The following is a 143,662-nucleotide window of genomic DNA, read 5'->3' on the forward strand; positions in this document are numbered from 1 at the left end:
CAAACCGCTTTTTTGTATCCTTTTGCAATACATTTAAGAATTAATTGGAGAGAAAGTTGTTCCAATATTATGCGGGATGTGCGCCACGCGCCTTCTTCAAACCAAAATGTCGGACCGGTCGGACCACGAGGAGCCGGGGGTGCCGGGGGCAGCGGAGGGGTCGGCGGGACCAACGAGGAGCGCGCGAGTGACGGCTGTTTAGAAGGAGGAGCAACTCTCCTTCATGTGTGCACCCGTCGCTCGCGCGCAATGCCGCTGACCTCTCCGCCGCCCTGACGCGGGACGACAAGCGGCGGCTGTGGGAGCAGCTCGCTCTGCGCCTGAACGCGCTGGGGCTTCCAACCAAGAGCTACAAGCAATGGAAGGAGCATTGGTCCCGGCGCGTGATGAACGCGCGGAAGCGAGCTGCACAGCTCAACGAGACCGCAAGGTAATCTTTGTAGTCTGCTGATAGTGCAATGAAATTTATTCAGTCGTTTTCGTTATCAACATAAGGACCGGGGGCGGGAGCTCAACCGTGCGCCCACTAGCGCAGTCCCTGGCAAGGATCCTGACGCTACTGGGCACAGATTCGGCACTCGGGGCCCCTGGGGTGCGGGTCCCCGGTGAACCGGGCGACCAGCAGGTACGTACTTCAACAATTACCATCATGTTAACAAAGAGTGCAGGGCAGCGGTCACCAATGCGCTGCACCGCGGAATATCAATGAGGGTGCATTTAAGAAACACGTTGACCTTTTGCAAATATTAGGAGCTCTAGCGGAAGACATTGCATCTGTCCATGGTGGCGAAATTTAATGTTTGACACCCAAACAGGGACATGCGTCATTTTTGCCACCTCACCCCTGGCTGTTGCAATAAATCCCTATGGTGTCTTGCTTGTAATTTTTGGGATGATGATGTGCTAGTACTAGACATATATCCCGGTACTCAATGGAAACGTTGTCAAAAAAAGAAAGTGAGAGTGCCTCTGAGGTGGCATTCTCAAAATGTTCTCCTCCGAGTAGAATTAATGCTCGTCAAAATGTTTCGTCAACACATGGGAAGCACAGACAAGGCTGTGTGTTCTCACGAGCTGTTATAAATTCCCCTTGCAGGAGAGGCCAAGCAGCAGCAGGCGCCAGATGGCAGCCGAGCCGGTGCCCTCCACCTCACGAGGTAAGCTCTCTTGCTAGGGCATCTGGGACCTATCATCAGTGGTGCAGGTATGAGCACCATCATCACTCATACTCGGTTTCCTGGCAGACACAACGACAAGCCGGGGGCCGTGGGTGCGGCCCACCGTGCCTGGCCCCCCCCCCCCCCCCCCCCCCCCGGCAGTCGAGGCAGGAGCGGCACGACGTGGCTGCCATCCAGGCCGTGGAGCAACAAGCCCTGCTGCTGCAGCAGAACGTGGGTCGGGCTGCAAAGGAGAGGGAGTTCCGAGGCCGGGTACAGGCTCAAACTTAACCTTACACGCACTTACAACTAACAAGGTTAAGACCAATGTGCTGCCACGAGGCCACAGAAAGCACTGCATGTCCACAATGGAGCAGAATGACACAGTTGTGGCATGAGCAAGGTCTTGGCAGACTGTGGGTGTATGGAAATATGCTGCCCAATGTTAATGAAACTTCTTTGCCATTTCAGCTCCTGGAGGTCCTCGAACGGATCTCTGCAAACCTCGACAGGACGGCCTCGGGACAAGAAAACACCCACAGCAGCCTGGTCCAACTGCTCCTCCTGCTGGCCAGCAGGGCGCTGGAGCAGCCCGCAGCCCCGGCCCCCCCTGCAGCCCCGCCCCCCCCCCCCCCCCCCCGCAGCCCCGGCCCCTCCCGCAGCCCCGGCCCCCTCCGCAGCCCTGCCCCCCCCCCCCCCCCGCAGCCCCGGCTCACCCCGCTGCTCCGGCCGCTGCTCCTGGCCGCAGCCCTAGCCGAAGCCCTGGCCGCAGCCCTGGCCGCAGCCCTGGCCGCAGCCCTGGCCGCAGCCCTGGCCACAGTCACAACCCCCGCCCTTCCTGAAACTGAACCTTAGATTTATTTATTTATTTATTTATTTTATTTAATCCACATGGCCAAGCCGGCCATTTAATTTTGCAGCCTGAGATTGGCGCAATAGTCAGATTACAGCAATTGCCAAGAGCTCGGTTAGTCCTTTTTCCTTGGCTATGACCCGTGAAGGGAGTAGAAAATATTGGCTGGGCAACAACGGATTTATGCCCAAGCAAGCCATGTCTCGTGTTTGACGAACAGCGGCAGTTGTACTCGGCAACAGGTTAACAGTGAAGTGGAAGCTCCTCCCACCTCTCTGCACTTTAGCAGAGCAAACAGTAGAGAGGAAGCAAGCTCCTCTCCAGCCTTTGCTCTGCTGAAGTTGGAAGAGGTGGGAGGAGCCTCCGTTTAATTCTCAACCCGTCACTAACTATAGGAAGTGTTCTTCCATTCCTGTCAGGTGTCGAGAAATTTTTCATTGAGAACTTAAAAGGCCTGCAGTCTTGTCATGGGTTACAATAGCAGCTACATTCATTTTGTCTTACCTAAGCATTGAACTTAGTCTTTATGCTTTTTATATGTAGCATTGTCATATGTCTGACAATATGCAGTCTAGAGACTATGTGCTTCATAGCGTCCTTAAAACATGTGATATATTTCTTCAGAATGACCCAGTGTTTATATGGTGCATTTCTAGTCAGAAATAATTTTTGTATTTTTCGAGAACTTGCTATTGCTAAGCTCAAATAAGAATGTTTGGAGCAACATCTGTGATAATTCTTTCAGGGTGGTCCAATGTTTATATGGTGGTATGCTAGTCAAAGAATATATATATTGTTTTTTCTTTTGAGATTTAACTATTATGCTCAAATAAAACCAGAGTGTTCAACAAGATATCTGTGATATATACTTCAGATTGCCCAATTGTTTACAAGGTTCCAGTCAATGCTCAGTTTTACTTCCATGAATGAAATATTACATTCCATGTTGTCACACTTTTATTCATGAAGTCACAGGTTTTTCTTTAAGAAATAAAGCACTTTTCGAAACAAACTACCTATGCACTGTCTTAAAATAACACAATCACCTAACTTTGATGAAGTGCCATAAAAGAGATAAGGAAATGGAGCAGAAGGCAGGACGCTTTGAAGCATTTGTAATATGAAACAATATCCACGACAACAATATCCCTGGTTCAATCAACAACTAAGAAAGCAACCTCTGCTAAAGCAAGCATTTCTTTCTAGAGGTAATCTAAATTAATTCTCAGTTCTTTGCAGGGGCAATCCAGATGACCTGTTGGTCTGGCAACTAAAGCTGCGAACCTTTTCTGTCACTGTCGACTGCGTCTCGTGCCTTCTGCTCATAAAAACAAAAAAAGGCTGTATCGATATCACCGCGATGCACTCGACACGTATCCGGAGGCAGCACGCTGGCTGTGCGACGAACTTCACAAGGTGTAGGAGCTGAAGAGAGTATGTAGCTTGTGGACGGCCATGACTGTGGAGCAGGAAGCGAAGTGTGCACTTTACGGCTTCCACGGGGAGGGCTTCACTGAGGGCAAGGATGTGACGGGGTCCTTGGTGGTCAGGACCTCAGTCGTGGTGGCGAGAGGTTGCCTGTCGCTGGCGGCGTCCATGCTGGGCACCACCGCGGCGAGGGTGCTGAGGGGCTTCCCGACGGTGTCCCTGGTAGTCGGGACTACCGTCGTGGCGGCGGACTCCTTGCGTGTGGCGCTCCGCACGGGCACGTCTGCGGCGGGTTCCGAACCGGGCGACAAGGCGGTGCCTCAGAGCCTTCCCCCTGTCCGAGAGGCCGACCGGAAGGCCGACCGGAGGGCCGGCAGGAGCCAGCCTCTCGGGAGCCGACGCTGACCTCTCCGAGCTCGGCTCAGAACCGTCCGAGCTCGGCTCAGACTCCAACTCTGACTCTTCAGGGTCGGAGTCTGACTCCTGTTCTGGCTCGCTCGATGCAAGGCAGATGTTGTGGAGCACTGCACATGCCGAAATAATGGCGGTGGCTGTTGAAGGGTGGTAATACAGAGCCCGGTGCCTTTGCAGACACCGGAATCTGTTTTTCAACAGCCCGATGCAGCGCTCCACAACAGACCTGATCGAGGAATGCGCCATATTAAACCGGCCGCAAGCGGTGGAGGTCGCGTGGTTCCCCGGGACAGGGGGGATGAGCCAAGGCTCCAAGGGGTAGCCGCTGTCACCTACACATGTAGAGGATGGAACATATTACATTCTTTACTTTTTAAAATGATAGGCAAGAAAACAGCAAAAACAGCTGTGTGGAACTATGTCAATTCCAATGTAACTTCAGTTTGACTTAAAAGTGTGTTAATATTTCTGCACTACAGTATCAGTTTACATTATGATTAATTAGCACCAGCTTTCCTGCAAACTCCCTGTTATTTCATGTAACTCTGCCTTTCCTGGGGGGTTGTATGGGATGTGTGCACGATTCCTTAGGGGTGCTGTGTTGTATGCAAGTGCATTATTAGGCCCTTGCATCCGACAGATAAAAGCTCTGTTGCTTTTGGGAGTGTGGCCGTGACCTTAGGCAGGGGCAGAGCAGAACACGCTGGCCTTGTCTTTGGCAAGCAAGGGGATAAGGCGCCAGTTCGACGAACCTCTTTCCTAATCCTCGGTGGAGTTGGAGATGGGGAAAAGAGAGGGGGTGGTTAGATTGAAAAGGAGTCAGGTCCTGTTGGGACACGGAGGGTCTAATAGGAGGAGCTATATAGGCAGACCGAAGAAGAAGGGTCAGGGAAAAGAATCCAGTGTGTGGGACAGAGACGACCCGAGGACAGATTTGGCGAGCCCCAAGTGGCCAAGGAGGAATTGATACCATTCCGTACAAACTGACGACCGTCAAAGCGACCAGGCGAGCCCCCAGGGATCAGCGAAAGAGCTCCAACTTCATGCAAAAACCAACCAGCAAGAGGGTACAGGCAGAGAGTAACAGTGAGTGGGCCGAACCGGACAGCGACTCGCACTGCGGTTGCATGCCTTGCGCAGTCTATCACTGTTGTGAAATTGGTGTAGTGTGGCTTTCGTAGCCTGCAGAGTGTGAGAGTTATGTGGACATAAACAGAGATTAATGGCCAAACTTTGGGTGCTGCCTCACTTGAAGGAGTTCCAGCAACTGCGTCTGTGTGCCTCACAACAAGCACAGTATGTGTGGTACTGTGGCTTTCAAGCAGTGGGAGCTACCGTGCGCGTAAGGAATGAATTTAGTATGCTCACCAAGCAGGAACCGGCCATCGCGTGGCAGCTGCCCTTGCTCGAGTTGGTTTGGGAGCCAGGAAAATTGCCACACGAAGGAGTCGTGCACCGACCTGGGATACCGTGGGTCGATCCACATTATCCGGCAGTCGGCGTCACACACCTGAAAGTGAGAGATATTGACATGTAAGTACCTGAATCCACAAGTAGTAGATTGTACTTATGGTTCACAAAGCAGTCGCAATTTCAGAACATTTTAAGTTATTTTGTCTGACACATGCATGTCAACACACCTTCCTGAATGCAAGGTACAACTAACTACCTTGAAACAAAGATAATGTGTTTTTTTGTTGTTGTTTTTTTTACGGAAGCTTGCACGTTTTAACAAACAAGTATTATTTTTGGGAGAAGCGTCTCACGGCTCGCATGCTACGTAGAGCACACGCTCGCGCAGTCGTGAGACCCCACAGCCCGCAGCCATAAAACGGCATACTTAAGCCGTATCGGCAATACGTTGTTTTTTTTTTCTACAGATTTGGGGCGCGCTTTGACAACGTAACATGAGTGTACTTACCACCATCACGTTGAGTGCGTAGAAGTACTTGCGGCACCAGTACGCCGCCTTGGTGACGGTGGGGACGTTCTTGGACTGGCCGACGATGGAGACCATGGTCCCGTCCACGCAACCGATGACGCCGGGTATCCTGCCGAGCAGCCTGAAGCCTTTGTCCGCGTCGAACCTCTCGCTCGGCGTCTCGGGGAAGTGGATCCAGCCACGCTGGACCCCGAGACGACGCACGATAGCGACGGACACGGCGCGGACCGCAACGCTGACTGTCGTTTGGTCCCGCGCTACGTGTTCGTCGCTCGCCACCATGCCTTGGAAGCTCCCCGTGCCGCAGAAGGGCAGTGCACACAACACTTGAAGCTCCACAGGCATGACCGTCCACGAGGTACGCACTCTCCTCACCTCCGGTTCCTCGCGAAGTTCGTCGCACAACCACCGCACCACGATCTTGGGCAGGCGGTATTGCTTCCGAAAGATCTCCTCCGGGAGCTCGAATGCATCGCGGTGTTCCCGATACAGCCTTTCCGGCGAAAAAAAAAAAAAAGCTCTATTAAAGAAAAAGTCGAATTGACGAGACGGCGACGCCTCGCCGCCGAAAACATGCTGCCAATGACACCTAGTTCCGAGCAAGTACCTTTTGAAACGTACTCGGTACAAAACGAAACGTCATTTTGTTGTCACGTCCGGTAGCCAACTCCGCCCAGTTTTGCCGACTCCGCCCACATTTTTCTAGAGCAATTACGTCACTTTTGCTTCCAACCAATTAGACGGGATGACGTCACTTCCGTGTACTAAAAAAAGGAACATGTACAATGTCGAACCTAGCCATCCAGGAATCCGGGCGCCGCTACGACGATATGACTGATTCTGTCGCACAGGTGCTAATATCCAGAGCGATCTTGCACAGAAAAGGTATAAAGTATCATTCTTTCATATCTTCACGTTATACGTGCGTCAGGGGGCAAGAAGAAGTCCGAAATTGTCGGCAAGCCGCTGCACACTTTATGACTACCGCGCACCGAAAAAACTCGTATCCACCAGCTCTGGGCGCTGCCATCTTACCGGTGAAATCACGGCTCTTGAGAGGTCACGTGACGAGTAGTCACACGGTTGCTAAGGAAACCGAGCCAGCTCAGCTCGTTTTTATGGTACCGCGTGTGACCAATCACGGTGAAAGGCGGCACAGGGAAAAGCGTGGCGCTACTCTGGCAGCTATGCTGCCATATGGAGTGGCTCTAGGTACATCTCGGCGGCACAAGCTCTCGTGCGTTAAGAGTAGCTCCCAACGCTATGAGCTCGTGCTTCTAGCCTTGTCTGCGGTACAACATAAGGTGAAGTAGAGATTGAACCCAGGATTCCTGGGTTCTGCAGCGCGAGCTTTCGCTCCGCGTGCTCCGAGCCGGTGTGCGCGAGCCCACTTGGCCACTCGCCACAACGAAACATCATGGATTGTATGGAGGACGAGCTGGAGGGCGATATCCGCGATGTTGGACAGTGGAAGTGCGTGATTGGGGCACTTTTCTCCGTGAGAGCCCAACGCCTTCCAGATGAGAGGCAGCTGGACCTGAATCCCGACGCACAGGCAAGAAATTCAAGTGACACCGATCAGCAGCTGCAGCAGCCTTCACCATAGCCGCTCTCATGACCGACAACCTACCCGTGATCAATAGAGAACGGTGGACTTTCCAGGGGAACGAACGGTGGTTCGAAGACACCTTGCCTTATTTCGGCGAGTTCCATTTCAAGCAAGCCTTTCGCGTCTCGCTCCTGCCACCCTTCAGATTCCTGCTGGAGTCTTGCAGGTGCCTCCTGGCCGTCGCTGGCCGTCTCTCGCCGTCGCGCAGGGGCCAAGGCTAGAAACTAGATTAGCCGCTTGTTTTTCTGCAATGCACTACTTTCCTGCCAATAGAAAACAAGTGCGCATCTAATATTACTCCTATCAAAGTAATACTAATTTTACGCTGCGTTAATTTCTTCTATTATTTTTACTCCTTGAACACTGCTATCGAGATTACACACTCGGTCTACAGAAGCGAGCGTAGTGTGCTCCCCGAACTCACTTCATTGGAAGTATGTTCTTCGGGCAGGGGTGGGGATTGAGCTCAGGATCACTGGGTTCTCCAGCGCGAGCTTTTTCTCCACGTATTCCGATCTGGTGGGCGCTAGCCCACTCGGCCACCGATACCCCTTAATAAAGACACGTTAAAAAAAATTAGACGTTTACAATTCTCTGTAATGCCGAATTGGAGCGCAGCTCTTGAGGAGGAGGGAGGAAGGGTACGAAGGGGAGGGTATGCCAGCTGCTCCCCCTCTGTACCCTCACATCCTCCTCTCCTATTCCCATCCCACTTAGCGTAAAAAATGTCCCTAAATTTAGCCGGGAAAGTTTCTCACTTAATTTACGTGTGACGTCCCATGACACGCCATCTGAAATTTTAAATGTGACGTCAAACGGGTAAACTTTTTCCTCTAAATTTAGCGGAAATATTTTCCGACAAACTTCGCCAAGACTTTTACCGCAACTGAAAATGTCTATCACCCAAAGCGCCCCCTAAAACAGCATCCTGCAATTCTTTGCGGCAGAAATTAAAGCAAAAAAAAAACACAGAAATAAAAATGCATAATATAAGTACAGTCACGATCAGAAGTAATTTGAGCACGTTTGCGGTGGCCCAACTGGCCCATAACCAGAGCCGTTTATCGACAGAGTTTGGCCATACATTGGTTTTAATAGGCGAGCGTCTCGGGGCCAACCACAGGCCGCGAAACAGCCCCTAGCGGTGGTCGTCAGCTCTAAATTTGTGACACGGCTAATTCAAGCCGTTTTAGCGTCGCTAGAGTTAAAAGGTGTGACTCTCAGTGACTGAAAACTTTGAGCGTGCGAGGTGTTCGTCACGCCAATATTCAAGTGTAGAATAAACGAACGTGCGCTCCAAACCAGGGCCAACTTGCTAGAAACAGCGTCTCAGCTGAGACGGTGAAAGAAAGCACTGCCAAAGCCAGCGCATGCAGCCGAGCGGGACTCCGCGTCACCAGACGCTCGCGCGCCCCACCCTTTGCACTGTTTTCTTTCCGCCAGTCACAGGACGCTGTTCTAACAAGCCAACATCAGCAGTGCAGAAAGGTATGGGCACGAGCGCGTGGCCTTGGAAAGTGGCTCCTATGCACGAGTTCTCGTACAAACAAAAGCGTTTTGCTGAGCTAGGTTCACGCGCCTGTACTTTTGTCTTCACTGCCGACATTTGTGAGATGGAGCAGAGAGGCCGAGATTGAACGCCTCTATTTCACGCTTTGAATGTCGTTTGCAATATTGGGACGTCGCGGTCTCCTGATTGGTCGACGCTGTCACAAATTTAGTTTACGCTCTAAGCGCGGGGGGAATATTCGGTGCTGGCGGCGGCCTTTGCTCCGCCTATTGGCCAAACTCTCCCAATACACGGCTCTGCCCATAACTGCATTGCAGCGCGATCTAGCCGCGCTCGTGGGAACTGATAGGAGACTATGCGCATGCGTGCATGCCGGAGCCCATGGCCTCTCTTCTCCTCCCGATTTGTTCTTTTTACCGGCGGTTCAAATCTTTCTTTACCGCTGATAGCAGACAGCGTTCACGCTTCCTGCAAGGCAGACAGCGAGCACGCTTCCCGCGAGTGCCAACGGCGGAAGCAGGTGCGCTATCAGCCTTATGTGAAGCGGGGTATTTGTTGCTTGTGATTTCTTGCATTTTACATTGGTTCAATGAGGACGAGGAGGAGGAAAACTTTATTCAAAAGCTCAGGTCCGAGCCGTCTTAATCGTCCGCACTGGAGGAGGAATCGTCTTCTACAACTTGGGTTAGGGTTCTTCGTTGCGGAGGGTCTAGGATCTCCCGCACGACGTGGGAAATGCTTCGGGGCAAGGAATTGCCTTCACGGCTCTCCAGTGAAGCGTTTCTTCACGTGTGAGGACAGGTATCCAATTAGTGAACTTAAATACACACAATACGCTGGTGTGCGGTGAACGTCCAGTTTGTTTTTGATTTACCATTTTAGTTTCTCGTAGCCGACGAGTGAGCAGGTATGTTTGCGTCACGAACCGTCTATTTTCATGCTCAGTAGACCTTGGACATCGTTTTTAGCACCATACGTGTTAGAACTACTGTCGGCTACTGCTTTTTCGAACTACTTTCAGCTCTGGTAGTGCGAACGAGATTACGACCTTCGCGTGCCATAATATTGGAAAATTCATTTCCTCGGGACAAAAAACAAAACAAAAAAAAGATACCTGCAACTACCTGTTGGCCTTCCCAAGAGCGCGGAGGGCCTGCCTAGTAGCTGGTGAAGGCTCCGTTTACGCTAATATCTTCCGCTATTCGTTGTGGCAACGACTGATATAAGAAGCCTACAAGGCCGTCTCCTTGCCGTAGCTCGTCCCATTCAACTTCGATGGCCCGCCAAAGGTTGTCCGGGGTTGTCGTGACAAGGTTTAGCCTTGACATGTGGTGCTTCGATTCCCGAATATCTCTATTATATGAAAATGCGCCCCTTTCGGTGCCCCTAGGACTCGCACCGCTCGCTCCTCGAGAAGAGCCTGAACGGCCCTTTCTGTGTGTATCGGACTGTAATCGTGCTGGAGAAGAAAGCACCCGCCAGGGAATGGGCCCTTCAGGGCGTGTGGGATGAGGTTTACGTCCAGCAGCTCGCAGTACGCGCAGGCATTGAACGCTGGGGAGTGTCTCACAAGCAGACCAAAGTCTTCCTTCGTGATAACCCCCCACAGATTTACCGCGCAGCGCCCGCTGCTCAGGACGTCATAGACATAATCGGGCTGGTATCTGGTGAGGATAAAAATATAAATATAACTGTTATCAGCACGTAACGGCTTTTTGGTCGAAATGCATAATCTGCCAGCAACGTTGGCTAATGCGACGTGCAGGTGAATCTTTATCGGGCAGTTAAGGCCGTTTCACATGGTTGCGTTACATGGTTGCGTTTCGGCTGTCTTGCGCTCCGCCGCGGGTAGGGGGTTGAGGGATGCGTCTATTTTGAGAGGGTTACGATAATCCTGCCATAATGGCAGGTCGCGTCGGCACAAGCGGTTACGGTGGGTTGCAACGCAAGTAAGCGCGATGAGTGAAGCGGTCTTCAAGCAGCACGAGCGGCCTCAGTAAATAATCTGAAAAGTAGCAAAGAAGGAGCACTTCTATTTTACCTGACAGCTTACAAATGAAGCGTATGCACCAGAGAGCTGCTAGTATTCCCTAGCTCGCTGACGACGACGTTACTAGGGAGCTTAACCGCCGAATTCAGAAACCCCACTCAAACTATACTCAAACTGAAGGGCCCCTACACTTCCTCGAGGAAGTGGAGGGGCCCTTGAGTTTGAGTGTAGTTTGAGTGAGGTTTCTGAATTGGGCGGTTAGTAGATCGTTTTGAAGGGCCCTCTACCGCTTAGCGGAAGCTCGCGCTGCCACTCCAGAGCAAGCACTGAAGAGCGTGCCAGGAGCGGTAGCCGGCCTCCGGAAACAACCTACTAAACTATCCCAAAATATACAGCGTAACACATGCAGTTGTAAGGCCTCCAGACACGGCGCTGCTGATCCCATCTTGATGATAATGTCACGGCCACTCGATCCCCCATATCCCAATCGAGTGGCCGTGATAATGTGCTCTCATCTGGAAAACCCACCTCACCCCAGTCAGCCACGCTCCACTGCTCGTGCGCACGTGCAAAGTTCAGGCGTTGGCGCTTCTGCCTGTCTGTCAGGTTTGGCTTCTGGGCAGCGATGCACGGAAATACGACCGGATTCTTATAAGACTTGTAAGCGCTTCCAGATGGAACTTTCGCTGAGGTCAATCTGCAGCGCATCTTTCATTTTTCGGGCGTTTTGAAAAGGATCAACCACGGCGGCTGCAACGATGAATTGGTCAACTTCTTCTAAACTTGACCTGGGCCGCCCGCTCCGGTGGGTGTCCTCAATGCGTCCATCCTTGTTTCTGTACGCTTGGATGATACGGTTCACGGCACCAAGCGATTGTCTTGTTCGGTTGGATATTTCCCGTTCAGATACCCCCTTGGAAGCTGAGTCTAATAATATTTCGTCTTTTACTGTGGCACCCTTAAAGGCATCTTGGTGCAGACAGAAAAAGAAAGTTTGCTCTGTCCCACCTAATATATCCTCTTCAATTACTTATCTTCATAAAAAAAAAAAAAGGAAAACGCGGTTCGTTGCTTGGAACGTATGGTCTTTGTCAAGTTGCGTGTCATTTTCTGCAGCTGGCGTAGTTATCTTCTCGAGAACAATTTACAGACCTTTTTTTTTACGTTGCGATGTGTCACGCCATTAGTGTTTTCTGCGTTATTGAACCAGCACCGAACCGCTCACATGACCATGATAGTGCATCAGTTTCCTCAGTTCGCGCTCGCGGGGAGCGTGCTCGTGACGCTGTCGGGGGCTTTAGCTGACGGACGCTATCACCGCCACCAAGGTTGCAAAGCTCTATCTGAGAAGCAACGAAGGATTATCTGCACCGCCGGTAAAAGAATAGATAGAGCGGTGCAGAGGGACTTTCGGCGCCAGCATGAACGCATGCGCTTAGTCTCCTATCAGTTCCTACGAGCGCGGCTAGATCGCGCTGCAATGCAGTTGGGCCTAGAGTTCCTGTAAAGGCTCCCTACGGGAGCCAGAGTTGCGCGTTTATCCCCGTAGTGCCGTCTTTCCTGCACAGCATGTTGATCCTGCTCCTCAACGTGACGAGATTCGGCGAATAGCGACGCCGCGCGTTCGAAGCGCGCGGCGCGCTCAAAACCCCAACCCCCCGAGAGCCAGTGACAAACGCGCCAGGTGCGCATCCACTATTGGCCCTCTCTTCCCCCCCCCCCCCCCCTCCTATCTTATTCACAACGCTTACACACACACACACAAAGCACGGGAACGTACGGCGGGGCGCGTGCAACGTCTGCTTTCCTGCACAGCACTTGATCCGGCTCCTCAGGTGATTGGATTTCGGCGGATAGCGTCGCGGCGGCACGTGGAAAACAGACGCGCAACCCTGGCTCCCGTACCGCTCATTCACACTGGAAGCGGATCCGCGTTCGCAAAGCGGTTGCGAACGCGGATCCGCTTCCAGTGTGAATGAGCGGGTAAGGGGCCTATACAGGAACTCGTTGGGCCACCACTCCCGTGTTCCAATTACTTCTCATCGTGACTGTGTTTTGAGAGAAACAAACAAAAGGGCCACCGATACACAGCTGTACGTCTCGTAAAACCGTGAGCTGATAGCCAATATTTTGTCTACTTACTTTTGTTCGGTGGCGGGAAATGAAACTTTAGGTCAGCAGTCCCGCGACTATAGTCGCTTTGACAAAGTAACAAGTAAACTTGAATATTAGAAACCTACAGACGGCAGGAAGCCAGCCAGCCGCCTCATAATGTCATCCTGTTTTTGCACTGCGGAGAGGCAATTTAACCAGAACAATAAAACAGCGTGTTCCGATATCAGAAATACAAGACAATACAAAAATACAGATGCGGATTGAAAAAAGAAATGTATCGATTTTCAAATATATAATTATTTGAAATACGATCGCGACACTGCCAAATCTTGTCCTAGCCTGGGGTCTTCAACGTACACCCCGCAGTAGTGATATACAACCGCACGCCGGCACGATGCTCACCCATCTCGAAACGGGCAAAGGTGGGGATTGAATTCAGCAGGACCCCTGGGTTCTGCAGCGCGAGCTTACTCTCTACATGTTCTTAGCTTCGGTACGTTATTACACCGGCGCACCGATCCTCTCCCTCCAGTCTTGTTGAGAGCTGCAATTTAAATACATCTATTAAAAGCTGACAAAAAAGCAGTGTGGTCCCCCCCCCCCCCCCCCCCCCTTTCTTTCTCTATCAAAAACTCCTTTTGAGACCGATCAACACCAAGAATAAAATGTTTTCGCCATTCGCTTCAGTGTTGTTATTAGTTGTCACGGTTCCGACAAGGATATTTTTGACTTACTACCACAAAAACATTAATGTTTTTAGACTCCCCGGGTAAGCTGCATTTCAGGATGAAAGTGCGCAGGTCTGTGTGTACAGATCAGTTCACAAAACTTTACAGCATGCTGAATGCTGGAAAGTTTTTCAGGTATAAAAATACTTGCAAAAAGATTTCAGTGGCTTAGCTCGGCGATGCCAGGATATACGCAGCGTAAAATTAGGTTCAGCTGGTTATTACTAGCTTTATTGGTTGTCTATAGGATTAGCTTGATTATCATGCTTACTGCTGCTTCAATGATACACACACGGTATACGCATTATGTGACTACTTCGGGATCCGATGACTTAAGCTGTGCGCCGTGTTGTTATGTACCAAGCAACCAAGCTGCCGCCCAGAACAATGGGACAGCGAGCGAGCCATGATCTCGAGCGGGTGCATGCGCGCGGCGCGTGCGTCGGGGACTGACACGTGCGACGTCACTGCTCCTCGCGCATGCGCAGCACGTCTCTCCAGGAGCCACGCGAAACTGCTTAACCTCGGTTAGTGTAGCTTACGCTACATTATCAAATTCTACAGCTTTCACATCCGAAGCTACTCACGGGAAGCTACTCTACTCAGGGCAGCACCGAACCACCGAAACTTGCTGTCGCCAATATGCTCGATCGCCGTTCGTTTCTGGGATGCGGTTATCGCCTAAATTTGGGGGTTTTACGTGCCAAACCAACGACGGGCATCTGGCACGCCCCAGCGGAGGACTGAGGATTAATTTGGACCACCTGGGGATCTTTTGACATGCAACCGAAAGCTCGGTTACACGGCGCCTCCTCCGCAATAAGCCTCCGTCAGATTGCGGGCACCTCGGCCGGGATTCGAACCCGCCACATGGGGAGGTTATCGCCTGACAAAACGCTTGTTTTGGGCCACTGCTCACATGTTTACTCACAATGTGATGTTGTACGTACTAGATAGGGCCGTATAAAATGGGGGAAGGGGGTGGGGACACCATGACCGGAGTTTATTCAGGGCGCTTGATAGTACAGGGCCTGCCTGGCCACAGAGACAAACATTCTGCTTCAGTTGAGCTGTCGCTTAGCCGATTCACGCCACGGACCGAATCGTGATTTTCGTCCGAGGACCGTCTACCACGTAACCGTTACGTCACCGATTCCCGCTATCCGCGCATCGTCCGCGGACGAGCGGACTCATGAAGTCAAGCGCCTTTTGACTCACGGAATTTTTGGCGGGAGATTGACTTGAAAAGCGTTTAGTCTGGCAACAATACAATGTTTTCTTCCGTTTCTCTTTTTTTTTTTTTTGGGGGGGGGGGGGGGGGGGGGGGGGGGGGGGCGAATAAAACAAAAATGGTACACTGTTGTCTTGCACGTTCGCTGGTTCATTTCGCCGCGCGATTCTTGGTTCCCCGTGTGAAAGAAACTGCAGAAACTTCGTCCGAATGACGCGACGCAGGTTCGGTACTCCTCCGGGCCCGCGTCAAGAACTTTCCGTGAGAACTCGTCTAGCACGCCGCGATAATTCTTGCACGTTCAGTGATCCTTTGACCTAGCAAGACCTTTCTTGGGACAGGAAATTAGTGTTCTGCACGAGACCGGAGTGCGTGAAGGCATCTCCAAACGTCCCTCTGCGAGCACAGAACTTCGTCGCACGCCGAAGCCTTTTCGAAAAGAACCATGCCTGTGTCACTGTCAATCATTATGTTAGTAAAGCAAGTACCGCTTCGGACGAGGGCTATCATGGTGTTTTTTGTCGGTCTGTACGTAACAGCGGCGTGAGAATTTTTATCGCGGTATAGCGAACGTCGATTTCTCTTTTGGATAACGGTGCGATGTTGGAGTTTCGCGGCACTGTGTGGTGACGAACAAGTTCGATCCGTCCTCGCTGGCGTCTGCTCGTCTTCACCCGGGTGTGGATGTACTTGGGAGACGGACGAACCGCGGATGCGCCGTCACGTGATCATTCCGTCCGCGGATCAGTCCGTCGTGTTTTTCAGCCATTACAAGCATCTGATGCAGGTGCATTTTCCCGGCACTGTGCGCGTCCTCAGCACAACTTCACTAACTTAAAGCATATATGTATGTACGCGCCCGAGTAATCTTAAGCAAAAACAATTTTCGTAGCTTTTTTCGCATTTTTCTTCGAAATGGTATGTAGATAGAGAGAAGTCTTGCAAAAGAGGAAAAACCAAAGTTGGAGTTACAACCACAGGCCCAACGGTCGTCGTGGGATTGGGGAGGGGGGAGGGGATAACAACTGATAGAAGAGAAAATTGTGAAAAAGATAGGAGGGTTGTTTTTCGCCAAAGCCGACAAGCGGGGCATGAGGAGCCACAACCCGCGGCCGAGGAAGGAAGGAGATCCTTTGGAGTGCACGGGACGCACGCACGGGGCGCATCTTTCATCACACTTAAGGCCGGTTCTCACATGCAGCGAAGCGCTGATGTAGCGCTCCTCACGTGCCATCAGCTACTTATCGTATGCCATGAGCAACAGTTTTGACGGTGCGATACAAAGCTGGTGAACGCTGTCGTCAGCACGCGCTTAGCGCGAGGTTAGCGCTATGCTTGCAGCGCTCCGCTGCATGTGTGAACGGGCCTTTATATTAGTGCCCCAACTGAGCCACCACTGTTGTAGATTGGACGACAGTCCTTCACTACTGAAAGAGAGAAAAAAAAAACGGCGATGGCTTGTTTGTTTTAACAGTGCCGCAGAGTGTACGCGATTAAACGTCTCCCAGCGTCTGATAACAGATGTATTATCTCCTCTCACACCTTCACTCCTCCTCCATTGCCAACCCTTGAAAAACAAACATGTGGGCGGATGCGCCCGCCTAAGGCGCGCATGTGCGTCGTTATTTCAGCGAAACTGTGCGCTTGCATAAATGAACTTGCGCGACAAAACGCGACGTATTACAAGCCCGCCGATTCACCTGATCGTCTGCGACTCGTCAAGATGACTGCGCTGACGCCCGTTACCACGGTTCGTTCACTAAACGGCGAGACTGCCCCCGCCACAATCGATCCAGAGGTCTACATAACCACAAATGGCAGGGAGCGGCAGCACAATCTAGAGGTTCTGAACTTACTACAAGCCTCGTTTATGAATGAGACCAACGATCAACAGTTCCTCGATCTGGGTTGCGGCACTGGAGACTTCACGCGCGACCACCTCCTCCCACGCTGCCCAGACGTCAAACGAATCGTAGCCGTCGACGTTTCACAGGACATGGTGGAGTATGCTAAGAAGCATTTCGACCACTCCAAGATCTGCTACGATGTCCTGGATATTTCGGGGAACGGTGTGGCCGACTTTGTTCAGCGATACGGTGAATTTGATCGTGTCTATTCGTTCTTCTGTCTAAACTGGCTTGTGGATCAAGAAAAGGGGTTCGACAACATTGCCGAATTGATGAAACCTGGTGGAGGATGTCTGCTTTTCTTCGCTGGTTCCAGTAGTGCTATGCGCCTGAAAAGGAGACTCGCAACTATAACTAACTGGCAGAAATACAGAAAGGTGAGTCGACATTTGGCTCCTCTGAACACAAACGCCGTACAGACACCGCCATGGTCTCCGAAAAACACAGAAAACGGATCATCTTGAATGAGCCCTAATTTAAAATGTCATTCACGCCCCCCCCCCCCCCCCCTTCTTTCTGAAAAAAAAAAGAGTTGCTATTACTGTTGCATGTCAATTACTTTTATTGTTGCTGTCGCTGTAGTACATATAAATAATAAGCATTTATTTATGGATCGGTGTTGCCTGCTCTATCACTGGTAGCAAGGTTGGCATACTTCGACAGCTCTTAAGAAAAAGTCGTTTGTTTGTGTTTAAGTGCTTAGAAAAAAAGTGAAAGCCGTTTACAACTTCCTGTAACGCCGAATTGGAGCGCAGCTCTTGAGGAGGAGGAGTGGAGGGTATATTCCTCCTCCTCCCTCGTGATCATGCCTGCTAGTCCTCCTCCCCTCCTGCTCCCCCTCCCTCTCCTTTACCACCTCCTCGTCCTTCAAGCTCCTCCCCTCCCCTCGCCTCCGCCTCCTCGTCTCTCCTCCCCCCTCCTCCACCTTCGTACTGCTTTCCTCCTTGCCGCTCAAGCCGGAAAGGGTTGCGTAAGAGCTGTGCTCTTACGCGACCCTTTCCCCCCCCGAACCATACTAGACAATGAGGGGAGGAGGAGGAGGGGGAGGAGGGCAGAGGTCCGGGGGGTCACGTGACCTCGAGGGGAGGGGGTCACCTGACTTCAGCGGGGGGTCACGTGGCCTCGGGAGGGGTCACGTGACTACCCCCTCCCCTCCCCCCCCCCCCCCCGAGATCACGTGGCCCCCCGCGAGGGGAAGAGGAGAACGCAGGGGAGCAGGGAGGATGAGGAGGGCGGACAAATCCGAATTTTCATTTCTCCGAAAAATTATTTTAAAAGACTCTTATCTCTTATCCCTCGGCCGGCTTCGGCTTTCCTGCTGCACGGTTGAAAAACCCTGCAGCAGAAAAACCTTTGGCAACCGCATACTCAAAGAGTATTTTTTTATTGATGAATAATATACTAAACATAATATTGTAGTAAGGACTCGTCACTTTTCAGACTGGGCCCGCGCACACCGTGTTGCTTAAATATAAAATAATTTTACTTTGAATTAAAAGTATAATTGGCATTTCAAAGAATGATAAATTATACATTAAAACTGCTTTTGCGTTTTATAAGTGTACAATACTAGTGCACATTTCCCGTGTTGCTTTTCACTGAGGGCTCTCCGTCTTGTTCTTCGCGAATTTACGAAAGGATGAATTTTCTTATTTGCAGATAGACTGATGGAAATGTGTTCCCTTTCTACCCTGGTAATGGATGAAGAGAAGCCCCTCCTCCTCGAGCACGTTGCCCAGTACGCGGCCGACTCGTGGAGTGAAGAAGGGACCAGTCGCCCGCACTTAAGTTGCAAAATGTTTCTAGTGCGCGCCCAAAAACTTTAACGCTAAGAGCTGTGTTTGATACTGCGCCACGGACGTGATACAACGCACAATACCACAATTAAATATTGTTGGAGCTCCCCTACTGATTAATGTAGTGCAGTTGAACTAAAACATGGGATCACCCAACGAACGTGAGAAATAAAGAATTAAGGAAAGACGCGGGTCTTAAAATGGTCAAGAGACATACAATCTCTCGTTTTTCGAAACTGACATTTTTTGTAATGAATATCGTATAAAATATCTGCCTGCAAAGTCTCAATGTCCGCTAGATCAATCTCACTAAGCGTTCCACGCATGCGTCACGCCGCCATAACTGTAGTCATAGCCTCCTTTATACTGGCAAAGCCTGGCAGATTGCCACGTGACGCGTTCGCCGAAATTGGAAAGGTAGAGCGGAAGACAACGGATGAGAGGAGAGCGAGGTGACGGGCGCCACGCTGCGGCGAGACGCCGATGGAATGTCCGCTCGTGCTCCTCGCGTTCCTCGGCTTTTTTTCTCGTCGGGTTTAAAAACCATGTCTCGGGTCCTGCTGTAAAAGTTGTGCACAAACGGCCAGGTTTTCCGAGATATGCTCTGTGCTACCCTCGCGCTCCAAATCAGCGACCGAGCATGACTCCGTCGTCGAACTGCCAGGCTTTGTGAGTATAGAGGAGGCTATGCTGTAGTTCACAGGAGGCATCTGCCAGTGCACGAGACAGCTCTGGTCGTCTCGGGCCCTGCTCGCGCACACCCTGAGCGGGGTTATCGGGCGTTCAAAAAGACTACAGCTTCCAAGATGCATGCCGGCAGCGCAGAGCCGTATATGTAGAGAGTTTGGCCTTTCGTTGGGAAGTATAGGAGAAAAATGAGGAGGCGCCATTGGCCGAAAGTGGGCTGGGCGTGTTCCAGGGCGTCTTCAGATATTCGAATGTGGCCAATTAAAAGCCGGAAATAATACCCTGGCGGTGGTCGCGAGAAACAAACCTGATATGTGCATCGTAGTAACTCTCGGTGACTGAAAATATGGTGCACGTGATGTTTTAATCACGGTCATCCAAAATCATAGTGGAAGAGTGCGATTAGCGGAACGATCGACATAATACGTACGCCGAGCGCCGAGGGCCGGGAGTCTGCCTTTCGAGCGGTTACACTCTGTGCTAGCAGAAACAGAGTTGAGCGGCGCATTCATTTCGTACATCTTTATGCATGATCATGATCGAAACGTCACGTGAACCCTATTTTCGACCATAAAGGGTTACTACATTTAATTCTTACGCGTTTACTAAAACGACCAAATTTGTTTCTCACTATCACCGTTAGGGTATCCTTTTTTACTTCTAGTTGGTTAAGAGAGCATGCCAAGCCTCCTTTCTGCGTCTGGTGCACGCCCTGGCTCTGCCCGCGCCTCCTATTGACCAAACTTTCTGTATACACGGCTCTGCGGCAGCGGTGGCGCAACGAAAGTTGCTGGTGATGTGGTCAGAGCCGTATATGTAGAGAGTTCGGCCATTCATTGGGAAGTATAGGAGGCAAATGATGAGGCGCCATTGGCCGACAGCGGGCTGGGCGTGTTCCAGGGCGTCTTCACAGATTCGAATGTGGCCAGACAGAAGCCAGGAATAGTCCCCTGACGGTGGTCGCGAGAAACAAACTTAATATGTGCGTGAGAGTAACTCTCGGTGACTGGAAATATCGTGCAACTGGTTCTTCGATCACGGTCATGCGAAATCAAATTCTAAGAGAACGATCGACGTGATCCGAACGCCAGGCGCTGAGATCCGAGGAAATGCCATCCGAGCGGTCAGACTCCGACCGAGCAAAAGAGAGTTCGAGGGGCGCATTCGATTCTTGCATCTTTTTGCATGATCATAATTGAAACATAACGTGCACTACATTTTTAACCATGAAGATTTACTCCATTTAACTCTTACGCACTTACTAAATTATTTCTCGCTACTATCCCTAGGAGATTCTTTTCGGCCACTGGTTGACCAAGCGAGCACGTCACGCCTTCTATACTTCGTTTCAGCTTCGGTCCGAGCGCGGCCGATGTTATAAGCCGAAGGCCAATCAAACAGCGAAAGGGGCTCAACATCGTGGCGTGCTCTCTGCAGTTGATAGGACCAACCGGTATTCGCCGTCTCTCTGTGCGCGCTCCTCCGCCGGCTAGTCCTATCAAGTGCGGAGAGCACGCCATGACGTTGCGCTCTTTACGCTCTTTGATTGGCCCTTCGGCTCATAACATTGGCCGCGCTCGGACCGAAGCTGAAACGAAGTATGGTGCGTTTTGTGCACGAAGCTGATGGGACCAACCAGACAGCGAACAAAGCGCAAAATTATGGTGTTCGTCATGTTTCGGTACGAGTTTTACCATCATGAACCAATCATAAAAGGAAAAGGTGCAGTGACTAGCACTTTTGGCGCTGTTTGATTGGTCCGATTACCTCGTAGCGTCTTCAGCTGAGACGAACTATGGTAATCGGCTATCACTTCGGCTAGAGTGTACTCTACTTCGGCGCGCGAATGCGTCGGGCCATCAGTTTTCTTTTTTCACTTTGTAGTTTCGTGATAGCACAAAATTATGCATTTGTCGGGGCGTGTAGCGCATGTGAATGGACGAAAACGGACAGATTATTGTTCACGCCATAAATGCTAAGATAAGGCTAAATAGCCGTGTGATTGTCTAGTAGTGTATAGTCAAGAATGTGTCTCCATTTTTTATAATATATTCTCATGTCTTGCAGGTTCAGTCCGACTCAGAATTATTTACGGCATGAACGCGTTCGTTACTAAGCTTTCCTACATAAAGCGTTATGGCAATAATTCCTATTTTCTCTAGTTGTTGGTTTTATAATATTATTTTTATTATTCCCGTGACTGACTCGTAATGAAGCCATTTTCTCGAAATAAAAACAAAAAAATAACAACAACAAAAACGAGGCTGTGCGCAGGAGCGAAGCTCACACAATTCACCAGCACTGCTAAATTCTTGATAGCTCCAAAGTCAGAGTTGGCTAGCAACAAATGGCCGGGAAAGCGGGGACTGCGACACATTTATAACAGCCGAATAGATAATGCGCATATAGAATATTCCTATTGATAGCTGAGCATTTTTAATGCGAAAGCATTAACTGCCCCATGGAGCGCCGCCGGCATTGTCTGAGGCAGCGAGAGGATAAGCAACTATTTCGCATTAAAGAGAGGGTGCCGGCGAACGATCATCCAAGAGCAAGTAAGGAGAGGGTGCGCGCGCTCGGCATCCCCTTTTTCCCCCCTCTTGGGTCACGTGTTAGGCGTGACCGGAGGCACGAAGAGGGGGCACTGGTCCCCCTCACACGTTCTACATTCTAAAAAATGCCTAATTACCCCCGCAAAACACTCAAAAGGGCCAAACTTTAGGAAATCAGCTTAGCGAATGACAAGGCGGAACATCTGTTTCAACCTAAGTCTGCGCTGTGGCATTACGCAATGCAAGCATGACGCTTTTTATTGTGTAATGCCACAGCGCAGACTTCATTTTTAGGTCCAAACGGATGTTCCACCTCATCCTTCGCTGAGCTGATAGCGCAGAACAGAATGGTTGGCTCTTTGAATGTTTTGCGGGTGAGTAGACGCGCAGGCATTTCTTTGAGTGCACGCTCTGCTTTCAGACTTCTTTCACCGCGAAGGAGCGGGGTGCGCTTTCCGCTCTCCTCATCCGCGGAGGAGCGGGCGCGCTGCCCAGTAACTTCCGCGCCGCGGACAGGGGGGCGCGCTGCTTGTAGGAATGCTTTCGCCTTCCTACACGCAAGCAGCCTTACGTGTACTCCTGTAATTTTTTTCGCCGTCTGTTTGTTGAATTCTTTATTGGGTCTTTGGAGTATCAAAACAGAGAGAAACGTATGACTAAAGTACAAGACATATGGAGGTCCAGTCATCCCACGGGCCACGAGTCGTAGGACACGTCAAAAAGATAGCGGAATCCCTCCTGACGCCTGCCAGTCAGCACGTCACATGATTTAAAGAGGTGGTCGAAACCGACTTGGTGCCAACCCATCAGGAGGTCAAATAATTAAAAAAGTTACCGCAGTCCACCATGACGCCAGCCAATCAGGACATCCCATTCTTAATAAAATGGCCGAATGCGCCACGGTTTCAGCAAGACAGCATCAAATGAGTCACAGGAACTCACGAGACGCCTGTATTGTTTGACGGTCAATCGGATTCAATGTCGACCACATGTAGCAAAATGGCCGACGCATCTTTCGAATCCGACCACGCTGAATATGTGTCTCAATGGCAATCTTGGGCTTTCCGACACGTTCTACGACACGTCAGCCGTTCCGTCCTTTGTATTGTGGGCAACCCGGGGATTCAATGCGTTGGCCCAGGTTGCCCTTCTTCCAAATGGAAGCGGTCATTTGCAACGGGAGGGGCTGGACCCTGCAAGGTTTTGGTGAAGGCGCACTTTCCCGAAATACTCCAGGGTTCCATCTCTAGGAACGTGATTCTTTAGAAGTAGTCACATTCAGCGCCTCTTATCTCAACAACCGGAGCGTATCTGGCAAAGTTCCCCGCGAATCATGTAGTCTACGTCATGGGGTGCTATTCGATAAAATATGAGACGTCTTGGTCGTTTTCTGCGGGTTTCCTGTGAAGACGCAGTTGACCAAAAAAACGTGTGGTCGGATAGCCCCAGGCAAGATCTACACAGAGGCCAACTTCAGCGCCTCCTATTTCGGAAACCAGGTCTTATCGAATCTCGTAGTCAACCTCATGAGGTATGTATTCAACGAACTATTAGAGGTCTAAGCTGTTCTGTGCAAATTTTCTGTGAAGACGATGCCCAAAGAAACGCGGGGTCGGATTGCCCCAAGAGAAATTGAGCCAGAGAGGCCAACTTCAGCGCCTCCTATTTTGGCATTCAAGTCATACGTGGTAAAGTTTCCTAGGAATCCCGTAGTACACCTAATGGGGTAGGTATTCAGTGAAATATAAGGCATCTAGGTTACTTTCTGGGGGTTCGCGGCGAAGGCGCAGCCGCTTAAAAAAAGCGCGGTTGGATTGTCCCACGCGAGATTTATTCAGAGGCCAAATCAGCGCCCACTATTTTGGCTTCTATAGGTCGTATCTTCTAAAGTTTCCCAGCAATATTGTAGTCCACCTCATGGGGTATGTATTCAACAAAATATTATATGTCTAGGTTGTTTCCTGCGGGTTCCCTAAACTTTTTTATTTTGCCAAAAAACGCGCGGTCGGATTACAGCAGGCGAGATTCTGTCAAAGATGCCAACTTCAGCGCCTCCTATTTCGGCATCGATGTCGTGCGTCGTAAAGTTTCTTGGCGAACCCGTAGTCTATCTCATGGGGAAGGTATTCAATAAAATATCAAACGTCTAGGTTGTTTTCTGCGGCTTCCCTATGAAGGCGCATTTGCACAAAAATGCGCGGACTGACCGCCCCAAACGAGATTTACAAAAGAAAGGTCATATTCATCACGTTTGATTACAGCATCCAGGTCGTATCTCGCAAAGTTCACCGGGATTCCTCTAGACCATTTCATAATGTAGGTATCAAAAAATATAGTAAACGTCTAGGTTGTTTTCTGCAGGTTCTTTGTTGCGAAGTCGCAATCACCCAAAAAACGCACCGTTCAGAGCTTCGGTAAGACCCCAAAAAACGCACCATTCAGACCATCGGTATGATATCCTGTCGCAGCAGCCTAACTCAGCTAGGGACATTATGACGAAGAGGTGGCACCCTGAAAAGTTTCCGGAGAATCACGCAATACAATTACCCAACCACATATTCCATTTAGGTCGAGTTGTGTACGTCCTTTTCTGCAAATTCCCTGCAAAGCCCCCTTTCCCTAAAAGACACCGCCCCGTTGAGACCATCTGAAAAAGAATCTGTCAAAGCGGTTTATTTCAGTGCAGCTTATCTCAGCAACCAGGACGCATTTGTATATTTTTTATGAAACCACAGATTAAAATTACTAAAATGCATATTCGTGACTCCAGCAAAACGGACGCCGCCAAGCGGGAAACCCGGGAACCAGCCGGACCAGGTCGCTCCGCGCCCCTCCGCATCACTGGCGGCGTTCGCGGACACGTGTTGTCGGCGCGGTGGTGAACGATGTAATTTGACGAAGGTCCAAAAATTTGTTAAGTTTGCCTGAGTGTTCTTTAGTGTGGTGAAGCCTCAGTAGATTGTTTCCTTCCATCGCGTGTCAGAAAGCCAGTTTACTCCACAACACACGGTCGCGTGCTTTCGATTTCTTGGATGGCGAGAAATCACGGAAAAAACGTTTTGATTTTTTTTCTGTCTTGAATAACATTCAAAGTGGCGACTACTTAATAACTGATAAGTGGTTTCGTTATAAAGATGTAGAAAAGTGGACTGAGGACGACAAACGAGGTGTTTCACTGGAGGGAACACCAATGTTGCAGTCAAGTGAATGGGAGGGTTCGATAGCTGCTTTTCTTGAATTTGGTTGTGCTCGATTAGCTTCAAGTTTGAGCCACCCGAAAAAGCCTCTAGACCACACTGAAGGAGTTGGCCTGATATCGCAATAACCTGATTCAGGAAAACCTGCTCGCTGCATACGATTAATTAGGGAAATTACCTGCTTTCAAAAGGTGGGGAACGCGTCTCGCAAAGTTAGAAGTTGTCACAGCATTGGGATCTATCGCCCCTCCAATATTTATATTGTACCCCCGTCGAAGCCAGCAGCAATATACGTCTACGTTGCTCAGGTTAACCGGCCGCAAAAAATACTCATTTTATCCGTTCAGGATTCGAAGTCATGTTCCATTCAGAGAAGTTGTGAGGGAATCTCCTATGAAGACTGTCCTCAGTTTGTCTGCATTCGTCTCCGTTCTACCGGCTAGAACCATTTGGCTAAGTTTATGTAGTATCTCTCTGTCTGTCAAATATATAGGGTGGCTCAAGTCACCAGGCTCGATCTAAAATGGACCGTAAAAATCGACGCCTGCATGTAGCAATCTAAACTTTTCGTCAAAGGTGTATTTCACAGGTCGGTTTTTTCATGTAAAATTACAAAGCGTAGATATTTTTCTGTAAAAAATAAGGCCAAGAAACTTGCCTGGGTCAACGGCGGGCGGCGACGCAGACGACCAAGCCGAGGTGCGGGGTGTGTTTCTGAAGTTGTTGGAATTATGAATAAATACAGGCCTATACTTCCCGTAAACATCAAAAGGTTAATTTACAATTCCCTTTTTCATTCTATAATCTGCTACTCCCATTTAGTGTGGGGAACAACTACTAAGGGCCGGTTGCACCAACGTCGCTTAGCGCAAAGCGGAGCTTAGCCGGGAACTTAAGCTTAGTTTCGGTTTCGTTCGGTTGCACCAAACTCGCTTATCGCTAAACCTAGCACTAAACTACGCTTAACTTAAGCGCCCAACATTGGGCGCTTTGCTTCTGGTTGTTTCTTACACAGTGAAATCATAACCAGTGGTCCCACTCAAGGCCACTTCCGGTAATCGCGCATACACAGCGCTCCTCAAGCCGGATGGCGACAACTGAAGTTGTAAAACAAAAACAAACAAAAAAAGAGGGTCAAAAAGAATCGCAATCGACTAAGTTGACTGCATTAATGTTAATATTTTTAGAAAACATAGTAAGCTAGGTAATAATGATAAACCAATATGGAAAGAAAAAATCGAGCAGTTACCGTTAGCTTCAAAAAGTTCATTGCCCTAACCGAAGCCATGTTTTTTAACGTCGCCGGTCGCGTTGTCGGCGTTGTCGGTGTTGCTGTTCTGCGGATTCCTCTTTCCTAGTACATTTCCCTTTCGGTTGGATCCTCGCTTGGCGTTTTAATGTCACGTGAGTTACCGAATCACGCTATGAATGTGTTCTAAATGGGCCTGCTCAGGCAAGAAGCCAAAAAGCCGGGGACTCACTTCGCCGTTCGAGATTCTGGGATTCCGCTTCAAGTTCGTTGCTGGTGAGTGCAAACATTTTAAAGTGCTCGTGCTGTCCTTCGCGTCAGGCCATGGCACGATCGTCTTTTCTCCCACGCAGTGTATGTGACTCGGTTAATTTCTTAGTCGTTGTACGTCGGACGTGACTTGTAAAACGGTCAAACGCAATGAATTGCTTGTTCACGCGCAACCTCCACGTATCGAAGCTTGCACACCACTTTATTGGAAAAATATAAATATCGTGGCAAATGACGCGGATCAGGACCGAACCTGGGATTTGCTAATCTGTAAAATCATAAAAGAGAAGTTGGCATCATTGCATAAGATATTAAAAAAAGAAAACACGCAACATTATAAAAAGTGAATTTACCAGTTGTTATATATTTGCAAACATGCTAAGCAAGTTGACAGGGTACATTGAACATAATTCTGAATTAACTAGTCAGGTGGATGTCCCTTGAAGGGAATTACCGGGAAAGCATCTCTAAAAAATGTGTTGCTCAAACATGCCAATTTCCTGGACTCACACCTGTCTTCTCTCTCTCCTCAGGATACCCTGTGGGTATGGCAGCATCTGGCACCTGTCGTCCAGCATGCGTCGAGACACCCCCCTCCCCCCGTCAAGCTCCAGACATTATTTATCTCTGCTTGGCACGTCATGCAGTAAGACCCACAGTACTTATCTAATTTAGAAGTATAAGCAGGGACAGATCCAAGGGGGGGTGACGGGGGCAGCCGCCCCCCCCCCCCAAACAAAGTCGACCCCCCCCCCCCTCCCCCCTTCTCGGAGGGCAATTTGACATGGCTGGACCCCCCGGTGCACACGAAAGAAGGGGAGAATACCATCCTTACAAATTTTCACCCTTCCCCCCCCCAAACGGAGTTCTGGATCTGCCCCTGAGTATAAGGTGTGTCTCACTTCGTCCATTCACTGTATGCCGTTACTTTCTTGTTCCAGTACAATGGTTCCTCGGAGAATCACAGAGAATACCACGAGGGCGACAAACTGTGGAGGCAAGCTGCAAGGGCCGGACACCAGAGACAAGGACCATCAGTAACCAGGGGGATGAAGTGAGAAGACTCAAGAGGCAGCTCATCATCTGGGCCACAAGAAGAAAATCGGAGACCGTACGCTGGGAAATTTGTCGACCTCATCCTTGGGTGGCATGAACATTTTCTGGTCATATTCGTACGTGAGGTGAACTGTTACTGGAACTAGGTTGACTCATCCTTCTGCAGCTTACAGGGCATTACCAAAGCTACGGCACCAACGAGACAACCGGAACATTTGGCTGAGGGACGGGACAACATATTGTGGGAGTATACTCCTCCTACGGAGAGCTCTCACAATACTTGCTTCGTTGCTCTGATTAGCTCCAAAGGGCGGCAGTGCTTTTTTTTTTGTAAAATTAGGCTGAAACAGATTATAGCTGTAATAGGGCCACCGAAATTGACATTGCGGCATAACATTCCTCATGAGGGTTCTGGCATCTATTCTATGATCTCTTATGCAATTATGAATGTCGCAGCCACAATTGGTCACTTGACAATAATCTGCAACTCGTCATATGACAAACTGCGTAAATGGTTGGGTAAGTGCAGTAAAGGTAGTTCTGCATATCTGGGAAAAAACAGTGGCTGGGAGGGCTCTAGCTCTTCCTCATCACAATCTGTCTTGGGGAGGGCTGTCTCGAAAACCCCTTTCAAGTCATTAGTCTGAAAGCGAGTTTCTGGGATACCACTGACGCATAGTAGTTTACGGCATCTATGAGACACTTGAGAAGAAAAACCTTGTGGAGTTGCAAGCTGCGAACCAGGTTGCAAACTGTGAGGATGACTTAGATCAAGTCCTGTTTTGTACGAGTGGTCTCAGCATTTGGCATGCAAGCTGTGGAGCAGTTCTGGTAATTGTAACTTCAAGCTCCTGAATATTGGAGCTATTCCCATCAGCACGACAACCACAGCTGGTTTTCGTGCCAGTAGACCTCGTTCTGAAGTCACCGGAAGAAAACAACAGTAATTAGTTGCTGCCATCATGTTGTGTTAGCTAGTGGTCAAGAACAAGATTTTTTCTCTTGAGCTTGGACGAAGTGTTCTTCAATTAGTTTTCTCAAAGCCCCTTTGACACATAATGGCACACATAACCTAGCTCAGAGGACACCCTACCTGTTAGTAGTGTTTCCAGTTTGTGCTAAATCACGAAAAGAGCCCTTGAAGAATAAGGTAGTGTGAAAAAGGAAATTTTTAATTCCTCATGCCGGAGATTCCCATCTGTTGGAGTTTGGATAGGAACAAGCTGTGGTCTGCGCTGTTAAAAGCCTTTCTGAAGTCTAACTGGACGATCTCACACGGAATTCGGTTGTCGAGACTGGTGCTGAGTGCATGAGTGGAAGCTGCAAGGGCCGATTCGCAGCTCCTGCCTGGTGGAAACCATATTGGCGGGGGCTCCATTGTTTGGTTTAGCCATCGCAAGCCTTCGGACGGAGAACGTCGTAGCAGTTGTCTGTGTCGCGAACTCAAGCTGAGTTTAGATAAAGTTATATGTGCCGGAACTAGTGCTGGGTACTGTCTCTCCTCAACGTCGGGGCCCGACGTTGAGGAGAGACAGTACCCAGGACTAGTTCCGGCACATATAACTTTATCTAAACTCCGCTTGAGTTCGCGACACAGACAACTGCTACGACGTTCTCCGTCCGAAGGCTTGCGATGGCTAAACCGCCCTTTTTTGCTGTCCCTCTTCTTTGTCCTCTTTTCTTCCCCTGGCCGCGAGGCGAGGATTCTTTGTAATCTGGCGCGAACGCCACGGTGGGACACACACACACACACGCGCGCGCGCCCGCATGCACAGCACCGAATGAGTCGGTAATACACTCTGTCACAGGTGGATGTTAGACTTGAGGGGGCACCGTGTCCCTTTTTGAGAGGCGTTACTGACTCAACTTTTCAGGATTTAGGAACAGAGCTGTGGGAGAGAAAATCGTTGAAGGGGCGAGTGAGGACGGGGGAGATACGGCCAGCACAGGATTTATGCAATGCAGGGTGGAAGCTGTCTGGTCCAGGGCGTTGAGAGGAGTTGATACAGGCGAGGGCTTCGTAGGTTTCACTTTGAAGAATGACTATGGAAGAGAGCGTGATTGCTGGTGTGGCCTTGATTGGCTGAGTTGTGGGTTGGGTGGGGCAAAGGTTAGGTGCGGTAGGGTCAAGTAATGCTACAGCCCGAGAAAAGTGGTACGAGAAGAGCTCTGCTATGTCGTCAAGATTAGAATAGGGCCTGCCGTGATGTGTGAAGACCGGCGCGTGGAACATTTTTTTTTATAGTGAAAACATGCCCAAGAGTTTGGGCTGGCAGGTTGCTTTTGCTCCTAGTTGCTGTAGGTAATCGTTATGGGAGATATGGATGAGATGCTTGACTTCGGTACGTGCCTGGTGAGCTTGGTTAAGATGAGTGGGATTTAGAGGCACTTTTTTGAATAGTCGGTGTTTACGTCTGATTAAGACTGCAATCTCCTTTGTCATACATGGGAGGCTGCGAGGCCTCCTGTTGATCCTTAAGGCCTGTTCACACTCTTGCGACCGAGTACGACTGAGAGAGACGAGATCTCTTAAAACTTTTTAAATATTTTTAGAATGAGGGAACACACTGGCATTGTGGCGCCATCTATGCGGTGACCCTGGAACTGCATTTCACAAGAGCGAAGGTTTTGCGGGATTTCCGAAGTCAAATGTGCGTAATACCCATAGAAAGGCTCGTTTATAACATTGACAAAAGTTTTCCGAGCCAAAAAAGAAAGGATAATGCGCGAGAAATAAAAAAAAATATACCGGACCGCCGAGTTTACATTACTTCCCAATAGATGGCACCAGTGTGTTTTCTGGTTTAAGAAGTTTTAAGGAACCCAGGTTTAAGAGGTCGCAAGACTGTGAACGGGCCTTTAGGGTGAACACTTTTGTGCTGAACTGCTGATATGTTGAGTGAGAGGTTGTCGGCCTCGTCAGCCGATGGGTGATCAAACACGATGAATGACCTAATTGAGATGAGGGAAATCGGTGTTTTAGAACTGCTGGAATTCCTTGGCTTGATGACCTCGCTTAGGGCAATGAATATTGGTGAGGAAAGCACTGCGATCACTGCCTGGTAGGCTGGATTTCACTGTGCAGCAGTAGGATAAGGTGGGATTATTGGTGCGGATGAGGTCGAGGAATGTAGCGTTGCTGTTTTGAGAAATGTAGAATGAGGTGTCATGAAGTTAGGTGAGGCCAGCAGTTTCCAATACGTTTTACAGCATGTCATCAAGTGGATCAGATGAACAGTGCAGAGAACTTGCTGGGGTCGACGCGCTGTAGGCTCTTTTCGAGGAGGGCGTACGATTGTTCACGGAGGGAGGGTGGGCGGGCAGTAGGTAGACACCAGAAGAAGCTTTCCATGTTTACAAAATACCTCGACAAAGATGGCTTCTAGACCCGGAGGGGTGAGGTGGTCAAAACGTTGGCAGGGCAGGTGTTATGGCATAGCGAGGACGGACTCCTTCGCCCCAAGGAGGGACAGTCTTGCTGGAATAAAGAGAATTGTGCGAGATTGATTAATTCCCCATTAATTACCCACCGAAGACAGGCGTCCAGCCATGTCTCGCACACGGCGAATATTGTATTCGGGAAAGATTACTTCAGCGCTTTAAAGTCAGGAAGGTTGTTTTTTAGGAAGCAAACGTTGGAAAACCAAACGGGATTGGAGTCTGTAGACCCCTATCGCGCACTTTTCACACGACAACTATGCCAAACGCGGAGTTGTCATGCGAACGGTGAACGCTACCGATGTCGCGCGCCGGAGGCGGGTCGGAGAACTACTTGGTAGAGTTGGCGATGATGGTGGGGTACACAGGGGCTCCGTGCTGCTTAGGGGATGGAAAGAGGTCATCAGCCAGGGGTGCGAGCTGGCACGCCGCACAGAGCCACTCGGTTTAATGAGGAGAGGCGTCTATACAAAGCGAGAGATACATCTTCACATTTCTGGTGGAACCACAAATCATAAACGTCGCATTGGAGAGTGGCGGCATTGTCGACAGACAGGAAACAGCAGGGGCAGGTGGGACGTGAGCCGGAGTTTGAAGGTACACCCGTGAGCGATATGAAGGTGAGCAGCCCTCTTGTTCTTGATGCTCCTGCAAGTTTTGGAACAAGCTCTGTTCCAGAAGAGGGCTAGAACGCAAAGTTTAGACCCCAAGCCACATACTATTTGAGACGTTGAGAGTTAATATAACTTTAGAGAGCCGTGAAATGGGCAAGAATCCAGATAAGGTGTTCACTTTCATATTGCCGGCGGGTGTGCTTCACCAGTGATCAGCAATAACGAGATTAGGTGAGGTTGTTGGCGAGGCGAGGGCGATGAGTGAAGAATGCTTAGCCAGGAGGTTGCTTCATGGACGACAATGTTCAATGGTGACGCTGCAGTCAGAAAGTGGCATTCTAGGTGGTTACGGTTTGTCGATGATAGGTGATATTTTTGTTGAAGGGCCAGTAGCCCCGTTAGGCAGATCAGGTGACGGAGAGTTGTAAAGGCGCGCTGTCATTGAACCTAACAGCTAAACATTGTGCTGAAGAAATTGACTGGCTAAATCCAACATATCTCATGGAAAACTGACCAGGCCGGCAATGTTCGACATATGTCTTCTCCTAAGAAGTAAGGGAAGTGATGGAAGTGACGATATCGCGTCTGATTGGTCAGAGGCTCAAATGACGAAATAGGGAACTTTCATAATTTGAGCCTCTAACCAATCAGACGCAATATCTTCACTTCCATCACTTCCGTTTCTTTTTAGGAGAAACGAAACATTTGTCGTCGAACATACCCCCCAGGTGTGTTGAACATTCATCTTGGGGGGAAAGGACGGGCAGGTCAAATGCACTTCCAAGCACAGCTTTATTTACCACATTAGCCTGCAGTTACTGTTAAAGCAACTGGTTTGTAATCGCACTCGTTATGTAAAACTGTCGCGTCTGTGCAGTTTTTTCTTTTCCATGGTTTATGAATAGCTGTTTTGAAATACCTTTACCGCGACTTTACCTCTACCTTTTTAGACTATGTTTGTTGGTCCTAGGTTTATCGTTTTTTATGCACATAGCTTGAAGGCTAACATTCAACTTGTTTGTACTACCGTGTATATTCGATAATACCCGTCAGCAGCCGCATCATTGCATGTGCTGTTTGTAGCATTTTCTTATAAATTGTACTATGTAGAGCGAAAATAAACGTTTGCCTGCTTGAAATAACTCTTGTGTGAATAAATTACCTGTGATTGTCGTCCAGTGGTGCGCACGTCACAATAAAGCGAAAGCGCAACGCAAGCAGACGGGAGAACCGGGTACACAAAATGCCATGGGGGCCGCCATCTTGAAAACCAAAACAACAAAAACGAAGCATAAAATGTGGTTAGTTACCCCATCCGTGGTGAGAGGGCGCTTTTACGAGTTTAAATAATTGTTTGAGGAACTTTCGCTCTTTTTTAATTATTAGGTTATCAATATAATTTATATTGTGTGAGTAATATGTAATGAGTTTAGTTCTAAAATGTACTTTTATTCACACAAGGCCCTCGATCACGTGGTTTGCGATTACCACAGGCTTATTCTACAGTGGGCAAACTGTGTATGATAAACTGTGGTTTCTTAATCCTGGATTAAAAACATGGCGGCTGGTTTGTCACGGTCGACGCGGTGGACGAAATTGGCTGTGCAAAGTGTTTTAGGCTACATCAGCGTGAAAGTCTCGACAAAATGACTTTTGATTGTGACAAGGATGCAAAATATTGCCGCGTGAAGTGTTTCTCGACCCCTGTTTTCAAGTTGGCTCTCCACTTTCAGGGCGTGTTAGCCCTAACCGAGAAACGTACGGGGCTGTGGGGCTCACGTCTGTATTCCCGTTGGTTCTTCTGTCGACGAGCTTATTCGTATGTACTTACTAATTTTCGCATAGCTGTAACGTGTTGTTATTTACCACCTTGTTTATGTACACTTGCAGCGCGTATCCTTCAATCTGATCAGCGCGTTGAATAGTGGCAGTACATGATCTCGGCGATCAGCTGATTGTCGACACCTCTGCCGTTTGCATTAGATTGCGGCGCTTTTAAGTAATAAAACAGCGAAAATTCAATTTCTTTCGTTTTCTGAGTTTGGAGACGATCTTCAGTGAATTTTCCTTATCTCGCGAGTAGAATCTTGGCTTCAGAAAACTGTATCGTTCCATAACTGTAACTTTTTTTGGTGATCGCATTTTTTTTTTTATATATATACTTTGCTTTATATCTTTCATTCGTTTCCCGAGAACGAGATACTGTTGTTTCCGAGTTGTGCTCTGTGATGGTGTTTTCCCTTTACTTTTGTCGTTTGTTGTCATTGTGACGATGGTTGAGACTATATACCGGAACACGTTTTCAATAAATTCAGTTGAAAGTTGCGCCTTGTTGTGTCCTAACTTTTTTGCTGATCGCGATTTTTTAGGAATATTTTGCTTTATATCTTTCATTCGTGGTGACGACAAATCGTAACGACTACTATGTTAGATTCGTTCATTGCTGTATCGGGGCAGGCTGGGGCAGGTGATGCGAAGAGACGACCGTTCTTATCGGCACGATGTGATGTACTAGTGGGAGTTTTTTTTTTTTTTTTTTTTTTTTTTTTCTCTGAACTTGACAGAGTGAAACTGAAGTCCGTTTGAGGCTGCAGCGGATGTTCAACGACGGTACAGTGCAGTTCTGTCACCTTGCTGATAGCAACGAGTACCGTCGATGCAAGGACTCTTGACCTGACCTCTCGACGACTTCTATTCGAAGATATCCGGGCATTTTCGCAGCTGCCGTGGCGAGTTCGTCACTGTTTTGAACTTCATCGGTCTCAGGCTTGACTTAGTTTTAGTAGTCATCTTACCTGCCTACTTATATCCATGATGTTTTGTCTTCAGCGATGTAGCGAGTAGAGTGTCCTTCTCGCGTTCGGTGAGATTTGGGGCCCCCGATGGCTCCTTCGCCTCAAAATGTGAGCACGAAAACTACTACCAATGTCAAAATATCCTGTTATCAACCGATATTAAACACACAATCAAAGATGTAAAGAGCATTCGTGTTTATTTGAAGCTTTGACTTCTGTTATTGAAAGTTAAACGAAAAAATGATTGAATTTGGAGGCCTTTAATTTGTTACTCACCGAAGAAATACAGCGAAAAGCAGACGCCGACGACGACTACTACGGCAGTTTTTTTTTTTTTTTCTTTTTTTTTTTTTTGTTTACATCACGTGATTCCTCTCCGCCAATCGTGTTCGTCGCTCTGAGCGTTCCCTAGTTTGCTCTGTTTGTCCCTAGATTCCCTACGCAAATCCAGCGTTTAGCTAGGGGCGCGTCTGTAAAGCCGGCTTAACGTTGGTGCAACCGGAATTTAAACCCGTGCTTACCTAAGCTCGGTTTAGGGCGCTAAGCCGGCTTAGAAAAGCGCCGCTTTGGGTTAAGGTAAGCGGCGTTGGTGCAACCGGCCCTAAGAGCAATTTAGACAAATTGCGTGTTTTACAGAAAAAGGCTGTTAGAATAATTGAAAATGTACCTCGTGATTATCACTCTCTTCCTCTTTTTGAAAAACATAAAATCATTGATATATATATAATGTATTCTTCCAGATTGATTTTAAATTACCAACAATGTGTAAGAAAAAATATTAGCATAACCTTAGACCTTGCTAAACTAGAAAAAAAACGAGTCCATTTACGCATCGCGTCATAGGCCCCCCTGGCGTCTTCCTGTATCTAGAACAAATTTCGGCACTCAGAGATACCGCTACCAATTACCGCTATTGTTAAACCTTCTTTTTTCTCATGGAATTGATATATCCTCTGTAAACAGTCGTACAATACAAGACATTTTGTAATATAATATCGCTATTTACGTTTCAGATAGCTCTAAATATCTGTACTTAGGTAGATTTTTTTTTTTTTTTGTGATTGTTATATACTGTGTTCTTTTTTTTCTTTTTTTTTTTTTTTTTTTGTATTCATGTCAGTTCCGCTGCTGCTTTGTATTGGGGCGCTGGGACTCCTCAAGCTGCTACGTGCAGCTTTTTTTCCAGCGCCCTTGTCACGAATGTATTTTTGTGGCAGAAAATAAACTGATTTCATTTTATTTGATTTGTTTGACGCTCTTATTGATAGATGGCGCTACCTCTTTGTATCGGTCAGAGCTCTGGTTTCGGTTTGCTTTTATAGAAAAACCGAAAGTGCCCGCGTCGACAGTGGTTTATTGACACCAACATAATCTTTTTTGTAATCTACATTTGGCTTCAAAATAAATGCAGACAGAGATAGCAAACCTTCTAGTAACAAAAATAAAAGAAAACGCGGTTGCATAACGACCACGCTGACGGCGCTCTTGCTGCCGGCGTATTTTGTCTGCGTGTCGTCTGCTTTCGTTGCTGGTCGGTTGCATCCTCGGATGCCGCTTTCGAGAAAACAGCCACAATTCGTCACTTTGGACGCTATTTGGACCGCACTTTTGAGACACGGGAGGCTGAGAAAGTAAACTCCATATAAACAGCATTTAATTTCTCTGAAAAGAGCCTGTCAGCAGAAGCCCACGGTTTTCCCGGTTGTCAAAGCCGCTGGTCATATGTGCTCTTCAGTTCTCGTTGTCCTCAGCAGTGTTGCGGAATGGGCACCCCCATTCCATTCCAATTCCATTCCGGGGAATTAGAGTTTGCGATAATTCCATTCCTTTCAACTCCTAGGAATGGGGGCACTGGGCCCATTCCCACTCCTGGAATGGCTGAAACGTTCCATTCCATTCCTCTGATTCCTAAATGTTAAAAGTGTCACTTAACAGCTGCATTGCGTTGCAGGGTTGGGCAGAAATATTTAAAGATGTATTTAAAAATACAAATACTGGGATAAACGAAAAAAGTTGCTAAAATAGTGATACTCAAGTCTCAAATATATCTGTAAAAATGTATCGCGATACGTATCCGAAATACATTTTAAAAAAAGGCAAAAAAGTATTTCAAAATACAAATACAAGAATACTCTTTAGCGAGGGCAGAAATATAAATACTGATAATGCAATACATTTTTTTTTTAATTTCTTTGAGACGCCAACTGAGATGAGGCTCTAAGCTTGAAGTGGAAGTAATTTTTGTTGTCCCGAAATAACTTTCCCGTAGGCTTAACACTTCGCCTTGTAGGTAGTGGTTCCGGACGAAAAGTCTTCGATGGGTTCAAAAAACATTTCATCAAGGATTGACCGCGCTCCCTTCCCTGGCATCCTGTCTGTCTGACCAGTGATGCGAAAAGATTTTGACCTCTAAATAAATTCCATCAAAACATCATCACTTCCTTGTCCAACAAGGGCGCCCCTGTCAGCACTGATCACCTGACGTCACGGTGGTATGAACTAGTATTGCTAGTATTCTTGTATCTGTAGGTGTTGCCTTGAACATGAAACTTTACCCACGCTGCTGTATGAAAGGACAGTACGTACTTTCGTTGTAGGCTACCTCGTTGAAGACCATGGAATTTTCGAGAAAAGTGGGCCACCTGAAGCATCCTGAAGCACATGTCTAATCTTCTGTTACGGTTGAAAAATCGATACGGTGGCATCCCTGTTGTGACGGACCCTCCGCCTCCAACGCATGAACGGCAGTCTTCAAGTTTCGCCTAGCATCATTCAAACAGAGACCTCGTGAATTGCGACCTGAGATGGCCGGCACAGGTGCGAGCAAACAGCGCGTTCGAGACGAGTTGCAGGTGTACGAAGTCTGGGTCCGCACAGTGAGGTCACGTTTGGCCTCCTTCCTGGGTATCGGATCACCAGAGCTGCGGGTCACGTTCACGTCGGCTGATGACGTACCCTTGAGCCGTGCAATGTTACAGGCGCAGACGCATTCGGATATGTGTTGAACTTCACTGGTGAAAGGCGCCACCGCCCCCCCCCCCCCCTCCCCCCTTTGTTCTTTGCTTTGACTCTTTTAGAGCGCAGCTCTTAGGGGCCCGTTTCCGGCTTCAGCGGCGTCGGCGTCGGCGTCGGCGTAACCGCGCGGTGCATCATGGGAAATGTCCCATAATGCACCGCGCGAGCCCCCCACCGGGGTCACGTGACCTCGTGGGGGGCACGTGACCCCCCGAGGTCACGTGACCCCGGTGCATCATGGGAATGTCCCATAATGCACCGCGCGAGCCCCCCACCGGGGTCACGTGACCTCGGGGGGGGGGGGGGGGGCACGTGACCCCCCGAGGTCACGTGACCCCCCGAAGTCACGTGACTCCCCTGAGGTCACGTGACCCCCGCCGATGTCGCGTGACCCATAATGACGTCATCGTCACTGATGACGTCACCGGCATCCACGTCGTCATCGTCATCATCACTGATGACGTCATCACTGATGACGTCACCGGCATCCACATCGTCATCGTCATCACTGATGACGTCACCGGCATCCACATCGTCATCGTCATCATCACTGATGACGTCACCGGCATCCGCATCGTCATCATCACTGATGACGTTACCGACATCCGCATCGTCATCGTCATCATCACTGATGACGTCATCAGTGACGTCACTGATGTCGCCACCGGCATCCACATCGTCATCGTCACTGATGACGTCACCGGCATCGTCATCGTCACTGATGACGTCACCGGCATCCGCATCGTCATCATCACTGATGACGTTACCGACATCCGCATCGTCATCATCACTGATGACGTCATCAGCGACGTCACTGATGACGTCACCGACATTCGCATCGTCATCGTCATCATCACTGGTGAAGTCATCAGTGACGTCACTAATGACGTCATCGGTACCCGCATCGTCATCGTCACTGATGACGTCATCAGTGACGTCAGTGATGACATCATCGGCATTGGGGGTCACGTGACCCCCAAGGTCACGTGACCCCCCCCCCTGGTTAGTTTAACCCCCCCCCCCCAGTGCCCTTCCCTCCTCCTCCTCAAGAGCTGCGCTCTAATTCGGCGTTACAGGGAGTTGTAAGCAGCTTTCACTTTTTTATTCCATTTTCTTTCGCGTATAAGTCTGTTAGGGCCTTACGCAGGTTCGCAGTTTCCCGTTCATTTTATTTCTGAACAACTGACTCGCTGACTGGCTCGGTATTGACGAACTCATCTCTGTTACGTCACGCCGCGGTGGTGGCGCGTCGGACGCACTTCCGGTCCGGGGCTGTGGGCGGAAGTGCCCATGTAAGACGTGTATTCCTGCGTTGTTTTGAAAGGAACCAGACAAAAACCTGCCTTCTCGTCAAAATGCTGCGACTGGGGCTTTACCAAAAGTGTCGAGAAAGATTTGAAGGTCAGTTTTCATGCGCTCGGTTCGTCCGAGAACGTGGATATGTGCCGTGAAAATGGAAAACCAGACGCCGTCGGATCACGATTGCTTGGGCAGGAAGCATTTTGGGTTGAATTCACGGGTACTTCTGGCCATCAGATTTATTTGTTTTGTTCCAAAATGAACGCCGGAAAACCGTCAAGTTGTACGGACCACCTGCGGACTACGTTCAGGGCGTCTTCAAGTTCAAACGACCGCCTGATCGTTCGGACTATCGTCTGCTCTTTCAAACGTTTCTGCTTGTCGTCTGCTCTTGTAGAGGACACCGGCCCGTAGACCAAACGTGGGCCCGGTACTTGCGGTAAGAAGTAAGTGCAGGCCTCAAAAGACTTAAGTTTGAAAGTTGGTAAGCAGGCTGGACGTAAACAGTACATACAAGGAGATGTTGACCATTGTTTCCAGTGGCCCTCACCGACTTGTTATGCCCGATTCAGTTGGTTAGATTCTGCTTGCGATTTTCAGTATCGACGTCGACATCTCAGCTACGGTTCACGCTTTTGTAGTCCGAGCGACGTCGCTAGTGAAAATTGCGAGCGAAATCTCATCGTGTGAATCAGGCTTTAGCGTACATTCTGCGGCGTCCAGGCGGAATGAATCGCGGCATGTCAGATGATTCACGCGAAGTTTTGCGGTGTAGCGATCGAGCCTCGGTAATTTCGCTGACGCGAAAAAGGGAAGGGGGATTCACACCGACGCCGACAACATCGCATTTCAATGGTTTGTTTATGGGCGACGGCGAGCTTCTTGCCCACACCCCCATCGCGCATGCGCGGCGCCGCTGGCGTCCGCTAGGGGCGCTCCGGGCGCTCCGGTTTGTTTGTAAGCATGAGTTGGTGTATAGCTGAACGTAGATAAATAAATGAATAAAAAATATTAAGAACTTGGCCCATTCCATTCCCATTCCATTCCCGGCAAAAGGCATCCAATTCCATTCCCATTCCATTCCCCTCAACGTTGCCGCCATTCCATTCCCATTCCATTCCGGGGTCGAGAAAATGCGGAATGATTCCGGAATCATTCCAACTCCGGAGTGGCAACTCCGCATCACTGGTCCTCAGTCCGCACGTCCACCTCGAACTTCGAGGCACTTGTGCAGTCTTCGCTCATAATCCCTGAAGGCTGCCTCCCGCATGCTGTCCGTGATCGCATCGAAGGCGGATAGAATGCGCTCTTTTAGTTGCGTCATCGTGCGCACGCGAACTGCGTAGACCTGGGCTTTCACGAAACCCCAAACAAAAAAATCACAAATTGTCAGGTCAGGGGACTGTGGGGGCCGAGGCATTGTCGGTGACCCTCGACCCATCCATGTTGCCGGGAAATGTTCTGTCAAGCCAGCCTCTCACTGTGGTGGCGTAATGCGGGGGCGCTCCGTCTTGCTGGGAGATGCACACCTCCCTTCACATGTGCGAAGCTTCCAGCTCCGCCAAGACGTCCTGTTCGAGCATGCGAAGGTAGGCGTCGCCGGTGACCGTGCCCTCAAAAAATAATGGACCGACAACGCCTTCCCTCCAAAGTCCGCACCATACTACGACCTTTAGGGACTAGACAGCCTCTTCAACGATCCGGTGGGGGTTTCTCTCGAACCAGCAGCGGCTGTTCTGTTTGTTCACGTGCCCATTCAGATGAAAAATAGCTTCTTCCGTACGTGAAAAGCAGAAACGGAAGGTGGTTCCTGTTTGTGGAGATGCGCCCAAGTTCGTCCACGCAGAACTGCTTTCGCCGTTCATAGTCATCTGGCTGCAGCTCGAACAAGACCTGTGGCTTGAACGGATACATTTGTTGGCGGATCACCCTCCAGACAAAACTTTTACTGATACCAAGTTGTCTCGCGACTTGTCGCACGGACAGGCGTGGGTTTAATGCAAATGCCGCAAGCACAGCGTGACGTTTGTTCTGCTGTGGCGACCTCTCTTCGAGTACTCGCAGCCTGGTCTGCACAGTGTTCTCCGTGTTGAATTGGCGTACACAGCGCATTACAGTCCGACGGGTGGGTGGACGCGTACGAAAAGTGGCTCGAAACTTTGATCTCACTGGCCTCATACTCCTGGTTTTTGTAAACCAAAGGACTACCAGTGCCTTCTCTTGGACGGTCAGCTGACGTATTGTGGCTGTTCTCTCACCAACCACGACAGAAACGGTCTCGGAAGCAGCGTCCGAGGATGCAACCGACCAGCGAAAAAAAGTAGACGACACGCAGACGAAATCCGCCGGCAGCAAGAGCGCCGTCAGCGTTGTCGTTATGCAACCGCGTTTTCTTTAACTTTTGTTACTTGAAGTTTTGCAATCTTTGTCTGCATTTATTTTCCAGCCAAAGGTAGACTAAAAAAAAGATTATGTTCGTTTCCATAAACCACGGTCGGCGCTGGCACTTTCGGTATTTCTTTAAAAGCAAACCAAAACCAGAGCTCTGACCGAAACAAGGAGGTAGAACCATGTGTCAATAGGAGCGTCAAACATACCCCACACCTCGACTTGGTCGTCTGCGTCGCCGCCCGCCGTTGACCCAGGCAAGTTTCTTGGCCTTATTCTTTACAGAAAGAGAACTACGCATTGTAAGTTTACAAGAAAAAAACGACCTGTGAAATACACCTTTGACGAAAAGTTTAGATTGCTACGAGCAGGCGTCGATTTTTACGGTCCATTTTAGATCGAGCCTGGTGACTTGAGCCACACTATACTTTTATTCAGGAGTTCACCTAATAGACTACTTGCAGAAAACCCGGCAACAGTGTGCCTCGGCATGGTAACCATGGCATCAGCAAAGCGGTCAGCAGCAGTGTGACATGGTGAAGGAAACCAGGTCACAACCTTGGCTGTGCGCCAACCGAGCTTTAGGCGCTTCATGTGTTGTTTTACGGACAGTTTACGCGCTCTAGAGTATCAGTGAAGACGCCAACACAGTGCTGTGTCCGGGTTTGCACGCAATATGGATACACTGACAAATTCGGACGGAAGGGAGTACTTACATATACCTATCGGACCGTCCGCTGCCGCGACCGTTCAGCTAATCTCACGAATTCGCATGCATTTGCTTAATGAGGATAATATATTGATTCTTCATTATACTGCTTTGCGTTTTTTTATTATTGCTGTTAGCCTGGTATACGTTTGACGCGGATAAACGAGCGTCGGTTTTACCCGACGGATCCGTTGCCTTTCCGCCAGCCTCACGATTTTCCACGCAGTTGCTTTGTACACTACGTTGTTATTTCATCGCACATTTATTTGTTGTTCCTCGGTAGACAGATACCATTGGCGAGGCTAAACGAGCAGTCGAATTGCCGCATCAGTCCTGCGAACATTTTCTACACTTTATCAATAAACGCGCCAAAAAAACTTACCTCGGAGGCGCGTTTTTTCTTTATCTTCTTTTATGTTACTGAGGCATCCACTAACACCATGTTACTTTATTCTTCCAAGCAGATTCGTGACAGCACCGCATTAGGTTCCCCTTGAGGGCATCCTTTAATGCAAGTTTAGTGGGGACTTGCAGAGACATCATGATTTGTTATATCATCTCACCATCTTTGTTTTCAGGTTTCATACCTAGCAAGCTAGCTAGCAAGGTTATTTTCTTATACAGTGGCGGGAAACAGCCGCGTTACCTCATTCGCCATGCCACTTTTTCACGCAGAACCAGCGGGCCGAAGAAAAAACATTCCTTTGCCATGGAGAGCGCGCACACTGTTGCCCGAGGCGCACAGAGTTGTCACACTTTTGAAAGGGGTCTATAGCTAGCCAACTAAGTTCATATTTCAACCCGAAGAATATACTAATATCGCTTTAGTGAGACATAGTACGTAATATAATACTTAACCCGCTCGTCAAAATGACTTCTCGATTGCTACTAAAACCTGAATTGAAATACGAGCATCAGCTGCTTAGTGAAGCGCCAGCGGGTTCAGATGCTCCTTGGCTCAAGAAGCGCTTGCTTAATTTTCGTAATTTTCCTGCAGCCTGTGTTGTTGACCGAGCAGACGACTGGAGCTGCTTCTAAAACGGGGATACGCACAAAAGCTCGATTTCTTAGACAGATAGGTCGCATGGTCGAGGCATGCAAGTTAGCTAAAAATTACTCTCGGTGGAACCATTTTGTAGCCATCGCCGCTTTCCTTAGATGATCAAAACTAATTAGAGTCTATTACCGTTCCTCCTGAGCCACTAGTTTTGGTTATGAACGAAGTCTCTGAAACGAAAGTTTGACATGGAAAGGACAAAAAACACCGGCAAAACAAAACTATGCTCGGCAAGTTTAGGCGCACCGGCTACACTTAACCCTCTCAGTTCAAATACCTATAAAATTGGGCATTAGACAAAAGAAAATCTGTTAAATTGAATGCGCCACCCGTTCAGGCGGACGGCCAAGCCGACGCGACCTGGACCCAGCCGCCATGTTTGTTTGGTGGTGGCGCCCCCTATAGGTCGCTGGAGTCGCGAATAGTTATTAAGGTGCAAACGGTGCAGGTTGTTTTCCAAACGTTTCACCGAAGACACACTCCGCCAAAACAGGCACTGTTCACTATTTTAGATATAATTTGGTTAAATTAGCAAACCTGAGCGCTTTTTATCGTTATAACCGAGACGGATCTCGCATATTTGAAATTTCAAATACAAATACATAGGTGCATATCAACTCCCAAGAACGCTAATCCTTTTTTCGGCCTGCAAGAAAAAATGTTAATACTTGCGTGGCTGAACGAAATCTTGCGACCCTTTCGAGGAGGTTAGAGTTTTTTTGTACCTGGCGCGTCGTGAAATCCCGTGACGGACAAACATTTTAGAACCGAGTCAAATTAAGCAAATACTATGATCGCAAAAAAAAAGTTGTTACTATAAATGCAAACGCGACAATGTAAAGTGGTCTCCCCTGCAACCTTCTGAATGCCGCAGGGAAGATACGGATAAAGGGCATAATCCGGACATGTAATTAATTACCTTGCTTGGAACCTCAAAGAATTACGTTATACGTTATTTGTTTAATATTATAGTTAGCAGACAGTTTCTACTACATATAGACATTTCCAAAAAAGAGCGTGGCCGGTGCCATTTTGATCGTTCGTGCGTATGGCGCGTGCTTTGCTCGCTTTCCGAAGCGACGAACACGCACGTGCTGGGCTCTGAAGATCACAAGCTGGACTGTGATTTTATAAACATTGGAAAGGTCTATACCTCATGAAACTTTTGGAAATTCAAAATGTATCGTTGATAAATTTACAAGACGCAGCTGCCGCTACGAGCGCGAGCATGTGGCCCTCAACAGTGCTTGCACTGTACAAGCGCTCGTGCTTGGCAGGGGCGCCGAAAGCCCGGAGCTCGAGCTTGTAGCATCGGCTGCGTCTGGACTGAAAGCGATGCTGAACCAAACGTTTCAGCCTCCATTAAGCGGCGCACGTTCTTTCCCCGAGCTAGCAGCCGCCGGTGTGCGCAAGCACAGGCAACGAAATTACCTTCATAGTCCTCCATTATCACAAAGTGATGTAACTTAAAGTTGGTTGGTGTGATTCTGAACCAGCAGATGGCGGTGGGATTGCCTTCCAGGCCTGTACATCAATGCGAGAAATCGTGTGTGGTGGCGCTTTGATACAGTGGGGTATAGAGTGCCTTTATACACACGCGCGCTTTTGCGTGAGTGGTGACATCTCAGCCATTTTTTCTCGCCCAATCGTTTTTTTATGCATCTTGAAGTGCGCGCAATCCAATGTCACTCAGCTCGAGCGCTTAGCTTTGGCTATTGCATAGACGCCATTCTACCGCCCAAGTCACGCACCGAGTGCGCGAGAGCGTCACGCGCTGGCACATTCAGGGCAACAACGGATGTTTTCACCCTGAGACAGACAGACATGTAGTCACCCTAGTGGGGTATTTTTCTATATCCTCAATTTGACATCCCTGGTCCTTCGCTAGGGGTGTCGCGAACCGGTCGAAGGTCGAGTTCGACCAGGTTCGACTTTTTCGAACTTCTTGTTTATAGTTTGACAAAGGTTCGACTCAGGCTGGACTGCTACGCGCATGCACGACAGGCTAGCCAGTTCGGTTCGGATTGGACGGTGATAGCTAAGGAATAAATTAAGGGCAGCACTGATTAGTTATTTCAGTTATTACAGTCCAAAAAATTAAGTTATTAACTTCTTCAGTCATTCGAGTTAGTTTCTTTTAATTGAAACTGTTCATACAATTAAAATAACCCTTTGCATAATAAAAAGGATTCTCCAAACCTAAACATGCTTGTATCAAGGTCTCGCCACACTGTTCACAAAGTTGAACAGGTCGAATCTGGTCAAAAGGCCGAAGGTTCGTCGAACCGGTTCAACCAAGTCGAACCCCAAAAGTTCGACCTAAAAATTCGGTACGACAAACATTCGCGACCCCCCTATCCTTCGCTTGGTTTTCTCTGCACGAGCTTTCTTTGGAAAGCGCACGCCTCCGCCAGTTCTCGTGCAAGGGGGCCAGTTGCATACGCTCCCAGCTCACGTCTCCAGCAGCTGTGGTCGGCACAGAACGCGATAATCGTCGTGAGCCAAATGGCGAAGCACATGCACAACAAAACAACCGACGCGCTGAAAAATATAAAATTGCATGGGCGCCGTTAGCACCCCGCGGGGATTTCGGAGGCCAATTACACATATTTCAATGTGATCAGATTTATATGACTGGCCGGCCCTTTTGTCGAGCCTTTGTTTGGCTCTTTGTGGATTTCCAGGAAAACGTGATGACGTGACAGACTTGGGTTTTCAATATTCTAGCTTGAGGAATTACATACCTAAAAAATCAAAACAAATTAACTATATTTTGGGCGGTCAGGTGTCTCATTTAGGTAGCTGGGTGTTTATTTTGACCAAAACCACGAGACTAGAAAACAAGAAATTTACACTCAGGTTTAGATATTGAGTTTTGTAAACCCAAAGTAGGACTGGTGCGGGAGTCATAATAAAAATATTCCAAGGTTAAAAATTAACTCGCACCAATAAATGATAAGAATTAATGTTAATACGAGTTCAGTGATAAAAGCAATGACTGGCATGGCAAAGATTCTGGGTCTGTGGATAGCTTTTTCACAGAGTCTAAGCAATGTACCACTCTTAGTTTGGGGATTTATGCGCGTGGTGTGCGAAAATAAAAAAAGATGCAAACGGGAGGAGTTTGACGCTGAATAAAATATAGTGTAAGCACGCGCATGCCACGCTGATTAATACTGAAACTGCTACATTTTATACTAGCGCTGAGCGTATAACAAGTTAAGGGTGCATCAAAAGATAAAGCTTGCACACATATACTGTTCAGGCAGTTATGTTTGAATGTTCATAGTACTTTATTACCCTCAGATTCGGTGTAAGTTGTCTCCTGATTACTTACAATAAAAAGAAGGAAACATTCGAACTCTGGGTTGATCGAAAACGCCACCTGCTGACAGCTGTCAATCATCTCGGTTCCGATTATGAGCATTCACTGCATGCCAACGGTCGCCTGCTTAGAACCAGTTTTTCCCATGTGGTTTCATACAATCGGAATTGTTCTTGACAAACAACATTGTTCATTCAGGCAAGCGGCCACATGTTAAATTTCGAATATATTGTATTGAATGTGGCACACGTGGCAAGTAGCATAGGTTTCTTTTTAAAATCCGCGAAATAGAATGCTCCTGGATTTCCCTGGTCTCTAATGCATGTAGCACACAAAAGAGCATGAGCTGAGTCGCAGTGGGAAACAAAAAGCAATGATGATAAACAAGTGTGTGAACACTTGAAAACTGAGGGTATTGCACATACGCAGAAGGTAAGCTTTGTTTCACTAAATGCATTACTAGTAAAGTATTTGGTTTTATCGTGCGGGAGAAGCGAAACGTATACAAGCGAGAGCATGCTGCCCTGAACTACTCTTCCAGTGTGAACAAGCGCACCGTTCAGGGCATGGAGCTCGCTTTTATAGCTTTTGGTCGGCTCAAACCCTTTAAAACACTATTATAATCAATTCTATTATTTTATTTCTTTTTATTAAAAACGCCTGTTTTCTTCCCTTTTTCTTTTCTTTTGTTTGTCTTCTGCGTTTACGAGCTATTTTCTTAGCTATATAATATTTTGCAGAAGTTCGACAATTATAGTCAGTTTCATCATAAGTAAGAGCCGCATAATGGAAGATGTAGACAAAAAGAAAAGAACGAAAACACGGGAACACACATAAAATGCAATGCAACGGCGCATTCAAAACTAGTCGCTCGTTTTTTAGAGAGCAGGAGTTTCATAGGGTGACATTATTACCCGTTGTCGATCATAAAAAGTGCAGTACAACTGTTAGCTCGGGGTCTTTAACGTGCATCACGCAGTATAGACGCTTTGCAGCAGCTGTGCATGGGCATCGCCATAACTGACCTTCAATTTTTGTTTCCCCTTATTACGTTTACTTCACTTCAATATTACCATAGCAGGCTAGGTGATTGAAATCTTAGGTTTTATTCTATCTTTCTCCTCAGCACTGGCTTTTGTGGAGGCTCGTCCACACCAATTTCAGGGCCTCGGTATCTCGGTAAAACAAGAGAAGGTCAGCAATGGCGGCTGTATTCTGGCGCGTGTGTAAAGCGTCTATATGTGATACACGATCGCACAACGGTAGGATGCAGATGGGCGACAAAACCTGAGCTAAAACCCCTTGATAAAGGCTTTTTTTTTTTTTTTTTTTGCAAGTATTGTTAACTATTCTTGTGGAAACGCGCAAGACACGTGCCACGAGTGGGTGCTCCGCTGCCATTTGCTTTCAAGGGCCAGTCATTTTAGTGCTGCGCCGCGATTTACCTCCAAGGGCCGCTCCAGACACGGGCCTCGTGTACTGGCACATTTGACCGTTACTTGAAAAACCAACGCGAACACATCGAGGGGCTTTAGTACCAACGGTTTCTGCAGCGGGAGCTCCGTGCTTTGAATGGAACTCACGCTGCAGGTGCTCTGATCTGCGGTGCCACAACACACTCGGCCAACGATCCCCCACCGCACTTGATGTAGCCTATTGAGCTGAACCAAATGAGATACGCTTAGAGTATCGGCACTCCTGTCCCCGGTATTTTTGTGGGCACCGCCATCTCGGTGGTTAGTACAAATCAAACACAACTGCCGATCGTCATGATTTAAAAGTGCGACTTCCTAAACATCAGTTTCGGTGTTAGGAAGATCACGTAATATCGCTTTGCTTTGTCGCGAACTGTTTAAACATTTGTGGAGGACGGAAAAGCGTTTTCTGTGATTTCAGATAAAGCTTCAGATAACTGACGACCATCATTTTAAGGGCCAAGATGTGTATGAAGCGTAATTCAAAAATTTTTCTCCATAACCCGAACTAGCCAAACATATTGTTGAGGGGAATCGGTGGCCGACTAGGCTAACGCGACTCAGTTCGGGGCGTGGAGCGAACGCTTGCGCTGCAGAACCTCCCGAGTTCGATCCCCACTCCCTGCCCGTTTCGACCTGGATCAGTTTCGTACCGGCACGCGTTCTTGTAACCACCACTGCGTGGTACAAATTAAATACCTCAGGTTGGCGGTTGTATTGCACTGGCTCAATTTCTCATTTACAGCTAAGAGACAAATAACCCGTTGAGGCGTTTAGCATCATGGCTGTATAAACATACAAGCAACACAATTTTTGTTGCTTCCGGAATTCGTGAATCCAGCGGCATTCACCGTCAAATGTAGTTTTCATTTCTTTGTTTCCTTTCCTTTCCTGTTTGAAGTCACGAAACACGCAAAGAGTACGTAGAGGTACGGTCGTTGGTCTCCATGGCGAAGTAAGCGAGCGTTGTCGGAGGCCATGAAGCTATCGTAGAATTCCATTGGACAACCTGCATACAACTTTCGATCGTTTCGCTTGCCGAATTTTTGTTACCATGTGAATAAACTCAGCTGCGTTTGAGATTTGTGTCGCCTTGTTCGTTGTTTTATTTTTACTTGTCTCAGGGTTGGAATAATGGGATGTTATTCTTTTTCCCCACTTGCTTTGTGCGACAGACATTCACAACAGTGAAGAAGCAGAGCGACAGATTACAAAAAAAGGGTTGATTCTAAATCAGATAGTGTTACCAACACTGTGATCTCTTATTGCACAGGTGAACCCTGACAGCCTGACTCATCAACGTCGTACACAAGTCTAAAAGAACCTGCCATCGTTTGCCCGTTCGTCATAGCTTCTCCGGCGACGCGTCGAGCAATACCAACTTTTCGGCGGCATGATAGAAAAAAACGACACCACCAAAAAGCCAGTGTTGTCATTTTTATGTAGACTAGCCCAGTCGTTAACTTCTTTAGAGACATCTGAAGACGCGCAAAGATGTTTTACTGTTTAGATTTTAAACTATTCCACGTAAAGCGATTCGTTTTCGGTCGTGGTAAAATCTTACTTGAATTTCATTGAAAAACCCAGTTTGCCCCCCCCCCCCCCCCCCCCCCCCCCCCGTGTTTGGATGATCACTTTCTTGCTCCTCAGCTTATTGGCCTCGAGATCGACCAAGAGGTGGCGCTACGGTCGCGCTATCATCATCATCAAAGCGCGGATAGGAGAACGGCCGCCCCATAGGCTCTCCACGTTCGCGCGCCAGAATGCGTATATTCTTGCGTTTATTTTGTCGCATACTGTCGGTGGGAAAACACTTCTAGCGGAAAAGGATGCGGTACTGTTCGGTGCTTCAGTGAAGATCGAATCGTGTCGCAGGCGTGCAGCCTAAATTTATATAATCGCTTTTGTGCGTGCGTCGTCTGCTCTAGGCAGACGTTGGAAAGCATGGATCACCACGACTGATGCCTGTCTCCAGCTGAACTGGAATATTTATGTTAAATATTTGTTTTTTTAATGGCTGTATTGGCTCATCAACGTTGCAATTTAAAAAAAAATCCAACCCAGATAACATATAATACTGGTACTGTGGGCTGTGAAATCGCAGCTTCTATGCTTTTTTTAACTTCTAGCTTTTGCAGTCATATAAATATTTAGAATGAAGATAAGTTAGCGCTGTGTTGGAAATTACCATGCTGTTGAGTTCCTCTGTCCTTTTACTGTGCCATAAGGTGGGTGAGTTTTGTGGAGTCTGAACAATTGACTGCGTTGCGATGAGGAGAGAGTGTCTCTTCTAGTTAAGATCTGCGAACTGCACGGTTGGCAGGGCAACTGAATCAAGTGAAACAAGCTGTTCTAATATATGTGCCGTGACTGTAATAAACGGGTGTGACCGAGCAACGCAGCAATGTTCCTGTTATTAAATGCGTTTCTCGGTAGTGTGGGTTCACCTTTACCCGCTTCAATTTTCTTGGTGAGGGCCGCGGATGTCAAGAGGCTAATACAATAAATTTCTGGCTAAATAATCTTGCATTCAAACACAGTAGACTCTGCAACCCCAACAAACGACGCACACCACGACACAGACAGCATCGTCCGCAGTGATACTCTTTTACTGACAAGGGCCAGCGAGGCTTCACGAGACTTTCCGATCACCCTTCGCCCTCACCGAACGTAAGACTGCAGGCAGCTCATCTATTAACTTTTAGATTATTCAAGTAATGCTTTATTTGCAATTTTGTTTTTTCTGCCGGTTAATTGGAGTCTTGTGGTGGAGAAAGTCAACACGGAGTAAAAAATGTCGGCTTTAATATTTTTGACGTCTTTATTTCTTTTGTGACACTGGCTTGCACGGTAAACCAGTTCAGCGTGCTTGTCATTTCACCGAGGGTGATTATAGTGTTTAAATAATAACTTAAAAATACTTCATTCTAAAAGGCCTCCCGTGTTCATATTTATGTAGGACTCACAACGGTGAAGTTTAGAATGGGAATGCAATATGGCCACTTATGACATAGTAAAACCAGTAAAAAATGTGTAGTTTTAACGTCTTTCACGCAATATGACCGGCGAAAAATCAACATACGGATTTATTGATCGATTAGTCTATTAAAGGATAGCGATCAGTCGGGTTAATTTTCTAATCAAACCACAGACTCACTCAGCATTCAATGCTTTGTGAAAGCCACGGTTTGTGCGAGATAACAAAAATACGTGAGACCAGGGATTGTAAGCAAACCAACACACTAAGATTATGGAAGCTTCCGACTTAATAATAATCGCTTTGCTGAATTTCTACGCATGGGAAACGATACAACACAACCTTTAGTAAGAAGAAATGGCAGCAAAAACATAAAACATTTAACAAGGAATATCAAGCTCAGCCTGAAACAGGCTTGCCTCGTCGAGATCCATGCTTCTGAGCGTGCGCCCGTAGCAGACGACGCACGGCGGTATCCCTGCTTTCGCGCGTTTACAATTTCGGCCGCACGGTGGCGACACTGTTCGATCTCGAGGCGAATAGCATATGCAGCTGCGATTTCGACACATGAATACATGGTGGTAAAAGTATCGCACTATGTACCTAGAGACGTGCGATTTAAAACTATACTGGTTAAAGCGGTGCTGGAATCCATATTCTTTTGTGTTCTTGTTATATTGTATATTTGGGTATCGCTGTCGCTTTCTATAAAACAAAACGCAACATGTGTCTGTTTTGTTTCACACATACAAATAGTGAGTATTTCTAGCCAAAGAAATAGTAAAAAAAAATTGCACCAATTACGAAACAAAGTATTTTTCTAAATTCTAGTTGCAAACGCTGAAGTTATGAAGTTTGTTTACTGACTTGGTCTGTGACCTTAAACCCTTCGTGCATTAAATTTAAAAGTCACGTGAAAACATGGATAACAACTTAACATTGAAACACTTGTAAATGAATCTTTCGAATAAGGTAGACACAAAATATTGAGCGTATTTTGCGCAGCGCTCTGTGTGTATTCTTTTCTGTGGCCACGAGTCTACTAAATTTGTAGGGCGATGTCTTCTAACCCAGTTAGCAGTCGTGCAGACGTTTTCTGTCACGCTTTTATGCCAACGATAGGCTCACTTTGTAGAAACCTGCCCTATACACATTCACTGTTAATATAATAAATATAAATTATAGGTCTGAAAAAAAATGTAGCGCACAATCTGTTGGCTGCATTGGGCACCACCTGTTTCTGCAAACGTTTGTTCCTCTAGAACGAAGAGCGGCACTTCCTGCTTTCCTTTCGGTTATTTGTTCAGTCAGTCGTGAAAAACGAGCATTTTTGGGTTATACTTGAGCAGTGTGAAGTCGCGCTAACTGAAGTCTTTAGGAAGGCTAGTTGGAAACAGCGTCGTCAAACCGCCACTGACGGAGCGCCCCAGTATGTCTGTGAAAGACGTCGCCATTTCCAGCACCATCGCGCCAGGCGAGTACGTCGTGAAGAATGAAATGCAGCGGGAAAAAAGCATCCATGCTTTGGAACTATTAGAAGGATCATTTGGGACTGAGGACACCTCCGACCACCAGTTTCTCGACGTGGGCTGCGGTCCTGGAGACTTCACGCGCGACTGCCTCCTTCCCCGCTGCCCACCGTGCCGAAGAATCATGGCCGTTGACGCGTCCGAGGACATGGTGCAGTACGCCCGGGAGCATTTCGCCCATCCCAAGATCTGCTACGATGTCCTTGACATTGGATCTAAGGATGTGTCCGACTTCATAGAACGCCACGGAGAATTTGATCGCGTCTACTCTTTCTTTTGCTTGCACTGGATGACGGACCAAGAAACGGTCTTGAAAAATGTGGCCAAGTTGATGAAACCCGGGGGAGGTTGTCTTCTCCTTTTCAATGCTTCCAGTCCTGCGATGCGCTTTCGGAAAAAGATGGCCGAAATGGAGCGTTGGCAGAAGTACAGAGAGGTACGTAAACATTCGCATGTTTTAGTTTGTATAGTCTTAGTACGCAGCGACCTCGTTTCAGGTGTCACGCAGGAGGCGAGCGCATCGTTTTCGGTTTTTGGTATAACCAGAGTTAAGGTGTAATTATGTCGCCACGAAACACAAGGTCTCAATAACGTCTGCTTCATCTGACATCTTGCTGTGCCTAGTGGCTACACTGGCAAACTAAAATTTATTCATCAATATTTTCCTCTTTTTCATCAAGAAAGATGGTAGCTGGAACACAAAAGCTGCAGAAAGTGTAACTTGACGGAATTTCGGTTCCAAGATGACAAACTTTAACGTAATGTATCATAAGCCAATTATAATTTTAACCAAAAAGAACAATTACGACACCGAGACTTTTAAGAAGAAACATATATTGTCGCTCTAGGAACTAATCGTCATTTTTTGAGGGTGAAAATGATAATGTGCTGGTCTGCCATTGGTCACAGGAGTGGCTGGCGAGCGAATTCTTGATTAAAACAATTTGCAGTGTTGAAAGACATAATCATTCTCCCAGCGTCCACCCCCCCCCCCCCGGTATCATTTCTCTATAGCACCGTGCTTTAGAGCTTAACACAGGTGAGAAAGACAACAATAACGCGACCAAAATTCGTATTCGTATGGTAAACACTGCACATGTCAGTGATTTTAGTAACCAATGGGGGGCCCATAAATCCTTCTCAAGAATCACAACTTGCTACATGCGACTATATTAATCACTGATCTCTATAAGAATTGCTGGATCGCGTTTGCCCGTTCCGCGAATGCGGCCACTGGTGGCCATCTTTTTGGTACAGTTATATTACCTCTAGCAAAGGTACAGCTGCTGCAGCCACTATCATCCATATCATCCATTCATGGCAGACAGCATTGTAGCAGTTGTGGTGGCCTGCTGCCATCAAAAAAACGTAGGTGATATTTCGTGCTTGATTGAAATTGTTTGACGAAACATATTGTTAAAACCCCGCGTGAACGGTAGCCCGATCTTTGAGGACCCGGTGAAAGTTTCACGAAATCGCAGCCCGGGGAAAAGCAGCACAGCACGCATCGAAAGTCGCATCGAAAGAAGCATCGAAAGCAGACGCCGGTACGGAGTCTCCTTTCGATGCGAGCTGCGCTGCTTTTCCCCCGGTTCTGCGCTTTTGTAGAACTTTCGCCGGGTCCTCAAAGATGAGGCTACCGTTCACGCCGGGTTTCAAGAATCTGCTTCGTCGAACAACTTCAGTCAAGCACGAAATAGCACCCACGGTACAGTGTACTAGATCCACGGCTATTTTATGGCAGCCTGCCGCCATTGCGCTGTCCGCCATATTACTATGATGGCTAGAGATAATACAACTCTACCAAAAATATGGCCGACCGTGGCCGCATTCCTGTCCATAGGCGGAGCTGCTGGTCAAACGCGATCCAGCAGATAGATATAGCGATGAGTGATAATAATAAACCTATAGGAAGTATTCACTGGCGGCCATAGCTGTGTGCGCGACTGCTGAGCGCGTGCTGAAGGCGAGCTTCCACGGTTCTTCTGTAACGTGCATTCCGCACCCTCAAGATTGCCGGTCTTAACAGCCTATTAATGTGGGCTCGTTCTGAGCATGCGCTCCAGATAGCACCCACAAATATGGCGCCCAGTGAATACTCCTTATTGCTATATTGCCGCGCGCCAAGTAGGCAGCGCGGCCGTAGCCTAAATAAAGCCTAGTTCACATGCAGCGATTTTGGCCCTAGAGCGGCGCGATTTCTGCCGTCGCGGCGCTTTGGCCAGCACCAGCCATTCTGCGGCACGAGCGCCGCGACGGCAGAAATCGCGCCGCTTTAGGGCCAAAATCACTGCATGTGAAACACGCTTAACGGTTATCGCGCTTGCCTCCCACGCGAATGGCCAGGGTTCGATTCCTGGCCGCGGCTACGCATTTTTGTTTACACTGTAATGTGTCGTTTTCCATAATAAACCTGAGACGAAGGAAAAATAAAAAAAACGGACAGTACAACGAAGTCTCTAACACAGCTTGAAAATTTATTTAACAACCATCGTCTTATGGTGAATTCAGCTGGTAGATCTGGATCGATTTCTAAAATCTGCGAGGGAGGAGAAAACCCGCTCCTTTCGCCACGCTCTGGATCCACCAGGTGAAGATGCGGGCGCGGATTTGGAGCGGCCCAACGCCCAACCGACGTGAACGGAAACGGAAGGACGCTCTTCCCGTGAGCCTCTAGCAGTCTCCCTCCCGGCCCTCCCGTCTCCCGTGCATGATTCCCGCGCTTCTCCCTTCTGCAAGCGACAGCATGGCTGCTCCCGCTCAGCTGTCAGATCCGGCCGTGCGCCAACTGCTGCTGTCCCTCCTCGGAGGACGTGAGGCAGCTGGATACGGCAACGGTGAGTTGGCAGAGGTCCGTGCTCCGAGGTCGGCGGATGACTTTCGGGCGAAACACAAAGAGCTTTCTGCGCACGAGCGCGCGTTTCGCGACCACTAAACAACATGCTCACGTTATTATGCTCGAGTTCACCTTAGGATGTACTGCAGCAGAAGCTCTACTTCGTGTTACCTTAGTGCGGACTAACCGTAGAGGCCGTACTAGCGCGAGGCGGCAGCCTTGACCGGCGCCCTCTCTGCGCGAACGAACGCTTCATGAGCTCGGGCTTTCAGCACGTGTGGCCAACCATAGTGCATGCTTAATTTTGAGACTTGTTCACCTGCAGGATGGTGCTGTGTTTGGCTCTGCTGCTTGAGCAAGGAGCTCGAGGATGACCGCGGGTCTTCCTGTCGTAAAATGGACCGCGTAAATAGGCCAAATAAAATGAAAGCAGTGAAAGTTTAGAGTGTGCGTTTTGGGCTCAAAAAGCAGACCCTACAAGACACTGTTGTCAGCAACGACTCCTGCACTGCGTGTTCTTGAGGACGCCATTGTTTTAGTTATTACTAGTTTACTTTTTTATTCTTCAAATAACATACCTAAATTGGGATTAGAAACACAAAAGACCTGAAAGCTTAGCCAAGCATGTGATTGAAAGGGTTGCACCCGGCCTCTTAGAGTAGCCGTGTAAACCACTTTCCTTTCCCCGTTATTACATTTTATTCCCATAATGTACATCCATGAAATTGGCACATAGTAAATGCATCACTTCAAGACACCTTGAAAAACTTCACTGCTCATTAGACCCCATATGAGCCTTGCTGCAATAACATCTTAAGGCCGGTCGCATAGATGTATACATTCCTACATGCACAGCTACAGTAACTTGTGGTCCAGAGTGACTGGGTCACCGGAACCGAAACCATTCAGCATTATCGATCTGCGAATATCAAAACATAATTGAGCGTGATCAATCTCCAACCTGCATCCAGTTGATGATTCAGGGAAATGCTCTGGGTGTTCCTCTCTGGTACTCGCTATTATGGTCCCTGCTTCGGTTGCTCGATGGTAAAATCTTTCTTGATCAAATTTATAAGCCGATGCATCTCCCTCATTCAGATGCTGCCACACCTGCTGCACTCAATGAAAATACCATGACAAACCTTGGCGAACTTTTAAGCCGGGCTGGTGTTGCTCGTGACAAGCAGTGCTTGCTCAAAATATTCAGTGGAAATTTGTTCTTGGGAGCCTGTGTTAAAATGGTGATTTGACAATGCTGTGAATAACCTTACAGGCCAAATGCCTCCTCCCGTGGAAGCGCCTTCAACGGAGGAAGTCCAGGTAGCCCCCAAGAAAACAAAGAACGCTGGCTGTAAGTGATGTCATTCTACACTCTTTTTTTCCCCGCTTGGCTAGAGAAAGGGGGCAGAACATTGGGGAGATTGATTCTTTGGGGCCATGTTGGCATAAAAAGCTATGTCCAGATTCTAATTCAAAAATCTACTTTTCCCTAAGAAAACCAGATCTCACTATGATGTCCTCATTTAAACTTTTTATTCAGGGCTTGCATGTTGCATGAACAGGGAATGTGGAGGGGTGGCAATATGAGCTGGCACAAAAAGAGTTCAGGCAGGACCAATAAAAATGGCACGTGGATACCTTGAGTTGCGTTAGGCTGGTGGCACTTGACTGTCGGCTCATGTTGCCGCGGCGTCTGTACATATTCACACATCCAAATAAGCAAACGGCACCAAGCGTTCTATATTCGAGCCTGATCATTGAGTAAGTAGTGCCTAAAAGTGTTTCGCTTCGTTGAAAACTAACATCAACGACAAGCCCTAAGTATTACAGTAAATGACTCAATGTTCCTCTTTCAGATGCTGAGTGGACAAGTGGCGAAACAAAGCTGCTGCTTGATTACTACGAACGTTACTTTCCCCAAATGGGACCACCAAAAAAATTTAAAAACAAAAAATGTGTATTTATTAGAATCTCTGAAGACCTACAGACCATACTTAAATCACAAAAAACGCCAGAGCAGTGTAATACAAGACTGAAAACGATACAAAAGCGGAAGCGACAAGCAGTCAACTACAACGGCCGTTCAGGTGTGGGACCTGTCGACGTTCCTTATGAGGATGAACTGGATAGAATCAGCATGATGGATGATAGTATCGAGCCGGAGGTCATCAGGGACGTGCATGGGGCAACGCACAAGAAGGCTATGCCAAGCAGTCAAGCGAGGGCGGCCGCAGCAGCTGCCGCAGAAGCAGCTGCCGCAGAAGCAGCTGCAGCAGAAGCAGCTGCAGCAGAAGCAGCTGCAGCAGAAGCAATACCAACACCAGCCGACAGTGCCGTAGCCAGCACATCCTCTACAAGCTCAGAGGAGTCGTCCCAACCAGCCAGCAGTGCAGGCACCCCTCATCGTTCAGGAAGGGTGAACTCTGCACGCATGGAGCATATGAAGGAGTTCTTCACTGAGATGGCGAAGCTTGAGGAAGCAAGAGCAGTACGAAAAGCACAACAGGACGAGTTGAAGGAAGAAAGGCATGCAGCCAAAAGGATGATAAAGGAAGAGAAGTGTGCAGCCAAAAGGAAGCTAAAGGAAGAGATGCGGCTGGAACGACAAGAAATGCACCGAGAGAAAATGCGGCTTCTCGCCATGCTTGTGACCCAGCCTGAGACGAAACAGGATTGAAAGAATTTTTTCACAATAGCTGTATTCTTGACATTAGTGCAATAAATTCATAATTTGCAAGTGGGCCTTCCTTCTAATCTGAAGTGGATACTTCAAAAGATGGTTAGGTAAACTTACCTTAAAAAGTATTCGAGCATACAACTTCTATGATCATGGCAACGGCAGCTTAAATACTGCGAATAAAACACAACGAAAAGAGAGCATTTGCCTACATACCACACAAATACAGGAATATATTCACTGGAAGCAGAAATGTCTATTGAAATTTCATTTCATTTTTATTTGGATTTTCACCAGCAATGCCGGGTAGGGGGAGGCAGGACAAAAGGCATTTCTGCCTGATGGGCCCCCATCCCCTGTAAAGTTCAGAGCAGCACGCAGAGTTCATTGGCCAAGCTAAAAAAATACGGCAGCAAACATGTTCCATGACTAAAACGCAGAGCAACCTAAAAATAGCAATACGGTTAAAATAAAATTGCGATAAAATTAGACGCAGAAACAACAGTAACACTTATCAGCTCTCAGTTGCTTTTTAAAAAGTTACAGTTTAAACGGCAAGAAGAGACATAAAAATATGGACAGTCAAGGATGAATATATTTCACACAAAACAAAATTGTCATGAGAACGAAACAAGAACATGGTCTAAAGCACAGCAGAAGACTCATTTCAGATCTGCAGGGGAGAACTGCGATAAAATCGGAAGCACAAGCAACATCAACGCTTGTCACAGCCCTTTGTTGCTATGAAAATAATAGTTTGAACGGCAAGACGAGACAAAATTTGGACAAATAAAAAATAAAATATTTCACGCAAAACCTAAGTGGTCATCAGAAGAAACAAGAACAAGTAGAAGACTCATCCCAGGTCCGCACGGGAATGGTGACATGGTGAAGTAATGTTAAATATATACACACCACAGTCACATTGTGAATGTATATTGTGGATCACTCTTCGCATTGTCATGGTACAGTGAACCGGTACTCTATGGTTGAATCTGAATATGCAATCCTTAACCTGTCTACCGACAGTCTTTATCAAAAGCCCAAATCCCATGGCTCGCTGGTCGGCGCAAGCTCGCTCTCGTACTGTAGTGTTGCTAACGTTGGGGGGGGGGGGGGGGGGGGGGAAGGGGTCATGCTACAAACTCCACTACCTGTTACCAAGGCCACTGCCTGTCTAAGAAATGGGGCCTTGCCAGCGCAAAAAAAAACTATCACAAAAAAAAAAAAAAAGAATTGAAAGGAATGTTATGTTACATTGATGGGGAGGGAAAAAGCAAGAACTCGGGCAGACGCCCCTTGTCCCCAAGACCTACATTCTACAGGCCTCCAATGAGGTTGTGAAAATAAGCTTGCGAGTTTCCGTGTCCGGATGGCGACTCATCTCAGCCCCATTTGTGCAATGACCCTGTCCCTCTTCTCCTCTCCAAGTCTGCGGAGGATGGAATCTGTGGCCGTCATGGGCCCAAACTCCTCCAGGGAGTCAGTGTCTGGGCGTCTAGCCTCCCCGTCTTCGGGGTCCTCCACAACGCTATGCTCTCCGGCCTCAATGCAGAGGTTGTGGAGGACGCAACAAGCAATAATGAACTTTGCTGAGTGGTCCACAGTGATGAATTCGAGGAGCTTTAGCTGCCTAAAACGCTTTTTTAGGTCAGCGAAAGAGTTCTCTATCAGCACACGAGTGCCCGAGAATTTCAGATTGAAATTCCTCTGCTTTGCGGTCAGACGACCGTAATCCCGGAAGGGAGTTAGCATATACTCTCTCAAAGGATACGCCGCATCGCCGAGGATGTGGTATTGGCTCCTGCGGCAGATCTCTGGTAGCTTGTCTGCAATGCTTGATGTTCGATACACCCTGGCATCATGGACCTTGCTTGGGTGTCCAGTAGTTACATCCAGGAACCGCTTGTGGCGGTCACAGATTGCCTGCAGTGTCAACGACGGGTAACCATGCCGGTTGACGTAAGTCGACCGGATCTTTTTGGCTGGGCACTCAATGGCGATGTATGACCCATCGATGCACCCAATTGTGCCAGGGACACCGGATACCTGCAGCAAGAAAGGTAGACAAAAGTTTCTCTCGGTGTTCTGAGATGTTTTGTCAAACGAAACAGAATGACGGTTAGCGTCAAATTTGGTTTAAATTGTTCCACTGTTATATCCTCGGTGTCTAGTAAGTTACTGACAACAAAAGAATTAAAACAAACTCGGCAAGTGGGATGACGAACACATCTTTTAACTAGCAGCTGCATGAGTGAATTCTCAAGCATTCTTCGTGGTCAAACTGAACCAAAAAAAAAAAAGCGTGAAAGGGACGAGGAAAGTGCGAACTACAAAAATCAAAATCAGAAAGAAAATATTGAGCCAGAAAAAGCTATTTAATCAGCTGGAAGCTGATTTGCAGCCATGCAAGCTTCCGAGTCCCATCTTTAGACAGGAACAGCGATGGTGCGGATACATTATTGTCAATTGCTCTCATGGTGAATAATTCCATGATTTCCTTGCCCATCTCCTCTCTCGCCTTCCCAAAATTCACTAGGCTCATATCTCGGGTATAGGCAACCTGCAGTGCAGTTTGGCGCTGCACGTTGCGCCATCTAGCGGCTGCAAAATAAAGAAACTGGGTAGGCCAGGCCCGCGCGAGTCGCGGGTGCAGCGGGCGGGCGCATCCAGAAACCACGTGTGAACGTTGCATTCCGGGTCTGCGTGAGCTTTTTTTTTAAACCGTTTTTCATAAAAGTAAGTCCCAACTTCACGTCTCTACGACCTCACCGGGTTCCTGTAACATCTCGCCTACTCTTATAGTTCCCCCAAAAAATAAACGTTGCTACTGCTGCGTGAAAGACGGCCACAGTCGCGAAGGTGACTCAAGCGTCAAACTTCACCACTTCCCTTCGAGATCTTGGAAAGTGAAAGCGACACGGCGACAGAAGTGGATTACTGCAGTGCGACGCATCAAGTAAGTGAATTTTACAGAAACTCTTGGGGGGGACGTGAACGAAAATATATGTGCAGGCTCGGAAAGTGGTCGGACGAACTCGTTTTGCAGACTACTCGGCAAAATAACATATTAAAAGTTGTATTACGAGTTGCTTTGACAGCCACATAGGGAAATACGATAGGAACAATCAGGCCGATTGTTGCTTTGCTGTGACGTCGAGAATCGGGCGATCAGGTCTTTAAGCGAAAGGCTCGTCGGCCCGTTCCGGCACCCCTAATGCCGTTCGGCACGCGTGGTCACAACCAAAACCTTCCAAACCTGCGAGAGTAGATTTTCGTAGCACAAAGTTTTGTTTGTTTCAGCAACCAAATTTAATGCTGAGTCTGGTAACAAATGTGACGGCGTGCAGAAAGCAGGCTAAAAATGTTTTTGTTTGGCAAAAGCTCGTGCGAAGCGTAAATATCCTTCCACATACTTTGTTGCCTGTCGCCTTTTTACACCAGGCTTTGCGATGTGCATACGGTTATGTAGCATGCTGAGTTCCAAATTTTATTCTAGTGTGTGTGGCCGTCGGGAGGAGAGGACGGCCCAGCGAGGCGCGAGCGGGGCCAGCCGGCGAGGAAAGAGGAAGAGCGTGCTGCACGAGGCTGGGACTGGGCAGGAACGATAGAGCCGTTTTGGCTGGTCTGACCCATGGCGATTCCCGGGGGCATTCCACCAGCGAAGTGCGGGTCAGGACTGGCGGAAGCGGCGAGCCCTGGCCATACCGGCCTGGGCTATGACGATCCCGTAGTGGTTCCGCAGCGAGACTCTGAATGTGATAGCGCGGAACAGCTAGCCTACGCAGCACTGGCGTGGGAAGGACGATCCGCAGGCCTGGACACGGGCTCCGACTGCGAGTTCTGAACGACGGGCGACAACTAGGGTTGGCGGGTCCGGACTGCCGGCTCTCGAAGACGGGCAACCGGGATGTACAATAAACCTATTCGCTGCCTTCTCGTTGTATTGTGTCACTTCCTGGGAGACGAGCGAAGCACAGACCGATCGGGCGGCCACAAGTAGTGAAGACAACTCGAACTGGTGTCCAGATGACGACTCTAGAATATTCTCTAAACACTTGAACCTATCAAGACTCCCGATGGTCTTAAAAAACCGCATGAAGAAAACCAGGGACGCACGCAGGTGCACACGGGGACTGCTGAAATCGGGGCCACTGCCGCTCGCAACGGCCCGGCGGGCAGATAGGCCGCCCCATTAACAGAGGCGCCTCCGCTTGTGGCGCTGAATGCAGTACTATCGTGGCGCCGCCTAGCCATTGCCGGCTGCCTATAAGACTCCTATTAGCAACAATAAGTCTCGCAAGCGGCCTTCTGGGAGCCTGTTGGAGTGATGCCACGGAAAGAAGTTTTTCCTAGTTACTTTGCAAATGGTTGCTAATATTTTTGCTGTTTTTAGTACCACATTTAGGTGAAGGTGCAGAGACCATTCAGTGATTGGCGACCGCAGAGACACATGCTCGTTTTCAAAGCTAGTATACCCAATTAAAAGTTCCTGTAAGCTCCCTACTGTTGAGGTGCAATGATCACCAGCACTACCTGTTTGGCCTCTGTTTATGGAGTGTTGTTTTATCCGTCTATTACTATGCCTATGGTTAACTGTGCTCTTTCTGACGAGACTTGCACAAAGTACTTTTGGCCGAACGCAAAGAACTTTGCCATGCATTGCAATATTCGCCAACGTATGAAGATGTCATCTGCAGCGCCACTTCGACTGCTGCAACCGATGAAGGTCGCTCTCCAATTTACACGGTGTGGTTAGATACTGTTGGACCGTTCAAGACATCTCGTGGATGGATGGATGGTAATGACTATACCCTTTGTAATGGGCGGCACCTTGTGCCACCTACCCCTAACTCATATTTGATATATTTGTAGCACAAGGCTACAAATATATCATATATCAGCCTCCTCACGAAATTCGTGCGGTAGTGCACACTGCACAGCCTTTTTGAGGAGATACAGCTAGAATAATTGAATCATGGTACAAACCTCTTCAAAGTCTCTTGACAGGCGCTCCAGATCCTCGGGGAACTTGATGAGGCGCGGTCCGATGCTCAGGATGAAATCCAGAACTCGATCCATCATGCCGTGAAGCGTGCTCTCACCCAGGTTGAAACGTCCGGCAACGTCTCTGATGCATGCTTTGTTAGCCGCGTACCTGAGTTGTGTACATAGAATGAAAACAAAAATCGATGGGAGTGAACACGGAGAACCACGGTCAAGTACTTACCAGAGAAATGACAGCAGGTGCTCCTCTGCGCTCTTCGCTGGCGATCCTCCGTGATCGGCAGCGGGGTACATAGGAGACGCCGCAAACTCGTCGATCAGCTTGTAGGCTGTTCGCCTCGAGATGCGAAAGTTCCGACGGAACTGGAAGCAAAGGGCTTATTTGCTTACGCATGCTGAACCGAACAGATATGAGACGAAGTACGAGACGTATCGCTTACCTCCTCGTCCCAGTAGACGTGAACCGTTCGCTCGATGTAATCCTCGATCTTGGGTCTCTTGTTACGAGGTCCAAAGAGCTCCGTGAACTTTCGTTCGCAAAGTAGCCGCGAACGCGATTCGCCGGAGCTGCTGCCCGAGCTCGAACTTGAACTGCTGCTTGAGCTCGAACTTGAACTGTCTGAGCTCTCTGAATCATCGCTTTCACATAGCAGGAGCACCGACGCACGCAAGTCCGGTCCCACCTTCGACGCCATTTCGCACAACAGCGCGATCCACTCCTGCCGAGCAGGCGCCGAGAAAGGAAGTGACGTAGGGCGCTGCAACCGAGCACCAGCCTATTTCCGGAGAGCTCGCCCGAATTCCACGGAGCGGTTTCGCCGCTCTTTGACGCGCTCCACGGAGCTCGCGCTGCCACAAATCTGCGAGCTGAAGATGGCCAACTTGATCCGAATCCGCGAGGTGAAGATGCGCGCCCCAAAAGGAGCGGGTTTTGAGCGCGCCAGATCTACCAGGTGAATTCACCATTATATACACGTCACCGACCTCCAAAACAGTTCAGAAGACCTCCTCGCCCACTTTGCACAGTACCCTCACCCTCAACATAAACCGAACAACGCACACAAAGCAAACACGCCCAAAACACCAGGGGACGCTACTCGAAAAGGGAAAGCAGGAACTTCCGCACTTGACAAGGTCAGACCGAACCAAACATCACTTATAAACTCTTTTGTTCCCCTATCAAAAAACAAACAAAATTGCCCCCCCCCCCCCAAAAAAAAAAAAAGAAGAGAAGAACCCGAACCACGAAACAAGTGACCCAGCACTTAACCAAAAAAAAAATTATAAACCTAGAAACTTTTTTGTTCCCTTATCAAGAGCTAATGAAGGTTGACTAATACAGTTTCCGAAGCTTAAAATACGTAAAGTTTCCTTTAACACTCTCGTATGGCTATTTTTTTCTCTATGTACGACTTCTGTACCCTCCCACTCTGGTACACAGTTGTTACACTTTATCAACTTTCAATAAAGTGGTTTATCAACCACTTTATGTTTAGCAATTTCAGAGTTCAGTGCATTATTTTGAACTGCCCTTTTGTGCTCTAATATACGATCATTTATACAACGACCAGTCTGTCCCACATAGGAGAACCCACACCGCAAAGGAATATTATAAACGACCTCTTCTTGACAAGGCACCGCTGGATCCCGGTGTTTTTTCGTACACCCCAGACCAGTCCCTGAAAATGGCGTCAACCTTTCGAGCTTGTTCGGCGCTTGTTCTGCGCTTCAGTTCATGTTTATAGTCTACTGGTCCTCTGCAAGTTGGGTCAACGGTTGGCGGAGCTGGAGGCTGATTGGTGCTTCCTGGGTTTTTGCCTGAACAAGAAGTTCGTCGAGGTTGACAGGTGGCCCTACCTCTCAACTATGCCAAGCGGATGGAGCCTCAAGAGGAAAGTGCTGACGTCCTACCGCAACGCTCTCCAGGGTCAAGTCAAGCAACTATGGGAGGTCTGGGACATCATTTGGACACTAACGCATGGATTGAACTATTGTCACTCTGGAGAGTATCGTTCGTGGCGACAGTTGTTGTCGCAAAAGAAAGAGCTGTGTTTTGGGGGGAGTAGAAGAAAGGCTTTGGCAGCCATGACAACAGATAGTGAAAGGTTCACTAAAGATACTTGTGTGCAGGCCCCGAAAAGACCTGTCAATCTGTCAAATGAGAAACTGGATGTAAGAACCGAAGTGTGTTTGGCAAAGGGGCCCAAGTTTTCCTTAGATATAAGGCCTTCGAGAGTTGACATTGTTTCGGATGTGCTTGCGATTTCGACGAGGATTCTTGACCAAGAAAAAAAGAAGTTGTTTATTGATGCATCCTTGCAAAGAGTGTCGAGATTGGTGGATCCGTCATTTCTGACAGATAAAATTGTTTGTAAAAAATTTGGTGATGTGAAGAAAGATCTCGAAAGTAAGGATCTGACCGTGCTTCAAACTGACAAATCAGGAAAGTTCGCTGTCTTGTCAAATGGAATGTTTAGTGAGAAAGCAGATCTAGCGATTACTAAACTTTTTAAACCTTTTACTGGTGATTTGAAAAAGGCCAAGCGAAGAGTGTGTGCAGTGTTAGATGAGTGTGACTTTCCTAACGTAGTGAAGGGTTTGGGGAAAGTGGCGCAGTCAACTTTAAGGTTGAAGTTCTTGCTAAAAGATCATAAACCGGAGTGTCCCTTAAGAGTTGTTGTAAATGAAAACGGCACCTGGCAGAAAGTCCTGTCTGTTTTCGTGCAGAAATGTCTCGGAGGAGTAGAGGTTGATTGTCCCTTGTCTTTAAGAAACTCTGAGCAGTTGATTCAGTTGTTAACGCCTTATCACGGGAAGCCTTGCAGTGCTTTAACTTTAGATATTAAGGATCTCTATTATTCCATGGAACAGACTGAGCTGCTGGTGAGGGTAAAAGGTTGGTGTGAGCAAAATTTGGTACAATTCCAATCCGCGTCTGGAATTGATGTTGACAGCTTCATGAGTATTCTGGAGTACTACTTGAGTTCTACGGTTATTGAGTACAAGGGTGATCTGTTCGTTCAGAGAGAGGGCGTGTGTATTGGCTCTTCGATCGCACCAATTTTGTCGGAAATCTTTTTGAACCATTTGGATCATCACGTCAGTGTTTTTGTAGCTTCTTTGCCGGATGCTAAGGTTATAGTCCGGAGATTCGTGGATGATATTTTGATTTGCGTCTTTGAGGGAACGTCGGTGCAGACGATCAAGCAATGTGTGCTGGATAGATGCCCTCGGTTAACTTTTACAAAGGGGCAGCCTGTTTATGGCGAAATTCAGTATTTGGATTTAAGGCTGTATACCAGCAGTGGTCTCTGCTGGAGGTATGGGAAAGAGGCGGCAAAGTTATTACTGGCCGCCGATAGTTGCCATTCAAAAACTGTGAAGAGAGGTGTGATTGCTTCTGTAATAGGAAACGCTTGCAGAAAGTCCTGTGTACATTGGATGGAGAGGGCAGTAGCCTTGCAGTCGGAGCGTCTTTTGGAAGCGGGCTATAGACAGGTGGTAATATCCAGCGTGGTGTCGAAAGTGTTGGACCGGATTGTCTTTGCCCCCCCGGAGAAAACAGTGTTAAAAAATAAGGTATCTGTTCCCTTTCATCATGCCATCTCACACAATGTCAGGTCTGTGGCGTCAAAGTTTGGCGTTAACGTTGTATTTAAAGCGCAGAACAAGCTCGAAAGGTTGACGCCATTTTCAGGGACTGGTCTGGGGTGTACGAAAAAACACCGGGATCCAGCGGTGCCTTGTCAAGAAGAGGTCGTTTATAATATTCCTTTGCGGTGTGGGTTCTCCTATGTGGGACAGACTGGTCGTTGTATAAATGATCGTATATTAGAGCACAAAAGGGCAGTTTAAAATAATGCACCGAACTCTGAAATTGCTAAACATGTAGGCGAGTGTAACAACTGTGTACCAGAGTGGGAGGGTACAGAAGTCGTACATAGAGAAAAAAATAGCCATACGAGAGTGTTAAAGGAAACTTTACGTATTTTAAGCTTCGGAAACTGTATTAGTCAACCTTCATTAGCTCTTGATAAGGGAACAAAAAAGTTTCTAGGTTTATAATTTTTTTTTTTTTTTTTTGTTAAGTGCTGGGTCACTTGTTTCGTGGTTCCGGTTCTTCTCTTCTTTTTTTCTTTTTTTTTTTGGGGGGGGGGGGGCAATTTTGTTTGTTTTTTGATAGGGGAACAAAAGAGTTTATAAGTGATGTTTGGTTCGGTCTGACCTTGTCAAGTGCGGAAGTTCCTGCTTTCCCTTTTCGAGTAGCGTCCCCTGGTGTTTTGGGCGTGTTTGCTTTGTGTGCGTTGTTCGGTTTATGTTGAGGGTGAGGGTACTGTGCAAAGTGGGCGAGGAGGTCTTTTGAACTGTTTTGGAGGTCGGTGACGTGTATATAAGACGATGGTTGTTAAATAAATTTTCAAGCTGTGTTAGAGACTTCGTTGTACTGTCCGTTTTTTTTATTTTTCCTTCGCCTCAGGTTTATTATGGATACCATTCACCAGCTCGCCTGTGTTTTTTACCTTTCTTCACTAATGTGATGTTCTAGTGGATTCGAGAACCGTCTAGCTGATTCGAGGTTGGAATGTTCTCCGCGTCGAACCTTCTACATCGAATGCTCCAGAATCCAACGCGTGTACAAAAGCGGCTCCGCCTGGCAAGCAGGAGTCAGTCTCGCCCCAGCGTTCGACTCTGCTGCCACGCCGACTTCGACGCCCGCGACGCTCTATTATTATCTTCTGTACCCTTTTATTTTTGGCACAAGTTCGCCACATTAAACGTTTATTTCTTCCTGTTTATTTTCTCTTATTTACTGGTCACCACCTGTGACATTTTGGTGGAGGTGCTGGGTACCGCATGCCCGTGCAGCGTTCCCCTCCAAGAACCCGCAGTGCAAGTCCAGTTTCAAGCCCAGTGAGGAGACCAGTCCCCGCGGAACCCGAAACCCGGACCAGCCGGCGCATCAAGGGAAAGGATCCGGAATACGGTTCGTTACTGGACAAGCCCAAGCCGAAGACGACGACGATGGCCAACCAGTCGCAGACCCCGGCCGCTCCTGCCTTCATCTACCTGCCCGTCGCACCCCGTACTCCGACGCCATTCCACGGGGACGCCCACGAAGACGTCGAGGACTGGCTTCAACAGTACGAGCGGGTGGCCCAGCACAATCGATGGACGGACGACCAGCGCCTGCAGAACCTTTACTTCGCGCTCGAAGGAACGGCCAGGCACTGGTTCGAGAATCGGGAGACTTCGTTGATCTCGTGGACCGCCTGCAAGAATGAGTTGAGGCGAACTTTCACTAACCAATATCGACGGGAGAGGGCCGAGGACCTTCTGCGAATGAGAACCCAGGGCGCAAACGAGACCATCACCAGTTTCGTCGAGGATGTCCTGCGCCTGGTCACTCGCGCCGACCCTCAAGCCACCGACGAGAAGAAGTCGAGGATCCTGATGCGAGGCGTACGAGATGACATCTTCGGAGGCCTCGTCCGCAATCCGCCGACCACCGTCGAAACGTTTGTAACAGAGGCGACCAACATTGAACGGGCCCTGCAAGCACGAGCCGCTCACTTCCATCGAGCTCCTGCCGTCGCTGCACCCACGCCGTCAAGCTGCGCCCTCAGCCCCAATATTGCGGGGATCCGAGAATTAGACCGGGACATCGTCCGTGAAGAACTGAAGAGGCTGATACCTGCCGCCGAACGTCCAGCTTCACTCTCGATCGCCGAGATTGTTCGAGAAGAGGTCCAGCAAGCGCTCCAGCCAGACGTTCTCGCCGACGCCGCACCGGAACCACCAGCTGTGACCTATGCCGCCGTTGTTCGTCGTCCGCAGCCTCCTATTCCTCGGCAGTACCCATGTGCACCCCGACGAGAAGTCTCTTCGCCGCAGTACGCGCCGCGCCAAGAGCACCGTGGACTTCGAAAGACCGACGTGTGGCGCACGGATGACGGACGCCCGGTGTGCTTCCACTGCGAAGAGGCTGACCACGTTTACCGGAGGTGCCCCTACCGCCAGCTCGGCCTGCGAGGATTCGCTCCAAACGACCGTCGACCTCGTGTTGGAGAACGACCAAGGGACATCGAGGAATACCTCCGTCGCCCTCCGTCACCAGCGCCCACCGCACCACGAGGTTCCCGTTCTCCATCCCCCCGACGTTCCGCGTCGCCTTTCCGTCGGTCGCGCCGTGACAGCCTGTCCCCTCTATCTCGTCGGGAAAACTAAGTGCGGCAACGCCTGGAGGTGCCGTTGCCGAAGACGACCCGAGTAAAGAGCCTCCAAGAACGCCGGAGCGCTCCCACTCTCCCGACGCCACGCATCGCTACGACACGCCTGCAACGGTGTCCAACAACCTAAACGTCGTCATGGACGGCCACGACGCATCGGCACTCGTGGACACCGGAGCAGACTACTCAGTCTTGAGTGGGAGGCTCTCCCGCCGCCTTCGAAAAGTCATGACGCCGTGGGAAGGACCCCAAATACGAACCGCCGGAGGACATCTCATCACACCAGTCGGGAGATGCACTGCTCGCGTCGAGATCCACGGTGAAACGTGCCCTGTCAGGTTCGTCGTTCTGCAAGACTGTTCGAGGGACGTTATCCTCGGAATGGACTTTCTCTGCGAGTATGCCGCCGTCATCGACCTCGGAACAAACCGGCTGACGCTACGAAAACCTGCTCCACCAGCGGAGGAACCCCAAGCGACGCCACCCACGGTCCGAGTCCTCGCAAACCACGTAAACCTACCACCGCGGTCGAGTGTTTTCGTACTTGTCGGGATCGATGAAGCTTCCTGTGGCGAAGTTCTTCTCGAGGGAAGCCTCCAATTGCTCCTGGGAAGAGGCATAGGCGTCGCAAGGGGAGTAGCTGAACTTCAGGATGGGCGGACTGTGGCACTCGTGACGAACTTCCGAAACGAAACGCAACACCTCACGAAAGGTGCAGCCGTGGGTCACGTCGAGAAACTCCGAAACCCCGCCGAAATCACCGCGATTACTGACGAATCCTCGCCGCCCCAGCAAGACAGTACGTCGCCAGCGCAGCTCGACATTGACCCTAAGCTTCCGGACCCTAAACGGCGTCAGCTGGTTAACCTCCTCACCGCATACCGCGACTGCTTTGCGACGTCGTCGAAGGTGCGCCAAACCGCGGTTGCCAAGCACCGCATCGTTACCGAGGACGACGCGCGCCCTGTGCATCGATCACCGTACAGAGTCTCCGCTAAGGAAAGGGAGGTGATTCATCAGCAAGTTCAAGAGATGCTGAATGACGACATAATCCAACCTTCAAGCAGCCCATGGGCCTCTCCAGTCGTGCTGGTTAAGAAAAAGGACGGAACTCTTCGGTTCTGCGCGGACTACCGGCAGCTCAACACGGTTACGAAGAAAGACGTCTACCCACTCCCCCGCATCGACGACACTTTAGACCGGCTGCGCCACTCTCGATACTTTTCATCGATGGACCTGAAGAGCGGCTACTGGCAAATCGAGGTCGACGAACGGGACCGAGAGAAGACAGCCTTCGTCACGCCGGATGGACTGTACGAGTTCAAGGTGATGCCCTTCGGACTATGCACGGCGCCAGCAACTTTCCAGCGTGTCATGGACACCGTACTGGCAGGGCTGAAGGGGCAGAGTTGTCTCGTCTACCTTGACGACGTCGTAGTATTTTCAGCTGACTTCGACGAGCACTTGAGACGACTCCGAGCTGTTCTTCAAGCCATTCAGACCGCCGGACTCACACTCAGGCCGTCAAAGTGCCGGTTCGCCTATGACGAACTGAAGTTCCTTGGCCACGTGGTTAGTAACGAAGGCGTCCGCCCAGACCCCGAGAAGACTCGCGCCGTCGCGGCATTTCCAGCGCCGACAGATAAGAAGGCCGTGCGAAGATTCCTTGGACTTTGTGCCTATTATCGACGCTTCGTTCGGGATTTCGCAAGGATTTCCGCACCACTTACGAATCTCACGAAGGACGCCGAGAAGTTCGAATTCGAATGGGCTGAAGAGCAACAGCAGGCATTCGACGAACTGAATAGACGACTCCAGACTCCTCCTCTGCTTGGACATTTCGACCAGGATGCGGAAACAGAAATTCACATGGACGCAAGTAACGCGGGACTGGGCGCAGTACTAGTCCAAGTGCAAGAAGGCATCGAGCGAGTCATCGCCTACGCAAGTCGGACATTGTCCAAGGCGGAGAAAAATTACTCCACAACTGAGAAAGAATGCCTTGCGGTCGTCTGGGCAATAACGAAGTTTCGTCCGTACTTGTACGGGAGCCCGTTCCGTGTAGTCACGGACCACCACTCGCTCTGCTGGCTTGCGAAGCTGAAGGACCCGTCAGGACGCCTCGCTCGATGGAGTCTTCGACTACAAGAGTTCAACATGACAGTGGTCTATAAGTCAGGCCGCAAGCACAGCGACGCCGACTGCCTGTCCAGAGCAAAATGTCACAGGTGGTGACCAATAAATAAGAGGAAATAAACAGGAAGAAATAAACGTTTAATGTGGCGAACTTGTGCCAAAAATAAAAGGGTACAAAAGATAATAGAGCGTCGCGGGCGTCGAAGTCGGTGTGTCAGCAGAGTCGAACGCTGGGGCGAGATTGACTCCTGCTTGCCAGGCGGAGCCGCTTTTGTCCACGCGTTGGCTTCTGGAGCATTCGATGTAGAAGGTTCGACGCGGAGAACATTCCAACCTCGAATCAGCTAGACGGTTCTCGAATTCACTAGAACATCACATTACAGTGTAAACAAAAATGCGTAGCCGCGGCCAAGAATCAAAGCCTGGCCATTCGCGTGGGAGGCAAGCGCGATAACCGTTAAGCCTAGTTCACATGCAGCGGTTTTGGCCCTAGAGCGGCGCGATTTCTGCCGTCGCGGCGCTCCAGCCAGCACCAGCAATTCAGCGGCACGAGCGCCGCGACGGCAGAAATCGCGCCGCTTTAGGGCCAAAATCGCTGCATGTGACACACGCTTTAGGCTACGGCCGCGCTGTCTACTTGGCGCGCGGCATTCTTGGGTTCACTGCCTACTTGGCGCGCGGCAGCTTGGGTTCACTGTACCCAAGTACAGTGAACCCAAGCATCAAGGAGAATGCCGGGATTGGTGTTCCACGCGCGGCACGTGCTGGCGTCAGCCGTAGCAACTTTTCTAAAGCAAATACCTAAAACAAATGGCATCTTGCACGCGCGTTTGTCAACGCTTCATTTTGTTTTTTTACTTCGAATTTTTTATACGGGGAAGGTATGCGTGTGTGGCGCGTGGAACACCAATCCCTGCATTCTCCTTGATGCTTGGGTAATATAGCAAATGGTCTATTAAAGTTAGATAGTACTTGACGAATACCACCTAGAAGACAAGGCCTGCGCATGACGTTTCGTTAGTAGATCCCCGACCAGCCCCAAGCGGCAAACACCCCGAAGCTTGACGAGAGTAGGGGCCGCGTCGCAACTACGGCTGTTTTCCAAATCTTACTCAAATAGATCCGAGTTACTCCGGCGGATCGTATCACGTGACAGCACGGATTGAGAAACGCTGGACACGGGTAGGTTTTAGAACGCCAAGGTACAAAAACCTTACCCTGGAGTAAGATTGAGTAAATTTTGGGACACGGCCTACGTCGCATCCACTGGCGGCCACAGCTGTGTGCGCGAGTGCTGAGCGCGAGCTCAGCACTCGCTCCCGGCTTTGAGACCGAGCATTTCCAGCGCGCGCGTACTCAGGAAGAACGCTTCAAAGCAGCGACCTCGAGCTCTCGTGGTTGTGGCGTTGGCTGCGTTCTCTGCTTAAAAGTAGTATAAACAGCGCCCTCAAAAATGCCGTCCAGTGCCAGCGTCCAGCGTCCAACGAAGGGCTTTGCAGCCCTTCGCACAGCAGTAAGGCATTTTCACTCACGCATTTGACGCCCCACGTGAACGTTTAACTTTATCGTATGCTACAGCTACAGTGTACTAGGATACTTGGGTAATGTTGGGACCGGAGGGGCTCGCCTGAAGCGCGTGATATTGATCGCGACAGGTGTCGACACCGGCGCGTTATACAGAGGGTGTGCGCATGCGCGAAAATATGAATCTTTGGGGCCGCTTTGGTGGAGTGTACATAGGATTTCTGATACAGCAACGACCTGCCAGCAGTCGTACCGCGGCATAAATTACGCTGCGGCACGATCGTTAGCAACACGATGCTTCAATGTATTGAACGGTACAAGCTACATTACCCTTCCTTTACATAAAATCAATTGCGACTTTAAAGAAGCGGATTGCAAGTTGTTTCAGCGTAGAATTAGCTGCGACTTTCCGTTTGTCGGATGGTGAGCATTTTAAATGAAATGCTCATTTCCTTGGTCGCAAAGGCCGAACATTCGATATTTTAAAGGAATATCTTAAACTCGGAAGCAGGTTTTCTTTTTTCTTTTTTTTTTTCCCCTATCTTATTTTATAATGGAACGAAACAACACATACTAAAGTCCGAGATTGTTTTGGTATGTTTTTAATACCCCAGGTTAACTTCTCTGCCTTTTTTTTCTGCCCGTTTTCTTTTTCTTGACCTTAATCAGCTCGCTTCACTTGTCACTCATTCTTCTGTTCATTTATGCGACGAACCACCCAAGCGACGGTCGCAAAGGGGTGAAAATCTTTTATTTCTTCATGGCTGCCACGACCATCCGAGGACCACCCGACGTTCACTTGTAAGAAATGGCTTATAAGCCGAGACAATTTTTATCACGCGTTTTAACATTGAACTTACTGAGTGCAAAAACTAAGGCAACGTGGGCTGAAAGTGTAATGCTTTAAAAGATTTAAAGAAGAAAACAAGCAACTATTTCACATCATTTAGACCAGGAAACAACAGCACACGTAAATAAGGCAAGGTAAAAGTTGTAATTGGTTACAGCACGGCATTTAAATACATGGTTACAATTTGCAGCACATACATGCACTCTAAGAAAAAGTGAGCACCCCCCCCTCGTCATCGTGCGTTTTGACGGCTGTAACTACCCCACAGGCTTACTTAACTACCCACTGTGCTCGAGCCATTGAGAGTTAGCACCCTGTTGGCAGGTGACAAGCATGGGGTAGTCACGTTCTATAAACTCTTGAATTGAACATTCAAGTGCATGCAGCCGTTCAATAGTAAAAGTCACTTCAAAAATCTCAAGAAGTACTTGAAACTTGTTTCCTTTGTGCGTTGGTTATCATTTATTCAAATTTAAACCGGTCGAAACAAGCGTGTGGCTCAGTTCGCCTAATCTGGCAGAAAACAAACAAGTACAGGCAACCTTGGTAGGCACCTGCTAAAACCCGAGGCAGATAAAAAGTATCGCGGTTGTCCTTTTTGGTTCCGTCGCGGGTTTTACCATGTACAGAAGTAAACAGCTGGCAGCTGGCGCCGTGCTCGAGGAATTTAACCAAATCTCTAGAAAAGCACAGGAAGCTACGCACAGGCGTGAGTTGACTTGAATGTTCGCCGGACGACATACTCTCGTCGTCTTTTATTGTGCGGTTCAGTAAAGAGCGTGCTCTCAATAATGGTGTGATCGGTCAGTTCTGCGTGCAGATCAGTTGCAACTGGCCTCCTCGGTTCCGCCGAACTTGCGCGCCTGTCGTACCCAATTTTTTTGCTTTCAAGTGCAGTGAAGTATGAAGCATTGAACACCACTACTGAGGCCGGACAGGACGAACGTACACAGATATCTGGGATCATGTCCGTGTATTTCACTATTTCTCTGTCTCGAGGTACATGATTCGCCTTCTCTGGTTCATTTGGCACATTTCATCGAGCATACTCGATAAAAAAATGCTTCAAACAAGGCCGATTCAGACACTAGCGTTAGACGGCGTTGCGTCGAGAACCGAAAGCCACTCACCGGCACGTCTGTGCTTCGTATCAAGCGTGGAATCCAATTCAAGGAATCATCTTGGCACGCGATATAAGCAGGAAAGTGTCTATTCTGCCGGCAGCCGGCAGAATAACCGGGGGGGGAAAGTGCCGGCAGTAGTCGCCTATAGGGTCTCGTATAAAACGGATTGTAAACACGGCTATTCTAAGCTGTGGATTAGCTCAGTGGGTAAGATGTGCGCCTCATACACAGCAAGATCTTAGTTCAATGCCCCGAAGAAATTTTTTTTTCCTTAGGAATTTTGTTTTTTGTTGAGGTATTAGGCGATATTTACGAAATCTCTCTTTTAGAATTAACACTGAAAAAAGAACACAAAAAGAAAACAAAAAAAAACACGAATGTTGTTGACGAAACACTTCCTTTTTGGGGGTGAATAGAGGACAGCGGGGCTTGGGCCGGCCGGCACGCCGCCGCGATGCGGTGGTACTGGTGGGCCAAATAGGTCAATATATTTCTAATGAGCAGGAGGAAGACGAAGACGAGTGAAAGTGAACACGGAAGCCCACCGAGCTCCGCGATTTTTCTCCTTTTTCATCGAAAGCTCACCACGGATCCTCTACGTTTGTGCCAGGGAGGTACATAAGACCACCCGGCACTGGGCGGCCACCCAGCGGCCCATGCGAAGACAAAACACAGTCGTGTTTTGACATCGACCGCTCACGGTCAGAGGCATATCTTCAAGCAAGGACGCTGCGTCCGTCCTCGCCCGAGACCACCAAACCCTGCAGAATGGACACTCAAGAGACTCCGTCGGAACAGGAGTGGCGATTGGTCGGACCCGACCAACGCCTGAAAGATAACATCACAGTCGTAATGAAGTTCACTGACGGCACGGCCCTGGGGACCCTCCCGCCTGATACAATCTGCAGTAGCGTTCTCCAAGCAGCCGGCCTCAACTCGGCCGAAAGAAAAGACACCTTTATCAAGATAAGATCGATCCAAAATCTTATCGCGATAGACACCTACCGCCAGTCGGCAGCGGAGAAGATTCTCCGTCTCCAAGAAATCCAGATGCATGGTCAAACGCGCAGCTTGATCGTCTGTCAAGCCAGTGGAAAAGACACAATCAAGGGAGTCATCAATGGTATCCAAGTGTCTGTCCCAGACGAAATAATCCAACGCTCACTGGAGGTCCAGGGAGCCAAGGTCCTCCAAGCGCGAAGAATCGCATCGTCAAAAACTATTTTGATAACCCTGGAGGGCAACCGCCTTCCCCGATATGCTCTTTACGGTAGGGTAGTCATGAGACTCTACCCCTACAGACCCAGAAGCCTTTTCTGCCACATCTGCGCCGTCATAGGCCACCGAGCAGATGTGTGCCCCAACAAACCCCATTTCACCACCTGTCTTAACTGCGGAACCAAGCTCCCACCGGGATCATCGGGAAACACGCCCCACAACTGCGAGATTCAGTGTCAAAACTGTGGAGGGGAACATCCAGCTAACTACCCCCAATGCCCAGCACGTCAAGAGGCAGACCACGCTCGAAGGGAGGAAGAGCGCAACAGGAAGCGGCGCCAACAAGCCCCACCCAAGAAAGACCCTGAAACACACACTAGAGGAAGGTCGCGCAACCGTGACAGGTCACAGAGGAGACGCAGCAAGAGCGCAACGGGAATCCAGTGGCCAAGCCTACCAACAAACAACAGGTACTGGAGCCTCCGTAGCCCGGACAGGACAAGGAGCAAAAGCAAGGACCCTAAAAAACAAGACGACAGCCGCCCACGCAAACAAGCAGAGACTTTTGCCAAGGACCGACAAGTCTCCCCGAGAGATTTGTCAACAACACAGAGGTCGCAGATCCACCCATGGAATGGGCGGAGCTGGAGGGTGAGTGGGCAACTTCCTGTCCCAGCCGCTGACGTCACCCCTAGCCAAGAAACACCAGCACCCATGTTAAGCCCTGAAACGCACTATAACCTAGCACTGGAAGCAGCTAAAGAGGCTCCTTCTCAAGTCAACCTTATCAAAGCAATGAAAGCAGGCATAGGAAAAACTCAGGAAACTAAAACTCCCGCAACACAGGGCGAGATAATGACAGAGATTCTCAACAGGCTAGACCTTTTCCAAAAGGAGCTACAACAAAGTGATGAGATATTTCATCAAGAGCTTCAGAAGAGAGATATCCTTTTGCACAGTATGCAACAAGAATTCCAAAAACGAGATATTATCTTAGCAGAGAAATTCGCCAGTCTAGCGGCAGGACAAACACAACTCGAAAAGTCATATAGCAGGCTCGAATCAATCCTTAACTCGCTTAGAAAGAGGCCATCAAACCCAGATACAGACTCGGTAGAGAGTCCCTGCAAAGTAACTATCCCTGAAGCCAGCACCCAGAGTACACCAACAACTATGTGATATGAATAATCTCAACCAGCCACAGAAAAGCAACCCTAACAACGTGCTATCAATATGGCAGTGGAATTGTCGAGGACTACGAAAGAAAAACGGCTTACTCAAACAATACATTCAACAAACAACAAAAGCACCTGATATCATTCTAATACAGGAGAGCAATGGGTTAATGACCATACCGGGTTACAATTTATTCAGTCAGCCTAGCATACAAAGTGTCAAAGGAAACAACCCAGGTAACACTGCTCCTCAAGGAAAAGTCGCTACATATATACATAAGAGCCTAGACGCTATCCAAATGAACACCACAAACCTAAACACACAAGAGCAAGAATACGTCGCTACCAAGATTAAAATCACAGATTCAGAGCTTGTAATACTAAACGCATACTGGCTTCCTAATAAGGCACACAAGAAATGGAATGACCTAGACCGATTCATTCGCGAAAATAATAGGCACCCCTTACTTATAGCGGGGGACTTTAACAGTCCTCATGCCTGTTGGGGATACGCCTACACCTCGCCCAATGGCAGGAAGCTCGAATCAGTCATGTCTAATAGGCAATTAACCCTCATGAACGACACCACATCTGCCACACGACAAGGTAACAGCATAGAAAGAGATACCATTCCAGATTTAGCTTGGTTTAAAGGAAAACTCAACTGCGAATGGGAGAACCTCTTAGAAAATGTAGGTAGTGATCACTACATCCTGAACATAACCATTCAATTCCGTAGAAGAAATAGAAAAAATGTTAAAGGTACGAAAATAAAAATCACCAAATGGGATCAAATGAGAAAAGAACTAAGAGAATCTTTGGAGAAAGAACCACACATGAACTGGCACCAAGGACTAAATTTCATACGTAATAGCTATAAATATAACACGAAAGACGTCCTGAGCAACGAGGACGCGCCATATGTCGATTCTCATCTTCTCAATTTATGGGATAAAAGAAATAAACTCTGCAAAAAACTAAAAAAACAAAACAAAACAAATAGAGGCCTGAAAAAAGCCATCCAGATAATGACGGAGGAAGCCTACGAATACGCGAACAAGCTAGCAAATGAAAATTGGCTAACAACATGCGATCAACTAAATGGCCAACTGCATACTCGTAAAGTATGGCAGATTCTTAGAACGCTACTAGGACAGCCTAAAACAAGACATACTACAACTAAACTATGTCTTCACTATCAGAAAGAACCCAAGGAAATAGCTGAAAAATTCGCAAACAAATTTTATCCTATCCAAAATGCTGCACCATCCCCGGCAGTCGAGACAGATGATAATTGCGACGAAGATGCTGAGGGTATCAATTCACCATTCTTGGAAGAGGAGCTACGGGCAGCCTTAAACAGCTTCAAACGCAACACCACCCCTGGAGAGGACGGTATAACGTATGGGATGTTAAAAAATCTACCAGATGAGTATCTAGATCTCCTACTTGAGGAAATCAACAGGGTCTGGAATGAGGGCAGTTTACCGCCTCAATGGAAAGAGGCACTAATCATTCCTATCCCAAAACCAGGGAAACAGCCCAACTCTATTGACAACTTTAGACCGATATCCCTAACATCGTGCGTAGGAAAAGTAATGGAAAAGATGGTTCTCAGAAGACTGGAATGGCACATGGAAAGCCAGAATATCCTCCCAGAAACCATGATAGGATTCAGGAAACATGTCAGCACGCAAGATGCAATGTTACGACTAAAACAACAAATTTTTGATAATCCAAGTTCGGCGCAACTAAGGACGGTTGCAGGGATTGATATGAGCAAAGCGTTCGACGGGGTCTTGCACACCACCATACTAAACAATCTAAAAGAAATTTATCCCGGTCGAAAAATATATAACTACATTAAAGATTTTCTCTCGAACAGGAAGGCCAAGATTAAGCTGGACGACTTTACCTCAGACAGCCACCCTATCACAAGGGGAACCCCGCAGGGCTCTATACTCTCCCCAACACTCTTTAACATACTAATGAAAAACCTACCTAAACAGCTAAACCTCATACAAGGGTTAGAACACAGCATATACGCAGATGATATCACAGTATGGACGACAACAGGGTCTCCTGGAGAACAAGAAGAAATAATGCAGAAGGGCATAGATACCATTCAAGACTATGCATCCTCCATCGGACTAACTTGCTCAGCCGAAAAGTCTGAATACGTCGTGATTACCCAGGACACAACCAGTAGAGCATCCGAGTATAGAGGAATGATAAACCTAACGATAGATGGGAAACCATTACCTCGGAGAAATTCTTTAAGAATACTCGGATACCTACTGCAAAATGACGGCAAATTCAATCTTACCATAAATAAGCTAACAAGACAAATAGAGCAAATTCTTGCCATGTTACGGAGAATTACCAGACAAAAAAGGGGCATGAAAGAACACGAACTGCGTAAAGTTATCGAAGCGCTAATATACTCTAGAGTAATGTACCACTTGCCATACATTAAACTAACTAAAACACAGCACGCCAAACTAGAAACAGCACACCGAAAGGCCACCCGATTGTCGCTCGGGGTACCCAGATACGCAGCCAACCATAAAGTGGAAGCCACAGGGCTCTTTAACTCACTAAATGATAGAATAGATATACACAAACTTGGGCAAGAACAAAGGCTAAAAACCTCAACCCAAGGCATGAAAATCCTTCAAAGCCTCGGCTACGATGTAACAAACCTTCATTCTATCCCCTTGGAAGCTCCCCCTTGGGACCAACTCCCCAGAATTATAGTTGACCCAATCCCTAAGAATATGCATCAAACAAGAGATATAGAGAGAAGAATAGATAGGGTCAAACGCCTCCAGAACGAGGAGGAACACTCAAATGCAGTATTTTACTATACAGACGCCAGCTACAGCACAGAGCACTGCACTATTGCGATATGGAGCCGGAATAAAACACTGACCCGCAAGTATCAGGGAGCCCCAACGCCCATGCACGCCGAGTTGCTAGCCATAGCAACAGCCATAACTGAACTCATGAAATATGAAAAAGAATCTATAATTAGAACCGATAGCCAAGATGCCTGCAGAGCTATCCTGAATAACGATTTACCTACATACATTCACAACACTCTACAACGACACATGCATAGCTACCCGCTTCTAAACATCAAGATCCAATGGGTTCCAGGACATCAGGGACTGAGAGGGAATAGCCGAGCTCACGAGCTCACCCGCGAACCAAATCCGGGACCCCCTCTACCCTGGCCTGAAGAGTGTGAATATGAACCAAAAGTGGAAAGGAAAACTCTACATAAAGCTAGAAAAGAAATCCTTAAGGACAGGCGAAGAATCTCCTCTTTCCTACCCTCACCATCATATGCACATTCAAGAGAAGAGGCAACCCTCATTAGAAAAGCACAAACACACACTTTACTCACCGAGCAGTATATTCATTACTTCGCCAATGCTCCAGGACACCCCAGCTGCTCCCACTGCGGTGGATACCCCTCGAACCAGCATACATTCTGGGACTGCCCAGCAGCCCACCAGAGTCGACATGAATCCCTCTCCCAGTTACCCCACGACCTCACTCCAAGCGGCTGGGAGGAATGGTCCTTCCCCCCTCCAGAACTCCAGAAGTTGTGGTGGCCATCCCTCGTTCATCACATTCAAACTATGATGGGTGACGGAGACCAGCACCGCTACATAGGCCCGGACCTGGGCTAAGATCGAAGAGCTTCCACTCTTCGGTTAAAATAAAGTTTCTCTCTCTCTCTCTCTCTAATGAGCAGCCGCAGACTGTCGCCGCTAAAGGGGTATTCACCGTCGTGGGATGCGCGTGCCGGGGAGAAATCCCCGGGATTTCTCCCCGGCACGCGCATCCCACGACGAAAACGCCAGGCTTTGCGATGTGCAAAAGCCTCGCGTTTTCATCTCGTGATGCGCGCGTGCCGGGGAGAAATCCCCGGGATTTCTCCCTCGTGTGAATACCGCTTAAAGGAGGGGGAGGGGGGGGGCTATGTTAACGAGCTCCCCACTGATACACGCGCCGGAGGTGACTGCCGGTAGAATTTCGGAAAAATTATTCTGCCGGCTGCCGGCAGAATAGACACTGCCTATAAGCAGCAGGGATGTCCTGATTTCTTGCTGCCGCAACGCAGTCAGACGCACGCAGTCAAACACTACTGTCTCAACCAGGATTTAGATAATTTAGCATACGTATTTCGCGTTCGTTGCAGGTGAAGGCACGGGCCCGAAAGCAGCAATTTTGCACTGTCCTCTTGGCGCGAGCGCGAGCACATAGAACGGATATTTAGCGAAAAGAAGAAAACTGAAATAACGCTTCGGGGAGGACCTAGGGAGGACCGGCGGACGGGCTTTGCTAAAATCACATGCGCGTGCTCAGTGTACTCAACGTGTACCCAACCGCCGCTAAAGTAAGTCTGGATATGTAAAAAGAGAAAAGAAAATGCATCAGTGTGTTCAGAAAGTTGTGATTGCAGAAATTGGTTTCGATAATTAATACAACTAATTAAACAGGCTTCTGCCTACTTGAAGTGTACTCAAGCGAGAAAACGAAACTGTTCAAAATGTGACGTGTAGCAACTATTTAAATTTATTTATAACCTGCAGTTCACTTTCGCAATGGCCCTACATTAGAGATACGAGCGCTTTCCTAAGGGCAGTAGAGAAAATGAATATATACGGCTAAATCTTGCACAGTCTTTTCGTATTTATGAAAAACATGACAGTGGTCACCATCCTAATCGGTCACATGAAATAAGTAGTATATAAGCTGGTGGTGTCGACTAGACGTGTGTATAGGAATGCAGAGTGTCAATATGTGACGTTGTATCTTGTGCTGTCTCTGAATGCGTTGATGTATAAACTGTTGTGATGTCTGTATGTCGCGTATGAGTGAAGTGTGGCGTGGGATATGTACATACCGCATTATCTGGCGAGGCGCTCAGGGCAAGAATTGCTGGTTTCTTTTTTTTCTTTAGTTTAAACGCTGTCCGTTAGGTGGCGCGTGTCGCAGCCCAATTCAAGGAGTCGCGCATTTATGTGTCTACTTATCTGAGTGAAAAACATGGAGGCGTTCCATCAGCCATCAGGGTTCGGTCTGGTTCGGTTCTCGGCCTCTCGTCCAAATGGGATCAGTCCCATAGCCAGTTGAATGGGTGTTGCGTGCGGTGAATAGCGCCAAGTGCGTGCACAGACGCGGTGAGGATTACCAGGGACTTGAAAGTGGATAACGAATGCTAACAGGTGAGCAGGAGCGTTGAACGATCGGAACCGACGCCGCTTAAATCGGTGATGCTTCGCCGATTTGTTTTCGCCGCAAGTGATCCGGCGAAAACGCCGGATCACTTGCGGCAAGCACAGCAAGCAGATGCTCTGTTCAATAAAGACATCATTCCATTTGTCGCCATTTTGTTTCCTTCTTTGAATGTTGTCTGGCCGCGAAGTAAATGCAGCCGGCCTCGCGAAAGCAATCGCGGATAAACCACCTCAAATGCGCCCCCCCCCCCCCCCCCCCTTCCCCTCACATCGTCGCCCCTACTCGTATTAGGTGCGGTGCCGGTGCTTCGAGGCGCGTTTCGGAGTGCTTTGTGCGCACGGAAGGCAGCGAACGGGCGTACGCACTTGAAAATCGTATTTTAGCAAAAAGCAGTCCAGCTCGCTAGGCCTTACTCGTATTGCTCCACTGTCGCTTGCCAGGCGCCATGTTGCTTTTGGGGGTGCTCACTGTGATTACCTGCTGATTGCGTGCCGTGTGACTGCCCATGGGGTTGTTAGTATAACGAAGGGGGGGTAACGATATCTGTGACGGCTTCTGACTACCCCAAGTGTAGTACCCTACGGCAACCCTTTTGTTGAGAGCGTGGCCCTGAAGGTATACTTGGCATACCACATCAGATAAGTTGTCGAAACAACTGAACACTGCCCTTTCAATGCTGATTCTGTTAGACTTCGGCTCAAGAGCAGTCTCCAAATAAGCCACACCGTCGAAGTTGCTAAACTTGTGAACAGCCCAGTAAGGAGTTGGCACATTCAGAGACCCTAGTGCGTCACGATCGATGCCTTGTGGGATCACGGCAGGAGCTTCGCTGTTCACCACTGGTGACAACGGGTCAGTTTCCCGGGCGAGCCCCGAACACTTTGTAACGATGGGCTTTGGTGAACTTGCATTCCGCTTCCTTTCCTCTCGTCCTGCGGGAAGGTCATCACTACGGTCCTGGGGTACACTTGGCAGCAGAGTCGGTATCGCGTCTGGCGTAAACGCTGGGTGTCCACGAGGGATCCTCACTTCCTTTCCGCCGATGATGTGGACGTAGTCTCGAAGAATGAAGCGGGGCTCGAAGTGCAGCTCGCAGACAGCGCTTGTTTCTTCAAGAGACTGGTCCGATCACTGCAGATTCGTCTTCCAAAGATATCTTTTGGCTCTGTCCCTGGGAACGCCGAAAAGGGACGCCGTTTTCACTCCTTTCACTCGGATGAGGCCCGTTTTGCAACCAGGTGCAGAGCAAGAGTTCTGTCGCTGTTTCGCCGACGGCATTTCGGCACTACCCTCAAGCGTGTTTCACATGCAGCGATTTTGGCCCTAGAGCGGCGCGATTTCTGCCGTCGCGGCGCTCGTGCCGCTCCATCGCTGGTTGTCATGTTCCTCCGAGGGGACGAGGGCAGGTCGAAAGACGAAGCGACACATAAGTAGACGAACAAAAATTAATTTACTCGCAAGCACAAAAAAAAAGCAGAACAGAAAACAAAATATAAGCAGAAGCGAAAGAACAAAAATAGAGTGGTTAATTAGCTACAGTCAATACAGTCAGTCTCGGTCGCGAGCTCAGAACACTCACAGCCTCGAGCGTCGATCTTGCCTGGGACGGAACGCGGCCTTGTCCTTCGATGTTACGGGTGTGGGTCCAAGCTTGCTAGGATCTCTAGGCCTCCCAGCACCGGTTCGACGGTGTCGCTTGACTGACCAGGTACGCGGCCTGGGTTGACAGGAGTGTTGCGAGGACACCCCTTCGCGTCAGCCTTCGAGCTCGAAGTCCAATGCTCCGGGCTTCTGGTGCGAGCAGCAGGCACCACGTCGCTCCGGCTCGATGGCGGCGAGAAGACCTGGAGCGGAGCCAGGGTTCACCAGGAGCGAAGCCTGGGCTGCCGGGAGCGTTCGCGTGTCAGCTGCCGTTCTTCAGGTTCTGTCGTCGAATGTCCTGCGCGAGCTTCTCCTTTCCCTTTTGCTCGAGCTTATCCTTTCCCTTTTGCTCGAGCTTGCCCGCTTCTTCGTCTCTCGCTTTCACCGTCACTTCAGGAATGTGACACTGGTGCTGGCCAGAGCGCCGCGACGGCAGAAATCGCGCCGCTTTAAGGGGTATTCACACGAGGGAGAAATCCCGGGGATTTCTCCCCGGCACGCGCGCATCACGAGATGAAAACGCGAGGCTTTTGCACATCCCAAAGCCTGTCGTTTTCGTCGTGGGATGCGCGTGCCGGGGAGAAATCCCCGGGATTTCTCCCTCGTGTGAATACCCCTTTAGGGCCAAAACCGCTGCATGTGAAACACGCTTTACGCGTTCACCATCAGCAAAATCAGAACACAAGATTCAAAGCATATTACGATCGAACACACGGAACTATGAAATCGTGGTTCCGACACGCGCATCGCTCGAAGTGAAAAACACACGAAGCTATACTCTGTTTCAACCACGGTGTAATACCCCTGTCAGACGGGCACGTTAAATGACATTGAAGCAAAATGACATTACAGCTCGGCTAATCCGCGTGTTTAAAACGGCACGCTGCGCGTGCACGCGCCACGTGCAGAACCAGGTTCACGAGCTGATTGGCCGAGTGGTAAATGACATTCGATGAAAATGACATTTACGTTCCCGTCTGACAGGGGTATATCTTTAGGTGAGGACACGGCGGGGCTGAACGCGCAGCGCGAGGAATTAGACAGTGTTCGTTCGACGGGCATCCAAAAGGCTGCATCATTCCGCTGCCACCGTGCCCGCAGAGCCGTGTATTGGGACAGTTTGGCCAATAGGCGGAGCAAAGGCCGCCGCCAGCGCCTAATATTCCCCCCGCATTTAGAGCGTAAACTAAATTTGTGACACAGCGTCGACCAATCAGGAGAACGCGACGTCACAATATTGCAAACGACATTTAAAGCGTGAAATAGAAGCGTTCAATCTTGGCTTTTCTACTCCATCTCACAAATGTCTGCAGTGAAGACAAAGGCACAGGCGCGTGAGCCTAGCTCAGTAAAACGCTTTTGTTTGTACGAGAACTCGTGCATAGGAGGCACTTTCCAAAGCCACGTGCCCATGCCGTTGTCTGCACTGCTGATGTTGGCTTGCTAGAACAGCGTCCTGAGACTGGCTGAAAAAAAAACAGTGCAAAGGGTGGGGCGCGCGAGCGTCTTGAGACGCGAAGTCCCGCTCGGCTCGTGCGCTGGCTTTGGCAGTGCTTTCTTTCCCCGTCTCAGCTGAGACACTGTTTCTAGCAAGTCGGCCCAGGTTTGGAGCGCACGTTCGTTCATTTTACACTTGAATATTGGCGTGACTAAAACCTCACATGCACAAAGTTTTCAGCCACCGAGAGCTAAACGTTTTCACTCTAGCGACGCTAAAACAGCTCAAATTAGTCGTGTCACATATTTAGAGCACACGACCACCGCTAGTGGCTGTTGCGCGATCCGTGGTTGGCCCGAGACGCTCGCCTATTCAAACCAATGTATGGCCAAACTCTCTCAATAAACGGCTCTGCGTGCCCGCGGCTGACAGTGTCGCCGGCGGCCAAACGGCGAATCTGTGTGAGAGCGAAAAAGAGTATCGCGTTTCCATGACACCCCGGTACACCGTGGTCTTTCTGCGCGTGCGACAACCTCGCTGGAGCTCTGCGCGTGTGGAGCATCTGGCGGCAAGAGCCGTCTTGTACGTGCCCACGGGTCGACGAGTCACCTGCCGGCGCCGCTTGAAACCATAGTGAGAGAGAGTGAAGAGCGAACTTTATCGGGCACGTCGCGAGGAGCGCGCTGTCCTCACCTGAAGAGTATTATCTTACACCGTGGTTTCAACTTGTGTCGTACCGCAGGAAAGGCTCCAAGCGCGAGCTCCTTGCTCTATGGCAGACCTCGGCGGCACAAGATCTCGTGCACCAAGGGCAGCTGCCAACGCTATGAGCTCGCGCTTCTAGCCTTCGCTGCGGTACAACATAAGGTGAAACGGAGTGATAAAATCGTGGTACCGACACGTGCACCGCTCAAAGTGAAAAAAAAGGCGGGCTTCGCGATTTTTTCCCCCTTTCCCCCCCCCTACTCTGAGGCCTTCAGGCCATAAGGCGGCATCACAATAAACGTTTTTACAATACAATACCGGATAACTCGACTACAGCGCCGCCAGGAACTCAATACACGCGCCCTCACGAGCTCCCGTTGCCGAGCCGCTCCGGTCCCAACACTACCCAAGTATTCTAGTACACTGTACTACAGCAACAGACACTCGGCGTGAGCATCTCTTTCGTTATCTGCTACACAAACCACTCAAGCAGGCGATGGCGCAGACGATGTTGCAGACGATGTAGAAGACGATGGTGCTCATCCGGGCTACCTAGGGGGTGCTGAGGGGATCTACTAGTGATGTCGTTTAGAGGAGGAAACGCGCAGGCCTTGTGTTCTAGGTGGTATTGACTTGACGCGGCAGGTGAAGTAGCAGCGGTTAACTATAGACCTTTTCACCCTCCGCCGCATGGGCGCTGCCATCTTGGAATCACGTGATGCGGCCGCCATTAGGTTGCTTCAACTTGCTGCTCCGCTCTCCCTTCCGCGCCTTGGCGGATGCGCTGAATTCGTGTTTTTCGTCGCGTTTCACCGCGTCTCTTGCCTTGCTCCGCAAAGTGTCGTCCGATACTTATACTTACCATGCAATTGCATTACATCATTATGCGCGCAACTTCTGTAGATTTTGTAACACGTTTTGAATATTATTATTATTTTTTTATACCTTCGGCGTGCGAGATACGTGTGAAAAGGCTTTATAGGAACAGGAATCAGCGTTAGCTGTTGCGCACATTGACTACATATATGACTTGAAGAGAGCCTCGAGGGTTCCAATACCAATAACTTATGAGAACTGAGATTTGGTTACTAATAAGGGCGGAACATTTGCAATAGGAAGTCCAATGTTATTATATATATGAGTGCGCATTGGTGGCAAGGAAGGAAACAAAACATTTCGCGTGATTAGCCACGTGCTTTTCCTGAAAGCCTGGTGTTTTGTAGTTACAACAGATCGAAAACAGTTTCTTTTGATTACACTAGGGAACTTGTGGACAACACGCGGAAACAAACATTTAGTTTGAATTATTTGTTATGCTAGAAATAATGTTACCTTAATATTAGGCAACTTGTTTGTTCGCAATATCACAACTATATCTGTTATACGTTCTTCATCGCGTGTGCGATATAAGCATTCGCTTTATCGATTTATTTATGAATTTCACGTAATTGTATATCGTGCTTGGTACCATGTTCATAGTCTTTAATATAACTATGCACATTCAATTAATTTATTTCAACACAAATATTCGGACTCCCCACGTAAAAAACTGTCACAGACAGCCTGATAGTGCCTATAATTCACAAAATGTGACGCCGAAAAGAATCTTTCAGCATAAAAATCACCCGAGTGCAGCCGGTTGTCGACGGCGAATAGGGAGTTACTTTCAGTAGCTGGCGACGTCAAAATGTGCAAAGCGCATCGTTTCAAATCAGTGAACAGCTTTCGTCCATTGGGTGGCGCCTGGCGTTCGACTTCAGCCAAACTTATCGGAGATCATTTCTTTTGCGCTCTTCAATTTTATTCGGCAAATTTTACGGAAGATGAATATCAGACTTTATTTGAAGTCTGGCCATTCACTTATCTCATCATTCTCATACCTTGAAAACGTCGTAAGCAAATGACCATATAACAATAAGTTTATTTCATAAGGCCAATATTTTGAAATGCTGTTAATTAATGAGTACTTTAGTTAGACATTTTCTAGTCAGCCTAGGCTGGTCTATCAAAATATTTCTTGATCGCTTAATTTCTTTAAATAAAACCGGTCGAGACAATATCACGATTTATATTATCTACGTGATTTATGAAACTTTTCTAGTCATTATAAAAGACGTTTCCAGTCTCGCAGTTAGAAAAGGTTGGTGTACGGAAAGCAAACATCGAACAGTAAACTTGTCAGTTCACCTGTTCTTGGTGATTCAGCAGATTGTTAATCACGCTTTCGACCTGATTTTTCACTAAGCACTCATGCAGTATAGTCTATTGGAATGTAAGGTTAGCAGTAGCAGCTCTGACTTGAGCGCGAGCTATCTACCTTCCGTACAGCTCGGTGCACCCACAGCCAAAGCACGGCGGCAGGTAACGAGCGCACGCGGCAGGCGGAGTTTGTCCTGCTCTTTATTTATTTTTTTTTTCTTCTGGAAATTAGTGTCCGCGGGTACGGCCGTAGACAATGGTACTCCTCCCTGTGCATCAGCGCAGTTGTTTCACCGCCGAACCTGGCCGAAATTAACGATGAACGGAATCAGACGCATTTAGTGTTCGTAAAAAAAGAACGCAATTTAGGCACGAAACCACTTCGTGGTTTGCCAAGTGGCTCAATACTATTGTTTCATTAGCTGTGTGCTACAAGGAAGAAATTTATATCGCAAAATTAATTGAAAGTGGCATGAAACAGCATCACAATCCCGTGCACGTTGAAACCGAAACCGACCGAATTGAAGCAACCTAATGGCGGCGAGTGCGTCAGCGCCCTCTACCCGCCGGTCAGGCAACTACTGGAATGAAAAGGTCTATAGAGGGTGGACGCCATATCTGAGTGTGCTGTTCATAGCGGATGTTCAAAACGAGCTCGCAGCTGCCGAGGCTGGCAATCTTGACGGTGTGTACCGCACGTTTCACAGGCATGCACCATTGAAGCTAGCCTCCAGCACGTGCTGCTCATACTTCATACAAAAGACAGTCTGCAAATACGAGTCACCGCAAAGCACTCTAAAAAAAGTCTGTGCGCCTACTTTCACGCCCAACGCTCGGAGAGCCAATCAGCGCAACTTACGGAGGCAGCTCAACGAATGATGATGGCGAAACATATGTTTAGACCAAAAAACGCAGTCTGAGTTGTGACATTAAGCAATGCAAAACGTCACGCTTGCATTGCTTAATGAAACAACTCAGTTTGCGTTTTTTGGTCTAAACAGATGTTTCGGCATCGTCATTCGCTGGGCTGCCTCTGTAAGTTGCGCTGATTGGTTCTCCGAGTGTTGTGCGTGAAGGCAGACGCACAGACTTTTTTTAAAGTGTACCCCTGGTTCGAATGCCGCGGGCCGAGTTTCTGCTTGAACGTATTGCCATGCTGCATTCGAAGCACGGATCTCGCGGTGATTCGCGTTCAGATCTATGCAGGCTATCTTCCGTATGATGCATAAGCAGTGTAACTGCGGCTTATGGCCGCCAGTGAAAACACCTAAATGCCCCATTTATGAACTGATATTTTTTTTGTACTCAGCTTTGCGCGAGCTGTGTTCCGCCGAGCATAGACCTAGCAGACAAGGGAGCCTTCATCGCTTACCTCACGGGTCTTCTGAAGGCCGCTGGGTTGCTGCCGACAACGTGCGAGCTGCTTCGTGTGCAGCGCACCTTCTCCAGCCTGGAGAAAGCGATTGGTGAGCATCCCTGGCATCAAATGGTGTGTCCTGGGAAGGTAAATGGCGAGCACATGCGGAGATCTCGCTTTTTGGTGACAATTTTTATTAAGGAGTTTTAGTATATCGTTTTCAAAGAACCGCTACTACTACGGCCGCGCGCTTCAAAGCACGCATCGAAGTGCCAGCAGGGGCTCCCAATACAAACAGCGGTGCCTGAAAACACGATCTACTAAAACCCTCTATTCTCAAAATCGGTTCGTGTGGACATGGCATACTGAAGTCTGACGCAAACCTCCGGTTTATATATGAATAAGTTTGACGTTCACCCGGATGAAATAATTTCTTTAATTGCTAGGTAATCGTTACTTTATTGATGTTCACAAATATGTTACGTATGTAAGCAGGGGTAATGCCACTTGAACAAAACGCCACAAATTCATAGTGCTTGCTTCTTTTGCTGCTAGACAGTTGTATTTGCTTTTTTTTTTTATTAAATGCATCGACGAAAGTTGTAAATAATGGAATTTTTTTTTTATTTATTGTTAATATTTTTAACACTTGAGGGTGATGTTTCTTTTAACATGTCTACCTGTTGTGGCCTTACGACCGGCAGTACACGTTCAAAATGTATATAGATTTGTAAATAAATGTATCCGCAAAGGTCGAAATTTGTACCACGTGGGCCATCTGTGTTGGGCGCTTTTAACTGAATGAAGCAGATGAGCTATATCATATCCAACCGTTTAAACAACTTCTCTAGCGGCAATTATGATCACACAAGAAACGTCGATCATCGCGGTAATTTAAAACTACGACTACGTGTCCCCAAATTTGGACCGTACACGAAACTCGTGCTAGCTTAGAATTCCTCAAACGTCTAGTTCTTCTACTCCTCGATCCTTTAATTTCCTAAAGCAATAATACGTAAACCATAACACCGCGACATTTATCCTCCAACGTGTGAACCAGAGTGTTCTTGTTCTGTCATTTGTGCCACAAGAGTGTCGGTAAGGCGAGGTGAAACTGTAATGCGGTGATTTTAATCATCAAGTCGTGGACTGAGACAAAAGTGACGAACTAAGATCACACTCAATTGGATTTTTCTTCACAAAATTCTGGAAATGTGTTGCTTCTTTTTAGCTATCACTCAGCAGAAATGTGATGTTTTGTTTTTTTACTAATGAATTTTTGCCTATAGTTAACCTGTCACCAATATTTATGTACGCCACGTTTACCATTTTTATACAAATTTTCTCAGCCAAACAATTCTGATCCCATAAAGGCAGGTCCTCCTAGAATAAAAAACCGCCTACATTTTTTTTTCTGCAGATTATTACATAGTTATGAATCGCCTGACAACCGTCGTTAAAGAGGAAGAACGGCCTCTACTACTCGAAGATGTCAGCGAGCAAGCGAAAGAGTGGTGGGCTCAGAAAGAAGCCGGCGGCTCACCTTTCGACTCTCAAGTGTTCCTGGTGCACGCCCTCAAACCCGCGTCGTAGTCGTCTTGCCCAATCGAGTAACGATCTGCAGTCGGGGTTTGGTCAAATAAAGTCGGGGTATAGAGGCAAATGTATCTATGCCATGTCAATGTCAGCAGGGATACACGGCGACCGTTCTCAATATTTTCGACGCATCTGCCCCAGAGTACGAAGTGAAAACGTCGAGATTCTTTCTCCTTCACCAATTGCTTTCTTTCCTTTTCTCTCTCTTTCTTTCTTATCTTTATGATAGACGCGTTCTGCAAGAGCTGACCGAGCTGACCACCAAATCCTGTCTTTGACGACAAGCTCTCGTCCATGTCAAATTGACGACATTTTTACTATCAAGTCTCAGTTTATTCCACTGGCATTGGAAATTAGTCTAACGCTGTCAACGTTTCGCGCCGCCAAGGCGAATATTATCCCAAGGTTTTTATAAACATGGGATGTTACGTAAAATGGCCGTTTTGGGCGTTGCGTTCGGCAGTGCAGTAAAAATTTCAATCCTGGTAGTGAGGGGTGGTCAGGTATCGCTCCTCGGCCTTTTACCTATCATCGTTAGCAGACAACTGTTCTTGTCAGCTTAATACCTGGTACGGGGCCAAGGGGCCCTGAGGCATTAATCTTATTTTGTGGAATAGCCTTCTTCACGAGCTTGCTCTGAAGATGGTAGGGTCAGGCCGGCGTTGCATAGCTGCCAAGATTCGCCCATATCTTTGATAATAAAAACGAGAGGGTTCGCCTTTATAAGTTCCCTCGTACCCGTTTATATACAACAGTAATCTTCTCTTTTTTTTTTACAGTGAAACTGTATGTGCCTAAAGTTCAATGCATTTTTGGTATCCGTATGCAGAAACTAAATTGAATGTAAAAGCGTTCCATTGTATGGAAATGCATATACGCCCCGTCACCTCGATATGCATTTTGAAAAGGAAAAACGTCCAAACGTGTGATAAGGGAGATACATCCGAGAACAATGGGCCTCCTCCCGCTCCAGTTGGGTGACGTCACTGCTTTACATATATAAGAGCTGCAGTTTTTATATATGTAATGCTGTATATGTGTAGATTTAACTTTAGCAAAGAATCTCACCGAAGTTGTAATGGAACCCATTAGTGTATATCAAAGTAATCACAAAGCAATCCTCACTACCGCTTCAATATTGTGTCTTTATACTATAAATAAACATTTGGTGAAGTACATTTTTGTCTCTTGGTGAATCATGTGTGGCGGTGCTCTACAGCTTCGCTGGCCAACCACCTTCCCAGAGGGGAACGGCAAGCGATTTTTTACGTATGCCATTTACATTATATTTTCTAGAGAAAATATACTGCTTCCAAGATCATCATGAAGAGGATGCATCGTGTATGTTGTACTTTTACAAATTTACATTATAGTCATAGCGAATACCAAACGTGGTCAATACCATATGCAAAAAGAAGCTTCATCGTCCGTTCACCCCTAAGCTGATACTGCACTGGGAGGTACATTCTTAGGAAAACGATTTTATATAGTCCTCCCCAAAAGGGTGGGAACGCACTGACCTGTCTTTCGATTTAAAACGCGTTCCATTTCTCTTTTTTTTTTTTTTTTTTTTTTTTTTTTTTTTGGGGGGGGGGGGGGGGGGTTGAGGTGAGGTTGAAAAGGGAACCGCGAGCCGCATGCGGCTCGCGAACCGCAGCTTGGTCAACCCTGGACTATGCCACGAATCTAGGGCACTACTGCAATTTTTGCTCAGTTCTTGTCTTCTCTCTCTCATCTCTGTCAGCTGGTTTGCGTTGCAGTATGGTGCAGATGGTTTCAGATGCGCATACCAGGAGACCACTAGGATACCCAGGATCACGCAGGCAAGAAAATTGCTTTACAAAACTTTGCCCATTACTCCGGTGAAAATATTTCTTTAAGGCCAATACAAGAGCAATGTAGGAGACGCTGCGGTTTATAGTTTCGGAATGTCCGGACGCAAAAGGAAGATATGCTTTGCACGACCTCAGTTCAAGCTTCCAAAATAAGTGTATATCTTTAACTTCCCGTGTGAGAGAGACTGGTGGTATTGCCCCCGGATATGTGTTGAGTGCATGGCGGTGATATCGATAGCCTTCCCATTTTATGAACCGAAGGCATCAAATCCGTGGAACAATGACAGAGAAGGCTCTAGGGTTTAGTTGCCAAACCTACAAAGGTCATCTGACTTGCCCCTGCAAAGAGCCGAGAAATACTTTAGACCATCTGTAGACCTGTAAAGGCCATTTCTTAGTGTTTATTAAACCAGGGATATTGGAATTTGGGGTATTGTGTAATTTCCCCTGGAGGTTTAAGCATCCCGTTACTACCTTCTGTATTATGACTGTACTCAGGTGTGCCTCTTGATGTAAGTATTGAGATTTGTGTCGATTAGAATCTCTCAACACATTGCGGAGCTTGCCTTGGTTTCTTTTTCTGCATCACTTTTTGTCACAGTGCCTATTAAATCACTTTTTGGAAGATAACGATTTCAGCTCTGTTTGACACCTTTCAGTGTATGTGTCCCTTTTTACGTACAATATCGGGGTTTATGTTATGTTGCACAGCAAGTTTGTTTTTCCACCTTCCATAACAACGCTTGGAAGAGTGGCGTAGTCGTTTAGGTCAACACGTCACTTGTGCCGTCAGTACACCCACCAACGACTCACCAAATTGAGCACACTGCCGATATAGTGACGATTTATTTGAAACCACGACGTCACTCTTCCAAGCGTCGTTGTGGACAGGGCTTGTGATCCTCCTTCTGAGGGCAATTTTTAAATCAGGCAAAAAAACTCTAAGATGGTTTGATGTATATCTCAAAAACCATTACCCCTTCGCAAAATCTTTATATTTATCTAGTCTATGAAATAGTAATTTTTGTCAATACTGCAATTCTAATATGACGCCTAAAACCACTCATAAAATTACTTAAAAAATGTAAGTTAATTATTCAACTTACCGTTACGAGTATATCGTCATATAATGTACACCGAGCCCGATAAATACATGGTGAAGTCGGAACTCGAATCTAACCCCTTTTTCTTTTTTTTTGCACATGTTTGAATTCAAAATAACCACCCTGCATATTTAAGTATCACTCTCGCTTTCGATTAAACAAAACGCCATATTTTTTATACTATAATAAAATGCAAATAAATATAATATAATAAATATAACATAAAACTCTAAATTATAAATGAAAAAAAAACGTAACGCTCAGTCTGCTGGTTGCAATGGGCCCCAGCTGTTTCCGCCAACACACGTGTGCTCCCCTAGATTAAAAAAACACGTCATGTAAAAAGGCGCGTCATTCTCTCATTTTACATATATTTTCGGTGGCTCGTAGGAAACGAGCGCATTTGTTTGGTCATACGCAGTTACTTGGGCAGTGTGAAGTCACGCTAACTGAACTCTTTTTCAACGCTATTTGAAAACAGCGCCCTTCAACCGTCGCCGACGGAGCCCCAAGTATGTCCGTGAAAGACATGGCCATTTCCAGCACCATGAGGCCTGACGAGTACGTGGTGAGAAACAAAGTGCAGCGAGAAAAGAGCATTTATGCCTTAAAACTACTCGAAGGATCATTTGGGAGTGATGACACCTCCGACCACCAGTTCCTCGACGTGGGATGCGGTCCTGGAGACGTCACGCGCGACTGCCTTCTTCCCCTCTGCCCTCCGTGCCGAAGGATCGTGGCCGTTGACGTGTCCGAGGACACGGTGAAGTACGCCAAAGAGCATTTCGCCCATCCCAAGATCTGCTACGATGTCCTGGACATTGGATCTAAGGATGTGTCAGACTTCGTCAAGCGCCACGGAGAGTTTGATCGCGTCTACTCTTTCTTTTCATTGCACTGGATCACGGACCAAGAAACGGTCTTGAAAAATGTCGCCAAGTTGATGAAACCCGGAGGAGGCTGTCTTCTTCTTTTTACGGCTTCCAGTCCTATGATGCGCTTTCGGAAAAAAATGGCCAAAATGGAGCGTTGGCAGAAGTACAGAAAGGTATGGAAACATTCGCATCTTTTCGTGTATATTTTTATCATTTAGAGACCTTGTTTCAGGCGTTACACAGAAGGCAAGCTCACCGCTTTTGCTTTTGGGTTCCCAAGAGTTACGGTGTGATTTTGTTGGGGCACAAATCAGGTCACCAAAACATCTGCTTCCTCTGATATCTCGCTGGCCCAATGACCGTACTGGCAAACTAGAATCCACAAATATTTATTTTATTTTTCTTCCGTCAAGAGAGATGGTAGCTGGAACAAAAAGCTGCAGCAAGTCAAACTTGACGAGATCCCAGCTGCAAGATGAAAACTTTGAACGTAATATATCATAGGTCAATTAAAATTTTAACAAAAAAACAATCATGACACTGAAACTTTTAAGAATAAACATATATTTTCGCTGTAAGAATAAATAGACATTTTACGAGGTTGAAAATGACCATGTGCTGGTGTCCCATTGGCCACTGGAGTGACTGGCGCAAGGACTCTTGATCAAAAAAATATGCAGTGCTTAGAGACATACTCGCTCTCCCAGCATAACCCTCCCCCCCCCCCCCCTTGCTCTAGAGCAGGGGTGGTCAGGCTGGCCCGGCCTAAGAGCCGCACACGAAATCACGAAACTTCCAAGAGTTGTGGGGGGGGGGGGGGGGGGGGGGGGGTGGAGGGAGGGAGGGAAGGGGGGCAAATTTAAATTTTGTTCAGAGTCTGATTGTATGTATGAGTGCATAAGGCTGTACGAGAGTACAGCCTTGTGCATTTATACGTAATAAAGTAATAAGTAATAAAGTAGCCCAACCGCGAGCCGTACTTTATTCTGCCTGAAATCCCGTCTTTTTTTTCCTGGAGAAACGCGGAAAGGGGCGGAGGGGGGGGTCCCTTACGAGGGATCCGCGAGCCGCACTTGGACCAGCAAAGAGCCGCATGCGGCTCGCGAGCCGCGGTTTGGCCACCCCTGCTCAGAGCCGTGTATTGGGAGAGTTTGGCCAATAGGCGGAGCAAAGGCCGCCGCCAGCGCCGAATATTCCCCCTGCGCCTAGAGCGTAAACTAAATTTATGACACAGCGTTGACCAATCAGCAGACCGCGACGGCACAATATTGCAAACGACATTACAGCGTGAAATAGAAGCGTTCGATCTCGGCCTCTCTACTCTATCTCATAAATGTCTGCAGTAAAGACAAAGGCACAGGCGCGTGAGCCTTGCTCAGCAAAACGCTTTTGTTTGTACGAGAACTCGTGCATAGGAGCCACTTTCCAAAGCCACGCGCTCGTGTCCATGCCTTTGTCTGCCCTGCTGATGTTTGTGCGGATGGAATATAGGTGACAGTTCGCTCTGGGCCGGCTTGCTAGAACAGCGTCTAAACCAAGACTAACCGAAAAAAAAAAAAAAAAAAAACAGTGGTAGGGCGCGCGAGCGTCTTGAGACGCGGAGTCCCGCTCGGCTCGTGCGCTGGCTTTGGCAGTGCTTTCTTTCCCCGTCTCGACTGAGACGCTGTTTCTAGCAAGTCGGCTCTGGTTTGGAGGGCACGTTCGTTTATTCTACACTTGACTATTGGCGTGACTAAAACCTCACATGAACAAAGTTTTTAGTCACCGAGAGAAACCTTTTCACTCTAGCGACGTTAAAACGGCTCAAATTAGTCGTGTCACAAATCTAGAGCTCGCGACCACCGCTAGGGGCTGTTTCGCGGCCTGTGGTTGGCCCCGAGATGCTCGCCTATTCAAACCAATGTATGGCCAAACTCTCTCAATAAACGGCTCTGCCCCTGCTCTAGAGCATCGTACTCTAGAGCCCAAGACAAAAAAGGAAGGTAACAATATCGCAACGAAAATTCGCAATCGTATCGTTAACATCCCACATGTCAGTAATGTTGGCAACCAAGGTAAGGCCCACCGATCCTTCGTAAGAATGACAACTTGCTGCACCCGACTGCGTTTACTAAAGTTAGACAATGCTTGACGAGGCAGGTGTAGCCATGCCGTGCTGTTCACAGAGGGTGTTCAGAACGTGTTCGCAGCTGCCAAGACTGGCAGTATTGATGGTGTAGAATGCACGCTTCACAGGCACTCTGTTTCACCTTAAGACGTACCGCAGGAAAGGCTACAAGCGCGAGCTTCTTGCTCTAGGGCACATCTCGGCGGCACCAGCTCTCGTGCGCTCCCAACCCTATGAGCTCGCGCTTCTAGCCTTCTCTGCGGTACAACATAAGGTGAAGCGGAGTATAGCAATCAGCACGTACTCAGTGAGAATTCTCCTATGGCCGCCAGTGATTGCCCCTTTTACGAACTGTTCCCCTTGTTTCTTTGTACTCAGATCTGTGCGGGCTGTGTTCCTCCGAGCATAGACCTAGCGGACCAAGCGGACCAAGGAGCCCTCATCGCTTACCTGATGTACCTCCTGAAGACCGCCGGGTTGATGCCCACAACATACGAGCTGCTTCGACTGCAGCCTCTGTACACCAGCCTGGAGAAAGTGATTGGTGAGCAGCTCTGGCGTCAAATAAGGTGCCACGGGAAGGTAGATGATGGGCACATACAGAAACCTATTTTATTTTCTACGACAATCTTTCTCCCCCAAAATCGGTCCTCGAAGACATAGTATGCTGAAGTCTGATGCAAATCTCTTACTTATATATGCATAAGTTTGACCTTGACTCGAATTAATTTTATTTTTTCACTTGCGAGATGATCATTACTTTATTGATATTCACAAATGCGTTACGTATGTGAGCAGTGGTAAAGCAACCTGAACAAAACGCGACAAATTGGTTATGCCTTGCTGATTTAAAGTAGACACTTCTATAAACGTTTGCAAGTTCGGCCTCTGGAAGCCGCCATCTTGCTGCTGGTGTGCGTAAATCATCTGATAGCCGAGCGTTGCTGATTCGTACCCACGGTTAACAGACTGGTGCCCAAGCGCTGAATGACGTGGCGTCATTAGAGAAGGTCAACGCAGGGCACAAATTCGACACGACAATTGCGTCAACGTTCGTCTGAAACTTGACTCGAAGCCGAGAGCTGACGCTGCACTTGTTTCCAATCTGCATTGGCCTTTTCTGAAGACACTATCTCATTTAGCACTAGGGCTTTGTTATCTAGGAGGTCTTGCCTGAACTCTTAACCTGTCACCGACTATACAGGCTATACCTTCATTAAATGCTTCGACGATTGTTTTAAGCAATGCAAATATCTCTGATCTTATCGACAATACTTGTAATACTTGAGGGTGCTGTTACTGTCAACATGCCTAACTGCTCTGGCCTTACGAATGGCAGTACACGTTCAAAATAAATATAAATTAGTAAATAAATGTTTGCGCAAAGACCGTAATCTATACCACGTAGACCATCTCGTCTGGGAAGTTCGAGCTGAATGAAGTAAATGAGCTATAGTCCATTGCAACTCAAGCAGGTAGGGCTAGGGTAAGACGGACCCGGGAGGAGAAAGCAGACGGAAAGGCTAAAGAGAGAATGAGGTTTCTCTCTCCCTTCTACATCGTTCCGTCTTTTTCCTCCTCCTCGGCCCGTCTTACTTTCGCCCTACGTTCTTGAGTTGCAACGGACTACGCGATCATATCCAACCGTTTAAACAACATTTCCGGGGGCAATTATGCTCACACAAGAAGAAGACGTCGATCGACACGATCATTAAAAACTACGTCTACATGTCCCTAAACGCGGATCATAGACGAAACTCGTTCTAGCCTAAAAGTCCTCAATCGCCCAATGCTTTTAACTCTCAATCGTCTGATTTCCTCAAACCCTAAAACGCAAACTTTGGCACAGCAACCTTCATCCTTCAAAAGGTGAACGACAGTGGTCTTTACCTGTCGTTTGGGCCACAAGATTGCTGTATAGGGCCGCCCACACTAGCGAGAAAACGCGCCCGGCGCGCCGATAAATCGGTTAAGCGGGAAGATAAAGGGCGTGTCTCTGCACGCGCTCGTGGCGCTGACTGTGCTTCGGCGACATTTTGTTACTTGCCGCGATCGGCGTGCCACGCGCGTTTTCTCGCTAGTGTGGGCGGCCCTTAAGGCTGCGGTCCCACGGCAGCCATCTTGAACAAGGCGTTAGTTCAACCAATAGATGGCGACACGCACCCGTGGGGTGGCCGAAACATTGGTTCACAGTGGCATGGCTCGAGCACCATCACGTTCCCCTCGTGGCCTTGCTCGCGCCGCTGCCAGCTGTGCTCAGCTAGCTCAAGTAGCGTAACCCAGCAAACGGATGTATGCGAGAATGTCAGGCTGGGTATAAATTGTTGTCTGATATAGGGAGATGCGGTCGGCGGTTGTAACGTGCTTTCGCAATAAATCTTACCAAGAAGGAATCAAATGTTGATTGACGTGTCAATATTCTATCAATGAAAATTTCCTCTGCAGGAATGCACGCTCAGTAGACTCAACCAGTGGCAGCGGACGTCGAGTAAACTGCTTCGCGATTTACGGTACTTACCTCACCATTTTAATGACGACTAAAATAATTATCGTCACGAAATATTGTGTTTCACGGGGTCCGGAAGATGTTGTAAAGGTTGTTACATTATAGTTCCCGGAAAACAAACGCCGTTGCAATATTTTCGGAAGTACCGAAACACATTATGTTGTAAGTACAGCTTAGGGAAACCATCAGAAGAAATAGGAAGACGTTTATTTGCAAAGACGCTATGAATGAATGGCGTTTAGCGACGGCAAGTTATGAGCGTTCGGGAATTTATAAGTTGACGTGATTGCTAACCATGGACATGCGGACAATGAAGACCAGTTTTGTCGGGAGATGGTGTTGTGGTGATGACCGGATATCGGACGACTCATGGCAGACGAACAAGCAAGTTTCTTCTCAGCGATCGTTAAGTGTCCAGTTTCAAGCACAACACGTGGCTACCGGCGTTGTCGACGTTTCGAACACTTACCGCTTTCGACAAAAGTCTTGGCACCTGGGCTAACTTTGTGGAAAGACTCGAACAGTAACTGAAAACGATCCACTATTCAGTCGGTGGGTGGCGAAACGTATCCAGATCTGCGGAGTCATGTACGATGCGTACTCTAAGTGGCTGGAAGTTTACACGATGTCTGCCACGACGTCCAAACACGTCATTGACGTTCTACGGTCTCTTTTACCTACTTTTGCCCTACCGAAAATACTTTTCTCTGATAACGCGCCAAATCTTGCTTCAAATAAAATAAACAAGTCTTTGAAGAAAAAAAAAAACGGCATCAGGCATCACATTAATGCACCATATCATCCTGCAACTAACGGGCAAGCAGAACAGATGGTGTGCGAAACGAAAAAAGAAATTCCTTTTGAAGCTTACGGAAGAAACCGTTCAGTGAAGAATCGCCAGGTTCTTGTTCCGGCAGCACGCGTCGGTCTCATCTTACACGGAAAAAAACCCGCCGAAGCAATATTCGACGGAAGAATAGCCACACCCCTCGATCTCATGATACTATCGCTTACGAACAAAGATCGAGAGATACCCACATCGGGAGTAATGGCAGTTTATTCGGTCGGACAACTCGCCTACGTGAGGAATTTCAGCGGAAGTCTGGCCTTCCATGTAAAACTTGAGTAGAAAAGGCTCTATGTTGGTTGACCAGGAGGTGTCATCTCTCTGAATAGGTTGGATATCAATGCCCTTAAGTGTAAATATAACTAAATCACAAACCTTTCTTTGTGTATTGTGTAACTGCCCTTGTATTTGATAGTAGAAGCTACGGTGGTGATCTGGACCTTTCACACCAGACTCCTTTTTCTTATTTTTCGCCTCATACTCCTTTGCGGTTTAAGTATGCTTCAAGAATCTTTTGGAACGGGGACACTTTACGTCAACGAGGCCATTTGTTTCAAGTAGTCAATCAGGGAATGCTGCTAGAAATCCGTCCCTCATATTAACGAATAAGCCGCGCTTCTGCACAGTGCAGTTTTCCTGTTCCACGTACAGTTGTAAAGCAACATCCTCATTGATTCTACCATATACTGTTGCGGGTGAAGAAAGTCTTTGGGTACACGATACTTGAAACAAGTCTGGCACTGTACGTTGTGGTTGAACACCCATTAATGTCGTCGTCCTTATAGAGCCTCATCATTTAATCATTACCTCGTCACCTCATATTGCTCTTCATCAACAGTAAGTACAATAGGCTACCGCCACATTACAATCCAAGAATTGAAAAATTAAGTCGTTCAGTCCTTCAACCAGTTTATAATTTATATAATGTTATTACGTTACATTACCTCGAGACGATCGACGTCCATTGTCGATCTTCAAATACTTATACCTGTATATAAATTAGACGCACAAGGGGGGGTTGGTTGCCGAGTGCATGGTCTAGCGCACACCAGCTCGGAGCACTGGGAGCGAAAGCTCGCGCTGCAGAACCCACCCCGCCCCTGCCCGTTTCGATCTGGAAGAGCATCGTACCGGCGTGCGGTCGTGCATCACTACTGCGTGGCGCACGTTGGAGACCCCAGGTTTTCGGTTGTACCGCACTGGCTAAATTGCTCATCTACAGCTGAGACACCAGACGCCCACTAAGGCGGACTAACTTCCGGCTGAATAAACATACACACAACAATTTGCAATTAGACGCATAATAACAAAGAACACAGTGTGCCGCCTCTTTTCTTTGGATGCCTTTTTTTTCTAAACCAGCGCAAGCTCTTGCGTTCTCTCTTTTGAGACGGTTAGAACGGTCGCATATAAAACCCGCGTTTCTCCTACCCGCCCGCCTCCTCCTCTCATTATGTGTATTTGGTTATAACTAGGGTTCGGAGTTTTCGGTTTAAACCGATAAAAAACGATAAAAGTACGCCGAATTCATTTTCGGAAATTCGGTTTTAACCGGAAAAGGTCAGTTTTTACGTTCGGCAGTTTCAATTTAAACCGATAAAAACCGATAAAATTTCGTCGAATCCATTTTTTTTTTAATTCAGTTTTAACCAGAAAAGGTCACTTTGACCGTCCAGTCGTACCGCAGAGCCGTGGCGAGCGTGTTTTCAAACTCGTTGTGAGGAAGACTGACTGGATGCAAGCTCTGCATGTTGTGTCGTGCTTCAAAACGTCGCACCGTGTCTCTTTCGGTGATTTTGGCTCAGGCAGCTCGTCATCTCCTCAGCCTGCCAGCGTCCACTGTTAGCGTTGAGAGGGTGTTCTCGAAGCTCAGGGTCATATATTAACAGGAAAGAAATAGTGTGGATCAAGAAGGAGAACCTGGGAAAGTACATGTTTGTCTGTACTATAATGAGATCACGTATTCGTGATGTACAGAAGGTGAGGTTCCATGTTTTTGGGGCATAGGCTTCATATCTGACTTGTTTGTACTTCTGCGTTTTTTTCTTGTTTCTTTTACAGTTGCACACATTTGCCAAATGAAGTGTCCATTTCTTTTTCAATGTATCTGTGCCGTTATTCTTTGAGTGATCACAAATATCAGAGCTACGTACAAGGATCATCTGATCCGGTGTCCGCTGGTGTTTATTTTATATTCACCGAAAAAAGCCGGTAAATTTTTTGCGGGCATAAATATACGCCGAAAAAAAACGAAAATTGAATTTTAAAATAAACACCGAAAAAAGTACGCCGAATTTTGAAAAAATAGAAACCGAAAACGCAGAACCCTAGTTATAACTAAATAAGCTATAATAATGGTGTATTATTCATATTTACTTTCAGTTTCAGTCAGGGAAAAGGAGTTTCGCGGCAACTAGAGCCAATAAATGAGCTGCGCTTAGAGTATCGGCACTCTCTTCCCCGACAGTGTTGTGAACGCCGCCATTTTGGTGCTTGTGCAGAGCAGGCGCAACTGCCGATCGTCATGATTCAAAAGTGCGACATCGTCAGCATTAGATTCGGTGTTACGAAGCTCATGTAATGTTGCTTTGCTTTGTCGCAAACTGTTTAAAGTGGGGGACGGAAAAGCGTTTCTTGTGATTTCAGATAAAGCTTCAAGTAACTGGCAACCATAATTTTAAGCCATACTAAGGCCAAGCGTGGCTACTCTGAAGCGTAGCTTATTTAATAACACTATTCATGCTCTTGTTCAAGAGGCTTGTAATACCTAGGGTGCCTCAATGTCCTTCTGTTTAGGGTGATGCCACCCTCTGTAGTACCCGATGCCGACAGCACGCGCTCACGGGGAAAATACAAAGAAATCGACGAAAACAAAATGTCGCCATAGCACAATCAGCGCCACGAGCGCGTGCAGGGACACGCTCTTTCACGCGCTTCTGAACAAAAAATAAAAATAAAAGAGGGGGACAAAATGGCCAGATGTCGTGCTCCACCCTAAGCAAAGGGCACATGAAGTGCTCCACCCAGTAATACCTGGAGGGGCCATATCGTAAGCCCCGTGGATTCCACAAGCCACTACCTTTTGACACCAGCCTCTTCTTCATTGTTCCCGCTTGTGCCAGTAACTTAGCTACGGTTCAGAGTAACGACACTTGGCCATATTGTGGCTTAAAATCATGGTTGCCAATTATATGAAGCTTTATCTAAAATCACAGGAAACACTTTTCTCTCCCTCACAAATGTTTAAACAACCCGCGACAGAGCATTGCAATATTGCATCAGCTTCCTAGCACCGCATCTAATGCTGAGGAAGTCGTACTTTTAGATCACGATGATCGACAGTTGCGTTTGCTCTGAGCAAGACCCAAAATGGCGGCGCCCAAAACAATTTTGGGGAACGGAGTGCCGATACTTTAAAGCTCATTTAGTGACTCTAGGCATAAAGTGAACTCGGGTGTATTCTTTTCCTCTTCGTCTTCATTGTTTATTGATTTCAATCATATCGAATAATGAACACATTATATCACGCTACGGTTGTGTAAATATTGGTCTTAGATTTATTAGCCTGACCCAGTACTTAAACCATTCAGTTATCGATAGTAAATCTTCCAATATAGTTTTTAAATGTGAGGGTAAAAAGACACGGAGATTGATGATGATACAGACGCCAACGCCGCCCTCGGAAATTTTTTGAACATTAGAAATCAGCAGTTTGTCTGCCATCCGCCAGGTAGCGCAACAAAACACCCAAACAGTTTTTAATTGTTTTTAAAATTAGCTAAGCTCTACCCCTATTAAGAAACCAAAGCAATATCATTGTGAAAATTTAATACATCGCAATGTATATCTATTCCAAACTATAAATGTTATTAAATGCCAATAAATCTGTTTGATGTCCAAAACAGATATGCGTCAAAAACAGGTAAGTTTGAAGGGCTCCCGGAGCGTTATGACTTTGAAAATGAAAAAAAGCCATCGTCCACCTCTTGGGCAACCATTGTAGCTCTAAATGTTATAAAAGATTTTATCATAGTTTAATGATTACTTCAGCGGCATTTGAACTACCATGACACGAAGCACAAAAAAGTGCTACGTTTGATATAAAATATCTAAACAAAAAAAATTTACACAACATTAACTTTTTTTCTGCATATTACCAATTATAAGCACTACATCTGTAGCTAATTTCATTGCCCTAGCTCTTGTCATTAAAAACATATTTATGCGGAAAAATGTCAATTTTAGGGCAATATTTGGAGGGATGAAAAAAACAAAGTATTGCAAATATAAAAAAAGTGGATCGTTAGATTCTGCTCCAACATCATTTTAACAAAACTGATATATTGGAACCGTGCTATCTTTAATGGATCGTTCATAAAACATGAACTAGCGGAGCAAGTGAGGGTCCGCGCCATCATATTCGCAACGCTACAAATGCGCATGAACAGTAAAAACCAACACATACATAATATCAAATGAAAGAGGATTGCATTACCTTTCAAATGACATCAATCCCAAAAAACAGTATTTAAAAGGAGATGAGTAATGGCCTGCCGAAAAGTACCTAAACTGCCACATTCAGTGGGACCGTGGCCTTAAGGCGAGGTGAAACGGTGGTGCGGTGATTATTTCTTAATCATTGTTTGTTTCGTGTCGTCCCCAACACCGCAACGGTGAAAAGTCGTGGACTGAGACATTTGTTGTTATTGAAATCCTTTATTTCACGAAAGATGACGAGGAGAAGGTGCATACCCCTTATCCGGGGTTCCAAGCGCGGCAACGGCTTGCAGAGCACAGCCTACGAGCAGTCTCTGCCCGCAGGCCTCCTCACTCCTCAGCCCCGCTTCCCACATCTCAAGAGTAAAATCACACACTGGCACGAGTCCTAGGATCTTCTTACACACCCAAGCCAGATGATGAATGTCCGCCCATTGCGCCCCGCAGAAGGGACAGCTTGGTGCCGCGAAGCGTTCCGGGTACCACACATACAGCTGGGCCGGTTTTCTCGAAGCGATGGTAAACCCATTTTAGTAAACCGCGGTGCCTAGGAAGGAAAAAGTACCCAGGTTCTGTAATAAGTGGCTGAATATAGAACAACAATAATTATTTTTGATTGGGCAGTAAGATGCGCCATCTATCGGTGAAACAAGCCAGCCATTTGTTTATCCTCTTTTTCCGCTGGTTGTTATCGATCTAGTATGGTATTTTAAGTCAAAATATAGTAATGTTGTACTTGAAGACCAATTTATTTGCTTCAGATGGTACGAAAAAATTTTAGCTACTATGCTAGAGTTTGTCGACGAACATTCGAAAGTGTAAGAAACATTTCCTTCAATATGTTTCGCCATAAACAACGCATAACTTTCCAGTGTGCCTTCCAGTCTGGCAACGCCGGTGCTATAGTCTCGTTTGGTTCCTTGCGACGCACGTTTCTGCAATTCCTGCTAATCTCAACTGTTTGCCCCCTTTTCCTTTTGCCCAACCGATCCACCGGTGACGAGAAGCTAAGCTTCTCGTCACCGTTGAATTGCTGGCCACCGGGGATATGTAGAAACCTCGATGCTGTCGGCATACTGTCGGCGCACTAAGAACAAAAAGCAGTACAATGTCCCAGCTGTTCACCCGGAACGAAGACTTATAACCCCCTTTCTAAACAAAGTAATCGATGCTCACAAGTTGGCGTGCATAGTGTAACAAATTAAACGTGTTAGTATAAATATATACCAACACTCGTTCGCAAAACATTTTTTTGCTCACCATAAAAACACTTGCTAGGCTTATGTACCGTCATATGTCTTGGATCCCGGACTGCTGAAGGGTGATGCGTTCGCGGAATGCTGCCGTCGGTTAGTTTAGTAGTCCCTCTGAACTACCGCTTTGCTTGACGTGCTAATAGGCTGATGGTGCATCATTAATATAACAGCCGGATCGAAATGAATGTTCAGCAGAACCAAGCAAAACTATTAGCCCTCATTAAGCGACGTCGCGGCCATTTTGCTTGTAGGTACTGCTCATCCCTAGGCGCCCCTGCTCTCCCAGTCACGTGACCTAGAATTCCCTCTTTTAGGGACAATAGTTAACTTTAGCCCACGGTTCGCGTTCGAGAAAACGGGCCCTGGACTGGTGTCACAACCGTGTCCGCTTGCAGTTTTTGTAACACAGACTCTTCTTCCCTCGTCAGTGGCCTGCTAGGCTCAGGAACCGACATCCTACCCTGCTTTCTGACCTTCAAGAATTTATTATAGGGTAGCCCATAATCCAATGCCTCTGGGGTCGGAGTGAGCCCCGGTTTGACACATCTCAGGCCGCGGCGCCTCATTGCCCGCTCTCCCCATATGGCCTGCAGCCCGAATCAAATGAACCCCCGTAACATTAGCCTTCGCTAAGATTTTCATCGCAGGTCGCCCCAGTATGCTGCAAGCGTAATTCCTTGCACGCTTTTTGAGAGTCAAATATTATCGTAGCCCTAGGGCCCTAAACTCGTCAAACACAAAGTTGCAGCCAAAAGGTCGCGGAGCGTGCTGATTGGACGTCGGCGACAGAAGCGCGAAGTCATTGTCGTGATCGTCCAATCGGTGCGCTCCGTCAACTTCGGCCCCAACTTTGTGTTTGACGAGTTAAGGGCCACTAGAGTAGCACACGATCACCAAAACAAGCGCCGCCTCCTCCGCTTGCTCCGCCGAGCGCGCCCGAATCGAAGCGATCCTTACCACGCGCCCCTGAGCATCCGCCACAGCAGTTGTCGCTACGCCCGACACGGGACCGGCCTCGTCTACGTTGCCTTCCTTGCTGCCCCTGGACCAAAACAAGGCTGCGGTGAGCGCCTGTCTCCGTTCTACCTCCCGGTCTGGGTACATGTTGCGAGGAATTCTACTAAACACAAACCTTTACCTTACTTCGTATTCCATAACGCCCCCGGTCTCCTCCCCTCTCGAGAGCCTTCGCAACCGGCATCTCAAGTTTGTCTAAAAGCCACCTACGGTTAGTCGTCACCTCAAGCCTCCTGAGCTGAGAGATCAATTGCTCTATGTGGAGCTTCTCAATGCTGTTATGTACCCCCAGCTTAAGTAGACCCTCCGTAGCTTTCCGTTCCGGTAGCCCCGATGCATTCTTAAAAGCCTTTCGTATGAAGACATTTAGCCTCTGCATCTCCGTCTTGTTAAGTTGTAAATACGGAGTCCCGTATGTCAACCTGGAGATAATGAAGGCCTGGACGAGCTGGACCGCCTTGTTCTCCTTTATGCCACGCTTTTTATTCCTAATCCTTCTCAAGCCACCACACACCTGCGTAGTCATGGTGTCCAGTCTGTCCAGGGTTGGCTTGTTCCCTCTGCCTTGCTGAATGTGCTGCCCCAATATCCACACACCCTCCGGCTTCGGCACAGCCATGCCCCCTATGTGTATGTGTATATGCTTTCAAAATCTCTCCCTCGAATTTCGAAGAATCAATAGCTCGGACTATTACAGAGCACAATTCAAACCACACTCTCTGGCATAGCAATTCACAATGTCCGCCGCCCTTTGCAAGTGCTCCTCAATTTCCGCGTCACTGCTCGCCCTGCGCCATAGAATGACATCATCCACGTAAATCGCGTGTTCCACCCGCGGTACGGCCCCCAAGGCTCCCAGTAGGCCCCGCATGGCGAGGTTGAAGAGCAGCGTTGAGAGAACTTTTTACTGCGGTTTGCCCCTAGGGCCCAGATTGTAAGTCTTAGACTTAATATTCCCAAGCGTGAGTGTGGCCGCCCTCACTGTGAGAAAACTTCGCACACAATCGCGCATCCTCCTTCCACAGTTGATTTGGCTGAGTCCCCGGAGGATACTGTCCTGAGAGACATTATCAAAGCCCCCTTCAGGTCCAGCGCGAGTATTCATCTCGTCTGTCCCTTCCGAGGGTCCTCCGATTATCTTTATGCATCCACAGCAGCACATCCTGGGTAGACGTGTGGGGTCTAAACCCAAACTGTGTGTTTGAAAGCAGCTGTCTCTCGTCTATGTACCTCAACAGCCTCGAATTTAACACCCTCTCAAACGTCTTCCCAAGCAGGACGTAAGCGAGATCGGGGAGAGATTTTTTAACTTTCGCTCCTTCTTAGGTTTCAAAATAAAACGAGCATCGGCCACCTTCCACGCCTGCGGCGTCGCGCCATTTTCTCGAAAATGCTCATTAAAGTGCCTCACCAGCTCCTCCAGATCCCCTTCTCCCAGGTTGTAGAGAAGCTTGGCCGTGACAGAGTCCGGACCCGGGGCAGCGTTCTTCCTCATCACTCCCAGCTCGTATTCCAACTCCCACACACTGACAGGTCTGTCCAACTCAGGGTTTTCCTCTCCCGAGTAGTCTATTTGCTCCCCCGGCGGCTCGAGGCAGAGATACCTCCCTCGGTTCAGGATCTGCTTTTGATCCCCTTGGCTTTCGTAGATCAACCCAGCGGCACGTATGCTCGTCGCAGACTTAGTTCGCCCCAGGTCGATAAGCGCCCTGTGCAGCATCCACGCATGAGCTGTACTTAGACTTCCTCTGATCCTGTCATATAGACCATACCAATTTTGCCTGGCTAGCCTATCCGCGTAATCCTCGGTTTTATCCGTAATTTTCTGTATCCACTTCCTCAGCTTCCTATTATGGCGCTGCCTCTTCCACCTCTTGGTCAACGCCCGTCGGGCCTCCCACAGATGCAGAAGATGCGTGTCCACCTCAAGATTTTTGTCCGTAAGATCCACCTCCGTAACGAGAGGTTTCAAACTGGCTACCGCCGACTTGGTCCACTTCTCGATACTGTCAGTTGAGGCCATCGTTTCGCCTCTCTGCCTTCGCCACCGGTTCTAGTCCGTGATTCTCACCCTGCCTATACTTCGCTTGTAGCCGGTTCTGTGGATGGTCGTCTCCAGAATACAGTGATCACTACCAAGCTGTTCCGTCAGATTCCTCCACTCCGCGCTTTCCACGTTCCTGACAAGGTCAAGTCCGGGTAGGTTTCCCTGCATGAAACGGTGCCAGTCCGGGTCGGCTGGTCCGCTTCGGTCAGGAGAGTGAGTCGTTCCCTCTTGATCCACTCCGCCAGTCGTCTTATTGGGCGTCACAAATTTGCATCCCCACGCCAGACGAGCAGCATTAAAGGGATGCTGAACCGAAATTTCTGGTGGAAATTCTTGGTCGCAATGGCATACATAGCATGTCCTTTACTTCTAAATGACGTTGTTTTGAGCGAGAAGGCGTATAAAATTGAATAAACACGAAAAATACAATTTTACGCGACCCCTGGTGAGCGTCGTGGAAAGCTCGCTTCGTGACGTGCGCATTCTCATTCGCCTCAAAAGACAGACGGAGCCAAGCCAAGCCAGGCGCTAAGCCGGGTGGCGTTTGTTATTGTTGGTACCAAGGCGGGCTCTGCCCGCGTGGTACTAGTACCACCCGCTTTGAGAACAGCCGCCGAGCGAAGAATCAAGGCGAGCACCAACGAACGAGGAGAATGCGCGGAGGCACCAGGGGCGCTGCCGGCGCCGAGAATGCGCACGTCAGTTCCGCTACGCCTGCTCTCAGAAGGACTCGTTCGCGCCCGCGGCTTCCGGCCGAGGATTCGCTCTTAATTCAAAGAAATGCAATAATTCGGGCCCCATCCGTCTGATTGAATATCGTTTTTAGGTACAGTACCATCCCGTGAAGCCCGCTTGGGCAATAATTATGAGATTTCAAATATCGGTTCAGCATCCCTTTAAAGTCCCCCACGATTATCACCGGGTCCTTCCCAGCGTCTTTCAGCGCCGAAGATATCAAATGTCGAAAGTACGTCCTATGGCTCTTCGGGTGGTCGTAGGCATTCAAACCGTGCACCCCACTGTCCCCCTTTTTCGCTGGTATGACCGTAAGAAAGCAGCACGAGACACCGCATCCGTCAAAATCATACTTCGTTGCGGAGTACGAGCGTAGTGACGTAGCGATCCCCCTCAGACGTCACATAATCCTTGATCTTAACCGGATCCCCCCCAAGGTTCTTGCAGCAGTATGACCGCCGGGGGTTCGGTTTCTTGCGGGACCCGCAAGCCAAGAGCTGCTTCCGCCCCATTCCGCAGCAGTTCCACTGCCAGATTTTTACCTCTGGATCCTTAGACTTGCGCATGATTCGGCATCAGACAAGTCCACGTCCTGTGGCCCATCGATCTTCTTTCTTTTCTTCGTGTCGTGATAAAAAAACTCGCCTGCTTCTGCTCCAGCGTCCTTCCCAGGTTTTCCAGCCTCGTAACTCTGTGCGTGTGTAACATCAGTTGGCCAGTGACGAATTCCTGCATCCCGAGAACCGCGCGTTGAACCGCCGCCTCCACAATGCCATGAATCTGCTTGACCGTGACAGCCTCGTTCCTCCGTTTCTCATTTTCCTTCTTAAGCTCCCCGATGGCCTTCTTGCAATCCACTAAGTCCCTCTTTCTTTTTGCATTTCGGCGCTGAGAACCACGTGCGACTTGGGGGTCGGCTTGAGCTAACCCTCTCGTCCTCCCGCCTTCGGAAGTTCGGGCCGCTTTCCCCGATCACTTGGGTCAGTGTGAATCTCACGCTTGTCGCCTCCGCCGTTCGTCCTCCTTCTCCGCTGGTTTCGTCGCCGCGGTGTAGATGTAACTCGAGCCTTTCTCTCCTGATAGCCGGCAGACCAGCTCCTCGACCGCTCACCTGGCCTTGACGTGCTCCGGGTCGAATCCCTGGAGAGCGCACCTGCGTCTCGCTGGCGCGTTGTTTCCCACTGCTTTGTCTCTTCTCCTTGCCCGTCCTGGCCTCCTCGTAAATTTTCTCCGAACAGGAGCTATCATAGGCCTTTGTGCACCCCCCCCCCCCCCCCCCCGCAGAAGGCACATTTCGGCTCACACACATGCCCCTCCCACATTGGCTGTGCCGCATATCAAATAGCGAAACCGGCCGATTTGCTGCAAACCATATATGTTCAATGACCCACCTCGCCGCAGTTGAGGCATGGTGCCTTAGTCTTTTTATCGATGAAGTACGGGGTTTCAAGCCGAATGAATCTCACCATGAAAGGGACCTTGTTTCCCGCGAAGATGATAACAAACGAATGCGATCTTCCGAGCCTCCGCGCTTCAAGAATTTCGTACCCGAAAGGCTTGGTCTTCTGTCTCATCTGCTCATCGGTCAAATCCAGGCTAACTCCGTGAATTACGCCCCCACATGCGTCTTCTCTCGGCGAAACGTGGTACGCCTGGACACCTAGTTGTCCGACCAAAAAGTTCAGCTTCCTGATTCCCGCCACGGCCTCCGCCTCCGTCAACTCGTCCGTGCACACCATGATCGTGTTTTGCGCTTCGAGCAAGCGGACAACGGTTCCGTCCTCCAGTTCTTTCGTCAGAGAGTTACGTACCGCCTCCCCTACTTGGCTATTGTATTGCTTCAAGTCGATCGCAACGCGTCTAGGCCTGATAATGACTTTATGCTTGAACTCCGTTATACTCGGCAACCGCAGGGGTTTCCTCGGCTTGGGCTTCTTATTTGCATGGGCCTCCCTGGCCCCCTTGCCTTCCTGGTCTTCGTCGACGGGGATTTCCGTCCCACCCTTGTTTTCCTTCTTCTTTCTTTGCAGCACTTGTACCCAGTTTTCCCGGGTGCTTCGGATTACTTGTACCCCAAGGTGGCCCCTAGGTTTTCTGCCGGGAATGGCTGCTGTTCCGGGTCAAAAACAACACACGCCATTTCTTCTGGGTTATGGCCGGCCACTGGACCGCCCATTAGCTTCCTCAGAGGCTTGTTTCCATTTCCATTTTCAGGCAACCCTCGAACGAGGAAGCGTCTTGAGTTTGGGTTCAGCGAGGCGGCTGTACCGACAGCACCCCGCCCCACGCGCCTGGCCGAGTCAGGCCTTCCGACGCAGTGCTATGGATCACGTTCCTCTACTCCTCCGGGGTTCGCGGAGCCCGGAGAAAGTTGACCGTCCTCGATGGTGTCTGGAACGCGTCTCGGACTTAGACAAAAATAATTAATTATGACCACACTCAATTAAATTTCATTTCACGAAACATTCGAAATGTGTGTTTATTTGAGTTATCTCTAAGCAGAGATGTAATATTTTGTGCTTGACTATGGTATTTTTGCATAAACTTAACATATCAGCAATATTTATAGATGCCCCCTTTACCTTTTTTTACACACATTGGCCCAATAAAACAATTCTGGGCCTGTAGAGGCGGGTCTTCTAAAAATGATAACCGCCTAAATATTTTTTTCCAGAGTATCAAATGGCTGGGAATATCCTGACAACCATCGTAACAGAGGAAGAACGGTCTCTCCTGCTCGAAGATGTCACCGAGCAAGCGAAAGAGTGGTGGGCTCAGAAAGAAGCCGGCGGCTCACCTTTCGATTGTCAGGTGTTCCTGGTGCACGCCCTCAAGCCTAGGTCGTAGGCGGCCTGCCCATTCATGTAACCACCTGCAGTCAGGGTTTTGTCAAATAAAGTCGGGGTATAGACGCAAAGGTACCGAGAGTCCATGCGTACTGCCCGCGGTGCATTCGAAACACCAGACGTCTATCTCACTTTGTATCCATCCTTGGACCTGGAGGTGATGCCGCAAGCCATATCGAGCTTTAGTGAACGGTGGCAGAAGCTGTGGGCACTGTCAAGTTGTGGTTAGTGACTTATAGATTTTAATCAGTTAGTCGAGACACAGCTGTATCGTTGGAAGCACGAATATGAATTGGTCCTAAAAAATAAATAAAAGTAAACCATAAATGCACAAATATATACAATCAAGAAAGAGAAACGAACGCAGAAGTTACAAGTAGGGGAGGCTAAATCCAACTCACGAGTTTGGTGTAGATCACTGGCTGCAGGCTGGTGAAGATGCCATCGGGGTGGGTTCATTCGGGTTCCGAACAGCGCTTCGGTATTGAGTTATCTTTTGGAGTTGGCGAGGTCTTGATTTGCACCGGGATGTTTCGTTCTTGCTGGGTGCGAGATTTGCAGACCGTCCTTGCTCCCAACAAGATCCGGTCAGTTGCAAGGTGGATTGGCGTCGAGACCAGTCGGGAAGCAGCAGACTTGGTTCTTAGACATCTTGAGGCCCAACCGACAATTGAGGTCCAACGTCTTCGCACTCCCAGCCTGGTTCGATTCTCCGGCGCCGCTCGCTCTCACGCCGCTTGCGTCCTTTTCTTTTCGTCTTCCCGCCCACACTTCTTTTTCATTCGTTCGGGATCGGCCCTGACACTGCCCTGTTCACCCTTGCGAACTTCATGGTCATTTCAGGCTGATGGCACGAGCCCATACTCACTCCTAGTCAGTGGCGTCAAAAGGGTCAGCGGCACCCCGTGCGGTAACCCGTAGCGACGCCACTACTCCTAGGTATGAAACATTATCCGTCATGCGTGATCCAATTTTATGTTTGGGTATTTTAAGTGTCCGCCAAATTTGGCGGTAAAAAATTCGCAAAATTTGGCGGAAAATTTTCTGCAAACTTCGGTGGTAAAATTTTCCGCTAAATTTGGCGGGAAAAGTTTTCACTAAATTTTGCGGGAAATTTTCCCAATTTGTCCGGAAAGTGTTCCGCTATATTTACCGGAAAACTTTACCGCCAAATTTAGCGGGTCGATGGGCTTATGACGTCACAGCCACGTGTGACGTCACACGGGGCTGCGCGCGTTGTATTATGAGATTTTTTAGGGAGTTTTAGCGAGTCGTTTTTCAATAATGCGGATTCTTGGGCGAGTTGGTACTGAAACTTGGAGAACATAATAGCGCTTCACGACAGGGACGAAGGGTAGGAACGAGACAACACAATGCGCTGGAGAACATGACAACGAGACAACACAATGGAGAACATAATAGCGCATTGTGTTGTCTCGTTCCTACCCTTCGTCCCTGTCGTGAAGCGCTATTATGTTCTCGTTTTTCAAGCACACGGTTCTGAAATCACGAACGGTGCAGCTGGTCCGTTCCGTGAAACCGTATGTCAAATTTGACATACTTTTGCGAATCGTGAAAGTGGCGCGACCGTGTAAACGATGATGATGATCGTGCTTAACGGTGGCGCCATCTTCTAGTAAAGATGTGAAACATTCTGCAACGTGTAAATCAGTAACGACGGTGGCGGACACCGTGGTGGCGGTTGTGTTTCCGGCGTACGACTGATGTAAACAAGACGGCCGACGTAACATTTTCCGGTCGGAATTTCAAGAACTGTGAAGCTAGATAGAATAAAAAGTGCCTGAACTACCGTAAAGGTATGTGGTGTGTCTCCGTCATCTTGAACTTGAACGATCGTTCACGTTGTGTGCCGTCGAACCAAATCATTTCGTCTGCTCGCGGTCGCCACGGCAGCTAGTCTGTCCGCAGATCGCTAAAATTTACTAGCATTTGCAGTTCACAGCATTCACGATCGCTTAACATTGTGAGCAGTTCTCAAAAAGATTTCGTTCAACCCCTCAAATGAAGCAGACTAACAGGACGGCAAATCGCCTCCCGCTGTACTAAGCCTAACGCTCGGCTGGGTCGGCGAAAACGGTCGCCGAACCGACCGGCACCTTTTTTTTTTACCCGAGTCGTGATTCGTGAACGGTGCTGACTGCGTTGCGGTAACGACTCCAGCGCCCGGAATGGGAGAAACGAACGAGAAGAGCTTCCCAACCAGGGTATAAGATAGGCAGGTGGGGAAACGGCCCATAGAAGTAGGGTGCCTTCATACACACGCGCGCTTTCGCTTGAGTGGTGACATCTCAGCCATTTTACCGCCCAATAGTTTTTTATGCATTTTGAAGCATGCGCAATCTGGTGTCACTCAGCTCGAGCGCGTAGCTTTGGCTAATGCATAGACGCCATTTTACCACCCAAGTCACGCACCGAGCTCGCGAGAGCGTCACACGCTGGCATATTCAGGGCAACAATGGATGTCTTCACCCTCAAACAGACAGACATGTAGGCACCCTACATAGAAGCCTACCGCAGCGCCGTGACCGGATTGTGTACTCGTCTGCTTGCGGGTACCCCCGCTTTGCGACAGATGGCGCTGCGGCGAGAGGAAAAAAATCGGAATCGGACTTGCATGGAAATTTATGGGAAAGTGCGCAAAATGAACCGAGAGCACGACAGTTCTCTATTGAAAATCCACGAGAAACCATCTCCGTCAGTTTAGCCGGTCGCCACCGGTAGCCCACCTGGTGTGAGAGTTCGCGGTGCTCCACATAGATGGCGCCACAGAAAAAGAGAAAACCGAGGGGTACACAATCCGGTCGCTCGTTTGGCTCTTGTTTCCTCACCTGTCTATCTTACACCCTGTTCCCAACATCCCGAACGACTCGCGCGCGCATGCGCCGTGGCGTCGCGGATGCGTTCGAGGGCGAACCGTTCGTGTGGAAACGACCTGCTAAAACTCCCTTTTGGTCCCGCCGACGCCGGATCTTTTGCGACATGGGCTTCTAAACACTATCGCGTTAAAAAAAGCGTTCACCCCACGCTGAAAGTGCGGTGGGAGCAAAGCTATCGTCAGACCAATGAACCGCCCCCCTTTCATAAGCTGACCCAGTTCTCCGCGCGGGGATGTGGACGAGCGTGATCACGTGTTTGTGTTTAATTGGGTATGTACGTTTCGGACTTGACGTTTCCAACGCGCGCCAAATGTGCTGACTTTTTCGGCCGCTCCCCGTACACCAGATGCTTGCAGTAACAAGAGATCTGCCATGATATGTTTAATTGGATATGTGCGTTTCGGATTTGCATTTTGCGACGCGCACCAAATGTGCTGGCTTTTGCAGCCACTCCCCGTACACCAGATGCTCGCAGTAACAAAACATCTGCCATGATACGGTAAACTTTTGCAGCTGTTACAGCGGATGTTCTTATCAAAAGTTCGTAAAAAACGTTTTGCTATTTTTTTTTTTTTTTTTCATAGCCGAAGTGCAGGCGTAAGAACTACTGGTGCGGGCAGACTGCAACTCTGAAATAAATGTATCTTAACCCTTCGAATAAAGTTGGAAGTCACCGAATCTGCACCAAGTTGTGTTGTTGTCCTTGTCGTTTGTTGTCGTTGTCGTTTATTGCCGTTGTCGGTTGTTGTCGTTGTCATTTCCTGTCGTTGTCGTTCGTTGTTTTCGTTGTCGTTCACGGTTGTCGTTGTTGTTTTTTGTTTGTTGTTGAAGTCGATTGGATGTGTTTTTATTAGCTTTTCTGAGCTCCGAAAGAAAGCTGCACATAATGTGTCTGCCGTAGTCGAGAGACACGTCGAATGTATCCGAGATACGCGCAGAATATGCGGGGCATATCCGGCAGATACCGTACCGGTATCCGTAGGAAATCTTCCCCGTGAGTGTCGGTGTAATAATCCCGTGAATCTCCCGCTAAATTTAGCGGGGAAAGCGGCGTCAAGTGACGTCACGTGACCTATACACCTTGGGAAAATTGACAGCACGGGGCCTATAGACCGTTCCATTAGGGTCATAGCAGAGAGGGTAAAAAGAGAAAAAAATGCCCTCGCCCTCTCGCCCTAACGTCGTCTGCTCCGCCGAGTGGGCAGTACCTAGCATCCGGCTGGCGTACAAACACTGTTTAAAATCACGTCATTTTGGAATTTCAAGCGCAGATGTGCACAGAGTTTGGTATGCCAGTTATCGTGTATTACTATGCTAGATAAAGAAGACTAACAGAGTCCAATTGCGCTGTTATCTGTGTGCAAATAAAAAAAAGAAATAGGGAAAACTGTGTCAGACTAGCCGGTCTCTCCGGCGAAAAGTGATTCCGGTGGCTGTACTTTTTTTACTATACAAAGTTCGTACTGGTGTAGCCCTTTAGCGACCATGAGTGGATGTCTGAAACAATAAATAAAAACGTGCTCTCCTGCCGCAATACACGCAGTAGTTGAGGGCATGCAGTACTGCCGGCTGACTCAACTGCTATATAAGTAACGGAAAAAAGATATGTCAGTTGATCATTTACCGAAGTAGAACAACAGAGAGCTCTAGGCTGATTTTGGAGTATCCATAACTATTCTAAGAATGCGAACCATTTCACAACGGCAGCCACGAGCGAGTGTTCGATGCTCCGTACAGCCCGCCGATACAGCCCAAAGATGGAGAATGGCAACCTCCCGGTTTGTCGTCTGCTAGCGGAGTCGGGCGCGTGCCCTCTCTCTCGTTTTACCCCGCCGAACCCGCTGAATTTCCCGGATGTATGGAGAGGGTGCTGCTGTCGAACAAAATGGTGCCGCCCAGAGAGCGCTAAATGGAATGGTCTATACGTCAACTCAGTTTCCCCGCCAAATAGAGAGGGAAAATTCCCGTCTTTTTGGCCAAAACATAAATTCAGTTTCCCTACTAAATGTAGCGGGAAAGTTATTGTCTTGTGACCCAGACACCAATCCAGTTTCCCCGCTAAATTTAGCGGGAAAATCCACGTCCCGTGACCTCACGTCCCCTGACCTGTACAGTCATTCGGTTTTCATGATAAATTTAACGGGAAAATATACGTCATGTGACACACCAATATACATTTTATGCATTATAGGACTTTAAAAGTAACAATCACGTCCAGTTTTTTTTTTCTTTTTTTTTAAGCGTCTAGACGGTTTACAAACGTTTAAATAACGTGGTTACGGAGGAAGGAAGCCCTCTCCTTCTGAAAGATGTGACAGAGGAATCGACCAAATGGTGGGCCGAAAAAGATGCCGGCGACTCGCCCCTCGATGGTCAAGTGTTCCTTGCGCACGCCTACAAGCCTCGGTTGCCAAGGGTTTTCGCAGCCATGTAAGAATCCGCCGACTGGAGCCATGCTATTTAAAAATAAAATCTGTAGATACTGTTAGAAATACCCTGGCCCTTACTTTTCAGTTTTATTTTATACTCAATTTAATTTATCTCCTCTCAAGGCATAACAGATAGGAGTGAGGCTCTGCAACTTACATATAAAAGCAAAAAAGAAATAAAGTACAAGAATACAAAATTACTACGAAACATCGTTTAACAAATCAGTAATTGTAATTCTAAAATCAGCAGTGTTGGTAACTGTAACAATAACCACAAAATGGCAATTCTAAGGAATGGAAGTTATTCTTTTTATATTTACAGGGTGTTTCACGAAAGGTGGACAAATTCGATATTGCAAAAACTACGCGTCAAAAAGAAAAAAACGGCTTGTATCGTTTTGGTCCTGGGCCAGGGGTCTATTTACGAAAATTAGTGAAGTCCGGGATAATTAAGTTGTTAATTATTTTTTGCGTAATTAACTTTTTTTAGTATTGTGTTTAAGGGCATGGTTTCCATTAGAAATTGCTCATCATCATAAAAAAACACTAAATCAACAAATTGCAGAACGACAGAAGGCATGCAAAGCATTTCACGGCTTTCTGAAAACCGCAAAATTCGACGTGTTTTTAAGTTTCGGTTTGCTATCGGAGCGCCTCTCGGCCCCGACGGCACCGCGTTCCGTGGAGAAATAGTGCAGCCAGCCTCTGCTGCGTCGCGCGAGGACAGCGCAGCAGAGGTTGGTTAGACTCTTCCTATAAACCGAGGGCAGTTAAACAACAAACAAGGAACAACAACGACTAACATCAACGACAACGAAAACAACGAACGACAACGGCAACAAACGACAACGACCGTAAACAACGACGACAACAAACGACAAGGACAACAACACAACACGGTGCAGATTCGGTGTCTTCCAACTTTATTTGGAGGATTAAGAGACATTTATTTCAGAGTTGTTGTATGCCCACAGTGTAGTTTTTACGTCCGCACTTCGGCTATACACAAAAAAAGCAAAGGGTTTTTTTTTTTTTTTTTTTTACAAGGAAAATTTGTCAAGAACATTCGCAACAGCTGCAAAAGCTGCCGCATCATATCAGATCTCTTGTTGCTGCAAGTATCCGGTGTACGGAGAGCGGCCGTAAAAACCAGCGCATGTGCCGCGCCTCGAAAAATTTATATCCGAAGCGTACGTACCTAATTGGGCACACAAGCGTGACTAAAAAAAATAAAAAGCTTTATATCCATTCTTTAAGAGCTCAATTACATGTGAAGTTTTAAGAATACAGCAAAACCAGCGGCCGTGCATATTTCCTAAATCCGATTGGCGACGCGTTGTTTTGGTGTTGCCACATCGCGGGCGCCCTCCTGTGACGAAGCGGGAAGGATACCAGCTGAAGACGCGCTGTGTAATAGCACGGAGTGGCTATGTTAGTTCGCATCTATGCCAATTAAATTCGGGTTATTTATAAAGAATCGTGTAAGATGTTATTGTGAGTAATCTTTCTAATGAGTGATTGCGGCTTCGAAATTGCTTTTTGTATTTAAACAAAACCGCAGGATGTTCAACTGGAGCTTCACATTACAGCTTGCGCGGCGAGCGTCAAGGCTATTCACGGCCTCTCTGATTCTTCCTTTTTTTTTTTTGTATCTGCGGAGGCTCCCGTAGAAAAGGGTTTTGCATTCACTAGAGTGAATGACGTGTAGTCATCTTAGCTGTGCACGCGCACAGCTGTGTCGCAAAGCGCCGCACACTTGTTTTAGCTACATTGAGTCAGCAACTAAGGCTTAGCTCATCCCGCATCGAATACGCGGCAAAGAATATTGTCATATCGTGACTTCTGCTCGAAAGAAAAGCAGATATTTTCATAACTTCATAAATTCTCGGCCACGGCCCGATAAATTCTGCTGATTGATTAATTTGTTCTGTACAAGTTTTGCTAAGAACTCTTTACAAATTTAAAATCGCCCACTGAGACGCGCATCCCGCATTTTGCGCAATACATTGGGTACGCGAAATTAACCTTACAACCGGTCGAAATTCATAGCAGGTGTACTGTACCTCATTTCTTTGGACGATGAAGTGTCACCGACTTACTAGATCTAACAGACCTCAATCGCGAGATGGACTCGCACGTTTCGCATCGACCGGGTAAATAATCGGGGATTTAGATGAAACGACTTCGGAAGCCAGCCACCATTTATTTCTGCCCGTTATATTAGGGGAATGTTGTTTACTGGTTTACACAATTCAAAAAGGAATCAATAAAGTGAACGCCCGTGTTGCAGAACGAAGGTTATCCTGGGTTCCATTCCAATCAGAGACATGGCATCACGCTACATCATGCATGACTCTTCACGAACCTCGAGTGTCACTATTATTAAAACCAACCTGGAGTTGAAACCTCTAGCCGTTAGAATCAAACTAGCCCGTCTTGCTTTCCTTCATGGCATCTACTACTCATCATCAGAATTTCGTAGCCTCCATCTTACATTTCAAAGCGCCGCGATCATCCACTAAAAACTCGGCCTCCCTTTTTCAGAACAAAAAAAAATTTCAAAATCCCCCCCCCCCCCTTTTTTTACTTGCTATTGCCGACTGGAATTCCCCTACCCGCTCACATCGTCCATGAAACTGATATTAACAGATTTCGCGACATTTGTAATTCTCATTTGTAAAGTGTGATCAGTGAATGTTTTTTTGTGGTTTTGCTGTTTACATTTTATTGTTGTGCATTGAATGTTGTATATATTTCCCCCCCCCCCCCCCCCATGTAATGTATCCCAATTGGGATACCTTTGAGGAAATAAAATCTGATATGATCTGATCTTAAGGTAAAAGTCACCCGTCACCGTCAACTCGAAAAAGAACGGGCCGACGACACCCTCTCGCCGTTTGCCTCATTACAGGACGACTTTCCGCGATTGAACAGCATGTTCGGTCGACCAGTGTGGGTTCGTGCCAGACCAGAGCCTGCAGTTTTGCTTGTTGACGCGGCCGTCGAGATGAAAACGGTTTCGTCTGTGAAGAAGAGCCCAGCAAGTGGCTGGGGTCGGCCTGAATCCGCGCCAGCTCGTCTTCACAAAACTGCACTTGCCGTGCGTCCTCCTCCGGATTCAGCTCGTGCGGGAGCTGAGCTTTGAACGGGTACATTCGCCGGCGAAGCACTCACTACAGGAAGGCTTACGCTGAGCAGACGGGCAGCACGCTTGATCAAGAGGTGGGGCTCCGCTTCGAAAGCGTCGAGAACGGCTTGCTGCTTTCTTCGTTTCGGCGATGTTTCTGCACGGTTCGGAGATTCGTTTTTCACGTTTCCGTTTTGAGCAAGCCTTCTCACCTACTTGATGATAGTGGACCGAGCGGGTGATCTTTCGTTGAAGGCGGCCCGGCACATCGCTAGCACTCCCTTGAAGCTTCCTGTCTGTGTATACCAAAGGACCACCTGGAACCTCTCCTTAGAGCTCAGTTGTTGCATGGTGAGGCGTTGAACACAAGAACTAAAAAAAAAACAGCGAAGAGAAATGAAATTAACGCATCGACGCAAAAGCGCGAACGTCAAATTGCGAAAGCAGACGATTTACGAAACAAGAACCTGTGCAGAGGAAGGTACGTTATTTCTGGGGCAGCATTTGGCAGTTTTATTTCTTATTATTTATGGCGTGACACTTTCCGCATTGTGAAAGTCAACTTAAAACCCAAACAACCTTTTTTTTGAAAATATCCCGCGGAACCAAAAACTCGAATAAAAGCGCGCTTTTTCGCTCGGCGCGTCCATTCACCGTCCAGTTAAAGCGCTAGATATCCTGACTTATGCAAGTATCGTCATTGTTTCATCGTGCCGCGGGCCCTCCTATTGAGTGCCGGTAACGCGTCGCTATTTTCGAGCCACATCCAGACGCGCACGCTCCTATTGGTCTGCTGTGGCTGCCAGTGACAAGCCGCCGTTTGCGAGCACGCTCCCATTGGTCTACTGTAGAGGCCGGCGCCGCGCCGCCGCTACACACTAGATTGGTGGTGACGCTCCGCCATTTTTGGCTCAAGCGCGTCCCAGCATACACCAGCTTGGCGGAACTTGTTTATAAAATTTTAATTCTTCCAGCGCTTTACGTCCAGTGAATATGAAGCGCCATTTCTGGATAAGGCAAAAAACATCTTGTAGACCCTGAGATGGGGAATAATACAAAAAAACAAACGTCCGTTTTTTTTTTGTTTTTTTTTTCGTTTTCTATCTCAGGGTCTAGAAGATGTTGATTAATTACCGGCTCGCCTGCAGATTCAGATTTAGAAGGCGTTTTTCTTGCCACAAATACAAGGTGAAGGTGAGGGGAATATGCTGAGTGACATCTTCGTCTGGGCATGTGGCACTAGGAAAGAAAATGAGGGAGGAAAAAATCTACACATATACGTTCAGCTTCGCTTCTAGCACGAAGTTTAGGAGACTAAGCTGGCCGTTTTCTTAGTCTGATGACTTCTTTGGGTGAAACAAGTCATCCAGGTTCTCGGCATATATGGGTTTGAACTTGGTCCGAATTTGTTGGTAGTAGGGTCATTTTCATAAGAGATGAGTTATGCCCCCTTTTATGTTGTTCGTGCATTTAGTGCACGTGCTGGAGCGTCTTCCTTTGCTCCATTCGACCATGCGTGCCGGTGAGCGGGTGGCGCCTGCCATGATGTGGGTGAGGAGGACCTTGTCCCTTCTTCCGATCCCTCTCGGTAGAAGGTCGGGCGTGTGGGGAAGGCTTTCCCACAATCTTGTTCTGTAGCTCTCCTTGATTAGGATCTTTTCCTCGTCAGGATCATATTCTTCGTCACCACAAAGATTCTTCCCATTACCGGGTGCGGCGTATCCGTGGTCGTGTGGTTGTGAGGATGTGGGTGCTTCACCCCGCTCGCGGAAAGAAACGAGCACCGCGCGAGCGAGTTTATGCACCTTTTCATTACCGGGGATTCCTGCATGGCCCGGGATCCAACCTGTCTTGATGGTGGTGCTAAGTTGACGTAGTTCGGCTGCCATTTTTTTTAATTTCCTTGACCTTCCTGCTTGCGCTGGAGCCTTTCTTACACTCTCGTACTGCCTCCTTGGAGTCTGTGAAGAGCCTGAGTTCCCTCGGGCATAGGTCTTGCCGTTGATGCGCGAAGAGGTTCAAAGCCAGGAAATTGGCTTCAAGCTCTCCTCCCTCGATCGTGGTTCTTGCGGGTAGTTGGCAGCATTCCGTGACCCCCGCAGCGGTCGTCGGTTGTCATCTCTTGCGTGGTCTGTGTATACTGCCAGGATCTCGCTCCGGTCGGTCCAGTGCTCCACCACCTTTCGGTGTGCCTTGGCGATCCGCTCGTTCCTTTATTCGTCCCTTTTCTTGTCCTTAAGAGGCCTCCTTTCGGTGATGTCTGCCATGTCTTCCCACAGCGGGAGCCATTCCGGCAGGTTTTGTAGGTCTTCTGGGTTGTTGCCTAGCAGCCCCAGGATCTGTCTTCCTTGCTTTGTGTATTCTTCGTGCGCCACGACCCTGGCATGGGCCGTGTCCGGTAAGGTGTTGAGCTGCGCCCATTTCTCTAATTTTATTTTTTTAGTAAAAAAATGAAAGCCGTTTACAATTCCTGTAACGCCGGATTAGAGCGCAGCTCTTGAGGAGGATGGAAGGGTCAAATCAAAAAGTCAAATTTGACGTTTTAGTGATTTATACAGCGTAAGGTTGGTCTGCCAGTAGGGGCGACACTGGTTTACACTGTAGATGAGCAATTTAGCCAGTGCAGTACAACTGCTAGCCTGGGGTCTTTAACGTGCACCACGCAGTAGTGATACACGACCGCACGCCTGTACAATGCTCATCCAGATCGAAACAGGCAGGGGTGGGGCTCGAAACCAGGATCCCTGGGTTCTGCAGCGCGAGCTTTCGCTCCACGCGCATCGAGCTGGGTGTGCGCTTCAGCCCACTCGGCCACCGATCCCCCCAAGATGGAAGGGTACTGAGGAATAGGTGACACATTGAGGTCACGTGACCTCAGGGGGGTCCTCTGACGTCAGGAAAGTCACGTCACCCGAGGGGGGTCACGTGACCTCAGGGGTTCGTGTGACGTCAGGGGGCTCACCTGACGTGAGGGGGGTCACGTGACCTGAGGAAGGGTCACGTGACCTCAGGGGGCATGTGACCTCGGGGTGGGGTCACGTGACCTCAGGCTGGTCACGTGACCTTAAGGTGGGATCACGTGGCCTGATGGGGTCACGTGACCTCAGGGGATCACGTGACCTCGCGGTTACGCCGACGCCGCTCAAGCCGGAAACGGGCCCCTAAGGGCTGTGCTCTAAAAGGGTAGGCCCGTAATCACTCTCATTGCATGCCTACTGAGTGTCTCGAGTCTTTCCCACTGAACTTTGGTTAGATTGTAGTCTCTCGCGCCATAGCAAACCCGCGATGTCACGAGTGCCCTGAGCATGCTCTTGGCCACCTCTAGAGTCGCTCCCCCTCTAACGCTGCATAGTCTGCGGATGACTCCCAGAGCCGAGTGGCAATGTCCAGATGTCCCCTGCACCAGTTTCCTCGAAGACTACAGACCAGATTCACGAAACGATCTTACCTTACACCAAAAATGTTCGTAAGACAAAACTTAAAGGGTAACGCAAAGAAAAAAAAGTGTTTTTTTAAACACCCTAATTGGGACAAGCATGTCACAAAACAAATCTTCCGCAAACAATTTCTTCTTTTTTTTTTTTTTTTTGCAATATTTACGTCACAGGACGTAATTTAGTCGGAGTCAGAACATCTTCACATTTGAAACTCCCGCTCTTTTGACCGCCGCGGAGAAGAACTACCCCCCGCCCCTCACTCTTGGATTTGCTCTTTTTTGTTGACTTGGCTGCTGAGTTGAACGACGCAGCGTCTCGACTTCCGGTAAGATCCGGCAACAAGGCTCGCTTAGCATGGCGCCGGTATTGTTTTGGTTTGACGGTACACGAGAAGCTGCGGGGTTTGCGAGCACATAGCGAAGACGTGACAAGTCTGTCGCAACCACTGAGAGGTTCTACATGTCCTGCGCAGAATCTCAAACCGTATCAGGGGGTTAAAGAACGGGAACTTCGCCAGTTTGTCACCTCCTTTATTCACGCGAAAGTGATGTATGGTTTGCCATACATCGCCGTCACCCGGACGCAGCTTCAAGCCCTAGAGTGCCTCAACCCCGAGGCAAGGAGAATAACCACTGGGCACACCGCTAGCAGCACTGAAAAGCTACAGTGGCATTAATGACCTCACAGAGCTTCTTGAGACACACCTTCACACACAAGAGGTCCGCCTTCGATCCACGCACGCGGGCAAAAACACACTAGCCATGCTTAAACATGACATTACCAACCTTGCAGACCTCAACTGTCGCCGCCCTGGGAGCACATCATGCTCTCCAATTCCACACCGCTCCCACAGCATATGCCCCCCCGAGCAAGTAGAACGAAGACGAACATTCGTCAAGACACATATCAAGTGGACCGAAACCGCCTGCCTGGAAAAAGACATCCGCATCGTTTACACGGACGCCGCTTGTCCTCAAGATGGAACGGGCCTTGCCACCGGCTTGGGTTGAAACCACTACATCAACTCAGGAGCGACTCTATCATGCCTCAACGAAACACGTCCACAGCACGCAAGCAGAAATGCACGCTATCATTGATTATGTTCGACTCGCAAACGATTCCTCCAACAACAGCAACACCAAGACCCATTTATTTATTTATTTAGATACCTTAAGGACCCCCTTGTGATTATTACATAAGGGGTGGGTACACAGCGTAAAACAAAAGGGTAGAAAACACGCCAAAAAAAAACTCGCATACAAAAAGCAAAAGCACACAAACGTAAAAGGCAAACTATACACATATAGATGGTTCGTACAAACCTAAAGTGGGGACTCTAGCAAGCATTTTTTTTTTTTTTAATTCTATCGGGTCATGACTGATGACGACGTTCTCGGGAAGGTTGTTCCCATCAATGGCAGTGCGTGGAAAAAAAGTGAATTCTGGAAGGTGACGGTTCTTGCTTTGGGGCGTCTTACGCCGAGGTTATGACCCGTACGACGAAGCCGGTATTCTGAAAATATGATGTATGATGACCGGAGGCACTGGCTATAGTAAAATTTGTGGAAAAGAAATAGCCTAGCAAGTTTACGACGGACAGAAAGGACAGGAGGGTTTGCACGGATTTTAAGATTAGTTACGCTAGAAAAGGAAGAGTAATCTGAGTAGATAAAACGTATTGCACGATTCTGGTGTGATTCAAGGTTATTGATGAGATAGGCCTGATGCGGGTCCCAGATGGCAGATGCGTACTCCAGTTTAGGACGGACAAGGGATCAGTAAGCAAGCAGCTTTGGATGAGAAGGGGCTAGCTTAAAGTTACGTTTTAAGAAGCCTAGAGAGCGATTAGCAGTGGAGATAACGTGACTGATATGAGTGGCCCAGGAAAGATCACATGAGAGGTGGACTCCGAGATACTTATAGGAAAGGCTTTTCTGCAGAGGTACAGTGCTAATCATACTTGTCTATAACGCGCGAGCGTGCGGCTTTCTCCGGGGAGCGCTAGACTGGTGGCATTCGGGGAAACTAAGCTAGTCACGTGGCGCAACATGGAAAGGCCCGCTCGAGGGGTGTCGTCCTGCCCACTCTATCAGCTGGCGGCGAACTCGGAAGGATGCTCACACGCTTTTTACAAACATCATTGCTCGAACAATAAACACACTAAAGCATGAAGGCGTATCAACGATGTCGTCATCAAAAAACGAATATATGTCATAAAGCATTTACTTTTATCGCTTATCAAGCTGATAGAGTGGGCAGGACACCCCTCGAGCGGGCCGTTCCATGTTGCGCCACGTGACTAGCTTAGTTTCCGCGAATGCCACCACTCTAGTGCTCCCCGGAGAAAGCCGCTCGCTCGCGCGTTATAGAGAAGTGTGATTAGCCCTGTACGTTATTAAGTGAGTAGGAAAACACGGAGGGGTTTACACGACGTGTAAATGACACGGGCTGGCATTTCTGAACGTTAAGAGACATCTACCATTCTTCGCACCATGCTTGAATGCGTATGAGGTCATCTTGAATGAGTTGGTGGTCCGAAAGGTTAGTTACTTGCTGGTAGATGACGCATTCGTCAGCGAAGAGGCGAATATGCGACGTGATTGATACGGGTAGGTCGTTAATGTATGTAGGACCGATCCCTGACGAACGCCTGAGGTGACTTCGGCAATAGAGGATGACGACTGGTTAACGGTAACAAATTGATGTCCATGCGTAAGAAAGCTAATGATCCAGTTCAAAATCGTGGGATCTAAGTTAAGTTGAGTAAGCTTGTATATGAGACGTCTGTGAGGGACCTTATCGAAGGCTTTAGCAAAGTCTAGAAAGATGGCGTCAGTTTGAATGTTAGAGTCGAGGTTAACATGCAGGTCATGGACGAATGACGCGAGTTGAGTTTCACAGGGGACGTTTTTTCGGAAGCCGTGTTGGGGGGAATCTCCAACAAGTGATGAATGACTTTGGGGTAGATGATATGCTCCATTAGTTTACACGACACGCTTGTTAGGGAGATGGGACGGTAGTTAGAAGGGGAGCTCTTGTTTCCGTTTTTGTAGATTGGGACGATGTTCCCCACCTTCCAGTTGTATGGAAGAGAACCAGTAAAAAGTGACTGTAAAAAAAGCTTTGCCAATATTACGCTAGATATATCTTTAGTATTCTTCAACACTTTTAGATTTATTTCGTCAATACCCGCTGATGAAGAAATCTTAAGGGTGTCGATGATCTTCACAATGCCAGCCGGCTCAAACGTGATCCCAACCATGGATGTAGGAAAGGCAGGAGCAGCCATAGAGAACATATCATTGCACTCTTGTGTAAACACTGAAAAAAAACATCATTGAATTTTTCTGCACATTTGTCATCAGGAAGCAAAGAGTCATTGTCGTTTTTAAGATTGATTACAATATCAGGTTTAAGATAAAAAACTTTCCAAAACTTTTTTGGGTTGCTCTGCAGCATGCATCGGAGATCAGCATTATAAAATGCTCGTTTTTTGTGTTCTGATTGCGCTTCTGAATTGTCTGTCGGCACTATAGAACTTATCCCAGTCCGAGTTGCGCTCCGTGGTTTTGGCTTTACGAAAGTCTCTTTTTTTTTTTTTTTCGTGCTTAAACGTTTTAGGGTGCCATTAAACCATAGAGCAGATGCGCTTTCGAAGAATGTCACAGTTGGGATGAAACGTTCAGCTAGTTGTTGCATTTTAGATTCGTACATTGTCCAATTTTCGAAGACAGACCAATTATCAAAGTCTAGCTATCATAAAGACATCTAGGAATTTTCTTAGCTCAGTATTCATTCCTTGGTAATTCCCTTTCTCGTTTAGTTTTACGGTTTTGTTCCGCTTCGATTTTGGTTTAATATTTAAAGAAAATGTGCAGTAAATCACCTTATGGTCACTTATTTCGTGTAGGTAGTTTATCGACTTTAAAGAGTCAGGATCAGAAACAAGAATGAGGTCAAAGATGTTAGAAGAGTGGGTGGTTGATCGTGTGGGTTTAGTTACAAGCTGTGAAAGATCGAAATTGAGGCAAAACTTAACGAAACCAGTCGCTTCACTCGTATCAAGGAGAACTGAAACGGATAAGGCGGACCAATCGATAGAAGGGTAATTAGAATCACCGAATAGCAGAATACTGGATTTGGGATATTTAAGGTATAATTAGTTGAAAGCGTTATTGAGGTTAATCAGAGAAGATGGATCGCTGTGAGGGGGTCGGTAACATACACCGATAAAGAGCGAAACATGTTGAACCGTGCAAGAAAGCAATAGCATTTCCAACGGAGAAGAGAAGTTTACTAGGTTGCACACAAAACTATTTTTTATCGCAATCAAGACCCCCCCTCCCCGGCCACTTGCCCTATCTTTGCGGAATATATTGAACCCAGAAGTGGCCGCAAAAATTTCTGCATCAGTTTCTGATGATGACAGTCATGTTTCAGTAAGCGCAATAATGTCACAATCGGTGGATGCAATTAGGCTACATATCTCGTCTTGTTTAGAAATCACGCTTCTTATATTTTTGTAAATAAAGGACAGAGGCTTTGGCGGTGTGGGTTCATGACCGCGTCGACAAGATCGGGTTAGTTAAGAAGGACACTCTTTTACGGTGCTTGACGCGTCATCAAAAAAATACCGTTTTTGCCCAATGAGGAGCGTTTTGAGACGTAAGGAAAAGGGCATAGCTTGGTTACGTGCGAAAGTTAACAAATTCTTCCTAGCAAGCTGAACCGAAGGCGAGAAATCTTCACTTACAGCGAGCCTAGTGTCCTTAAATTTTTTTACCTTGAGAAAAAATTCGTTCTTTGGTTTTTTGAAGAGCAAATTTCACAATTATCGGGCGGTTCTGATCGGGACGATATCGACCAAATCGGTGGGCACGCTCGATGCCGTCTGGCATGATGTTGATATCAAGATGTTGTGAACAAAGGTTTATTATTTTCTGTTCCGACTCTGCCCACGTTTCCCTATCAGAGTCAGGGAGGCCAAAAAAAAAAAGGATACGAGCGCCGCGATCTATTTTCTGAGCCATCTACGCGTTCAGCCAGAGTCGCTAAACTATCAGTAAGGGTTGTCGTGACACCGCGGAGTTCATCAAGATCATTTCGAATTGATTTAAAATTAAAAAAAATCCCGCTCTATTCACGTCATTCCGTCAGACAGAGCGTTGACCGTCTTGTCAGTGAGTGTAAGTTTGTTTTTGATTGCTTTCAGCTCGTCGAGTACAGTTGTTTGGCCGGCGTCAAGTTTAGTCAGCAACGCCATCATAGCTTCTGTGGTGACAGGGCCTGGATTTACCTCTACATCTCCACAAAGGAGCAACAACTGCCGTACGGCGGCAGTACACGCAGACACAATGGCAAGACAACACTGGGGGCCTGGTAGCAAGAGCAAGCACCTATTACTACTCTTTTTCGTATAAAGGCAGCAGGAATTACGCACCTGTACGAACAAGACGGAGGGCGAGTTAGTACTCATCTCGATAGCGATGCCACCAGGCCCACAGTCCGGCGCGGTCGATGCTTCCTCGTTTATAGGCGAGTCCATTGCGGTCGATGCCGCTTGGCTTGTAAACTGGCCGAAGATAGTGACACAGTTGGAAACGCCGAAAGACAGGCCAGTGGAGTTGATAGCACCGTCATCCCAAGAGCAATCAGATGGAGCATACCACGCACGTGCCGGGCAAAAGCCAGACAGAGCCGCGGGCTCAGCGAAGGAAGCGTTGAAGATCAGAATCTGTACGAACAAGACGAAGGGCGAGTCAGTACTTATCTTGGTAGCGATGCCACCAGGCCCATCACATCCACATCTTTTCAGATTCTCAAGCTGCACATCGGGCTTGTGCCGATGTTCGGCACACCAACGTTGCTGTTGAGCACCTCAGGCTCTCCATGCCACACTTACATGCTCTCGGGCACGACCTCACGATACACTGGGTACCCGGACACTCCAGAATACCCGGCAACGAAAAAGCTCACCGCCTCGCACGCTCGCTCTTACTATCCGTGCAGGCCAGAACAAGAGCCGAAGATACAGTCTGCCTTCCTCACGAACAAGTAGAGCTCCGTTCACTACCACCATAACCAGCGGAAGAGATATTCAAGGCACGGCACTACCGCGGAGCCTACCTACCTCTTGGCTACCGCTAATCCCCTCCTTACACCCTTGCCTCCTTCTGAACCCTTCTCTCTCCGGCAGCTTGTCAAGCTCCGCCAAATTCAGACCGGAACCATCCTCACTCCTTACCTGCTACAGCGGTTTCGTCAGCACAGAAGCAGCCGCCGCGAAAAGGGCAGTGGTGCTGCTACCACCAAACTTCCTGGTACATGCACATTGTGCCATAAAAACGCTGATCTGGAGCACCTGCTCTGGGACTGCCCGCTATACTCGGAGCCCCGAACCCGAACCTTGGCTACCATCCAGCAGAGTTTCAGGCCTACCTCGCTGCATGCCTGGGCCTGCCCAGACCCCTCCTTCCCCAAAGTGACTGCTATCGAATTTGGGCGATCGCTGCTCGCATACATGGATGGATGGTAGGATGGATGGATGAATCCAGCTGAGCCCTTTGGATCGGGCGGTAGCTTACGCCACCTAGCCATTTTGTTTTACCATTTAAGCTTAGAATATTTAAATCTGAAAACTATATTCACTCCGCACTGAAACGAAAGTGAGGCTATAAAACCCCCTTGCCATCAGTTAATAAGAAAATACCTACTTTTCTCTCACTTTCTGCCACCATTCTCTGAATCTTTGCTTGGTAATCTCTGCTGTCTTGAAATCCACTTTTCCTTCGCTGTCTCTAAAACCCAATGACTTCATTAAATCTATGTTGTCTTCGGTTGGCATAGGGTGAAACCCTTTGCAGTAGAGTATCAAGTGCTCAGCCGTCTCGTCCTCCTATCCACAAGCAGCGCACACTATATCCAGTTCCTGGTACTTCGCTCTGTATGTTCTAGTTCGCAAAACACCTGTCCTTGTCACAAACAACGAAGAGCTTCCCCTAGAATTATCATAAATGCTTTCTTTGGCAATAAGTGTTTTGTTTAGTCTATATAGCTTTCCAGAGTCGTCTTTGTCTGAATTCCCTCTAGTCACCGATCCCTTTCTGTAGCCTTAACTTTCTTCTTAACTGAGACCTGCAGTTCCGTAACTCCACTATAGCCTAAAAACTTTCCTATTAATTTCCTAGTACACTGTCTCCACTTTCTGATTATACTCCTCATGTATAAATAGATGAAAACCTTTCGTGCCCATATTGCTCCCCCTCCATTTGCCTCAATCGATCCTCAAATTCTATCTTGCTCACAGCTTCTCTGCCCTCAAATGACGCTCATCCCATGTTTCCTTGTACTCCCTGGTTTGGCGTTTTGCAATGTGCCCCCAAAGCCAGTCTACCTACTCCACGCTGTTTTATTTCTAGTCTTGCATGCACTTCGGATTTCGTGCATAACACTGCGTTTCCAAAAGTCAAGCCAGGCACCCTTTCCAAATCTCTCTCACCACCTCATACCTGTTGTATTTCAAAGTTCTCTATTTTTAATTACAGCTGCATTTCTGTTGCCTTTACCTATGATATACTTTTCATGCTCACTGAGATACTCTGCACCATCACATATCCATACGCCTTGATACCTCTATTTACTAGCCCTCTCAACAGCAATATTCCGTATCTTCAGCCTCTCGACTTCATCATTGTTAAAAATCATGACTGCTGATTTTTCACTACTGAATTCTAAACCTAATACCTCTCCTTCCCTACCACAGAGGCTCATTAATTCCTGCAAATCTATCCTGTTGTTAGCCATTAGTACGATATCATCCGCATACATACATCCCAGTAAAAATTGCTCAATTTTTTGGCCTAGCTTACTGTACGAAAGGTCGAATCCAAGCCCACTCTTCTCTAGTCTCCTTCAATCCTCTCAGATACAACATAAACAGCAAAGACGATAACGGGCGCCCCTGCCTAAGGCCTCGTCTTTTCTCTATTTTCCCCGTTGCCTTTCCTTCCCGTGTTATAATCACCTTATTATCTTTGTAAATGTTCCTTAATATTGCTGTTAGTCCTTCATCTAGGTTTAAGCTCTCCACTATGTGCCACAGATTCCTTTGGTTCACATTGTCATAGGCGCCCTTGATATCCAGAAATGCCAGCCAGAGCTGTCTGTTTTCTTTCTGCGCTATTTCTATACACTGTGTTAGAGAAGATATGTTGTCCTCAACCTTCTTTGTTTCCGAAACCCGTTCTGTAACTCGCCCAGTATGCCCTCGCAATCTACCCATACCTCCAGTCTGTTCTTTATAATCTGCATTACCAACCTGTAAATAACTGGTGTCACCGTTATGGGACGATAATTCCTAATATCAGACTTATCTCCCTTTCCCTTATATATCATACTCATCCTACTAAGCCTCCATTTATCTGGAATATTTCCTTTTGTTCTCATAGTGCTCACTACGTCCCTTAGTTTTGAATAGATTTAGGACCCAAATTCTTCACCAGCTTGATTGGGATACCATCTGTGCCTGTCGACGTGCCACTAGGGACTTTTCGTCCCCCCTTTTCCTATTCTCTTTGTCCAAAATCCGCGATGTCACCAGCTGGACTGCTACTTCTTTCGGTTCTCCTATCTTCCACATGTACCCGTTCCCGAAATGTCTCCTCCGTCACTGCTCCTATATGTCGTATCGCATCATCTCCCTCTAATTATCTCCCTGAAGCGAGACTATGAACCTCTCTTTAGCTAGCGTTGTTTCACCGAGTGAGTTCAAGTGCTCCCAAAACTTATTGGCTGCGTTTCTATCTTTCTTGTTTACATTACTCATCCATTCTTCACCCTTTCTTTGAATTTTCGCATTGATCAAACTGGATGCCTCCCGGCGACATGTTATACAAGTGTCCCATTCTCTTTTTACTTCCGTTTCGGACTCCCCACTACGCTTGGAATGCCTGTATTCTCTAGAGGCTTCCTGACGTTTTTGTATCGCTCGCTTCACTTCTTTGTCCCACCAGCTTTTCGGTCTATGTCCTTGCTTCCCCTTTCGTTTACTCTGAACTTTGTCTAGTTCCAGAGCAAAAAGCCTAGTTAGGCTCTCATATGTCCAGTCTGTATATTGTTGCCCTGAAACTGCTTCCTCTATACTTTCAGCAACAATTTCCAACTCTTTGTCGCTGCAGAAAGTTTGCTTTGAATTATGTTGTCTAGTTTCATCATTTACTTCTCAGGCAAAATTCAGCTTAATACGTTTGTCATCCCTACCAAGACTTTTGGAACCTTCATCTATATTCATTACTTGTAACTTACCATATATTTTGTGTGACATGAGTACGTAATCTATAGTTGAATGTAGATTGCCAGTTTCCCACGATATGTGCCGTCACACTTCTGACTGGTATGACATAAAACTAAGTCATGCTTTTCCTCCAGTTCTAGTAATAGGCTTCCAGTTGAGTCCGTATACCCATCCAGACCCTCGATATGGGCATTCATGTATCCCATAATAATTATTTCAGAGCCTTCCCCTAGCTCACTAATGTCTCTTGATATGCAATCAATCATTTTTCTGTTTTCCTCGTTAGCACCTGCTCCTGTCCATAAGTAAACAACTCCAAGAACTGTTGATTCCCCGCGACTTCTCCTTTCAGCCACAAATGTTCGGCGCAGTCCTTTCTGATCCTTTGAAAGTTCATGTTCTTCTTAATAAATGCTCTGATTCCACCTCCCTTCCTCGTTTCCTCCATTCTGTTGCATTTTTTTCATCCATAGTCAGGGTTGCAAGGTGGCTGCTCCATGTCCCTGAGATATGTTTCCACAAACCCATGGATACACCACTAAATCCTCCTTTCTTATGTCTCCTCTACCTCTTCCCATTTTAACCTATTTCTACCACCCTGCATGTTAATATATCCAATGTCTGATTGTGCTGTTTGTTCATACCTGTTCTTACGTCTTCTCCTCCTTTTAACCATGGGTGCCTCTCCTGACTTTGTTGGGTTTTCAGTTTCTTTAGTGCCCCCGGGGCCCTCGGTCCCTCCCAAAAAGCAGACATCTACGACCCTGCAGCTCCCCCTGTCGGCACGCGGCTTCAAGGCATTCAGCTCTCCACCACTGAGCCCAGACAAAACACCAGGCCTGAACCTACCGTACATCTATCCTCTGACGCCGTCGCACCAACCGGGCCAACAGAGAAGAATGGAGGCCCCCTGTCCCCCACTCCTGTACTCTAAACCCTTTCACCCAGTGGCGTACCAACTTGTTTTTGAGTGAGGGGGGGGGGGGGGGGGGGGGGGGCAAACCAGACCTTCCCCCCCCCCCCCTGGGTCGCATAGTTTTACTATTGATGAGCTGAACTTGTGCCGAATCGAAAATTCGGCGCAACTTTTGCGAACTTTTCTAAAGATTTGGCAATGATCCGGCAAAAATACAATGTTACCAGATTTAACATGGATATTTAGCTTTTTCTACCGGAAAAGAAAATTGCTTTTCTTCTTAAAATAAATACAACATGTAGTGCCTATTGAAACGGTTATGACTAAATAAGGTGATAATCTACAAGATAATTGTATCGATGTCGCTTTTGTGTGTTTATTGGCAATTTTAGTGTTTGCTTGCAGAAAGTGGCGTGACAACGAGGTTGGGTAGCAGCCGGCGCAGTCACGAATCACGCTACGGGAGTTTTGATTTTGAGGCTTCATCAGCGCGCGCCTGCAAGCGTGTTTACATTGCTAAAATAAAGGCAATCACTGCGTTCTTACTTTGTCTGGGAGTCACGATTTCGTGCGCGAAAACGAATGCAACGATTGCTGAGCCTTCACCAGAAAAAATAACAATAGTGTAAATATGCATGTCTTGTTTTTTTCGATTTGAGTCACTTGACGTCAGCTTTGCATGAAAGTTTGCGCTTCATATTCGCAACGTGCCGTTTTTAGCCTTTGAAATTCCGGTTTCTGGTGTTAGGACACACACGGATGTTTAGGAAGATGGGGATTGTTAGGAATGTCGGATTTGCAACGTCGAGAATGATAGTTCTGTGTTTAGTTTTATGCAGATACATGAAAATTGCGAAATGGCGTGAACTTAAAAGCAATATTATTCTGTTTTGCACAAACCACTTGTGAGCGGAAAACACGATTGTTCTAATAATAATAATAATATTAATAATAATAAGAATAATTTCATTTGCACATACTGGAAGGGGCTATGTGATGGTGCGCGGGGCTAGGCAGATAGGTGAAAACCCTTACGCAGAGCGCCTGCCAGCCAGACTTGTACGTAGTTCAACTACTTTACTCAAGTTGCTGTAGTTTATACACTTTTCTAGATAGTTTAGTAACTTTCAATTACATTTCTATTTTGGTAGCTAGTAGTTTATTTTAACTACTTTTCCGAGTGACTTCCACTCAAATTACAAATTACTTTTGAATTTTAGTAGTTATTTTGTCTATCAAAAAAGAAAAGATGTTGAAAGATCAGCTGATATTTGCAGAGGGGAAGCATGTGGCGTAGAAAAGGAGGGGGGAAGAAAAAAGTGATTCAGATAGTCCAAAAAAAAAAAAAATTTCAACGAGCCCCCCACAGCAACAACACTGCTATGAGGCGCGGGGAGTGAACAGGCATGATGCAAGAGAGGCAGAGTAACTGTGGGATTAGCGCCGAAGACTGGCGTTCCTTTGTATCCCGAAGCTCAAGGAGACTTGACGCATTTGAAGAGAGGGCTTGTCCCCGCTTCTTCCCAATGTAGGAATTCCTGCCCTCTACAGGAGGTATACACACTACATCCTCGCTCAAAAAAGGTAACAAAGTGCAGCAGCCGCTCTGAAGTTCATCTGGTGCTTCCGTATAGCTTGTGCTGTCTTTTGAGACGTCATCTGGTCATTTCTCTGAGTGATGAAATTGCGGCTATAAGACCGACACAAATAAGTGCCTTATAAGTTGATTGTGTTAAATGGTTCGTCAGCGAGAATAAAGCAATTCCTGTATGGCGTAGTAGTTGCCATTTCCAAAAAAAGAAAAACTGATGCACCTCCGATTTTGCCGCCCTTCCCGAAAAAAACTGATGCACCACCGATTTCAGCTGAAGCAATACATACCGGCCAGAAAAACAAAACAAAACAAAAAAACGCTGTATAGGGATTGAAAGGGCATTCTGAAAGAGTGTGTTAAACCGCACTTCTACTTTAATTTGGAAGTTCATTGTGTTTATAGTATGTTCCTTAAAGTACGTTGCACCCGGTGTACTTACTACATTATTTGAAGTGCATAACCTCTCATTTACTTTGAACTTACAAGAAGTTTTTAGACGTACTTTACGCAACACTGTAAGCAATCAAACACTGTCTGCAAAATGAAGCTCAGGCAGTGCTAAACCTCAAAGGTGAAATGATACATCCGCAATACATCCTTGATCAAAAAGAAGTACACAACAATTAGGCACGCAGAAGGAGAACCAGCTATTAAAGCATTTCTGTGAAAACATGAGCCGCTTTATATTCGGCTAACAGAATTGTGCTAACGCATAAATGTAAATGTTTGTAAGTACTTCGTTGTTAGCATGGAAAAAATAAAAGTAACTGCAAAAGTAATTCACTACTTTTTTACGGTAATTAGTAATTTACTAAATTACTTTCTATTTGAGTAATTTCTACTCTACTCAAATTACTTTTGAGGCTAATACTCAGTAACTTAACTTAATTACTTTTCTTGGGTAGCTTGCACATGTGTGCTGCCAGCCGCCACCACATATGGAAGAACAAAACAGACAAATAAATGTACAGGATATACACAGTACAGAAAGTATGTAAAAAGGAAAGAAACGAAGGGAGAAAACATGTATCACAATATAACGAGGATGCCAGCTGCATCCCCATGCATTCTGGCAAGCTCTCGTGACTCTGCCGCGTTTGTCGTGTGGGCACCCTGGCGGCTCCCCAGCCAAGTTGCCCGACTGCGAGTCAAAGGTGCCGAAGTTTTCCCGCGTGGCGGCGACGTCACGCCAGCCACGCGCACATCGGATGCGCCGCCTTGATAAGGCAGATCAGAGGCGGCGCACGGAGAGTCGCCATAGAGTAATATACACAAGGTAAAGAGCAGACACTGCCATAGGCCCCAGCGGCCCAGATAGACCAGTGACAGGTAGCGCTCCTAGCGGGCGGTATTAAGCATAATCTGATTCCGTTTCCGGTCAAGTTAGTTTCGGTTTCGGTTTGGGCGTTTTTGCTCCGGTTCTCCAATACCCTTCTCTCTCTCTTTCCTCCCCGCCTCGCTCATCTCTCGGGAGCACCTTGACTCCCGAAGCCGCTGTTTTTTTTTTTTTTTTTTTTTTTTTTTTTTTTTTTTTTTTAATACTGACACACTTTTGTTTTATTTCTTACGATAGAGTCCGTGCAAAATGTGTCAAACAATATTTCAACTTGCTTCACAAAGCAGAAGTATATATATCTCTTGTTCTTTTTATATTGTAAAGCATTGAAGTTACACACTCACCGCATTGACTCCTGGCTGGTGGAACATTTTGGGGTCAACAACAGTAAGTGGTTCGAACACATTTTATTGGACCACATTCATGTACACATTATTTACTTCAGAAGCTCTGTATGTTTTATACGAAAGAGATCGATACTCACAAAAATAAATGAATATGAAGGACTTCGGCATTCGTACACTTCGTAATAGATTCTTAGCGGAACCAAGTTAACAAAACCCTTCCACGGAGAACATGCTGTATGATACACTCACTTTCACGCCGACTCGGGTACGGGAAGTAAGTGCAAAAATAAGTAAGACATCGCTATCATTACCAGTCATAAGAGTATAATAACAGTGCGAAGCACACGCCGGATAGTACAAATTCCCGATTTCCGGCAAATATAAAAAAACACCAATTTGCATAGCCTCAAACTCACTGCGGGCGAGCCATTACCAAACAATGAGAACTCTATTTGAAATCTGACAAGATTCAACGTCCCTAAATATTCCCCGAAATTGTCCAGAAAAGAAATATGGCTTCAGAAAAAAGCGGCTAAAAAACTATGGACAGTGGATACAAAAGTGGATACATTTTCTTTCAGATATTGTTAGCCTCTATACACTATTTTCTATCGAATTTTTTTAGAAAGTGGACAAATATTTTTGTTAGGGAGCCGTGATACACATTCGCTGGAAAAAGGGGAAACAAACATTTGGAGGGCAAGCTGCACCGCCCACTTAATCACTTTTTGTTTTTGGTTTGGCAACCGCCTCTGTGAATACGCAATTAACAGTTAAACCTGTCTCGTTCTTACTAGCCAGTGAAGAGTGCAACCGGACTTTGTCCGAATTCCGGTTAAGAAATCAAACATGTCAACACAAGCGTATTCTGCAAAACAATTTTAAAAACCCTTTGTGGTACTCCTCTGGGCAAAGGCGAAAACCACCCAGACCTTAAAGTGTGCTATACAAGGCGGCACACACTCCTCGAACATCTGTCACACTCTCTATTATGGAAAGAAAGTGATTTTCTAGTTGCTGAATCAAATGAAAGCCCGCCTGTGATGGTACTACTAAGTTCCCGAAGAATTTTCCAGGCACGTGGTATGCTTTAGGAACAAGACAGTACTGGTGAGGCCTGGTCAAGTTATTAGACTCATCCGATAGCAGCTGAGAACAGCCACAGCTGTAAGTTGTCTGTTCAAGCAAAAGCTTAATCAAATAGCCCCAAACCTAATAAAAACGTGGACGAGTCATCAATTATGTTAAACCTGATGTCTGATGCCAGCTCAGAAATATCCTCTAGTGGCGGGAAGTTATCAGTTGGAAGACATTCCGCAATGTCTGAAATTACACTTTCATGATGCGAAGATATTTGCAACTCCTTTAGGAGGTCAGCCTTGTCATCTTCTACGTTTTCATTGTCCGACAGTTTGAACAGTTTCTTTATTCAGAGGTGTTTTAGTTCTGAGGTGAACTGATGCACATTTGGGTTTGTGTTGCAGCCCAGCATTTGTCGTATCTAGCTCCAAAAACGTTCTCAAGTGTGTCTTGTTGCAGGCGTCGTGTAAGTAGGAACTTAAAGTCATGGCTGCTTGAAAGCTCATCCCAGAGCATGAGGACACTTTTTATAGTAACTTGCCACCCAATGATGGCTTATGGCTGCCTCCTCCTTTGGAACTGCCATGCTGAAATCCATCCGAGTTACTGGTGGAGAAAATCAAGTATTTGAGATTCTCCCTTCAGAATGGCATGACGCAACTTCTGCCCTGTCTTCTTGAATTTTTTTAGCTATTTTGACAATCAAAAAGTATGTCCATCCTAACACAGAAATAGGCTGTAGCCATGGCTGCCTCTGGAAGTTCCTTTGCATAAACAAGAGATATGATTACATTAAAGTTTGAGGTACTCAGTACCTGTGGGGCACAATTTTCTTCCATGTTACAGAAAGGTTTTTGAATAAATGTGTCTCTCAGTAAGTTTCGGAGTCAATTGCAAGCTAATCTCATGGATAGAACAATGAAGTTCAACAATAGAAGACCGCTCAATGACCTCATTTCCAATGCAAAGATTGTGGCCTTGGAGATTGCTCTGGGTTGTTTTGGGAAGATGCGGAACATCAAAGACAAAGTAAACGTGTTCGTTGTCAACTTCAAAAAATGGCTTATCACCAGACACACCAAGCTTACGTTTGAAGCCCCCTAACCACAGACCACAGCCTTCACTGTGAAGCCAACAGTCTTAAAGGGGCAATGCACTGATATTTGTATTTTGCGCAAATACCGCTTAGAACGAATTCCTGACGTTAATGATCCGTAAAATATACCCGTTCGTTTTCACCACACGCAATCGAAGTCGCGGAAAAAAATAAAGAAAAACGAGCAGAGTTCACCCCCTCAACTCGCAGCCAGAAGAAGCGGCCCCGTGATCTGGAGCCGATTACATGCCGCCAATGTTGGTCATAGTCATGCGCTGGGGTTGGCAAGGCACAGGACACGCGCTGAGTTCCAGACATTGTTATGGTTCGGCTGTTGTCGTCATTGCAGCGATTGGACACAGGACACTACCCGAATGTTTCTCGAGCTATCGATTATCACGAGCCCAAATCGAGTGTCCACGCCATGCTCGGGTCCAATCTATGAGCCGTATTCAAATATTGTCACTGGGCGGTACTGCTACCGTCCAGCTATGTCATCAGGTTTTTCGAAGGAGAGATTGAATAAAAACACTGGGTTTTGTCCTCGAAATTACAGCGCAACAGAGGAGTTTCTTGGTCAGTGGCGTTGCGTGCGAGTATCCTTGAGTCCCACTAGTGCCAGTAAGCTCGTGTAAAGTGAAAAACATTCCAATTGAATATCATTGCACCGCCCCTTTAAGCTCCCGAATGAGAGAAATGAGGAGACTGCGTTAAACAGAAGACGTTGTTGGAGTGTGCACAACAGTGTGTGCAAACGCACCTCCTGGAAATTTCAGACAGCATAACAACCAAGGCTCTATCTGCAATGTTAGAGGTTCGTTCAACACCGTCATATGTAAACCCATGGACAATGTCGTGTGCACGGTCGTAAGTTAAATTCTTTTTTTAAAACAATCTCATCGAAAATCAACATGCACACACGTTCAGGTGCAGCCAGACAGCCCGGCAGAAACAGCACGAGAAGCTCGAACCGATCGGCTCCACGAATTCACGCCGAGCATGCGAGCACGCGGGCGGTCATGCGTCACCTTGATTGATGCAAAGTCGACCGAACATGATGCAGCAGAAAGCACAGATGGACGGCACACACGGCACACACGAACGACGCAGGGACGACCAGAGGCCATGCAGAATGATGCAGAGGCGACGGCGTGCAGGCAGGCAGGCCATGGCAGGCGCCATTCATCACGTGGTTTTTGTGACGTATTTGATTTAATCTATTTAGTCGTTTTAAGTACTTTAAACAATTTTAAAGCATTGCCATTTAAAAAATAAATACTTTTCACAGAAAGAGTTTTAATTAATTTTAACCAAATTGTAGAAAAGCGCCACGTAGCGGAGGGTATGAAACGCACTATCTGGGCCGCGAATCGGCTCCTGTGTCCTCTCTTTACGTTTACTATATTACTCTATGGAGTCGCTGCCTGGACTCCGGCAGCGCCGGTAGCAATGTTAATCGTCTTGTCCATGTCCAATTAAATGTAGTTTCTTGTTGTTGAAACCGTCGGCTCCGTGTTATTCCTCCGGGTCGGGTATGCAGCAAGGCAAACCGACCACAATGGCGCCCAACGTGGGGCCCGAGGTAATCAGTACTTATTCGTGGTAACCGACCACTTCACGAAGTGGGTCGAGTTATTCCCTTTGCGGAAGCTAGATTCGCAAAAAATCTGGGAGTGTCTACTCGAAACATTCGCTAGGTTTGGCTTTCCTGCACCGCTTGTAAGCGATAATGCCTCCTATCTCACGAGTAAGGTGTTTGCGGACGCATGCGCGGTACTGGGAATCAAGCACAAAAGAACTTCCCCCTACCACCCGCAAGCAAACATCACGGAAGGGGTAAATCGAAACCTTAAGATGATGCTAGTGGCCTACACCGAGCGCCACAAGGACTGGGACGCGAAACTGCCCGAGCTGGCATTCGCAACCCGTACAACCACTAATCGGTCAACGGGTCTCACTCCTGCCCAATTAAATTTCGGCAAGGAGCTCGCATTCCCGCTTTCTAACAGCCTCCTTTCTACAGAGTCTGGAGGAAGGCCTCGCCCCTACGTGAAGTTCGCAGAGGACCTGCGAAAGCGTTTCTCCGATAACCTTCGAGAGGCCAGAGAAAATCTAGACGTCGCCCGGGTACAGCAGGCTGAACAGTACAACCGGGGCGACGTGACTTGCAGTTCGAGGTGGGAGATATTGTGCTCCGGCATACTCACCCACTGAGTGACGCCGCTCGAGGCTTCGCAGCCTCCCTCGCCAACAGGTGGGAAGGTCCGTTTCGCGTGCGTGAAAAGTGCTCGCCACTCACTTACAAACTAGTTAACTGTGAGTCTAGTGAGGAAACCGGACCTGTTCATGTCACCGACCTTAAACAATGTTTTCAAGCAGAAGACGAAGATTTCTCGCAGGACCGGAACGACACTGACGGCAGTCCCGTTCCGGAAACCCCCTTGTCTCCACCGAGGCGGCGGTATAACCTGCGACGTCGGTGACACCAAAGAGAAAGGAACCCTTTTTTTTTTTTTTTGTCTTCTTGGCCTCTCTCGCATTTTGGGGGTAGTTGTCTACTTCCACGGATGTGCCCCCTTTTCAAGAGAGGGGGGAGAAGATTGTGTGCCCACCTCAGATCCATTATTTCAAACTTTCTGGAAGGGGTGCGAAGATAACGTTAGGCTCAACCCTCAACTGAGCTCCATGTCGTCTGCTTCCTTGTTTTTCTGTGGAGCTGGCTCATGGACACCACCGTCACCACAGCCGCCATCGGAATGACACGGCGGCCGGTCTCATGGTGGACCGGGCCACCAAGGACGTCGGCGCGCCAGGGGCAGCCCAGAGAACCATGGACCACGTGCAGAGCAGCCACCTGCTGGAGGCCTGGTCCAGAACAAGCTCAAGTGACAAGCTGGAGCTGACCGAGCCGCCGCGCTCGTCAGCAGCCGCCGCGCTCGTCAGCAGCCGCCGCGCTCGTCCAGCAGGCGCCGGCCGGACTTACAACGTCAGTCCGCCCAACAGCGCCATCCACCCCCTGACGCCCACAACGTCTCCAGTCATCGACATGCCGGACGAAGCTTGAGGGGGGGAAGTGTGGGCACCCTGGCGGCTCCCCAGCCAAGTTGCCCGACTGCGAGTCAAAGGTGCCGAAGTTTTCCCGCGTGGCGGCGACGTCACGCCAGC

General features: G+C 47.9%; 5 protein-coding genes and 1 non-coding gene across 7 annotated transcripts; 5 read left to right on the forward strand and 1 right to left on the reverse strand.

Moving 5' to 3' along the window:
• Positions 1-16,589: 16,589 nt before the first annotated feature.
• On the forward strand, positions 16,590-17,348 carry LOC115312847 (juvenile hormone acid O-methyltransferase-like). The gene has a single exon (XM_042294196.1). It carries the CDS (start codon positions 16,590-16,592, stop codon positions 17,346-17,348), a length of 759 nt encoding a protein of 252 aa, XP_042150130.1.
• A 34,866-nt stretch (positions 17,349-52,214) lies between these two features.
• LOC115312844 (juvenile hormone acid O-methyltransferase-like) lies at positions 52,215-91,272 on the forward strand. The gene is made up of 3 exons (XM_040207985.1): positions 52,215-52,748; positions 89,632-89,788; positions 91,100-91,272. The coding sequence occupies exons 1-3, from the start codon at positions 52,215-52,217 to the stop codon at positions 91,270-91,272; spliced, it is 864 nt and encodes a 287-aa protein (XP_040063919.1).
• LOC120838186 (uncharacterized abhydrolase domain-containing protein DDB_G0269086-like) lies at positions 56,229-57,829 on the forward strand. Its single transcript, XM_040207984.3, has 2 exons — positions 56,229-56,499; positions 57,005-57,829. The coding sequence occupies exons 1-2, from the start codon at positions 56,427-56,429 to the stop codon at positions 57,823-57,825; spliced, it is 894 nt and encodes a 297-aa protein (XP_040063918.1). The 5' UTR covers positions 56,229-56,426; the 3' UTR covers positions 57,826-57,829.
• LOC115311936 (putative nuclease HARBI1) lies at positions 58,081-63,544 on the reverse strand. 2 transcript variants are annotated; one of them, XM_040207983.2, is made up of 5 exons: positions 63,474-63,544; positions 63,273-63,437; positions 63,056-63,195; positions 62,815-62,983; positions 59,079-59,874 (listed from the first exon to the last, which is right to left on the reverse strand). In XM_040207983.2, the coding sequence occupies exons 1-5, from the start codon at positions 63,525-63,527 to the stop codon at positions 59,206-59,208; spliced, it is 1,197 nt and encodes a 398-aa protein (XP_040063917.1). In that variant the 5' UTR covers positions 63,528-63,544; the 3' UTR covers positions 59,079-59,205. The 2 variants fall into 2 exon arrangements, with proteins under 2 accessions (XP_040063916.1, XP_040063917.1); XM_040207982.3 differs by having other exon boundaries at positions 58,081-59,874; positions 63,273-63,539.
• A 508-nt stretch (positions 91,273-91,780) lies between the features above and the next one.
• LOC115312859 lies at positions 91,781-91,968 on the forward strand. Its single transcript, XR_003917270.2, has one exon. It is a non-coding gene; the product is annotated as a U2 spliceosomal RNA (small nuclear RNA).
• A 2,759-nt stretch (positions 91,969-94,727) lies between these two features.
• On the forward strand, positions 94,728-112,947 carry LOC8031350 (juvenile hormone acid O-methyltransferase-like). The gene is made up of 3 exons (XM_040207981.3): positions 94,728-95,261; positions 97,574-97,739; positions 112,775-112,947. The coding sequence occupies exons 1-3, from the start codon at positions 94,728-94,730 to the stop codon at positions 112,945-112,947; spliced, it is 873 nt and encodes a 290-aa protein (XP_040063915.1).
• The last annotated feature ends 30,715 nt before the right edge of the window (positions 112,948-143,662 follow it).

The sequence above is a fragment of the Ixodes scapularis genome, unplaced genomic scaffold (genome assembly GCF_016920785.2).
Source record: "Ixodes scapularis isolate PalLabHiFi unplaced genomic scaffold, ASM1692078v2 PGA_scaffold5__190_contigs__length_132052651, whole genome shotgun sequence".
NCBI lineage: Eukaryota > Metazoa > Arthropoda > Arachnida > Ixodida > Ixodidae > Ixodes > Ixodes scapularis.

Coding starts and splice junctions, on each gene's coding strand:
- LOC115312847 (XM_042294196.1), top strand. CDS start 16,590: ATGTGCGTCGTTATTTCAGCGAAACTGTGCGCTTGCATAAATGAACTT.
- LOC8031350 (XM_040207981.3), top strand. CDS start 94,728: ATGTCCGTGAAAGACATGGCCATTTCCAGCACCATGAGGCCTGACGAG. Junction 95,262..97,573: donor GTTGGCAGAAGTACAGAAAG/GTATGGAAACAT, acceptor CTTTGTACTCAG/ATCTGTGCGGGCTGTGTTCC. Junction 97,740..112,774: donor CAGCCTGGAGAAAGTGATTG/GTGAGCAGCTCT, acceptor ATTTTTTTCCAG/AGTATCAAATGGCTGGGAAT.
- LOC115312844 (XM_040207985.1), top strand. CDS start 52,215: ATGTCTGTGAAAGACGTCGCCATTTCCAGCACCATCGCGCCAGGCGAG. Junction 52,749..89,631: donor GTTGGCAGAAGTACAGAGAG/GTACGTAAACAT, acceptor TTTTGTACTCAG/CTTTGCGCGAGCTGTGTTCC. Junction 89,789..91,099: donor CAGCCTGGAGAAAGCGATTG/GTGAGCATCCCT, acceptor TTTTTTCTGCAG/ATTATTACATAGTTATGAAT.
- LOC120838186 (XM_040207984.3), top strand. CDS start 56,427: ATGCCTCCTCCCGTGGAAGCGCCTTCAACGGAGGAAGTCCAGGTAGCC. Junction 56,500..57,004: donor GAAAACAAAGAACGCTGGCT/GTAAGTGATGTC, acceptor TTCCTCTTTCAG/ATGCTGAGTGGACAAGTGGC.
- LOC115311936 (XM_040207982.3), bottom strand. CDS start 63,527: ATGGCGTCGAAGGTGGGACCGGACTTGCGTGCGTCGGTGCTCCTGCTA. Junction 62,984..63,055: donor CACCTGCTGTCATTTCTCTG/GTAAGTACTTGA, acceptor TACACAACTCAG/GTACGCGGCTAACAAAGCAT. Junction 59,875..62,814: donor TGTCAAGAGACTTTGAAGAG/GTTTGTACCATG, acceptor TTCTTGCTGCAG/GTATCCGGTGTCCCTGGCAC.